This window comes from Micromys minutus (assembly GCF_963924665.1).
Source record: "Micromys minutus genome assembly, chromosome: 4".
NCBI lineage: Eukaryota > Metazoa > Chordata > Mammalia > Rodentia > Muridae > Micromys > Micromys minutus.
This window is the reverse complement of record NC_137973.1, coordinates 41,355,362-41,499,106: the sequence shown is the minus strand read 5'-3', so window position 1 is coordinate 41,499,106 and position 143,745 is coordinate 41,355,362. Positions and strand designations below refer to the sequence as shown.

Genomic DNA, 143,745 nt, shown 5'->3' with positions numbered 1-143,745 from the left:
TTGCAAAGCAAGTACTTTACTCAAGAAGCTACCTTAACAATAATAGCCAAAAGAGTCTGTGGCCAAGCCTGTCTCAGAAAGCCTTTTATTTAGCTTCTAAGTCCTGCCTTGCTTTGCTTGCTTAGGAAATTCCTTAGTCTGTAGCTGAGTTAGACACTCTGTGTGCAGGATCTGGCTGTTCAGGCCATGTATGTGGTGGTTTGGTAAAGCTTCACTGGTGGAAACTGGCTGGACAGACTGCCTGGCCCCACCTTAAGACAAGGAAATAAAATCCCGGGAGGGAAGAGACTCATGGCAAGAATTAACTCCCTTCTCCAATGAGGCCTCACAAGGCCCCCCTTGGTGAGTCTCTGGTCCAGTGCACCTTGGTGAGGCTGGCTTCCCTTGTTGACCACAGCCTAGTCTGCCCTAATTTGTTACCTCCTCGTTTTTTCCTGAGCTCATTCTCTACCACCTAAGTAACAGGTTCCGTTTCTGACCCACAGAGGTCTTGGGATCCCACATCTTCCTTCTTAGAAAAGGAAAGCATCCATTAAAAATATTAGGATTCTAAGAAATGTGCTTTAGTTGGTCACAAGTCTCTCTATCCTACAATACCCACTGGTATTCTGCATAGAACACACTTTGAAAAGTTCTAATGAAAGAGAACCCAAGCTCTCTTGCCTAATGGAACCCAAGTAGCACAAACCCCTTAATGAGCCTCCACTTCTAAGAAATCAATAAGGAGACATTAAAGCTTACCTTGGACAAGGGCTTCTGGGAGAATGTGGAGAATGTGGGAGGCACAAAGCTGTACTTAGCCCAAGCCTGCTCTTAAGGAATACACCGCAACTGAGGCGGGTAAAACACACCCACATAATTGTAGCTCAAGGAGTCTGGGTGTGGTATAGGGCAGAGGGACAGCATATGGAGAACACCAACAACAGATCTAGGGGTTAACACCACAAAGGGGTTAAGGGAAAAGGAGTTAGTTGGTGAGCTGGTTGATGGTAGCCCAGGCACCATGGGTGTTCTTTTAAAGAAGAGAGAAAATAGTTGGGCTTGGAACCACATAAAGCAGTCCTGAGTGGGGCTGAGAACCCAGCCAGGTACACCATCAGGTGTGGAGGAGGAGGCTTGGCAGGGCCCTGGCTGAGCAAGCGATGGAGAAGCAGCCACTGTCAAAGCCCTGCATTGAAGGAGCATCCGTGAATAAGAAGCCTTGGATGTTCAGCTGCTCATGGGGCTGGGGGTGGCTGTGGGAGGTGGGTCTCAAGAGAGCAATCCAAAGATGGGAGAGAGCACATTAGTCCCAACCTTGAAGTCTCTGATTCCAGATTCAGAAAGGGCACTGGGAGCATGGAAAAACAGCTTCCAGGAATTGCCTGAGACTCTCTGCAAGCTAGAAACCAACAAAGAATAAAAGAACAATAGCAAAGAAGCCAACGTGTGAACCCAGGTTCCTCCTGTGAGCTGGGTGCTGAAAATGTATCATCCAATCACTAGGATGTGGCACCAGCTCCTTGAAAGAGACTGCACTGGCTGTACCTGGGTTTTTGCTTTTTCCATTGAGGGTACCTGTGGGAAACAGTTGCCTTTCACAGAAGACAGTTCATCGGGAGTGCTGGATACCCTTCCTATTGAAAGTCCAGAATTCATTCTCTCATCTTTCAAAGATGGGAGCAAGCCTCTCAAGGCAGTGGTCAGGGTGGACTTCCATCCATCTAAGCAGACAGTCTAAATGAGCCCAATAGGATGGTGGGTGTACAGGTAAGGAAACTAACATTATACAACCTTCCATGGGTGTTTAGTAGGACTGAGAAGGGGCTATCGAAATCTTCTGTCTGGCACTAGGAGCTGGGCCTGTGGTTCAGATGGGCTCGTTTAGTAAACACAAAGTCCTAGGTTCTATCTCCAGCATTGGAGATTGGGTGGTGGTGGGGCTATTTTAGCTTATGGTAGAAGAAGATGTTGTACAGAAGTGGTACCTAAGAATGAGAGAGGTGTTTCAGAGTAAGAGGCTTACTTCTTGTTCAAAACAGAGATGGGCAAACTTGGAACATATTCATAAGCCACATGAATGACCTTGTGCCTGGAGGATTAGGCTTCCAAACCACTGACAGGTCTCCTGAAAGAGAAAGGGAAAGTAGTCACCCAGTCTACTTATAGGAGAAGGAACAGAGGCATGCCTTTCCAGTCATGCCAAGGCAGCTGGCCTCTTGGAAGCCATTGAGGAATCTCTGAAAGATATCACACAGATAGAGGACCATTAGCTTTGTGCTTTAGAAAAGATTCTCTGGTGCCTGTGCTGAGAAGCCTGGGTGTCCTGCTGAGAGGCTGGGACTTCGAGTAAGGCCTGGGTGTATGCTTGGGGAAAGCTTTAGTTGAGAGAGAGAGAGAGAGAAAGAGAGAGAGAGAGAGAGAGAGAGAGAGAGAATGAGAGAGAGAGAGAGAATGAGAGAGAGAGAGAGAATGAGAGAGAGAGAGAATGAGAGAGAGAGAATGAGAGAGAGAGAGAGAATGAGAGAGAGAGAATGAGAGAGAGAGAGAGAGAATGAGAGAGAGAGAATGAGAGAGAGAGAGAATGAGAGAGAGAGAGAATGAGAGAGAGAGAGAATGAGAGAGAGAGAGAATGAGAGAGAGAGAGAGAGAGAGAGAGAGAGAGAGAGAGAGAGAGAGAGAGAGAGAGAGAGAGAATGCCCTGAGCAAAGTCTGAGTTTCAGGAAAGACTTGCCTTGCACACAGGAGGATGTAAAGCCCTCTCACCAGCCAACTCTGGCTCCCGCAGACAGAATGAAAGTGGCAGATCTTCTCATAGTGGAAGAGAGCAGAGTATAAGGGGATGGAAAGAAAGGATTTAATGACGCTCTGTCCCCAGTGGGTAAGGGGGAGTCTGAAGGAAAGAGCAAAAACCAGGGATTTAGGTATTGGTTTCATAGCTCTGACAAGGCTGTCTCAGGGCCCGAAGAAAAACACAAATGGGGACTTATGTCTATTGATCATGTACTCCTGAAGAAAAAGGGAAAATGAAAGTGATCACCTGGTCCTGCTCATCTGAGAAGTAAGGAGGTAGTCTAGATTCACCATGATGCTGGAGAAGGGGTGCAGGGATAGCATTCACACAACACTAGGCATTCAGACATTCTGACCATGGACCAGGCAAGTGACATTAGACAGTCTAGGCATAAAACAGGAGAGTGGCAGATGCAATTTAATTTCCCATCCTTGAGCTGTAACACCTTCTATGAGCGTCCTTCAGAACATTAGCACATCAGCCATGCCTCAATGGCTCAGACCTTCCAGAAAATAAAACAAAACAAACAGAAACCCCCAAAAAACTTGTCTTTGAAGACAAAGACAGAGAATGTGTCATTCAAGTCCCCTTTAGGGCTTAAGAACTTATTCCATAAAGATTCAGTAAGCTTTTCTAGATGATCACTGCTCCACACAAATCTATCTTCCCCATGCTAATCTATCTGCCCAAGAAGTCCTCAGGGAGACAAGATAATCCCAAAGACCAAAGAAAGCATGCCCAAACCTGAGTATAAAGCTAGACTCCCATCTACCAAGGCTTTCCAATAGGGCCGAGCTCTGGGAGCTGAGGGTCAAGAACAATGACACAAAAAGGATGAGAATCTGTTACCCTCCTTCCATAGGGCTCTAAGTGTGCCTGCGCTGTCCTATCCAACAATCACTAGCCATAGGTGGCTATATGGGCTTACCTTAATTAAAATGAAGCATGGAATAACTCAGTTCCCAAGTCACTTTAGCCACACCTGAGGTGCTCCATGGCCACATGTGGCTAATGGTTACCATTTTGGACAGTATACATAGAGTGCATTACTATCACAGCAGGAAGTGCTATTAAGTAGGTCTGCAACACCCCAAATGAAAACACACACACAAGCACATGTCTCTTGCACCATGTGTAGAATAGACTTCATTACTGGTTGCTTCTCTTTTCTCCCATACAGCACTCCTCTTTTCTTTGAACCCTTTTTCCCTAGCTCTATAGCCCTTCCCACATAGGTGATTGACAAGAGAACCACCTGGGTATTGCAGTGTGGATTATGAGTCTTTGCTTTCTTTCCTACCTGGTGACCTGAGTAGGCTCTAAGCTTCTCAGAACCTTTCCCACCTGAGTCCAAAGCTTTCCTGGGGTGATAAGACCCTCACCCTCTCTTTGGCACATACTCTAGGCCCCCATAGCACCCAGGCCAAGAGACTCCCATTTTAGGGAGCTTTTTATTGCGAACCTCACCTGTTCCTTCCTACCATGTTTTCTCTTCGGGATACCTTTGTCCTGTGGCAACAAAGTGGGTGCCACTAGGGCTACCAGGGAGGATGAAACCCAAGCTTTTTTTTTTTTTTTTTGATTAACTCCTCAACCAGTCTAGGTCCCTGTTGCCTCTTTGCAATCATCTGCATGCTTCAGACCTGTGGCAAAGGCTGCTAACTGGTCAATGTCCACTGCCATCTTGACAGACACACAGATGGACTTACTTTCCCAGCCTCTCTCCCATGTGATTGTGTTCTCTGGAAAGAGTTCTGAGCAGTGAAATGAAGTGATAAATTCTGCTTCCAGTTCTATCCATGAAAACACCCAGCAGTTGATCTCACATTTTCCTCTACCTGCAAAATATTGAACTGCATGGCAGCTTTGATCTGAGATGGCTAAACATAGCCACTTGGATCCCCAGGTAGAGTCTGTCTGCTTTAGTACTCTGGGTGGAAAAGAAACTTTGTTTTTCTAGATACTTTTATAGATATCTTTTAAGGTAGTCTGAAGATTGCTCTGGATAATCTCACTTAAAATCTAAGACCGAAAGAGACTACTCTGCCCCTGGGAACTGGTTAATGGTTATCCAAGCCTCTTCGGTGGAAAGACCATGAAGAAAGAAACCAGAACATTAGAAGAGACGAACCAGCTACTTTTATACTATCTTAGTCTCTCCATCCCAATGTCTCACAGATAGAACTCTCTGTACCAGTAAAGTTTTGATTCAGGATGTAGAAATTCGAGTTGGTTTTCACAAAAGACCCCTCTTGACTTGCTAAGGAGGCCCAGGGCACTACATAAAGAGGCTTCCCCCATACTGAGGTAACATTCTTTTGCCCTCCCTTCACCCCCACCTCCACCCCCACCCCCTGGGATAATCCGAGTTCACTCTCCCCTGACTGTGTCCAGAGTTCCCAGGCCCTTAGGCTTCATCTGCTCTTGATTCCTCCTGGTTAGGTTTTTCAACAGTCCCCATGCCCATCAAGAGACAGCTCAGTGTAAACTGCATTAGAAGTGCTTTCTTAAACTGCCTGAGAGGCTTAGTCAAGTGCTCATCAAACCATAAAAGAACAGCTGCCTCTTGCCTTGAGCCCGATGCCTGGATTATTCATATTTTTTGGCTTTTCCTTTTGGATCTAGGCAGAAACTGCTCCTTCTACAGCCACTTTGTCACATTGTGATTTCCCTCTGACCTTGTCCTTACCACGCCTAGTCACTTTCTTGAGTTTGAATGATGAGTCTCCTCTACAGGCCTCTTTCACCCTGACCATCTAGGGTGCTGCTCCAGACTTCTCTCCTTGCCCAGTCCTCTTCTCCCTCGACCAAACAGCCTTACACCCATTTTATTGGCATGGCTCCATGTTTCTGAACTTTCCTTAAAATGCGTCCTTCATTTTTGTGTACCTCTGTTCCACCATCCCCTAGGACACTAACAACTCTAGTCTTTACTATTGTCCCTGATTCTCCAAGTCTCCCAAAGTACCTCTTGTTTTCCTCAGTGTGGCCATCTGCCTTATCAAGTATACAAACAGGTCCTAGAACACCCACGGTTGGCTGAATGTAAGATGTGTGCCAGGTACTGTGCGAACGCTGTGCCTGGATTTTTCCATTCTGTTTGTTTCCTCACAACGATCCCATGACAGTACATATTGTCATCCATTTCACAGTAAACAGCTGAAGGACAAGGATTAAGTCACCCCCAGTCAGTGGAAGCAGGCGTTTCAACCAGGTCTTCTTGCTCAGCTCACCCTGCCTAATTAACATATCAACTCCACCGGAATTGATCAGAAGCCACTGCATGCAAAACCTCGGGTAATCGTTTCATGGAGAGAAAATAAAGAGAACTAGAATAAGGTTCTGTGTATGCCCCCAAAGAGTATCTGCCTAGTGTAGGAAATAGACATACAGAGGCAATACATGGAACATGAATGTGAGAAACACAACTACAGTGCTCTAGAGAGCTATGGCAGGCAGTAACACAAGGGATACAAAGCTCCTTGCAGAAGGCTCTGACTTATTCTAAACTTATTCATGCATGCTTACCACCCCAGAACCTGGATACTAAAGCAGAAGTATGGTGAGTTTGAGATCAGCCTAGGAAAGGTCTTGTCTTATAAAACAAACAAATTGAAGATGGCTTGGAAGTTCATTTCTGGAAATGGTCCTGCAGTTGTCACAGGAAAACACAGATGATGTGACTTTAGATGTTCATCTCATGAGTGTAGGGGGTGAGGGAAGCCATGATTGAATGTGTGCTGTTGACATAGGCACAGGCACCTCAAGGACCCAAGAGTCTCAGACTCTCAAGGAATGACAAAGCCTTCCCCCTGGCATGAGGCTCAGAGGGAAATGAAAAGCCTTCCTCTGATTCATGTGTGGATGTTGATGGTGTGTGCAGAAAAGGTCTACCATAGTTTTCTGCAATCCACACCCCATATTTACGCCCTGATGACTGTTCCCCTGCAGAAACTGCTCCTACCAAGAGTAGTTAAACCTGTCTCCTTCATCCATCTGTATACGTAAATCCTGCCTTCCTTCTTGTTGAGCTATAGGCAACAACCCTGACTTGAGGTTCAGCTCTGCATAATAAACACATTGAGCTTCTGGGATGCTGCAGCTTCTCCAGAGGAGAGCCCAAACCACCCAGCCCCTGTTTTTCTGTGTGTCTGTCTTTATTTTTTTCTTCTTTCCCTTAACATTCTAGTCAAGTCCAAGTTCCTGGTGTTGTGCACGGATAATGCACTTGAGCTTTGTGTACCTTGAATGTCAGCCTAACCTTTCAGAGCCTCAGTTTCTTTACCTGCAAAATGGGAGACATGTGGCCTACCTCATAGGAGCATTTAGTTTAGTTGAGATTGTACATAGAAGCTAGAAACTAAGAACAACCAGCATATTGTAAGTGCTTAGGGATTGTTATCATAATTTATTTTCTTGCAATGATGTTCAACATTTCTATGCCATAAAAATTAACCCTAATTGAATACCCTCTTAGAGGTATGCGACTTTATATGAGTCACCTCACTCAATTCCCAGAGCAAAGTTATATGCTTTATTTAATGTTGGCGATTGTCATTGTTTTAAGAAATACTCAAATCCAGACCCAGAGGTTTGAAAATTACCTCAAGGTCATCTGATTAAGAAGAGGAGGAAAGGCCTTTACCAGGCTTACAATGCCTCTGCTGCTTAAGCAATACCAGGATTTTGCCTCTATGTGAGTCATCAAGAAGTCCTGGAGTGGAGTGGTCAAGAGGAAATGGGGCTATCAAGTGCCAGTCTGAAATGAATAGGAACCTGTGGGTGAGCCTGAAAGAATAAAAAAATATACAGCCTCAAGGACCTCAAGCTACCTCACTCTAAAGGAAGCTACCTCATTCTAAAGGAACCTTACCCCACCCCCCAGAGGCCCTAAATACCTCAAATTCCAGACCCAGTCTCTGCCAGTAAGTAGGTATAAAGTCACACTCCTTGCTGTTCCGGAGCCTACTTTCTGTAAGAAACTGGGTGAAAGGGCGTAGGGCAGGTACCTGGATATGTGAACTGGGCCTAGTAAGTTAATAAAAGATAAGCTGACTAACTGCTTATCTGGCCTCTGCAAACTGCTCTTACAATAGAAACCCTCCTCCCCTTCCCCGCCCTAGTGACATATCTTGACCACCATTGCCACCCCACCCAGGAGACCAAGCAAATACAGACCTCTGAGACTATAGGGAAATGATTGGTTTGTGACTCACAGGCTTTACAATGATTGGCTGTAATTCGCGGGCTTTTGCTATGAAATGACTGGTTTGTGATTCACGGGCTTTGCAATGATTGGTTGTAATTCACAGGCTTTTGTTATGAAATGATTGGTTTGTGATTCGAGGGCTTTGCCATGATAGGCGGGCTTTGTTGTGAACCATATAAAATTTGTTCCAATCATGCCCTTGTGGTCCGCAGCCCTCTACTCCAGGGTGGCGTATGGTTGTGGGCCCCAGCGTGCTTGGAATAAAAATCCTCTTGCAGTTTGCATCAAGACTGTTTCTCGTGAGTGATTTGGGGTGTTGCCTTTCCCGGGAGGTGTGGAGAACCCACACTTTGAGGGTCGGAGGATCCCCCAACCTGAGAGTCTGTCCTTTCAAGCCTAGGGGAAGGTCATTGGCCACTCATCTAGCAATCCTGTGAACAACCAGAACATCTGGTTTTCCCTAAAAATGTTTGCATTTCGATCAAAATCTGCCCATTTTGCACCAGGGTGTTGTCCATCCTTGCTATGAGGTTATTGGAGGACATGGGGTTAGCATTTTGTTGGAATGGGTGGAGGACTTAAACATGGAGGGTAACAGGCCTCAGCCCTAAGCTTCAGTAGCTGGATGACTCTGATGTGCACTGATGATTAACTCCCGGTCTTCTGTATTCAAGCAAGGAAGATCATAATCACACTGGCTTCTGCTGCTTTCAGAGGTCACTAGATTCAATAAGTCAGCAACATGTATGTACATGTCATGGAGTCAGAATCAGGAATCTGGGAGAGCTCCCTGCCTAAGGAGGAAAACCACCCTGGCAAACAGCATGCAGCACCTGGACACTTCCTATGGGCCCTTGCAGCCCCCTGAGATTGAGTCTTTCTAAAAGGAAGAACAGCCAAAGATCAAGTTCACAAAGGAGGTTCATTTGTCTCAGGGAGACAAAGGGCCTGGAATAAGAGGCAGAGACAGGAAATAGAGGGTGAGGGAGAAGGGAAGGGAAGAAGGGAGAGAGAGGGTGGAAAGAAACATTTGCCTTGGAGGGACAAAGGACTGAGTCTGGATAGAGAGAAAACAGATGTGGCCCTCAGGCAAATGCAGTTTCAAAAGGGGAGGGAAAGCCCGTGTTAGGATGAGTTGGTTAATTTTGATTGGATGTGTTAGTTAGAGCGGCCAAAGAGGACTTTTGAGTGCTGGACTTCCATATTTTGATAGATGAACCTTGATAGCCAGCCTCAAAAAGAGAAAGTGGCCAAATAAGGGAACTGACCTTGGTGGTCAGTAATCTTTGACTTTTATCAAGCAGAGGGGGTGGGGGAAGGGCTTGGCCAGCCATAGCCATGCTTGTCATGCTCAGGCTTGTGAGAGTCCTTCACTTCCTTCCCCAACTCTTAACCCACTTCCTATTTAGATTCCAAACCACATCCTGTTTCTTGGAGCATAAGTAATCCTAGCAAGCTTTTACCTGAACTCTCTGATTATACCTACACAGCTGTCACCCAAGGCCACACATCATCAACCCAGACACTGAGTCACCAAGTATTGACTGGCTGAGTCAGGAATGGGGTACCTGCTTCCATCCATCTTTGCCTTTTCTATGATTCTTCCCTTATACCCAAGTGAAACTCACTCCTTACCCAGGCCATTTCAAATGGGAAACTTTCCAGAGCATTGTTTCTTTTCAGAGATTCCTCATTTCCCAGGTGACCAAGGTTGGAAATTTCAGAGCAAAGCCACAGAATGGAAGTGCTATGTTATTTTTCACTGCCTGTCCGGCCTTGCTGTCTGGCCTCTCTTTCCTTGAAAAGCTTTGGCTGTAAACACATGCCAAAAGGCCAAGGTTTCTGTTGCCTTGTTCTTTGCAGCATCCAAAGCAGTAACCAGGGGCTTCCCTGGGACCTGGTGACCTGCCTCTGGGAAACAGACCAGAGCAGCATCAAAGTGCTCCCTCCTCAGCAGGTGTGGCAGTGTGAGGCCTGGGACATATCTCAGAACACAAGAGGCCATCCCAATGAGTCTCAGCAGGTACAAGGCTAAAGGAACTTCAAGGTCAGCATGCTCTGCTTGTTCAGAGAGGCCTCCAAGGCACTATGATGCTTAGTGGCTAAGTTATGGTACCATATCAATCAGGAAGCACAGAGCTGCCAGGCCCTGACCCTGCTTCCCAGCCATGGGTATTTGTTCCAATCATCAACCAGTGCCTGGATTAAAAGATTACAGAGACTGTCTTCTACCTCCTCCTTTTGGATCCTGCTACTGACTTCTAAGAAAAAAAGAAAGCTGAACAGTATATACTTGCTTCTAATTTCAGGTTAAGACAGTGGTTTCAGCCTGTGGGTCACAATCCCTTTTGAAATCAAATAATCCTTTCATGTGGGTCACATATCTGATATCCTTTATAACATATATTTACATTATGATTCATGTGGCAAAATTACAGTCATGAAGTAGGAATGAAAATGATTTCATGGTTAGGGGCCACCACAACATGAGGAACTGTATTAAAGGGCCATAGCATTGGGAAGGATGAGAACCATTGGAATAAGAGAAACTGAAAAAAGAAAACAAAGTAACTACAGTAAATACTATTATTGTCTCCATACAGATAAAGACACTGAGGTGGGAAGCTTGAATACCTTGTGTCAGGCCTCACAATCTCCACAGTGGTGCTGGGCTCTAAACCAGATGACTACCGTTTATCAACTCATGTGCACACCACCACACACCTAATGCAGGGCCTATCCGCCTTAGAGTACTGGCTGCACTCAGAGCTGGTCTGACTGGAAGAGTTCCTAATGTCTTTCTTCTGAGGCTGGGTAACATAAGCACTGGCTGGATGGAAGGACTTCATGAAGAGCCTTTCCCAGAGGCAGAGATTCCAATGCAGAGATCCAGCCAAATGTCCAAATGGTCACAGAGAAAGATCCCAAGAGCATGGGAAGGGATGGGAAGCTTTCTCTACCTGGTAGCATGGTTGAGTCTCTTTTTCATTTATTTTTTGATCACTGAAAACTCAAACTAGTTCTCCAAGGTTTACCTCATTGCCAGGTATTAAGTATAGAACACTGCTTTGCCATTTTATGTAAGAGTATCCGTGCCTGACTTCCTTCTGTTGGCACAGAAAGGGCAGCACAGGTCTTGCTGCAGGGCCTAATGAAGAAACCACTCACAAGTTGCTCCAAAAAAAAAAAAAAAAAAAAAAAAACCCAAAAAACCAACCCCCCCCAAAACAAAACAAACAAAACAACCACCACCACCACCACAACAACAAAAACCCTTCAAAATAGCTATTCATGTTTGTGAGATGAATTACACTTGTAATACTATATCCACTGTTTAATGATTGGAGTAAAGTAATTAGCATATACATCACCTCAATCACATCTCTTTTCTATTTTGGAAACATTCCTAAACCTTTCTTTGAGCTATACTGAAATAATAAGTTATGTTCCCCTACTGTGATGACAGGACAACAGAATGTATTCCTCCTGCACAGTACTATGCACGAGCCAGCCCTTCCCCAGCCTCTAGTCACCGCCATCCTACGCTCCTCTTCAGATACACAGACTTTTAGCTTCCTTATATGAGAGCACGCAGTATCTGTCTTTCTATGCCTGGCATGTTTCACTTAACATAATGTCTACCAGGCCACTCATAAAGCAATCCTAGACTAGGCATTCAGATGGTCCTTCTAAGTTACAGAGTCCATGAAAAGAAATGGAGTATCATCCTGTCTCCAAGTTTCCTCTCATTCCAGACCATTTCAACCTACGAATTAATTCCTCGGCCTTCAAAGACTTGAGGGGTCAGAAACACATTCGCCCCAGACATCCCACATTTCTTTGTAGCAGTGTACTATGTGCATAGATTGAGAGGAGCCTCCTGGCCCTACTGGAACAGCATTCCCGAAGGGAGAGTTTACTTGAAGGAGTAAAAGCTTGTTGGGCATCCCTTCTCCCTGTCCAGCACAAGAGGTACCTGTCACAGATATGATTCTGGTAAGAAGAACAGAAGGGAGGAGACTCAACAGCACTTTCACACACTAGGGATTTCTTCATCTTTAGGACAGTTCCACCAGCTTACAGAGGGGGAAAAAACAAGGTCAGAAAATGACCTGACTCAAGGTTCCATGACTTCTGGCAAGACTAAGAGAAAAAGCCAATCTGACTCCAAGTCTGTCTGCTAACCATTAAGAAATACGATCTGGCATTCACCTATCCACATCCGTCCATTTAGCCCTCCCCCTCACTTCCAAATGGAAGTTTCCTTCCAGACCAAAGAGGGCCCTGCACAGTAAACTCTCTTGAGGTAACCTGCCCCACCCACCGGTGCTTTGCATGGGTCTGGCCTCCCCTTTACTCTAAAACACAGCTTGAGCCTGCTAGTTAACTGGAAGAGCTTTCTCACCCCAACCCTGAGCTCCCACGTGTAGTGGTGCACCGCTGTGAGGCAGGAGGACCATAAGTTCCAGGCCAGCCTGGAGTCTGTAGTGAGAATTTATCTTAAAAACAGAACCCCCAAGTACGGCAGCAAGCTATTTCAAGCAAGATAAAGCAAACAACCTCCTGTTATCCATCTCATCCTTCCTACTACAAGCAAGGGGGGACTTCTGCAAGCCCAGAGGCAGGTGTGCTCCAGTAGCTTTAGCAAGGTGGTGTGCGAGGCCTCAGTTTCTGTGGTGAGCCCCAACGTGTCCACTTGGCAGGACCAAATGACCTAGTTTCTTTCCTCTCTGCTCCCCCACCACCACCCCCCACCCCGGAAGCTAGGTAGCAGGCTGTGCAGTTTAGCATCTGCGGGTCTCTTCTGCCCTCTGCTGGTCACTAGGCAGGAGGTTCGCAAGGGCTGGCAATCCCACGTGGGTCTACTGAGGGGGAACTGACTCTCAGGCTTGTAAATGTTTGCTGAGTTAACCGAGTAAGTGGACTGTGTACCGTTCTAGACTCTGGGGCCTAAAGAGGGCAGAGTCAGGACTGCTGCTCTACAAACTGGTTACATTTAGCCCAACCAGGCCCGGAGTCCCGCCTTGGTTTTCTTCTTTTTGCCTCCCCACAGGCTCCTCCTCTCTCCCTCAAGGCCTGTTGCCGGGCCTGGAGAACTGAGTCAGCAAAGCAAGTCAGTGAGTTGCTCCACCACCTGTTGTGTTACCTCTGACCAGTTCCTTAAAGCGAGTTCAAGTCCCTCCTTGATTACCTCATTTCCTATCTGAGTACTTGCTTCTGTTTTCTTGTGGCATCTTTAGAATACTCTTTTTACTTGATACTGAATCTGTCCTTGACACATCTACTGGAAGCCCTGGCTCACCGGCTCTATATCAGGGAATGAAATTCGTTGTTTTATTTTTAAGCTAAGTTTAAGGATGAGGAAAGTGGGGCCTCAGAGAAGAAAATACTTCTTGTGATTATACTGGAAGAGAAAGACAATAATGCTCATATTCAACCTTCCAATCCTCATACCTTGGGTGTTCACCCCAAAAAACACTGATGCTTCTGCATCTTGAAGATGTGGAAGAACAGAAACCAAAACCAAAGCAAAGCAGAGAAAAAGAACCAAGCAGTCACATACTGTGTTTAACTTGTTTAAACAACCACATAAGGGATGGGCTGTTCTCCCTACTGGACTTTGCACAGTTAGTATATCAATACTCTCAGAGGCTGGGCCTACTCAGTAAAGTGCTTGTGGTACAAACATGAGAATCTGAGTTGGGAACCCTAGAACCCTGGTAAAAGTCAGTAGTACCTGTCACTAGTATGTCTTTAGGCCTCCTGTGGAGTGTGTGGAGTGTGTGGGTGTGTATGGGGTATGTGGGTGGGGGTGTGGGGTGTGTGTGGGTATATGTGGGGTGTGTGGGTATGGGGGGTGTGGAGTGTGTGTGGGGTGTGTGGGTGTGTGGGTGTGTGTGGTGTGTGTGTATGGGTGTGTGTGGGTGTGTGTGGGGTGTGTGGGTGTGTGTGGTGTGTGTGTATGGGTGTGGGTGTGTGTGGGGTGTGTGGGAGTGTGTGGGGTGTGTGGGGTGTGTGTGGGTATGTGTGGGGTATGTGGGTGGGGGTGTGGGATGTGTGTGGGTATATGTGGGGTGTGTGGGTGTGGGGGGGTGTGGAGTGTGTGTGATGTGGGTGTGGTGTGGGTGGGTGTGGGGGTGTGTGGGTGTGTGTGGGGTGTGGTGTGTGTGGGTATGTGGGTGTGTGTGGGGTGTGTGGGTATGTGGGTGTGTGGGGGGTGTGTGGGTGTGTGTGGGGTGTGGTGTGTATGGGTATGTGGGTGTGTGGGGGGTGTGTGGGTGTGTGGGGTGTGTGTGGTGTGTGTGTATGGGTGTGTGTGGGTGTGTGTGGGGTGTGTGGGAGTGTGTGGGGTGTGTGGGTGTGTGTGGGTGTGTGTGGGGTATGTGGGTGGGTAGAGATGGGCGGATCCCTGGTTGTTAGCCAGCTGGGTGGGAATCCAGGAACTCCAGGTACCATTTCCGTCTGTTGTTATGATGAGTAATTTTGACCAGAAGAAATTTAAGGAAAGGACAGTTGCCTCTGGTTTACCCTTCCTAGTCACAGTCCAACAGGGAGGAAAGTCAAGGTTGGAACCTGAAGCAGGACTATGTGCTATTTTTTTTTCTTTGTTTCATTATACCTGACTGGAGAACTCACTCCAGCCAAGGAAGTCCAGCAGGAACCATCATTGGAGGAGGATGCTCACTAGTCTGCTAGGTCACAGACTAGTGCTTAGTTACATTTCTTACACAGCCTAAGACCCCTTCCCAGGAAAAGGTACTGCCTATAGAGGACTTCACCCTCTGATATCAATTCCCAGTCAAGACAATCTTCTTAGGCATGCCCACAGGCCAACCTGATCTAGGCAATCCCTTAGACAAGGCTTTCCCTCTCAGATAGCCCTGGACTGTATTCAGTGAACAATCAAAGCTAACTAGGACAGAGATCCTGTCTCAAAAAATAAACTGGACAACTAATATTGACCTCTGGCCTCCATATGTAGGCACCAATTTCACTTCATTCTTTGTTGTTGTTGTTGACTGAGACAGAATTTTTATAGCTCATGGTGGACGTGAACTCCTGATCTGAAAGAATGGAAAATACAGCCTAACCCTCCAATGACCCCAAGAAGTCAGAAGTTTAGAAATCCTATCTCATTCTAAAGGAGCTCTAACTCCAGCCTCCTAAGAAGTCCTAAATACCCCAGATTCCAAACCCTGCTCTCTGCCAGTAAATAGGTAAAAGGTCACACTTCTTGCTGGTCCAGCGCCTGCTTTCAGTATGGAACTAGGTGAAAGGGTGAAAGACAGGCCCTTGAATACGTGATCCTGGCCTCGTAAGATAACAGGAAATGAGCTGACTAACTGCTTATCTGGCTTCTGTAAACTGCTTGAACCATAAAAGGAAAGACTACACACTGAAACGCCCAGGCTAATGTAAGCCCTAGTGACCTATCTTAACTGCAGTTTGTCACCCCCACCCAGGAACTCGTGAAAATGCGGGACCTCTGAGACTATAGGAAACTGATTGGTCCACGGAGCGTGGGCTTAGATGGTTTTAAATGATTGACCTAGAAACTAGAGTGGTACAAATCATTGGCCGGCGCTGCGTGGGCTCTTGATGCTATGGAATGATTGGCTTTCGAGATGCGCAGGCTTTGTTGTAAACCCTACAAAAGCTGTCCCAATTCTGCACTCGGGGTCCGCAGTCCTCTACCCTTGAGTGGCATATGACTGTGGGCCCCAGGGCACTTGGAATAAATATCCTCCTGCTATTTGCATCAAGACTGTTTCTCAGGATTTGGGGTGTCACTTTTCCTGAGCCAAAGCATGGGGGTCCTCACTTTGAGGGCCTTTCAGATCCTCCTGTCTCCATGTCCTAAAGATCACAAGCATGCACCAGTGTCTGCCTTTTTACAGTGACTTGAATAAACAATACCTAGGGACATAAATATTATGGATGGTATAGTTATAATTATAAATATTATGCAGTCTTAGATCTTTTTCGATATCAGTGACAAGTTTTGGGGAGTTAGGTAAGGTGGTGGCCGTCCTGTGGAGGCATATGGGAAGAATTCTAAAATCCAGAGGAAGAAGGGAACTACGGTGAGGTGGAGGAGAGAGGAAGTAACACGAGCAGGCCCTGAAGGACTTGCTGTGGGACCTGGCCTTTGTGTAAAGTCAGTTTCTCTGAATCAGAAGGAGTTTTTCTGGAGCATATGATACAATCGGGCAGCTGATCAAGTAGGCATTTCACCAGAGGCCACAGAAGACCAAGAGACTCTTTCCCAAGAGCAGGGCCACACTATGTTGAATGAATGACACTTGGGGATGGCAAAGGCTCTCTGTGGCCTCTTGAGGAAAGTGTTCAACAGAGATATAGGACATAGATGCCATCATGCTTGGCTTTCATTTGGTTTTCTAGCCTGTACTCAGGGACAACAGAAATCTGTAGCAGACCTGACTGAGCCCCAAGCTAATAGCACCCTGAGATAGGGAAAGTTCCCATATGCCAGATCTAGTTCTGAAACTTGGGCTGGCTCATTTTATTTCTTGCCATTGCTTTTCCCACAGGGTTAGCCCCCTTTGCCCAGGAGGAAACGATCTTACCAAAAACCCAACCCTTAACTACCATAATGCAGCAAGTGACAAAAGTCAGAGGAAGAAACCAACCAACTAACTCCACGCTTGGCATTCTTTTTCCTTTTTCTTTGTCTTTTTGTTTTGTTTTGTTTTGTTTTGTTTTCTCTGTGTATCCCTGGCTGTCCTGGACTCAATTTGTAGACCAGGCTGGCCTTGAACCCACGGAGATCTGCCTGCCTCTGCCTCCAAGTGCTGTGATTAAAGATGTGTATCACCACACCCACCTACACCTGGTATTCTTAACCATGATGAAATGCTGGTCATTACTCTCAGCTCAAACATTATAAAAATTATACTGAAAAAGTCCTTATCATAAAATAAAGCTTTATCCTAAAACTGGATATATAAAGCTTCAGAAAAGTGAGTTTCTATTATAGCTTGTGGCAATATTTTACCAGCATGACCAAAGTGTACCATTTATTAGTATTTATTTGTTACTTCCCTGGCAGCTATTTGGAACTGGATCTATGCTACAGATTGCATGAGGTCCTGGGATGCTACTTGGGGTGACATGTACTCAGATGTTGCCCCCATGGAGTTTTACAATCAGTTGAGGCTGAGTGATACTGGACAAATGTGCTAATGGAGTGCTCTAGGGGTGTATGACAGGTACCAGAATGTCTCCAGACTGTGGGGAGTAGGACATGCATCAGAAGAGAAGTGCATCTCCCTTTTCAGAGAGAACTTTTGTCAAAAGTCATCCCTGAGTTAGGACAAATGAACACGGACAAGGACTTAGGTCTGACCTACTGAGCATAGGACATCTCCACCTACTGAGCATAGGACATCTCCGGCCAGGGGCTAAGACTCAGCCCTAGGACAAGACTAGTGTCACAAGGCTTGCAGTTCAATCTTCAATAGGATTTTTTAAAGGGAAAGAATCAGAAAAGTTTCACCGAGAAATTTCTGAGTACCCGCCAAAGAGAGTAAAAATATTCTTCCAGTTTTCAGATAACTGATACAAAAGGTATCCTCACTGAACACAGGACCTTATCCTGCCTGGCTCTCCTTTATAGAAATAAGATGCCACACATGCTATAGTGTGCATCAGCTTATAGCAAAAAGCTACAAATAGCCCCAGACTGATACTTGGGGATAAATTACTTAATCCCCGTGGTCTCAGTTTCCTCTTTATAAAACAGCTACTTCCAAGGCTAAGTTGAGATGTAATTGAGGTAAGACATATAAGAATTATGTTGGACACACAGTAAGTATTCAGTTGATATCGAATAGATATTGAACAGCCTACACCTTTACTATGATAGGTAGTGATATTTAAACAAATTCTGGGTTTTCTTCAGACATTATATGGTAGTTAGGAGAGTGGCTGTGTAGTTCAGTGGTGGAGTACTTACCTGGGATATATGAAATCCTTGGTTCAACAACTTGTACTGTAAATATATACATACATATATATTCAATTTTTCTTATCAAACAATTGTTTACATGTTCTTTGCACCTTTATTTCCTTACTTGCTTCCTTTCATATATATTACATTCCTTCCCTATCTATTTACATTATATATTTCTATAAGCCTTCAGGGAGAAAGGTCACAGATATAAAATTTCTTGGTGCTTCTTACATAGAAAGAGAAACAGAATCAATATGGAAACTGAATTCTGTTCAGCATTCCCAATGGTTATTTATAAAATTTGCCCAGAGAGAGAAACAGAACTCTAAATATAAAAGCCAGGTAAACATTCCACCTAGGGCGCTCTAGAGTCCTTTATTTCCAATCTGTTATTATGGCAGTGGAGGCTATTGTTAAACTTTAGACACTGTGAGTGGCAGAGATATCCCTTGGATCCCGGAGGAGAACAGGTCCCCATGAATGTCAATCTGTGGCAGTTCCAAGCAGTGTGCTTCAGAATGTCTCACCTCTTCCCCAAACAATATTAGATCTATAAAGAAAAAGATAGATATGTATGCCACCTGCATCCAGAGCCTGACCCCGAGGGCAGGAAAACAAGTCTTGCTCCCACAGGCCCAAGAGGATACACTATCTTTATCATTCCCTCACTCCGAAGCAACTGGAATGCTTTCCCTCTGGGTAAAAATAATTACTCATTTTAATTGTACTTGGCATTTAGGCCACACTTTATAGCCACTAATTAAACACTCGAATCATCTTGTTAGACCAAAAAGAATCCTGGCTGGGTTCTGGGGAAAGAGGGGTGGAGTTCAAATATAATGGACATCCTTTCTTTCTTTCTTTCTTTCTTTCCTTTCTTTCTTACTGATTTTATTGGATATATTTATTTACATTTCGAATGTTATCCCCTTTCCTGGATTCCCCTCCATATCCCCTAGACCATCACCCCTCCTCCTGCTTCTATGAGGGTGTTCACCCACCCACCCACAACATCCTTTCCAATGCACACTCTTACCATGGCCCTGAATATCTCCTAAGCCCTGACTATAAATATGTCTGTTCTCCCTCCTAGGAGGACCATTATGTGGAAATGATTCATAACCTACTTAGAGTTGGGAGGAAAAGAAGATAATGTTCATTTAAAAATTGAGGATAGGGTTGGGCTGGGCCAGTGACATGAGCCGGCAGGTAAAAGTGTTTGCAGCAGGCTGGAGAGATGACTCAGCATTTAAGAGCACTGACTGCTCTTCCAGGGGTCCTGAGTTCAAATCCCAGCAACCACATGGTGGCTCATAACCATCTGTAATGGAATCTAATGCTCTCTTCTGGTTTGTCTGGAGACAGTGACACTGTACTCACATAAAATAAATAAAACTTTTTTTAAAAAAGTGTTTGTAGCACAAGATTACTTGATTTGATCTGTGGGACCCATTGTGGAAGGAGAGAACTGACTCATGAATGTTGTCTTCTGACCTCCACTCATGTGCTGTGGCACCTGCACTCACACACATCACTCATAAATACACACTACTACTACTACTACTACTACTACTACTACTACTACTACTACTACTACCACTAGTAGTAATACTAATAATAAAATCAGAGAGTAGGCCAGAGCAGAGAGACCAAATGGAATTTGCTGAAGACTGGCTGAAGGAAGGACTTGTGACTGCTGGAACTGCTAAAAGTAGACAGTCAGCCCCCCTCCTCCACATAAGACCTCCACAACTGCACAGAGCTGCAGTACCCTACGAGTTCATGTTCTCTGTCACAGTGGCCTAGTTCAAGGCTCAATGAAGCAGAAACACAGACTCAGCCTTCTTGGTTTTCTCATCCCAGACCATCTCTGAAAAGATGGGTATCTTAACCTGAGAGCCTCCAAGGGGCTGGCTGAGTTTGTGAGTGGGTCTATATTGCAACTTCATCTTTTCTTCTTGATTTTATTCTTTTCTTTTCCTTCTTCAGGTGTCCATCTCAAAGGAACACCCTGCATAATAAACTCTGCTTCAGAACTCACTTCCCAGGAGACCAATAGTCAAAACTTAGAAGAATAGGCTTCTATTAGGAGTGATCAAGAGGTAGGAAAGTGTGGTGCAGGATTTGGGAATAACTGAATAGATAGGGTGTGTAAAATGAGTGGAAACAAGGGGAAGGAGGATGCTAAAGATCATCAGGGAGACTCAAGTGAGAAAGAGCTGCACCAGGGTGATGGCAGCAGATAAAGTGAGGCCACAAACCAATATCAAAGAATAAGAAATGAGAAGATCTGGCTGGAGAGATGGCTCAGTGGTTAACAGCACTCACTGCTCTTCCAAAGGTCCTGAGTTCAGTTCCCAACACCAACGGGACATCTCATAACTATCTAATAGAATTTTCTGCTTTGTAGATGTTCATGCAGACAAAGTACCCATATAAATAAAATACATAAATAAGTAAATATGAAAGTAAATAAATACAATAAAAATGCACTTTATAGAAAATAAGAAATGAAAAGGTCGTATTTTTTTTTCAGAAAGGGAAACTCAAAGATAAAAGGGTTTTGTCTTATTTTGACAAGTAACATTATGAAAAAAAGAGTACAGAAAATGAATGTTGTTATGATAAATTATATTTTAGAACTGAATTTGAGTTGAGGAGAAATCATGTAGGAAGTTGTATATAAAAAACAGAAAAGAAGATAAAAGGTCAGATCAGAAGAGGTCAACTGGGAGCTGTGTCAGATTGTATTTCCCAAAGATGTGTCTGTGGTGATGCAATATTCCAAAAATACCTTTTACATTCTAACAGACTGAAACTTTTGCTGGACCACACAGTCAGATTTAATAATACATCTTAAGGTCATAGAAACACTTAAGGTTGCTAGCCTGCTGTGACCTCAAAGTGTTTAACTTGCCTTTATGTCCCATGTGGAATACTTTTAAAACCCAAGCTAATGCACAGTGGTAACATTAAGTTGTGTACTCTTCCATGCCCACCCCTGGCAACTGGGCGTATCACTTGCTGAAAGCAGCAAACAGAGAAATTGAAAACAACTTCCTAAAATCTACCATAAAGGTTGGAAGCAGCCATTCATAGATATTAGTTGATAAACAAAGATGTTTGTTATCTGTTTAGTTGAGATTGCTGGAGCCAGCGACTTATTGCCTTGTAAAAGTCCATTAAAGATTTCTGTAAAACATCTCATTCCTTTACCCATGTGATGCTTTCTATACTGTTCAATAAATCCTTTGTTAGAGACAGACACACAGACAGACACACAGGGACAGACAAAACCTTTAGGCAGGCACAGATTCAGAGGATTCAGAGAACATGAAGTAGAGAATTCAAATCTGGACTCGCTCTAGTTAAACTACTAAGGGCTTTTACTTCATTCCTTCACGCAACACTGAAGCATTATTGATGTCTCAGACTTAATCACTAATGCATTATAATCGGCACAAATGTCTACCATCTCACATTCTCCTCTATAGTGTGAATTGGCTGGGTCCCATCAAGAAGCAGAGTCTCATCCCTACCCTGCTAGATCTAGACAGGACTATGACTGCTTCCCCCAAGAGAGAGAGCATAGAAGAGACATTGTGTGATTTCTGAGTCTAGGCCAGAAAAGCTGGGCAGCTTCTGCCTTGGAATGATGCCAGATGCCATGTAAGAAGTCTCAGTGTCCTCAAATGACTATGCTGAAGAGGTTCTGTACATGGGATGACAGCTGGTGCCAAATGACAACCATGAGTGAATATTCTGCCCAGAAGAGATAACTAAAGCCCCAGCCAACATCTGTCCTCAATGACATGGAAGAACTCAAGTGTGAAGTGCCTAATGTCCTTCCCAAAGTCTGCTCTGTAGGAAAGCTTGTTATGTAGTACCAGTAAGGGGAACAGGATCATCAACAGGAAATAGTAGGACCTCACCACTGCCTGCACAGTGACCTCCTATCCTCCATCTTCTTCTACCCCCTCACCCCACCCCAATTGCCCTACCCTATTGGCTTCTACTTCCCACTTAGCCGCCAGGGAAGTAAGCAGTTACCAGCTAGTGTGGTTGCATTACTCCCTTAAAAATCTAGTTCTAAGTGGCCTGCGGAGGGCCTCAAATTTCAGTATGTGTTATACTGTGGATGGTTAATATTGTAGATGGTTAATTTTATGTGTCAACTCTACTGGACCAGAGGATATGCAGCCACCGGTTAAGCTGTGTTCTGGATGTTGCTGTGAAGATTTTTAAAAAGATGACATTAACATTTGAACTAATTACTGAGTAAAACAGCCTAGTATATGTCAGGGTAGAGACAACAGACTTGAGTGGAATATAAAGGCCAAGGGTGTTGGATAGGCACAAGCTCTTCCGTGCCTTCAGACTCAAGCCAAAAACATTCATTTTGATGGGTCTCAAGTCTGACAGCTTTCAGTGCAGCATGAACATCCTTGGCTTCTTGTGCCTCAAGCTTGGTGACTAGGTCTTGGGAACTCTCAACCACCAGGCTCAGTTTTTTCCTCTTGTTTGTCTGTTTGTTTTGAACTGTTTTAGATAGACTTTGGTTATGAAGCCCAGAGGGAAGTTTAACTCATATCCCTCTTGCTTCACCCTTCTATGTAAACGAGATTACAAGTATGTTTTACTAAATTTGCCCTGAACAAATTCCCTATAATAACATATATGTACCACATATAATAAAAACATATGCTATATAAATGCTATATGCATGGTATAATAAACTATATACCATTTTCTCATATACATATACATGGAATTTCCTATTGATTCTCATTTCTCTGGAACCCTGTGACAATAGGGGCCAAGGCTTAGGAATTTCTTTTCAAAAACAAGGTCCTAATCTAGAATGGGTGGCAAACTTTAGACTACAAAATCTACTACTTTACCACCTGGCAATTCATTTCCAGTTTTGTTAAATGTTAAAAAAAAAAAAAACAAACAAACAAAAAAAAAAAACTCACCATCAGCTTTAAGATTACCATGGCTTTGATGAAGACTCTGTAATGTATATATTTATATACCAACTTTCCTATTTTAGTTTCATCTTGCATCATGAAAATAGTTTTATTGTCATTAATTTATAAATGTATTACATTGGATTTATAAATTAATATTGTATGTAATATAGCCTTAAACAGGTATTTGCAAACTCACAAGTGGTAACAACAGAAAAATGCAATTTTCTGATAAACACTATCTTCATCCCCATCTCCTTCCATTTCTAATACTCTGCCCCTTGAGTTGGAAGTTGTTACATATCCAGCAAGGTCTCCCTGATGACCCCGTTTGTGCTACTCTGCCTTGAAGGATTTGTTTCTGTAACAAGTATTGAAAGTTTGGCACATGCCAAGCATAATGCTTAGAACCATGTCCCCTGTAGACAAGTAATTGCTTCCTTTTCAGAGGGCCCCAGGCACTGAGTTCTACCCTCTCATCACCTCACCACTCCATGACACAGTTAGCACTTCTCCCTCACCAGGAGGGGCAGCTTCTTATGCCAAAGGCTGCAGCCTGTGCATCTCTGTATCCTGGTCTCTGGCACACTGCCCAAGAGCCAGTAGGAACTCAATTAATGTTGATGAATGAGTTAATATATGAATGGTGATAGCCTGCTGTCTGGTACATCAGAGGTGGCCAATAAATATGTTGAAATGAAATTTAATTCAAAGTACAGGTCAAGAAACAAGGACAGAGAGAAGCAAGAAGGAGGGGGTGTTGAAGACTGTCAAAAGATAGCAAAATCAAAGGAAGTGAGCACTAAGAAAAGAAAACATTGGATTTGATAATAATTTAAAAAGAAAAAGGAAGTTAATGGGGGTCTGGAGAGACAGCTTAGTCATTAAGACCACTTGGACCTGGATTTGTTTCTTAGTATCCACATGGTGTTTGTGACCATCAGTAACTCCAGTTCCAAGGGCCTTGCCACCCTATTCTGACAAAATAAATGAATCTTTTAGAAAGGAAATTAATGTTAAAACCTAGAATAAATGGCCATTGGAAAGTTTGTCACAATGTAGTTACTATAAACTGTTCATGAAAACTCTTAACTTTTTTTTTTTTGGTGAAAAAAGGTGTATATTTAGAATTAGCCATCTGGACTCAGTTTAGATGATCCCAATCTTGGCAACATCTAGAGCATTGTAATCAGGAGCCAAATGAACATACACCTTCTTCTCGCCATCAGGCCTTATCAGGGGAATGACTTCGGCCACATCAGTGTCATAGAGTTTCTTCACGGCATGTTTGATCTGGTGCTTGTTGGCCTTGACAACCACAATGAACACAAAAGTGTTGTTGTCTTCTAGCTTCTTCCTGGCTGACTCGGTGGTCAGTGGGAATTTGGTGATAGCATAATGGTCAAGCTTGTTTCTCCTGGGTATACTCTTTTGAGGATATTTTGCTGCCTCCGGAGCTAGAGTCTTGGGCCGCCAAAAAGTGGGTGATGTTGGGATCGTCTTTTTGTGACTGTGGACGCCTTTCAGCACCGCCTTCTTAGCTTTCAAGGCCTTTGCTTTGGCTTCGGCTTTGGGAGGGGCAGGAGCTTCCTTCTTCGCTTTTGGCACCATCTTGGCGAAAAGCAGCTCTTAACTTAAAAAAAAAAAGATTTCTTTATTTTATTTTATGTGCCTACATGTATATAAGTGCATCATGTGTATATTTAGTGCCTATGGAGGTCAAAAGAGGACATTAGGTCCTGGGAAATGGAGGGACCAACAGTTGTGAGCTGCCATGTGAGTGTCAAGAACCAAATCTGGGTCCTCTGCAAGAGCAGCAAACGCTCTTAGCCACTGGGTGATCTCTCCAGTCCCATAACTCTTAAAATCTAATTACTGAGTAGGTACTGTGGAAGGACGGCAAGAAGGCTTATTTGGTAAACGTTTTTGTGGCCATGCCTGAAAACCTGAGTTGATCTCCAGACCCCATGTGGTATAAGAGAAGAGAATCTACAATTTCCCCCTCCCCTACACCTCTTTTCTCCCTGGCCCCAACACACACACACACACACACACACACACACACACACACACACATTTTTAAAATGCAATAAAATCTAGTTACTAGATAAATGCCTTTGAACTCTGTATGTGTGCTGAGCTACAGTCTTTACTACCTAGTTAAAAATGTCCATATACCAACTACTAAAGTTTAAAGGGCTTAAAGATCTCATTTGCACTTGAATATCAAGTTTAAAGGCAGGGTTTTCTTTCTATGAAAAGTCTTGAGACCCTTAGTAAAGGAATTGTCAACTTCAACACCATCTCCTTTATTCATTCACTGAGCAAGTATTTAGTGTGCTGCCTATTCAAGATCCATTTAGAAAATTTGCTTTTAAGACTTGTTTTGTTTTGAGGCAGATCCCTGGTTGTCCCAGAACTCACAGAGTTCTGCCTGCCTCTGCTTCCATTCTTTTAAGACTCTTAAATGCTCTGGGCCATGGTGACAAATTTCTTTAACCCTGGTACTCTATCGGTAGAGGCTGGTAGATCTCTGTAAGTTTGAGGCCAGCCTGGTCTACAAAGCGAGACCCAGGACAACTTGGGTTACACAGAGAAACTGTTTCAAAAAACCCAGAAGACTCTTAATCTTATATTTGTCTGGACTCCCAGGGCAGCTGAATTGGGAATGTCCTTTTAAGAGGTATTCAGAACTCCACCATTTTCTGCTTCCAAGTATGGCATGAATATATGCATGCAGACTATCTCCTGGGAACAGAACTCTTGTCCAGCCCATGTTCTAGGGAATTCAGGTTTATACTCTGTAGCCAAATGAGTTCAGGGTTTCCTTATTGCAGGATTTTCTGAGGTTTATATGCAAAACTGCCTGAGGGGAGGGTAGATATTTGAGTGACATGGTATAAATGCTTTCTAAACTCATTTAACTTTTTTTCTTGGGTTTATCCTGTACATATATAACCTATGTCATACAGGTATGTATGACATACACTTGGGGGAGGTGACCTGGAGGTGATACCTGAAGTATGAGTAGGACTTTACCTTATGGTGAGGGTGACAAACACATAACCTGAAATGGGAACACTATGTGAGACAGGAAATAGGTCAGTGGGGTAGATGGAGAGCATTGTGAGGCTAGAGTGGTTACCGAGGTCACACTACATGGGGGCTTATGGGAAAGGACCTTATATTGAAAATTCATGTCTTTATCTGAAGATGGATAGAAGCCACTAGATTTGTGTTTTAGAAATATCATTTAAACTGCTAAATCAAGAACCAATTAGCAGAGTGCCTTAGGGCCAAGTGAGCTGTTTAGAAGGTTGTAGAAGTGATTCGTTGAACAAAAAGGGACTGTACTAAGAGAGATGCTAAAAAGAACTTTCTCGGATGTCTAGATGAAGTCCTTTGTTGAAAAAGCAGAACTAATAGCTATGTGTTAATTCACAGATACTCACCTACTTCCCCAGAAAGTTCTCTGCTCCTCAAAGACTGGGTGGAAAGGAAGAATCTGTTTCCCTCTCAGTTCATCTAAACAAAGTACTGTGCAGAAACACTTACTCCAGACCCTAGAGTATCTGCCATTTTGATCCAAAGAGAGCTCAAAAACTTTCTAGCCTAATACCCATCTTTAACCATGTTCTCTGGGGCCCAGCCTTTACCCATGTGACTATAAGTTTGTTTCCTGGATCCAGGAATTTCAAAGCTGGGAGGAATCACAGAGGTACCACTAACTTCAACTATATGGAAAATTTTCTTCTCTATATCTAGAGATTTGAAATAAGAGTCAACTCTATCCACAATTACAGTAATGACTAGGCCCCTGGGTACTACTGTTTATTCATCCTGTTCCTGAGCCTCTGAGATCTCCCAACACATCTTACAATTCACCCCTAACAATTGCTCACATACCCTCACAAAAGCTTTAATGCCAGAGTTACACAGTGAAACATTTAGGGCTAGAACCTTTAAAAAAAATTACCTGGTCACAATTCTATTTGGTGCATGCTGCAAAGACTGAACTGTTAGAATAAATTTAAGAAAGTCTCCCGGCTACCTGGTTTGTGCTGAAGTTTTCTTTTTCTAATCATGCACAGAGTTTCTTTAAATTTGTATTAGTTCTAATATTTTAGAACCAGCTTAAATTTGTATATTTTAGAGCTAGGTGTATTATTATATAGTACATTCCTATATTCTCAGCATTAGGAAGATGCTGGTAGGGTGATCATAAATCAGTGACCAGCCTAGACTAAAAGAGCAAGAGTTTGTCTTAAGACAAACAGCAACAAAGAATTAAACTCTCAGTAATTTTAAGCATACCTGGGTTTGGCCTACCTGAGCAAATTCTGGATAGAAGTCATGTCATATAATTTTCTCAGTATATTTTCATTGTAATAATACATAAAACATATTAATGGTTAGTTGTCCAATGTGCAAGGCTCTCTTAGCTGAAGCCTACACCTTTCATAGTTTGTTATTTCTTTTCCAGAATGTCAATGAACTTTAACTTTAATCCTAACGACAATGATGAAAAATACACTTAGGAATATTCTTAAAATAAAAAAAATTGATGAAGAAAATGAAATAAACCTAATGAAAAGATAGTTAGACGCATGTGCTGAAGTGAAGAAATCCTTTAAAAATGTATCATATTTTTCTAAATGAATTCATAGCTAATAAAACTTCAATTACAGACAGCTCTTCATAAGGTTTCATAAATTGATTATAAAATTTATAAGAAAGAACAGAACTTAAGCAAATATTAGTGACAGTACTGGGGAAGTGATGAGAATTTTAAAAATAAGATTTAAACTGTGCTAATTGTAAAAGGTCAAGAAACTCAATCACAAATTAATTTATTAAATATAAGTTTAATAGCCTGGGGAGTGGCATACACTTTTAATCTCAACATTCAAGAAGTAGAGGCAGGGGAATCTCTAAGTTTGAGGTAAGCCTGGTTTACAAAGGGAGTTCCAGGACAGCCAGAGCTACATTAAAAAAAAAACCCTGTGTCAAAAAAAAAAAAAAAAAAAAAAAAAAAAAAAAAAAAAAGGCTGGAGAGATGGCTCAGTGGTTAAGAGCACTGACTGCTCTTCCAGAGGTCCTGAGTTCAAATCCCAGCAACCACATGGTGGCTGACGACTACCTGTAATGGGCTCAGAGTAACATTGTACTTACTTACATAAAATAAATAAACAAATAAACCTTAAAAAGAAAACAAACAAACAAACAATAAATAAATAAATAAATGCTTAAACTAAATGAAAAGATAAGGCATAAATATAAAAACATATTTGCTACACATATACCCTTCAAAGAATTAGAATCAAGAATGTATAGAAACTTCAATATATATAAGATATAATTTAACAGACGAGCAAAAGATATGAAATACATGAAGATGAAGAAATATATTCAGATGTAAACTTAACAGAGTTAAGTGACAATAGACTGAATATCTAGTAGTATTTAGGGAAAAACCACCAAAACCACAGAGAGGACTAATTTTATACTCATTTGTTTGGTTAAAAAATGACCTGGAAGCTGGAGGGATGGATGATTCAGTTATTCAAAGTCCTGATTGTTCTTCCAGAAGACCTGGGTTTAGTTCCTATACCCACATAACAGTTCACAAGTGACTAGACTAGAACTCCAGTTCTAGAGTAGCTAGTGCCCTATTCAGCTACTATAGACACCGCGTGCATGTGTCCCATAGGTGTACATGCAGATAAAACAGCCACACACATGAAATAAAAATATATTTGAGTTATAATGCCAGTAGTATGGATCAATAAGATTGAGATCATTTTAAAAATCTATTTGACAGGGTTGGAGAGATGGCTCAGGGGTTAAGAGCACTGGCTGCTCTTCCAGAGGGCCTGGGTTCAAGTCCCATCACCCACATGGCAGCTCACAACTGTCTGCAACTCCTGTTTCAGGGGATTTGATACCCTCACACAGACATTCATGCAGTCAAATAAACAATGAACAGAGAAATAAATTTTAAAAATTAATTTGACACTGTGGTGTGAAACATAGCATTCAATATTCTCTTACTCTTTGTCTCCTCCTTCCCAACCCCCCATTCACTCTCAAACAGGTCTCCTCCACCCCACCCGTTTTAGGCTGGAAACCCCATCTGCCCTTCTTTGCCCCAACCCTGCCTACACAGAGAAAACCTCAGGCTAAATTTCATTACTCTTAATCTGAACATTTCCAGCAGCCCACCCAGAGGACACAATCCTTGCCTGGCACTATAAAAACCTCCTCGATTTAGTCTGGGCCTGTGACTTCACTGACCTTCACCTGTGAGATTGGTAAACCCACTGGAGAACTGTTTTCTAATAAACTTGCCTTTATCTACTTTTAAACTGGTCTAATCTGGTCTATATCTGCATCACTAGGGAGGGAAAAGCCTACTGCCTTGAACCCCAAGGTTTTATTATGTAGCCCAGACTAGCCTGTAACTTACTATGTAGACCAGACTGGACTTGAACTTATTATATAGGTCTTCCTAATTCTCCTTAGTAAGTGCTGGAATTACAGTCATGTGCCATCACACCTGATTCAACATACTCCTTAACACAGTAATTCCACCACATATTCCCCATCCTTCACCTTCCCAGTTCACTCTAGAGAATAAGATTATCTTCATTGTTTCACTGCTCATAATAGAAAACAAAACAAGATGGCTGGAAAAAGATACCAGCTGAGCTGCCTAGAAGCAGCTCAGGCCAACCTAGCAACCTGGAAAGAATACTCTCCAACCTGTTGTATAGTATACTGGGCTAGGCTTTTGGTGACACAGTTATCTTTGTCATGTCTGTTCCTATAGTTAACTCTCACCTTCATTTTTGTAAGTAATGTCAATCAAACTCATTGATTCACCAAAATGGATTTGAGTGATATCTGTACTTTGCTTTGTAATTGGTTCCCTATCCAAGATAACTAGACATTTGTTCGTGTCTCCCCAGTTAGTGTCACAGAACACATTCATATAGCACTTATCATGTGACAAATACTCTTTCTAAGCTCTTTATATGTTCTAAGCCATTTAATCTCAATGAGAAGATTCCATTTAGATTCTTTGATAATCCCTATTTGATAGATAATAAAACCAAATTCTATAGAGACTTATAGTAATTCCAAGACCCACTGGCTAGCTGACATTAATCCAAACTGGCTGGTTTATGCTCCTCATCACTACCTTATTAGGTTTATAAATAAAGGATATAATTGGGTTTAGTCACGAAGAAGTTACAGCATGATGTTTTTTTTTTTTTCCACAACATTAGAAGGATACATATGCAAGGCTTTGTAAATGTACTAAGACTCACTGACTTAAATGGGTAAGCTTTATGCTACCAGTTACATAAATATTTTGACACAAGGTCTTTTTCTGTAGCCCAGCCTGAGCTGGAACTCATTATATAACCTAGGGTAACCTCAAAATTTTAACCATCCTTCTGGCCCAGCCTGCCCAAAATACAAGTAAGTTCATTACTTTGTGCAAACTAGATCCTAACACAATTAACTGCTCATAGATAAAATATGTATTCTTCTTGGTATTGATAAAACAAACCTCACTGTCAAGAGACCATGCACTTTATTTCAGAAGATGAGACAGAAACTGTTTTTTCAAAAGGAGCTCTGGCAGTTTTATTAAGGGAAAACTTTCTTGTTTACTTCTCACCAGCCTGTTCTGGTATGCTTTAGGCCTGTTTGTATATACCAGAAAATTAAACAGCTCTCAACGTCTACAATAAATTCATATTGCAACCGTGTGGATATAATACAATAAAACAGAAGAATAAAGATGGAAAGAATATTGAAATTATACTGATATTTTAAAAGTTGTGCATATACTCTTGCTTTTTCCTTTCATATTTAGGATGAATTTTAAAGGAGATAGAGAAAACACTTTATAGAGAAAGCTAGTAGTTACTTTTCCTCAAGGCTTTGAGTAGTATGACTCCGGTGGGCTGATTCTAAAGCAAAATGGGCTATGAAAGCTTCCTCTCAAAGAATATTTCTTGGATTTTGGCAGAGTACTAAAAGAACAGATTGACCAATGCACTGCTATGGTGCTAGGTGAATTTGGGGCTACTTTAATTCTAGTCATAAACACTATGAATGGAGGTCAGTTGCCCTCCTGGATCTGGCCACTGATCACTTGGAGACAAGAGGAAAGCTTAGATCGCATCTCAACAACTTTACTGACAACACCCAAAGAAGAATTTCGAATCTTTGTCCTTTATACCGTAGGTCATGTTTATCCCTTCCCAGCCCTCTTCAAGGTACATGTGTAAATACAAGTTACTAAAACCTCATTTACACAGCTTGGTTCTTCAGAGAACACAAAGGAAATTAAAACAAAGTAACTCAATCACAGCAAGTCTTCTAAATGCTTGCTTTTCAATGAACATTTGTTTAAAGCCAAATACATGTCGAATAAAAAGATTATACTTTTAATGCTTGGGTCAGCATTCTGTTCTGTCAGGGGCAAACATACATAACAGGCCATGTTCTGACCTTTACAGTCAAAAGGTGATGGCCTTTACTCTTTGCATTAAACTTAGGCGTCCTCTTGGCTCCAGGAAGGACAGAACTCCCTTAGAAGTCTTCCTCACACTGTCTGATGTGGGAAATGCAGCTTCTATCAATCTCCCTGATGATCCTAAGGACAAGCCACTAAGTTGTTTGTCTCTTTTCATCTCCTTCAGTTCTTTTCCTCAGTTCTAGTTTCTAGTTCTCAGTTTGCTTCCCTCAAAATCCTGCCATTAGGCCTGGGAAACTACACTGACTGGCTGACCTTATCTTGCCTTATCAGTGAGTGACTTATGTTAATTTACGCTGAAAAGTCACTCAAAGTTTTTCTGGATTGACTATTACATTGAGTAATCAGGTTAAGGTTTAACTCCAATTCCTTTTTTGTAGTATTCATATAACCTTAAAATAGATGAACACACTTCTGAAAAGTTCTTTATGCTATTTTAGAGATTATATGACTATTTTATCTCCCAATATCCAAATTTTTATTTTTCAGTATTATGTCCCACTAAAGAGAACCATTATTGTAGGAATGGTGGATTCCACATCTGAGGCAAAAATGTATCAGACATCCCTAGAACAGAATAATGGAGCAGGGGAGACTGGGAATAGGATTAAGCTTAAAGAAAAAAAGATTGACATGATCTTGTAACTGTTGAGACTCTGTGTTCAGAACATGGGGTGGCCTTCAGAAAATTTTCTACTATTGTATATTTTTAACCTAAAATCCTACAAGGAAAAATTTCATTTACAATACCAAAAGGTCTCTTGCTAATTCCAGAGCCTCAGCCCTGCCCCAATAGCAATCTCTGTAACAATTTAAATACAAACGTAAATATATATATATATATATATATATATATATATATATATATATATATGCAATACACAATTTTTAAAACCATACTTGGTAGTTTATTATACACATATGTCTCTGACTGATGCCATTTTATGTTAACAGTCTTTTAAACATTATTTTTGCAGGCCTAAAGAAATGGCTCAGGTGTTAAGAGTACTTGCTGCTCTTAAAGAGGACTACAGTTTGTTTCCCCAGAGGCGCAGGTTGGTGACTCACAACCCTGTAACTCCAGCTTCTGGGGCTCTAACAACCTCGCTGGCTTCTCTGGGGATTAGAACACTAGCATACATGCAGATATTCACATAAATATTTAAAGACAAGGTTTCATTACATAGCTAGTCCTGGTCAGCCTAGTATTCACTATATAGATAAGGCTGGTCTTGAATTCAGAGATCTGTCTGCTTCTGCCTTTCATGTGGTAGGATTACATGGGTACACCACTATGCCCTGCTAAAATAAATAAATCTTTAAAAGAGTATTTTTTCTAGTACTAAGATTTGAACATAGAGCTTCACATAGGTGCCCAAAGTTCCTGTGCTGTAGCTCCAGACTTCTTTTGTGTGTGTGTGGTTTTAAGACAGAATCTCAACAAGGTACCAAGTTACTCAAGCTAATGAAGAATTTGTGATACTTAACCTCAAGAACAGATGGGATACAGGTGTTCCAAAAGCGATACAACAGCTACTTTTAATACAAGTATACCTATACTTTACATTCTTGTTTGGGGGGGGGGGGTTATAATTTACGTATCAGGCTTTTTTCAAATCTTTTTGATGTGATCAAGAGATTTTGGCCCAAATATTAACCAATCTCAGGATTACATACTAACAAAAGAAAGCAAACTGGCTGAAGTAGGACCAATCAGGTTGCTGTATCTAATCTTCAAGCAGTTTATAAATTTAGAATTCAGGGTTTTTTTGGGGGGGGGGCGTTTTTGTCACCTTGTAAAATGTCCTGTTTTAAAACACATTTACTCAGTTTTAGAAAATCTTTCTAATTTCTTCTAGGTACATTTTTGGGGAGACTGCAAAAAGCCTATTTCCCCTCATCAGGAGGTAAACACTACCCATCTAATCTTATGATCACCAGTATTTCACAAGCTTATGGACTGGATACAGATGACTGGGGTCGCCAAGGTGGTGTGGGGAGGCGTTTAGATGAGAATCAGAGGTAAAGGAGTCAAAGGAGGTGGAGACAGGAGGGGGAAAGTGGCCATGTTGCTGGATCCTAATATGGATTAAGCAAGTGCTGAGGTCCAATAAACGAGATAAACGCAGTGTCCGCACAGTGAGAAGCGTTACATATTAAAGGTAAGCACAGCTATATTATGTTCCACAAATCTTTCATAAATGCAAACTCTACGCGGATTCACAACATAAAACAGGAAGCAAAAAAAAAAAAGGTCTGCAAGTAGTCCTGCAGGTTGGACCAGTCAGTAGGCCTGGAGCACAGGTCACTGCGCGCCCTAAGGCGGCCACTGAGAGCGGCCAAGGCTTCACGGCACGGTTTCCTATGTCCGCGGGCGGGCAGTGACTCGGTACCGCCCAGGGCGTCAGCGTGACCCGAGGCTCAGTGAACCCTGAACTCACCGCCCCAGCCAGCCGCACAGACCCGGGCAGGCGCTTTCTCGCGCACGGGGGTGGGGCTTTTTCAGGCTGCTAACTAAGATGGTGTCGGCTGGACTTCCCCGGACAGCTGCCTAAGCGGATCGAGGGCCAGCAGCCGGAAGGACCACCGAGCCCATTGTCCCGCCCAGACAGGACAGTACGGAGCCCGCAAGTTCCAGACTCGAAGGACCGAAGGATAGGCAAGTACGCCGTAGTACCTAACAAATGTTTAAGAGAACGCCGAAAGCGCGGGGAGGCGGGCCTCACTCACTTGTCACCATCTCGCGACAGCTAAGTGACGTCGCATAGCAAGCGCGTGGTCTAGTCTTTCACCTTCAGACTCCTCAGCTTATGGGCCTACTCCTTTAAGTGAGTGACGGACAGCGCTTTGATCCAATCACTTTCCTCGTCAACATCCAATCAGATTTAAACTTTATTCAGCCGCCGGAGAAGTTGGAAGACTGGGGCGGAGAGAGAGCGAGCGAGTGAGTGAGCGAGCTCTTTGTCTCTCGCGAGATCGGAGAGAGCCAAGTTCTCAGGAAAAAACGCCTGAACTGGTGTCCGGACTTCCCAAGTAGTGATTTAAAGGACGTGGCCACAAACCAATGAAAGGAAAGAGAAGGTGGGATCGCTACTCTCGCCGTGCTAGAAGTACCGTTACAGGGCAGACTTTTTGTCCAATCAACGCTTCTAGGCTTTGGGTCAGGTGACCATGAAGTGCGAGGGGCGGGGCTACAGCCTGGCGCGAGGAACCGTTAAGATAGACAACGAATATAACCAATGAGGTACTGCGATTAGGGCGTTAGGAACCCAATAACAGCGTCGGGGCGGGCGCCTTCCCGGAGCGCGGGGAGATGTAAAGACGGACAAATAGTTTTTCCAATGAGAAGGCTGAAGAGTGAATTAATTGACCAATGAGGTCTGCGGGGCGGGAGCCTTTGCCGCGGCGGAGTCCAAGATGGCGGCGTGCGAGTCCGCTGTGTGAAACGAGCGCGGGGTGGCGGGTTAGTCAGCTCCGCAGAGACGACCTCCGGCGACCCTCAACAATGAAAGGAAAGGAGCGCTCGCCAGTCAAGCCCAAACGCTCCCGTGGCGGTGAGGACTCCAGTTCTCGTGGGGAACGGAGCAAGAAGTTAGGGGGCTCTGGCGGCAGCAATGGGAGCAGCAGCGGCAAGACGGACAGCGGCGGGTCGCGGCGGAGCCTTCATCTGGACAAGTCCAGCAGCCGAGGCGGCAGCCGCGAGTATGATACTGGTGGGGGCAGCTCCAGTAGCCGCTTGCATAGTTACAGCTCCCCAAGCACCAAAAATTCCTCAGGCGGGGGCGAGTCGCGCAGCAGCTCCCGGGGTGGAGGCGGGGAGTCACGTTCTTCTGGGGCCGCCTCCTCAGCGCCTGGCGGCGGGGACGGCGTGGAGTACAAGACCCTGAAGATAAGCGAATTGGGGTCCCAGCTGAGTGACGAAGCGGTGGAGGACGGACTGTTCCACGAGTTCAAACGCTTCGGTGATGTAAGTGTCAAAATCAGTCATCTCTCAGGTTCTGGCAGCGGGGATGAGCGGGTAGCCTTTGTGAACTTCCGGAGGCCAGAGGACGCGAGGGCGGCCAAGCATGCCAGAGGCCGCCTGGTGCTCTATGACCGGCCTCTGAAGATAGAAGCCGTGTATGTGAGCCGGCGCCGCAGCCGCTCCCCGTTAGACAAAGATACTTACGCTCCATCGTCCAGCGTGGTCGGAAGCTCTGTAGGCAGCCACAGGCACGCCCCTGGAGGAGGTGGAGGTCAGAGGTCGCTTTCTCCTGGCGGTGCTGCTTTGGGATACAGAGACTACCGGTTGCAGCAATTGGCTCTTGGCCGCCTGCCTCCTCCACCCCCGCCACCATTGCCCCGAGAGCTGGAAAGAGAACGAGACTATCCGTTTTATGACAGAGTGCGCCCAGCGTATAGTCTTGAACCGAGGGTGGGAGCTGGAGCAGGTGCTGCTCCTTTCCGAGAAGTGGATGAGATATCACCTGAGGATGATCAGCGTGCCAACCGGACACTTTTCTTGGGCAACTTAGATATCACTGTGACAGAAAATGATCTCAGAAGGGCTTTTGATCGTTTTGGAGTCATCACAGAAGTGGACATTAAAAGGCCTTCTCGTGGCCAGACCAGTACTTATGGCTTTCTCAAATTTGAGAACCTAGACATGTCTCACAGGGCCAAACTAGCAATGTCTGGCAAAATTATAATAAGGAATCCAATCAAGATTGGTTATGGCAAAGCCACACCCACTACCCGACTTTGGGTGGGTGGTCTGGGACCTTGGGTGCCTCTTGCTGCCCTGGCACGAGAATTTGATCGATTTGGCACCATTCGAACCATAGACTACCGAAAAGGTGACAGTTGGGCATATATACAGTATGAAAGCTTGGATGCGGCTCATGCTGCTTGGACCCATATGCGTGGATTCCCACTTGGTGGTCCAGATCGTCGCCTTAGGGTAGACTTTGCAGACACAGAACATCGTTACCAGCAGCAATATCTTCAGCCTCTGCCCTTGACCCATTATGAACTAGTGACAGATACTTTTGGACATCGAGCACCTGACCCTTTGAGGAGTGCACGGGACAGGACCCCACCCTTACTATACAGAGATCGTGATAGGGACCTTTATCCTGATTCTGATTGGGTGCCACCCCCACCACCGGTTCGAGAACGAAGTACTCGTGCTGCAACTAGTGCTGTTACTGCTTATGAGCCACTGGATAGCTTGGATCGAAGGAGGGATGGCTGGTCATTGGACAGGGACAGAGGTGATCGGGATTTGCCCAGCAGCAGGGACCAGCCAAGGAAGCGAAGGCTCCCTGAGGAAAGTGGAGGACGGCATCTTGATAGATCACCTGAGAGTGACCGGCCTCGAAAACAGCGTCACTGCACTCCTTCTCCTGACCGAAGTCCAGAACTGAGCAGTAACAGAGATCGCTACAACAGTGACAATGATCGATCATCTCGTCTTCTACTCTTGGAAAGGCCTTCCCCAGTCAGAGATAGACGGGGCAGTTTGGAGAAGAGCCAGAGTGACAAACGAGACCGTAAAAACTCTGCATCAGCTGAACGGGATAGGAAGCACCGGACAGCTGCTCCAACAGAGGGAAAAACCCCTCTGAAAAAGGAAGACCGATCTGATGGCAATGCACCCAGTGCCAGCACTTCTTCATCAAAGCAGAAGCCACCTTCCCAGAAACAGGATGGAGGGACAGCTCCTGTGGCAGCATCCTCTCCCAAACTCTGTTTGGCTTGGCAGGGCATGCTTCTACTGAAGAACAGCAACTTTCCTTCCAACATGCATCTATTGCAGGGTGACCTCCAAGTTGCTAGCAGTCTACTTGTGGAGGGTTCTACTGGAGGCAAGGTAGCCCAGCTCAAGATCACTCAGCGGCTCCGTTTGGACCAGCCCAAGTTGGATGAAGTAACTCGACGCATCAAAGTGGCAGGGCCTAATGGTTATGCCATTCTCCTGGCTGTACCTGGAAGTTCTGACAGCCGATCCTCCTCTTCCTCAGCCACATCAGACACTGCCGCCTCTACTCAGAGGCCACTTAGGAACCTTGTGTCCTATTTAAAGCAAAAGCAGGCAGCTGGGGTCATCAGCCTCCCTGTGGGAGGCAATAAAGACAAGGAAAACACCGGGGTTCTTCATGCCTTCCCACCTTGTGAGTTCTCTCAGCAGTTCCTGGATTCTCCTGCCAAGGCACTGGCCAAATCTGAAGAAGATTACCTGGTCATGATCATTGTCCGTGGTGCGTCCTAAAGTCCATGTGTAACTTGTATTTTACTACTTTGACATGGTTCCTTGTTTTGTGATGTGTAATGGGATACAGCATCAGATGAATATTTCTTTCAATTAGTTTAGTTGGTTTTTTTATATATATATTTTTGTAAACCTCCTTAAAAATAGATATTGGGGCAGTTTAGTTATTAAGTGAAAGGGATGCCCTGAAGGTAGCAGGAAGATAGATTTGCTTTAATTAGGAGTTCTTACCCTCATCATTTTTCTTCAGGTTTTTTTTTTTTATTTTTTCTTTTTCAATCTTGAGTTTTTTTTAAAAAAATCCTCAAAATGATAAAAAACTCACAATTTAAAAAATCATAATTTGGAGAAAAGAACCTTCTGATATTTACACTGTACTGAAAATGATTTGATTTGTGCATAGATAATTTATACTAGAAGCATTGTGTGACTAAAATTTGATCAGGTGTTGCAAAGTCCAATTACTTTAATCAGGTATTTGAGTATTTCTTTAAATACACAGTTTATTCCCAGAAAGTTTGCTTTAACATATTAGTTTTTGAGTATCCCATGTTTGTAGCAGTAATTGGTAAAAGTTGAGACTTGTGTTATAAACCACTTATGTCTTAAACTGGTATGCAAGAAATGAGTAAATGCTTTTAAAATGAAAATTTGTTGGTAAGTTAGGTGCACAGTAGTGTTCTTATTGACTGAGAGGTGTAGTTAATACAGTTTTATTGTGCATACTTCAAAACCAAAAATGAATTTTTTTTGTGTCCACTTAAGAAATTTCTGGTTTCAGTTAAGAGTTGTCTGCAGGCTTATAATCGTTTTATTTCCCCTAGTAGACATTAATCAAACATCTAAATTAGAGGATTTTAAAAAGGGGTATGGTAAAATGCCCTCTATATTTGAAGAAAGTACCTTCAGGTTTTTGTTTTTATGTTTAAACAAGAGTAGTGGCATTATATTGCTGACAGTGTTTTGAATATCTTTGAAATTTAATGTTTGATGTTTTGACTGCTGGCTGGCTGGAGAGGTTTGAAATGTCAGTGTTAGCCTTTTTCCTTTTTTAATTTTTTTTAAAATTTTGATTTTTTTTCATGAACCTGTAATTAACTTACCTGCACAGATTTCTCCCCCCACCAAGCCCTCTCCCCACAAAATAAAGAGCTGAGGATTTGACATCTGATTTTTACTAAGGGCTTCTGTTACTTTATAATAATAATTTTTGTTTGTTTTATGCGCCCTTCTGCTACCACTTGTGATTTCTAAGGCTACTATTAAATATGATTTTTTCCCCCTCAATTTAAGTACTGAGGACTTCAACTAGGGCCCAGTATTTAATTATGATTAGGAAATTGAGTTTTTTGATCATGGTCATTTTTCTATTCTGTGAACATGACTTACTCATAGCCTTGCAGAACCCAACTTTTCTTTCTGTTTCAAAGCTTTGGTAGATTTAAAATAGCATCAGTAACAACCCAGAAAAAGAGCACATTATTTGTTTTTCATTGTAACTATATATAGAGCATGTCAGAATGAAAACCTCATTACTACATCATACTTTTTGTTTTTTACTATGTATTTATGATTTTTATTTTTATTTGGAGTGTTTTGAGAAAAATAATGTACTAGGTTTCTGAGCACAAAGGTGTGTCTTTAGGAGAGATACTGAAATCCTCCAACTAAGACATTGGATGTCTTTGCCTCTAAAAATGCAACACTTGGTGTGAAATATACATCTATTTAGAAACTGATGCAAGTGTAGTTTGTGTACATGGAAGTTTAAGTACAGTTTTTGGTTAGCTTTGTAGATTTTTCCAGTTTAAATAATTTCATTAGCCGTTACTTTTTAGTTTTTTTTTTTTTTTTTGGACAAGATAGTTGGACAATTGATTTTGCTGTTAGAGAGTGGTCTGTGACATCTAATTTTATTATTAATCAAATGTGTTGTGATGGTTTGCTCCATGTTTGTTTGAACCCTTATCTGACACTGCTACATTTTATTAGATCTGATCAATTAGTGCTTCAGTATTTTTGAAACATGAATGGCTTGATGCCATTCCCAAATGTATGTATTATTTAAATTAGTTTGGTGCTTACCCACAAAGTGCCATCTTATTTGTGTTGCCTACTCTTGTGCAGGTTCATAATATTTGTCAATTAGTCACTTAATCCTTCAGGATTTAATTGACAGCAAAGTCTAAATCCATTTCTAATCTTATTAGCCATATCAGAATCCCATATTGGATATTCTTTTAAAATTGTTAAAATTTTATTTTATGCCTGTCGGTGTTTTGCCTGCATGTATGTCTGCGTACCACATGCTGGCTGCTCTCCCAGAGGACCTAGGTTTAGTTTCCAGCACCTAGTCCAATGGGATCCAACATGATCCTCTGGCCTCCCTGAATGTTCATTTTAACACTCCCCTCAACTTTTGTCCTTTTTTTTTTAATTTAGTACTTTAGTATAACTGCTTTTTATCTTTTCAGAAATTAAAATGAATAGAAAGAAAATTTCTTAAGTATGCTATTTATGTGTTAAATATACTGGTAAATATAAGATTAAAACTTATGATCACAGCTTCAAAGTGTATGGAAAGTTGAGCAATCACTTAGCTTCTAGAAAATGGTTCTACTTAACTGTGGAGTAGTGTTTGCTGGTTGTAATAGAGATTTTTCCTGTAAAACTTTTTTCAAACAGAAACCTAAATTTTTAATGTGTACTTGTACACCGTCAAACTGAAGGTATTTTTTTCTTTAGAATTAGCCTCTTAAAATGTACATCTTCTGGCTTCTATAAGCTTTTGTTGTATCTTGAAGATGGTAAACTCTTTGTGACTGACTCACTTAGATCATTTGATACATAGAAGTCAAAGGTATTTTTCAGAGTCAGAGACATAGTACTTAAAAACTGTGTTATGGGCAGATGTTCACTTTTTCTTTAATTTTTTTTTTTAAATTAAGCTTCTTTTTTTAAGCTGGTAAAGTTGCTCATTTTGCAGACACAGCTTGGACTACAGTTTGTATCCATATAAGAACCATTTATCAAAACTTCTGCAGTAACAGAATTATGAGATCTTCTATTCAAGAGGGCCTTAATCACTTAAGTGAAAAAAAAAATGAAGACAATTACTCAACTTTTTTTCCCTGTCTTTGTCACAAGTCTGGTTTTGAAATAGGAGTAAGGTATGAGAACAAGAACCAGAGTTAGCCTTGTTAATTTTCTGGTTAAAGTGATATCCTTAAAGGTGGGAAATTATTTCAGGCAACTACAGTAAATTGTTAAGTTTGATGAAGAGTTCTTATGTGTATAACTTGAAAGAATTGAAAAGTATGAGTCCTGAAGTATCTTCTGACTGTTTAGCAAATTGTATGTGTGTTTTCTTAACAGAAAGTAACACCTACTGTCTTTGGTAACATAGGTAAAGGTGGTTTGTAAATGGTTTTGTAGCTTTAACCCTTATCTACCCAGTAATGGAGTAGTCTGTATCACTCCATAAATAACAAAAATAATCGTAGAGGGGTTAAAAGTTTGTCTAAACTCCATCTTTCTATTCCACTTTTAGTTATATTTAGAAAATATTGGTTAATTATAAATTTTCTTTTTCCTGAACATTTGGCCGTGCATTAGTTTTTTGTTTTTGTTTGTTTGGTTTTTTTTTTTTTGAGGATAAACAATATTTTCAGCCCTATAATTCTTAATAAGTCTTTTTAAAAGTCAAATCCTATCGTTTTATTTGTTATTTGTGTATTCATATAGTAAATTTATTTCAAGGATTGTGCCAGTGGATATTATTGGTGCTTTTTGAAGTTAAAGTGGACTATCCAGGAAGGTCTTAATACTGTGTTCATCTATAATGGCATAGGGGAAATATATATATTTTTAATACTGTAAACGTTTGTACTGAATAACCTTTTTTTCCCCCTCCCGCAAGCAAAACTGGTGAACAGCGGATGAAGATACGGAATTCAAAGCTCTAATGGACCTTTTTGAAGAGAAGTGGCTTATGTGGAGTTTACATGGGCCTCTGATGGAAGAAAGCTAATCTGTTTAGTATTTTGTGCATTTTACTAAAATGGCAGCTTAACATTGTGTATCTGCTATTGTGATGCCAATGCCGGTGTTTTAAGTGGAAAAATGACCTCTTTGCTTTGTGCTGTGTACACAAGATTTCTGGAAAAGTAAAGAAAAACCCTTTTTATGGCTCACACAGCTTAAAAGTAGCTGTCACTCAAACATGGGCTCACAGTTGAGCTGCTTTTGTTTTATTCTAAATAAATTGTTTCTTTTGAGGAAAATGTTTTTCTGCCTGGAAGTGAATTGACGGCAAACCTTGACCCCTTTGTTTGCAGCGGAGGGGGTACTTGCTGCTGCTCAGATCTTGTCTTGAGCAAGAAGCAGGGAGATCATCAATTTCATTTTGACTATCACGGTGTGTCAATTCTGAAGGATCATAGTGTTACAGTGACCCCCTTTGTTTGCAGTGAAGGGGATCCTTTGCTTCTCGGTCGGCCCTCAACACGATGAGGGTGCTGTTTGCTGGCATGCAAGAAGCGGGGCAAGCACTCTAAGCCTCACCACAATGCACGAGTCGGGGGCTTTGCTGGTTTGAAGAGCTGGAGTTCCTGAAATTTAAGTTTTGATTTATTTTGTTCACCCATCACGTTTGGCTTTAGTTTCATTTTTTAATTTGAAGAAAAGTTTGAAATTGCATTATCTTGCACTTTAACATTTGCACCAAATTGCCAAAAGAAGGAGAAATGCTCCGGTTGCTTTTTAAATGTTAATGATGTTAATAAAGCCTTTCCTGACACATTTGAGGAGCTCCTTCGTCTCCAGGGGCTTCTTACCAGAGTTATGCAGTGATGGGTTTAGTTCTGAATGGATGAAGAGTTCCTGAGAGCTAGCATTTGTAATTAGAACCGTTACTTGGTGTGCCTTATTTGACCTGTGGTTCCACATGCCTTGGATGCGCATGCACCGTGACGGTTTCATAGGTTCGAACGCACACTCAGGTCCAGTCACTTCGGTTGGTAGTACAGATTGTGAGGAAAAAAATGGAGGCATCCTTAAGGAGGATTTTGTTTGCCTTTAGTTCCTGCATTATCCTGTACAGGGGCTCTTGAGCTTTGGAAGCCTGTTCCCAGTACAGGAGAAAAACTTCCCTGTTTGCAGCAGGATACTTCAGTGCACAGTGACAACGCTGGAGTTCAAGAGGAAGCCAGCGATTCTGCACCCTTGGCTTCAGACACCATGGTTGTTTGCAGTTTTAAACTTAATAGTTGCAGACGAAGACCACCTTGACATGCAGGCTTGTTGGGCTTGTTTTGAATTTTAACCTCGGATGGAAGAGCCCTAGTGCTGTCTTGTCTCCATGCGGGATGATGATTGCTAGGCAACAGGTGATTATCAACCAAGGATGCCACGGTTATACTCTACAAGGTGGTGTTCCGGTGGTAAACAGCTGTATAAACTTGCAAACAGGTAAGAGGGTTTTTTAGAGGTCAAAAATAATATAATTACTAGGGTGAGGGCATTTAATGCTTCAGTTATGTTTCTCTTCTTGGAAGTCTTTAGACACTGCTGGTGTTAAGCTCCTTCCCCCTCACTTAGGTATTTACAAAATTCTACATCTTTGTTCTTGGTAATTCTTCTGTGTTTTATTTGTTATCTGAAAAAAATAATGTGGGAGCCAAAAGTGTTAGCATTTGATTACAGACTTGAGCCTTGGTGTCTTTTTCAGTTTTTTTATTTGTCTTTATCCTTACTGTTTACCTTTTGTGGTAATTTAATGGTGCTAGAGGGCTTATGGTTATTAAAACACTTGTTTTTTTATTTATTATTGGAAATGATAAATATTTTATTCAGAATGGTCTCATTTATTTTCTTGTCCCTCAAAGAGATTGATTATGAAATTTAGGCAACTGCAACTTGAGGGAAATGAATGGACCGTGTTGAAAAGTCTGCCTTTTGTCTTGCTGGTTTTTGTCCAGTTATACTAGTAGCCTGAGCATCCTCCCTGCACATTAATCAAATAAGCAAGTACAGCTTTCTTTGTATATCATACAACTTCCTCACTTTGTTTTAAATGGGTTTAGAGATTTTGAATAAAACTGTTCTTCACTTAAATAAGATTTAGGGAATCTGGTAACTAGTAGCTAGTCTGTACTGGCTACTTTCCTGATAGGATTGTTTGGGCCCCTTGATGATTTGACCTCGCAGCTTATGTATGACTGCTAAGTGAGAGGGACAAATAAGAAAACCAGAACTTTTCGGGTTCTTGTGTTAAAGTGTTTTTAAGTGGAGTTTACTCATGAGGTAGTTCACTTAAGGCTTTGCTAATTGAGCTCTCCTTTCATCTCCAAGCAGTTCTTACCTGTTGGTAATGCTAGTTTTTATATTTTCTCTCTTGCTAGTCAAGTAATTTACCAATTAGTAGGCAAATATTTAACTGGAGAATTATGTTGCACTGCTTAACTTTCTGGGTCTCAGGCTTCATCTCCAGAATGAGGGAAAATATTTAAAATCAGCATTTAAAAATATGCAGAAGGAGAAGGTACACACTGTAACAACTGTTTTAAAACTGGTGTTCATGAAATTTAGTATTCTTAGCTGCACTGAAGAATTATTGACTGGAATATTCTGATTTTACAATGTGGAAGCTGCTCTTTGAACTTATTTGTAGTTTCCCAGAGCCTTTAGTGTAATCTAGATGTAGCATATTCTTACAGGAGACCTCTGAATTGAGTTCATTTTTAATAGCTTAGCAATGGTTAAAATTGAAAAGAGATTGCCTTAAGTAAAACAACCTAGATTTTGTAAATTGCTATTTCCATAGCATAAGTCAGTTGGTTACAAGCTTTTTGTTTACTTAGGCTTTTTGAGACCAGTCTTGCTTATGAAGTCCAGACTGGTCTCAAACTCAAGATCTTCCTGCCTCTGCTTCTCTGAGTGCTGAGCCACATCAGGCTCTACAGTATCTTAATACTAACTTGGATTTATTGGATGGTCAATTTGGGGGGGTGGATCTGAGCTTAAAAGTATTTACCATGCTTCAACTCAAGTTGATTGTAGTATTCATCTTCCTTAAGTTTTTAACAGTTTGAAATTTGACTGTATATTAGGAACTAAGATTCTGAGAGTAGGAAGTAGAAGTATCAGGTAGTTTCTACCATTGTAACAGTGCTATACCACCCACTTATGTGCTATACACTTACTTAAGGAACTAGATATGATGAGGTAATAATCACCTACCAGGGAAAAGTTTAGCAGTTTAAGATAATGGGAAAGATGTAACAGGTCAGTTGCTAACGGTTTTTTCTTTCATAGATAATAATGGATATGACTATATGAATAGGTTTCTCAAGTTGGGATGGATAAGAAAGGCTTAGCAAACGTTTATTAGACGAGAATAAGGAATGGTGGAGGGAGTTTAATGGACAGGTCAGATAAACACATGAATAATATATAATATAGCAACTTGGTGAATAGAAAAGATGTACAGACTAAGTCCCGAAAAAGTAGTATGGTGATTGGGTCAACCAAAATAGTAAATTCTAAAAGACAAGCAAATTTGATGAGATGGGAGTGGAGATAGATCATTGGTAGCAACCACTTATTGACCACTAAATGCCAAGCATTCTGCAAAGTGCTGTGTACACATTGCCTTATTTAACTTTTCTACATTCTAATCTGTGGACCCAGGATTCTAACCAGGCCTTTGTCCTGGCTAGATGGCTCTCATGCCCATTAGTTTTTGGGTTTTTTTTTTTTTTTTTTTTTTTTTGGACACCAGAGATAGAATTAAAGCTGTAAACTTGAGAAAATGTGTATGCATTTAATTGCAAACAATATTGCATTAACTTGCAGTATTTAAGAAGTAGGCTTTTTGCTCCTCCATTCTAGCTATGTTGAAATTTGTTAAGGACCAGCATGGTCTGGGAGTTTGTTCCTTTACAAGCTTCTCAGATAATTCTGTTGTTCTGTGGATGGCTATTAGTTAAGTAACACTGACCTGAGAGCATAGAGTTCAGTGGTGTAAACCAAGGGTCATATGTTTGAGGAATGAGAAAAGAAGGTGTACTTGAAAAGAAATATAGGTAAGAGATCAAAAATGTTATGTTTCAGAGCTCCTTAGAAGATAAGCTCAAAATTGTTGAAGCAAACAAAATTGTAAATACTCTCACTTAAAGTTGGCACCTAATTGCTGCATTCTGTGATGCATGTCTGTAATCTTAGTACTTAGGAGGCAGAATAAAGTTAAAGGCTAGTCTGCAGTATTACATGGCAGAATCTTGTCTCAAAATGAAGCAGAAAAGATTTGTCGTTTAAATAGTAGTGTTATCTGTTATTTCTTCAAGGTACTAATTCTTGCGTAGTATTTAATTTTACCTTATCAACAAAGAAGAACCACTATTTAATTGAAGAATTGGGTATGTAGCCCAGTGGTTGAGCAGGCGTGCACACACACTCACACCACTCACACTCCACAGGTGGCAGAGAAAAAAATTGCTAAGGCGACACCAGAAAAGTTGTATGTTTTGACTAAGTGAAACATAACAAATTAGAGAGGCATCCTTGAGAAATCAGATGTTAATATGAATAATATGGCTAAAGTCTGTCTCAAAGTTGAAAGCATTTGTGTGTGTGTGATCCTCATGCCCCCCATCCCCATATGCATGCCTCAATGGGCCAAGGGAAATTAGCATTTCTATAAAAATTATAAATACTTTTGGGGTTTCCTTTTTTTTCTTTTAAATTGGAGCTTAAGAGAAGGCTCAGAAGTTAGTTAAAAGCATTGGTTGCTCTTCCAGAAGACCCAGCTTTCTTCCCAATACCCTCACGGTAGCTCACAGCTATCCATAACTCCAGTTCCAGAGGATCTGATGCCCTTTTCTGGCCTCAGGCACCAGGCAGGCATGTGGTTCACAAACATACAAACAACCATAGACATAAAAAGTATGTATGTGGTGTGTGTGTAGGCACAGGTGAAGGTGGGAGGATGACTTTATGGAGTTGTTTCTTGTCTACTTTCATGTGGAATCATGGCTCAATTAGGTTTCCAGGTTTGCACAGCAAGTACCCTTACTCACTGAGCCATCTTGATGGTCCTATTTAGTGTGTTTTAAAATTTATAAAATTAATATTGGAACAAGGCTTCTGGCATGTTTACCTATGTGCTATACCATTGAAGTTGCACTTAGTGTTTTTTGTAGTTATTCAGGTTTTATTTCTTAAGGCTTTTAAGGTTGACCACCCTGAGCTTTCAGAATGACTTTTTTTTTTTCTGGTATATCATCTGCTGCTTCATAGTATTTGCGTTTTATTAAATTTAATATAGCAGTTTCTGTTGTATTCATACATAGTTTCTGCAGTATGCTTTCTGTATTTATAATTTTTTTAGTGGTATCAAACTAAGTTTTTATTCTAAAATTTAAAGTGTCTAGTTGCTCTAGTTGCCTTTATTGTCCCTGTACTCCAGAGGCAGAGGCAGAGGCAGGTGGAGGAATGCCTGAGTTTGAGGGCAGCCTGCTCTATGTAACAAGTTCTAGGCAGTCCAAGATACGAAAATGATACTGTCTTTAGAAGGAAAAACTTTCTATTAAATGGTTATTACCTACAAAAACCAGATTTTTTTAATTGTATAAATTGTTTAAGTTTATTGTATGATTTTTCAGGTAACTAATGGATTACTTTTTTACCCAGGAAAAGGACTTAATAACCTTTTTAATATGGGTGAGTCTATTAGTGCACCTGTGTCAACAGTAGAATTGTCATCAGATTCAATGCTGAGGTGCTGTGGATTTTTGTTACATGTTTTACTGAATATTTAATCAATATTTATATATAATTATGTTTTAGTGTATAGAAATTATATATTAATAGTTTAACTTGTCTCTGAGGATAAGTATCTTATAGTTTAGTATACACTTTTTGTTTGTTTTTAGGCAGAGTCTCTTGCAGCCCAACAGTCCTAGAGCTCTCCATACAGCTAACTGGGCATTTTAATGCCAATAGCTAAGGTCTTCTTCAGATTGGTTTAAGTTGTGGTGGATGAAGTGACTCTGCAAAGCCTCAGGAATTGTTTTTCCTTTGTCTAAGGGCCCAAGTAATTCTACATGCCGCCAGTGTTGAGAGCCACTGTCTCTCTGTTGAGAGACAAAGATATTCAGAAATACACAACCTTTTCAGAATTGCTAGAAAACAAAAACAACAAAAAAACCAGTGCCATTTGGCTCGGTACAATATGTATATTGCTGAACATGTAGGATCCCTGTTGCCAAAAGCATGGTCCCAGCCGAATAGCATTACATTAGTATCACTTGAAAGGTTGTTAGGAATGTAGAATTGAGGATCTTCATCTCAGACCTGGTGGGTGGGGTGGAAACTTTCAGATAATCTAGATGTATATTAAGGTTTGACAGATGTTTACCTGGGTTTGAACCCTGACACCATGTACACACACAGAAATATCTAAGAAACTTTTTAATCTAGATAGAGTATTCTGTCTAAAATTAATAGTTAATCTTATTCCTTGTATAGAAGTCCCAACGTTTCATTGGTGAAATTTAACTGTGAAGCATTTATTATTTTGCTTTGTTTCAGGTAAATAACAACAAAACCAGGAGAAAACCAACACACACACACACACACACACACACACACACACACACACAAACATTTACTTATTTTCTGCAAGGGAAGTAGGAATGAGAGAGTAATTAGGTCAGCTTCAGGTCAGCAGAAAAAAATACCAGTGTTAGTTAACAGATAGATAATGGGAGGGATTACTGATTTTGCCTATCCAACTTGATTGATTTCTGAATATGTTTTTAGGTCTTTTTTCCTTTCCTGCTGTCTCATGCCTATCAAGAGATAGAATATTGTGCTTTCTTTCTTTCTTTCTTTTCTTTTCTTTTTTTTTTTTTTTTTTTTTGCTATGGGTAGAACCTAGAAGTTTGGGAAGGTGGATGTGGGCATGACTGAGGTGGTTCCTAATGGTCTTTAAATTATATACTGCACAGGCTAATTTTCTTCACATAGAAATAAGACTCAGTCTATAATACCAAAGCACAGTGAGAAATAAATATTAATATTCATGTGTCAAGTATATCCAGAGGATACTCTTAATTTTTATTATACCAGTTTAGGTGCAAGAATGGTATTTTTAATGTGTAGATTCTTAATGATAAAGGGTTCTGAAGTATATTTGCCAAGCAGCCACGTTAATAACTAATGAAAAATTGCAAATAGGTTATTTTCATATTCTATAGTTTTTATTTTTATATTTGTTGTATGTAATTTAAGGGGAATTTTTATCAACTTCAGTAATAATATCAGCATCTCTGGGGAACCTCTCAAAGATTCATTTATGATATAGATTAATTTATCCTTGGAAATGAGAGACTTACTTTTAGTGGAGAATTAGATCAAGGCTTTTGTTTTTTGTTTTTGTTTTATTTTTGAGACCCCTTGTTTGCTTTCCTTATGGGATGACTAAACTGAAAAGTAAGAGAGAGAGAGTGTGTGTGTGTGTGTGTGTGTTTGTGTCTCTGCATGTCTGCATGCATGTGCGTGCGCATCTATCTATCTATCTATATATATATATTTATATAGAGAAAGAACACTGAATCCCTCTCCTTTTTTAATTGCCAGGTTTAAAGGTAGCCTTTTAAGTATAGTAATTAGTTAAACATCTTTTTTTCTTCCTGGGTTTCTTTTTAGGATCTACTGACAAAACCTATAGCTGACTTTTGGATATGGCTTTATTACTCAGCAACTAAAAGATGAGTTCTAATTGCCAGACTTCTGGCACTGGCATTGCCCTCCTGTTTCTATAGAAACTGGGTTGGAAGTCAGAGCTGCACAGAGGGAAAGGGTAAGTTTCTTTTAATTCCATATTATAAACCCATATCTTACTAACTATGGCCTGGTATCAGTTTCCACATAACAGTGAGTGGTAAAGTGTTCTAAAAAAGAAACTACTAATTTTCACTTGAGAGAAACTGACATCAAGTCATTAAACATGAGGGTTTAAATATGGATTTAGTTTTCTAGTGACTCTGACTTCATATTTCTTAAAAGAATGAACTCATTAGAATGATCATTTTTTGTTTAATTCGGGGGAGAATCATAATATTGACTTACCCTGTTCTGTTGTATTTTCTGGGAAGTGAGAAGTGGTATATAGAATATGTGTGGGGGACATTGTAAAAGTCTATATGGATTGTGTCTTTTTGTAGAGGTCTTTTTTTTTTTTTTGGGACAAGTTCATTTATTCTCAACTAGGCAGAGCTTATTATTTGTCATCCATGGTTGTGGCTCCAGAGGGCTTTGCTAAACAACTGTAGGCTTTAGATATGATGTTGGTTTACTTGATAGTACAAACTCCTATGATGTACAGGTTGGTGCATTTAAATAACATTAAAACTTGACCAACTGTGAGATAGAGAGGACATTCTGAATTCTCTTTTTTAAAAAGTGATATTAGAGGATAATATTACATACTATTAAAGGAATTAAATGATTGTTTTCCCACTAAAAGAATGTAAGAGTTATGCAGACCAAAGAGGAATGTCATTTAGATATGTCACTTGTGAAAAGTGTATTCTGTAGAAGTTGGACAAGTATGGTACACATGAGCATAATCCCAACACTTGGAGGATAAGGTTGGAGGATTGTGAGACCGAGGCTAGCCTACATAATGAACTCCTATCTGGAAAGAAGTTGGAACTTTGTAACTGGGAAAAGTAAACTCATTTTAAAAGATTTTTACAAGTCCTTAGTTCATGCCTGAAAGTGGACTATTATTAAAATTTTTATATGATTTTCACTAATTTTTGTTATGCTATCTGGGGCTTGTATAAGGGAGAAGCAGAATTGAATTTGTAATTTTTAGGAGGAAGCAAGAATTTGGAAAGATCTAGAAAGCTTGGTGTACTGCTTGCTGTCTAGCATCCAGACACAATCTATTTCTTAAGAATGGTCAGTTTGTCCTGGTTTTAAAATAGAAAATGTAGGATATCAGCAGACTGGATGTGGGTAAGAGCATTTGCTGTTCTTCAGAGGATCTAGGTTCCATTCCTAGCATCCATCATAGCAGCTCACACCATTGTAGCTCTAGTCTTAGGGGATCTGATGCCCTCTTTGGCCTCCATGGGCATTGTATGAATATGGTGAACAAACATACATGTCGGCAGAGTATTCATAGATACAAAAGTAAATAAATCTTGAAAAATCTAGGGAACCCCCTTACTTCTGACCAGCCCAGTCACCCTGATTCTACTTCATTCTCTATTCCGTAAAGGTCCTCGCTAAAGTTGAGGTTTTGTAGTGTAGTCCTTGGGCTTTGTTTTTTCTAGACCAGATCTTGCTGTAAAATCTAGGCTATTGACGGTCCTGCATCACTCTTCTGAATGCTGAGGTTGTGGGCAACAAATGTATCACCACACTACTACTAAGATGTCACTGCTCATTGCTTTCTGATTGAAAAATTGGTAGGGTAATGGTTTCTGCTGGAGTGGATCGATGTGTTGGAGCCTCATTGTGTAGTAACTCAGGCTGGGCTGGGACTCAAAGATCCTCCTGGTCAGAGTTCAGAAGTTCCAGGTAACACCATAGGCTTGTCTTTCTGTTTTGTTTTCAACTTGTTTTCTGTGTATGCATGTCTGTCTGTCTGCCTGTCTGCATGTATTTCTATGTACCACATATATGCCTGGTGCCTAAGTTAGCCAGAAGAGGGCATCAGCTTTCCTGGGACCGGAGTTACAGATGATTGTAAATTTCCACATGGGTTCTGGAATTTGAACTTTAGTCCTTAAGTCGTGTGGAAGAGCAGCTAGTGCTCCACTAGGTTCATCTTCTTAATTAATTGACTTGTCCTATATTTCTTAGTCATTCTAGGCAATGCTAGTTGTCCTGACACCCCGCCCCATACACACACAAATACACCCCACTTACTAAAACTTTAATTTTAAACCATTCTAAAAGCTGATTGCACATACCTTGGTTATTTTATTACTGTTGTTTCTGTGTCTATTAACACAAGTGCTAAATGAGAGGCAACCTGGGTAAATATTTGTGCCAAATGAATTTAGCCTATGGTTCAAAAGCATTTGCCATTGGGAGGCTTGAAAATTATTAAAGATTTTCATTTCTTCATTTGACATTTCGAAGCTGTATTGCTGATACACTGTAGCAGATAATGGTTGTGGTTTTATTTTGAGGAGTGGGTTTATTCTAGTATAATTTTAGGTTAGCTTTAAGCCAAAACAAACTTATTGCTGTTTCAGTGAAGTTAATTTTTATAGTTTGTTGGTTCCAAGAAAGAACATAATATAAAGAATCAGTGGTTTTATGGTATTTGAGCTGTGACCTCTACTTACTTAATATTGTATTTCTTTAATTCATTTGGAAAATGGGCATTATAGACAATGCTTTTGAAGGTTGTATGAAGATGATTAGGCTAGGCTGCTTGCCAGCACTTGAGGCAGAGGCAGGTGGGTCTCTGAGTTCAAGGACAGCCAGGGCTACATTGAGAAACCCTACTCCCTCATCTTTACCCTTCCCAAACAAAAGATTATTGTAAGCATGGTAGCACATACTTGTCCCAGTACCAAGGATGTAGAGGTAGGAGGTTTAGAAATTCAAGGTTATCACTTAGGATAGAAAACCTTGTTTTGTTTTGTTTTTTTTTTTTTAAGACTTATTTATCTTATGTATATGAATACACTGTAGCTGTCTTTAGACACATCAGAAAATCCCATTACAGATGGTTGCGCGCTACAACATGGGTGTTGAGAATTGAACTCAGGACCTCTCAAAGACCAGTCCGTGCTCTTAACTGCTTAATGTGGAATTCTTTAGTTGGTCTTACTTAACTTTGCTGAGGTTTGGAAAGAGTCTAAGTTGTTGAAGTCTTTTGAAAATAATTGTTGCTTCAAATGGAAGGGGAAGTTGAGATTGGTTCCTATTGGTTTTATCCTTTTGACATAGAAGGCAGAAGAAAGGAAAGTAGTGATTACTTTCAATGAAAGATATTTTGCTTGGAAAGTATATTTTCATCTAATCCTCACACTATAATCCATAATGTAGGTAGATAGTAGTGGGATCCTCATTTTGCAGAGAAGAAAGTTTGGTCTCAGATAACTAGGAGATCATATGGTAAAAAATAGTAGAGCCGAGATTTATTACTGTTCCCTGCTTGTAAAAGGGGAGTGTATGTGTGTGTCATTTTTTTGTTGTTGTTGTTGCTGTTTCTTTAGACTATTCTTATTTTATGTGCATGGGTGTTTGGCCTGCATGTATCTGTGTACTTTATGCCTGGTGCCCAGGGAGGCTAGACAAGGCCATAGAATCCCTCCATTTGGAGCTACAGACTGTGTGTGAGAGCATGTAAGTGGGTGCCTGCCAGAACTGGGGCCCTCTTGTCTCTCTCTAGCCCCATATTTTTATTTTTACCTATGTTATGGCATATGTTACATTTAAAAAATAAAAAAAAATAAAAAAGGATATTAGACATTTTTTTTCTTAAATGTAAAAACCTGTAGCTGGTTGTGATGCTATACATCTATAATTTTAGGATGTTAAAGCAGGATTGTGAATTTGAGGCCACCCTGGCATGTATAAATGTGCATGCGTGTGTGTGTGTGTGTGTGTGTGTGTGTGTGTGTCTGTCTGTCTGTCTGTCTGTCTGTCTGTGTGTATGTGTACCTTATTTGAAATAGACAAGCAAAAAAAACTTTAATGTAAAAACTGCCTTTTAAATAAGAGCAACTTACTGTCTTTGAGATAGGTGAGATTTCAGAATCATTTGTTTCCCGAGTTTATAGCAGGCATTGGCCACGTTATCTTGTATCAACAAGACCAGTAGAGAAAATTGAAATGTGAGCTTAGTTTGTACCCAGTTTAACATTAGACACGGAGCTGGGGATGTAGCTTAGTGATAGTGTACTTGCCTGTGGTGCTGATGGCTCAGTCTCCAGCACTGTAAAGGACATTAGATGAGGTTCCATATGCTGAGAACGGTGTTCCTTTGAGTACTGAATGGGTTGGATTGTTACGGTATGTAGGTATGGGACAGGTCAGAGAAGGCCAGCTTTGGGAATTGCAACAGATGGTAAAGTTTGCACAAAGGCTTATTTGGAAAGTATCAAATAATGTGCATCTTGGAAACAAATTTAAGCTTTCAGTTTAGGGTTTTTCTTTATTAAGGAACCAGTCAGTGTTTTAAATAAAGAAGAGTGAGAGTGCAGTAATAATAGGTGGAAGATTTTGAAGGAGATGAAAGGAGGTTGTGGTGCAGAAAATGGTTTTTATTTTGGACATAGTTTATCCTGTGTAGGCCACACTGGACTCAAACTCAAGATGTTCATACTTCAAATCAGTCTTCTGACTGTTGGGATTTCTGGTATATGCCACCTTGCCCTGCTCAGAAAACCCTTTTTTATCCTCTTAAACAAACAGCCAAGAGTTCACACTAGTCACGTGTAAATTCTTAGTGCAAGAACCATTACTAATTAGCCATAAATAGCACACCCCTTTTGATTTAAATGTATTTCCTCCTAAACCACCTCTTCAACTTTCATATGAAACTTAAAGAACTGAAGAGTCATGTAGATGCTTAATGTAAATATTTTAGATAAATGTAGCGGAAAGATGATACTGTTTAGATGGAAATGATCAGATAAAGATTATTTTAGCAATTTTATTTTATTAGATAGCAGTACACTATAGAAATTTAAGAGACAAAGTAATAAAACAAAGATTACTTATAATGAATAAACAACAATAAACTGTTTTGGAGGGGCTGTTATTATTCTTTTCACTAAGTAAGGCTTTATTCAAATTCCAGAGCTCTAGTTAACTAATTACTATATTTTTAAAAAAGAAAAAATAGTTTACAGTTGTCACATTTTGATAACAATTACCATAGCACAAATGAAAAATGTTGATTTATTACAGTACATTCTGATGGTCATTTAATAGTGAAGTAGCTGCTTCAATGGATTCAATTTTTAGCCTGTTTGGTTAAATACTAACAATTTAAGTTGTTAGTCATTTATTACTCCTTCCACCAATTAGACATTCCTGGAAGTGCTAATAAAGTAGGAAGGAATCTTAAAAATTATATTGTTCACTTTCTTAACAGAGTTTTCTTCTAAACTTATGCTTACAGTAGCTTATTTAGATTTTTGTTTGTTAGGTTCTTACTTGATTGTAGTCCTTAGAAGGTCAGACTGCTTGTGTGTCCATCTTTCAGCCAGTGGTACAAAAAAAAGGGAAACTGAAGAGAGGATATAGCAGGTGCCAGAGAAGTAGAAAGAGCCTGTGTATGTCTGCGTATAATCGTATATCCAGCCTGCAAGGTAGGAATGATTTCTGTTAATGAAGTGTGACCCTTTCTTTTGTAACTTCAAGCAAGTCTTAGACTTTGAAAAAAGGTGCTTCCTGTTCTCACTGGACTTAAATAGAGCTTCTCACTTGTCTTACTTGAAACTGGATCATTTTCATCTGAATAGGAACATATTATCTTAAAAAAATCAATTGTGGTCTCCAAAGCATGTCTTAGGGTGCAGACTGGAGAAAATTAGTGACACAGCACTTCATTTTATGATGATTCTTACATGCTACTATTCCTTCTCATAAGTAATCACAAATAGGTTGTTTTGTTTTAAAGAAAAAAAGGAGACTGACCCTTCTTTCCTTTACTGAGCCAGATAAACATGGTCCCTGCCCTCATAAAGTTTATAGTTTAGTGGAAAATAAATATTAACCACTGAAATTATATATTTGGTAAGTTCTATAAAGGGAAGGTTAGGGGTAGGGGCTATGATCACATGAGAAAGACTGCTTGATAAATGTGTTAAAACTAAAAGCAAAGGAGTTCTTTCTGAAACTCTGCCTCTGAGCTACATTCCTGATGCTCTTTAAAATAAGAATGGGAGAAGCCTTGAGCTCTTTTGGTCAATGCACATAACTAGAACCTAAGTAAAAGGTTTTCTTTAAAATGTTTGTTTCATTGTATGATAGCAAAATATCAGCATTTAAATGTTCATATAAAAGTCTATACTCTGGAAACATCTTGGTGTTACAAAGATAGTGAAGTATACTTGTATGGTTCTGGGATTGTAGATGATGTTACTGGTGAAGAGGGGTGGAAATACTCTGTGCTTATGAGGTTTTTGTTTGGTTGTGTTTTTTGTTTTGTGTTTTTTTGGGGTTTTTTTTTGTTTGTTTGTTTTCCCCCCTCCAACTCCCATTTAGTGTAATTGTTTATTACCTTTTCTTCATTCTCTTATTTAGCTCTGACTTCCAGGGTTTGTAGTTTTTATTAGTCGGTTCTGTGTATTGAACCCAGGGCTTCATGTGCAGACATGCTAAGCCTATGCTTGACTACTAAGCTACACTCTGGCCCCTTTTATGGTAGTTTTATGTTCCCTATATTTAATGTAACACATGAATTAGCATATTTTATATCCTTTTAAATTTAGCTAACTTTAAGGAATTTGTTTACTGATTATTAGATTAGTGACCTCAGTTAAGTTTTTTGGGAGCTAGTTGAAGGAGTAAAATGAGGCCAGCTAGGATGAGTCTCTGTATTCTATGGACATGAATGATTATAACTAATCTGAGCTATGGAATTAGCTATGGACTAATCTGAGCTATAGAAAGGAGGGAAGATGGAGCAGCATGTGTATATATGTCCTGTGAATTTCTGATGGTTATCAAATGTTAGCATTATAGGAAAGGACTAGAGGGTCTTGACAGTGATGTAGATAGTGCTAGTAGAAGGAAACACAGATGGCTGTTGGTTCATGAGCAAAGAGAATGTTATGTCCAAAATATTAAGGCTTAAAATATTTAATATTTTTATCAGAAAAGGGAATCACTTAGCATATTTCAGGTTGGATGAAATAATTTGCATTGAATGTTCTATTCATATTTATTATTTGAAATGCCAACATCTTTAAAATTCTAATTGAGATCCAGAGCCAAATATATAATCTTCAATTTTTTAATGGTAGACAAAGGTTTACTACTTAAGTTTTTATACCAATCAAGCTTGAATTTTTGCCTTACCTAGGGTCACTTAAATCTAAGCTTGATTATTATGGCTAAGAAGGGTTATCCAAGATACCTGGTATTTCAAGTATTTTGTTTTTAACACATGCTAATAAGGTACCTTAGGAATGGGACCCAAGTCTGAACAGAAAATTCATTTATGTTTTGTATACTTTATATGCACAGCCTAAAAATAATTTTTAAAAATGTACTCATCTTTTTATGTTTGTATATTTTGTGTGTGTATAAAATATGTTATATATGTATGATGTGTGCACCATGTACACCTTGGTACCTCAGAGATCAGAAGGGCTACATGCAAATGCTCTTAACTGCTGAGACATCATCTCTATCTCTATAAAGATAATTTTATATAATTTAATATATTTTGTGCATGAATCAAACTTACGGTAAGAAAATTTGCCATTATGACATCATATCACTACTCTCAAAGATTTATTATTTTGGATTCAAAGATAGTCAACAAACACTTTCTATATGATTTTATGAGTTAAGTCATGGAAAAGGGAATTTAATATGCTCAAAAGTATTAATTATCATGTATTTCAGAATTTGTTGAGCTAAGAATCCTTTTAGGGGCTGATGAGATGGCTTTACAGGTAGGTTCTTGCTGCAAAGCTGGCCACCTGAGCTCTAACCCTCTGCACTTGTGATGGAAGAAGAGAGCTGACTCCCACAGGCTGTTCTCTGCTCTCCACGCATGTGCTGCAGCATGGCATGTCCACACACACTCACAGAGTAAATAAACAAATGTAAAAAAGAAGAAAAAGTATGCTATCAGGCTTGCTGTTTCCATTTATCATCATGTTAGAACTTAAAATATATCCAGGAAGTCCTTGATCCCAAAGCTCCTTGGTACTTATGAGATTGAAAGTCCTGAAACTGGACTTTTAATGAGAACTTCCTCTAATGGGTAAGAGGCATGGTAGCAAACTTCCAAGGTGTATGGACATAGTGGTTTTATTTTTTTGAGATGTGGTTCTCACCAGATAAACCCAGTTGGTGGCCCAAAACTGGCTGTCTAGACCTGGGTGGCCTCAGACTCACAGAGATACATCGGCTCTGCCTCTCAAGTACTGGAATTAAAGGTGTATACCACCATGCTTGATAAGATGCTGATCTTTTGGTCTCTCAGGGCCACTGGTTGGATATATCAGTTTTATCTCTTACCTTGGTTCTGTTGTAAAATATTTATGTGTTCTTTATATGCCATTATATGAATAAATCTTGGGATATGTGCTTTAGCAAATTAAAATCTTGGAGCCTTTTTAAGATAGGAACTCACTAAAGGCCCCAAGATAGTAATAAGATGTAGTAGGGCCACTTAAGCATTGGCTTTGTGTTCTGTTTTATTAGAGGATTAGCATTTGGACACTCTAGTCTTGGCCTTTGCAAAGGCAGGATGATAATTTCTAAGCCACATAGAGCTATTTGAAATTTATTTTTGGTGTTTTCATTGATATTCGTCAATCTTAGGAATGCTGAGTCAGAGTGAAGCTGGGTAGGTGGTGTGGTTTGAGGGAAATTAACACCTGGTAGTGAACAGTTTACATATTCTTCAGTGTTAATGTACTCCCTTTAATTTGTATAGACAAAGAACTCTGTTCTGCCTTCTCATTTGTCTTTTATTCATTCCAGTCTCCACAGTGAAACTATTACAGACTAAAGATTGAGCTATCTTTTTTTCCTAAGAAATTCTGTAAGTCAGCATAACTAATGGTGGAGCAAGAATCAGCTAGAAGTTTTGTTCAGTGTTTTATTTGAATGACCTGTCAGTTCATAACATAGCTTTCCTGTTAAAGGGACAGAAACCTCCTTGGATGAATTTCTTTTCCTATAATAACACAGAGCTAGTAAAAGATAACCAGTTTCTCTGTCATCTTTGACTTACAAGGTTGATATACCTGAGAAGGGTGTGTGTGTTAGATAGATATGGAGAATTTCTTTGAGGATGTTAACCTCTTCTGGAACACAGCCAATTTATATCTGTTTAGGTATTAGAAATTTTTCTAAAGCAGGGCACTGTGACACATGCTTATAATCTTAGCACTTAAAAAGTAGGAGAATCTTGTATTCAGGGTCACCCCATAGCAAGTTCTAGGAAGCCTGCACTTTATGAGAGCTTGTCTTAGAAAACCAAAAACAATGTAGAGTTTTTAAAGTTTTTTTAACTTTGTCCAAAATGGTTAGTTTTATGAAATAGCTGGGTTCAACATTTGAACTGCTCCACATCCATTTCAAGTTAAGGAAATAGATGGGTTAGGGTTATATCTATGTCATTAGATGTTAAAGAAGGCAGATACAAGAGTTTATTAGAAATAAATCAAAAGGTTTCAAATATTAATTCATATTGTATCCCCACAACCTTTCAAAGGTAAAAATCTTGGTACTGAGGTGTAATTCTGGATGCTATCTACCAGCAAACACTAGCAGGTTTGAATGCGCTGTGGCATTTAGCCACTCTTAGTCCGCTAACCACCCTCAGCCAGGAAACTGGGTCTAATTTGAGCCATATTACTAATTAAAATTGGATTTCTTACTAGTTTTGGAAAAGGATAGAAAGAATCTGGTTGGAGGGGGCAAAGGGAAGGATGTTCTGTGGAGGAGTACATGTGGGAAGGATAGGCTTTGTCTTCCTGTCCTTTGAATTCTTGAGGAATTTTGCTGCTTCTTTATTTCTTGTCATAATCATGATGATAAAAGTATATAAGTAATTAATATTGCCCATGTGCTCTAATTATAGATTTTTTTTAATTGTGTGGTTTTGCTAAAAAAAAAGTGGTTTTTATGGTTTTCCTATGGTATTTCTATACTTTTTTTTTCTTTCCTAGAATAATTTAAATGTTGTAAAGACTAACTTTTCTTTTCCTTTCCTTTTCATTCCATACAGGAAAGAGAAGTATATTGTTTATTTATCCATTGGTACCATTTTAAACAAACATTTTGACTGAGGATTTACTGTTTGCCAGATTCCTACCTAAATATGCCTATATTCTTTTATAGGAATTTCAGCTTTTCATTTGTTAATAGATATGGGTAAGTAAAAATGAGAATCTTATATCCTTGAAGATTACCAATAAACATTTAGATTTAAAGGTAAAAACAGTCACTAAGTAACTGTTTCCCATACCTCTTAATAATATAATGAAGTTACCTGTTTTTAGTATAGGTTTTCAAGTTCTAGGAATTGATCCTAGGGCCTCATGTGTTAAGGCAAGTGGGGGGCCACCAGTGAGCTAAATCTCCATTCCAAAGAACCAAGGTAATTTGAAAGTCAACATTTATAGAATTTCTCTGGTAGTTGTGGCTGAAGTCAGAACTTGTGAAGAGACCTAATGGCCTTTATAAAGTTCTCCTTATCATTTCATAGAAGAATGACTTAGAGAAATAAAAGCCTCCCTGAAACCCCTCCCTTTAACAAGATGCTTAGCCATATAACCTCATTCTCTTGAGATGTCCTTAGTTGTGTCTTATTATCATCTTATTTAGGATACTGTGAGCAACAAACTCCTTGAATAAAATTTGATGAGAGCCTTTAGCGGTAGCCTAACCACTACCTTTGACTTGTTAGAACATAGAAAATTTATGACTGCCCAGGTAAAATTCTTAGGACTGGTGGATACAAGTGGATACAGGAGCTCCTTTGGGTAAGAAAACACTATAAACATTTTTTCTGACTTATTGAATACAAGTATTTAATAATGCATCAGGTGTGTTCATGAAATAAAAGTATCACAATAAAGTGCTTCTGCTTTCTAATTTGCTGTGTTGTAGTCTGTTCTTTTTCACTTAAATAAAAAAGGAAATAGAAGCCAAGAATGGTGGCCCATTCCTATAGTTCCAGTACTTGGGAAACAGATACAGGAGAATTAAGAGTTCAAAGTCAGCATCTACTAGGGTAGTGAGTTTACGGCCACCCTAAGTTACATGAGACCCTGCCTCAAAAACAAAGAGAGTACAAACTTAACGTCACTGTATATATTTCTTGTTTTTTTTAAATGATAGGGCAGAATCACTGTTTTCAGTTATTGTCTGAAAGTAGCAAAAGTCAGGATGAGCTCAATTGGCAGGTTTTTTTGTTTTTTGTCTCGAATGAGTGCCCTGAGTTTGATTTGCTTCCCCACCACTGCATACACCAGGTAATTGATTTCACATTTGTAATTCCAAGTGGGAACAGAAGGATCAGAAAGTTCTTAAGGTTCCTTGGGTGAATAGGAGTTTGAGGCCCACTTGGGCATGGGCAAATGAGATCTTGTTTTTGTTTTTGTTTTTTTTTTTAATCTAAAAATAGCAAAGTTAATTTCAAGGTGAGTTCCTTGTTGTGGAACTTCTTGTGCTACTTACTGTGGCAGTCAGGTGAACAGATGAGACCTTGGGTCTGTGCGAATCTAACATTTAAGCCTTTTACCAATGAATATTCTTTTTTCTGTGCTGGTAGTCAAATTTTTAAGTCAGCAAGCAGAAAATGTCACTTAGGTAACTGGTTATTTCCAGAAAAGTAAAACACATTTACAGAATTAAGTATCAGATTTTCCTGTATTGGTGATCAGGGTAGAGCTAAGATGGTAAAGTCAAATATAGCATTTAAACCTGTTAAATGCTGTTGCCATTGATTTCTATTTTCTCCATTGAAATTTACTCAGGGTGTGGCTTAGTTGTTACCTGCTATTGGTGGTCCAGAAAGGACAGCCATCCCAGCAAAGAAACTGGCATATCCCAAAAACTTGTGTACTCTAGAATTCTTCGATAGGTCAACCTGTAGGGAATGAGAATTAAGTGTTAGCCATTTTAAGGATTAACTTCTCCTGTGTCTTATGTTTACAAAGGGGTGGCAAATACCATTTTAAAAAAAAAAAAAAAACCAAAACACTCAAACTGAACAGTTTGGTTCCTGAAATGATTTGGCTGACTTTTTGTCCGCAGTGTTAGGAAGGGGAATAGACATCAACAGGGAAGTAGGATTGGCTAGGCAATGTGCTTTCAGTTAGTGGGGGAACATTGGTATTTGGTCTTGATAGGTTAATCTTTTATGTGGTTCAAGTGTTTATTTCCCAAACCTTCTCAATTAGGGGATAGTATTTTGCAGTTTTTGCTTACAGTAATATTAAATCCACCTGTGGCTGACCACCAACCAAGAGTCATAAGGTCAGGTTATAAGAAATCTGATAACACTGGAACTGACTTCAGCTTTGGGAACCTAGGATTTTGCCTAAGCCTCAAAGTATCCTACACAACTTAAAAACCGTTTGAGTTCATGGTTTAAATCAGTTTGAGGTAAAAATGGAGAACTTGTTAAAACAATGTTCTTAAAGTACATAAGACTCAAGGCAGTAGACAGAGGCAATCCTTGTTAGAAGACTTATAGACTTGTGTTCTAGCATGAGCTAGAAACCCCTGGAGCCTGATGGAGAGGAGTAAACACAAGGATAGTTGGAATCTTGCTGGTCTCTGTTCCTCCTTTTCCTGTGTGGCTAGTCTTAGCTTCTGTTCCTCGTGTGGTTAGGTAAATTAATGACAGGATATAACTAGCTGTAGGATTTCTGAAGTCTTACATAATTTTTTAATCGTAAAGTTAATAGAAAATTTGAATTCTTGGGAAGGCTGTTACTCTTCCTTGAAAGAAGTCATTTATTACTAATGAATGAGTTTACTCACCAGTACCGGCAGTATTAGTGCCAGGTAGCCACCAGCAAAAATGGCAAAGAAGATGGTGTAGGCCATAAGGAGTGAGAATGTGGTGGCTAAAGGAGCAAGCAGGTTAGTTACACCACACAGAATGAGGTAAGACTTGTGGTATTGATACTTCTTGATCCAATTTTGATCGGCAATCCATCCAGAAATGAGCTGACTGACTGTCTCAGTGATACCTGGAACAGTGAATACAAAGTCAGACAGTCTGTTTCCTAAACCCTTTTTGTAAGAATGTCAGTGTGTAAGTGCATCTTTGCCCGAGTAGTAGGATGTCATCCTGAAGCCAGAATACATGAGGCAAAATGTACCTGCCTTTTCTCTTCTAATCATTAATAAAATACCAGAATACTGCCTCCAGCTGAACATGAAACAATGCATTAAGTCATCATGTGTGTCTTCTAATTGTATGTGGAATCCCTGTGGACAGGACCATGGTCTGAAGAGGTCTAATAGTCTCTTCAAAGGTCCTACAAGTGAGGGTATGAGATTTCAGTGTCCCAAGGAGTCATATGGTGAAACGAGAAAAATTAAAGTCTTTCATTAAAAAAATATAGACACTGGGACTCTTTCTTGTATTTTTTTTTTTAATGAAGCTTTGGAGTTTAAGATCTCAAATGGTTGTTAAAGTTAATTTGAAAATTTCTAAGCTGTTTAAACTGTTATTTGGGACATTGGTGGTTTGTTGTAATGAGTATAGTTTATGAAGCACTTTTTCTTTCACTAAGCATCATTACTTTTACCCTATTTTAAGACATATCCATTAAAAAATACCAAAAGTAGTCTTCATTAAGACTATGATGGATATAAAGGAATGGATGGTTGTGAATGCCTTTAATCCCAGCACTTGGGAGGCAGAGGTAGATTTCTTGTGAAGTCCAGGCCACCCTGGTCTACATGCTAAGTTCTAAGATAGATTGAGCTACATGATGAGACTATGTCTCAAACAAAATAAAAAGTAAATAGCATGAGTAATGCTTAGTGGTCCAGTGCTTTCTTTGCATGAGGCCCCATATTAAAAAGAAAAAAAACATGATCTTCAGTTGATTTGAATTTTAGGGGTTCAAACATAAACTCCATTAAAAGAGACTAAAAAGTGATACTACTATGTATTTTTACAGTAGTCTCCTAGGATGCACATTGAGACTGTATTATGCTATTTGGCCTAATTTATAGCCTTAATCTTTTCCAAATGGACTCTTATCAGACAGTAAAAGAAAATGGTTAACCAAGACTGCTCTTGTGTAGCAGCATTTTTTTGACTGAAGCCTCTCTTCAGTGAGAATATTTGAAACTAGGTGTCTTTAGCTTTGTAACTGTTTGGTGAGTTGGTGTTTTCCCCAAGAAATCTGTAGAAGTTAAGTCAAATGCTGAGAATTGACCAGTTAGAGCAAAACATCCATTCTCGTTCTTTAAGATTCCCTGTTTTGTCATTACATAGAATAATTGTTTTTGTGTTTTTAACCTACATTCTACTTTAAACTTGAGCTTATGGATTAGTGACTAACTCAACAGTCAAATTTGTCTCTTAAAATTATTTCAACAGGAAAACTTCTTAGCATCAAATCCCATTAGGACATAATGCTAGCCTGGCACTACACTGTATTACATTCATAATACATCCATCTGGGAGGGAGAGCAGTGTGTTATCCTATGGATAGAAAAACGAAATCCTGGCTTGGAGGAGAATGCCTTGCCCAAGGTCACACAGCCAAAAAGAAAGGAAAATTCAGAGCAAGAGTCTGACCTCGGAAGTTAAGCTTCAGAATCAATCCTTTAAGTTACTGCACTGTTCCTAGCTAGGATTTCTTCCCAAATTAGTTGTTGACACAGAACCAGCTTTTGAAATTAAGTTTCTTCCCAAGAAACAATTGCTATCTACTGTGTTAGACACCTGAAAGTGGGTACTACGCTTAGGGTCCACTAGAATCTGAAAGATAGCCAATGTCAAATCTGCATGTTTATCCTCAGAAAACTTGCTTTTCCTAACTTTTCCATAGTCCACTTATGGTTACTCTCTTGCTTTCGCCATTTTTTTAAATCTGTTTTAAAATAAAATTTAATAAACCTGTATCAAGCTAAGTCCATTCTTCCTTGTAGGTGGAGGTTTTTCTTACCAGCTACAGACACAAGGTAGGAGGCATCCATTATGTCGATTCCAAGTGTTTTTGCTCTGGCTACCAGGTGAAAAGTAGGAATGAAATATGCTAACTGACTCAGGAGAAAAGACCAGGTAAATATGTAGAAGAAAGGATTTTTAAAGAGAGAGATATCTAAAAGATTTTGTTTGCAGTTCCATGAAACAGTTTTTTTCTTGTAACTTCTGTCATTGCTCATATGTAACAGCCTGTTTCTGTGAGGCCTATCGATGAACTCTTCGCTTTGATTTCCCAAGACAGTTAAAGTTGTAGTAGGTTGTCCAGATTTCTTCAGAGTGCTGTCTTTGATGAAAGACTCTTGTGTCTCATTGCAGTTTGATGCTTCTGCCTTGTATGATAACTCTGGTCCAGTTGCAGACAAAGTGCTACCTTTGTTTTTAATATCAGAATTGTTGTCTGATTGGATGTGGATGGGTCTTAAGAGCATGCTGGAAGGCACCAAATTCAATGTAATAGCTCCAAATAATATAAGAGCACCTAAATGGAAGAGAGAAATTAAGATCATAAGAATAACCTTTCAGTTCATGCTGTTGTCTATTCATGGCTTAGAAAAGGCCAACCTCCACAATCCAATAATTCTTGAAAATACTACTTTGCCTCCCATGCTACTCAAGAAACACGTTTTATTTGTATGTGTTGGGGGAGGGGGCACTGAAGCCAGAAGAGAATCGGATCCCCTGGAGCTGGAATTGCAGGCAGTTGTGAAATGTCTGATGTAGATGCTGGGAATGGAATTCTAGTCATCTAGAAAAACAGCAAAATGCCTTTAACTGCTGAGCCATCTCTCCTTACCTGCCTCCCTAATTTTAACTGAAAGCACTTAAATCTGTTGACAATGTACATGCTGAAAAAATTAATACTTTAGCTATTGAAAAAACAGGAAATTGGAAAGAGTTTATTTTTGCTAAAGGAAAATAGGAGGGAATGGAGAGGTGGGTTGATAATCTGAATGGCACAAATTTACATTTTAAAAATAGGTATTTTAAATACATTGTAGGGGCTGGAGAGATGGCTCAGCGGCTAAGAGCACTGACTGCTTTTCCAGAAGTCCTGAGTTCAATTCCCAGCAACCATGTGGTGGCTCACAACCATCTGTAATGAGATCCAATACCCTCTTCTGGTGTGTCTGAAGACAGCAATAGTGTACTCATACACATAAAATATATAAATAAATCTTTAAACATTATTTTAAATATATTGTAGGGACTGGGTTTTGGTGTAGGAAATATAGAATTAGCTCAAAGGAATCATGGGGGGAAAATGTTAGGAAAAATCTTTCAGACTTTTTTTTCCCTTGAAGACATGCTAGACATGCCAGTCTTGTCTTTGATGATGAGTACTTGGTTGGTTTCAGGGTGTCCTGAACAAAGCTATGACTTAGTGTTTCTGAGGAGGACAGGCTTGTATAGGCTTTCCTAGAGGCATATCAGCTGGAGACTACCATTTATTGTGGGGCTACTGAATAGTGCTCTACCTAGTAAAGAGTAGTCAAAACTACTATAAAGATAGAAATAGACAAATACATTTCACTAAAATACTTCAGATAGAAAATTATGAAATGGTTTGTGAAAATTCCTAGTTGACAATATGTATAAAGATTGTCCAGTAGGAACATAATCTTTTTACAAATACTCCATTTAATTTCTTAGATTTGTTAAGTGTAGAGTTTCGTTTTCTTTAGAAGGATGCTTTAGTGAATAGAGGAAAAAAACATTGTTTTTTTAAGGCTGTTACTGCACAGTCTTTCCAGTTGCACATCAAGCATGAAATTCTAAAGAGAATTCTGAATGGGCTGGCAAAAGTTGAAGATTTCTCCCTATGTTCTCTAAGGAAGGGGATGTGCTTCCATTAAATGTCCTGCTTGTTTCCCCTCTCATCTTCAGTGCAATGTGCTGCCTGGTGGCCTGTAATCCTAGCATTGCTAGAGTTTTGAAGCCAGCTTGGTCTACAGAGCAAGTTCTGGACCCACCAGGGCATTGTAGTGACCTTGGATCCAGGAAGAAAAAATTATTAAAGCTACACTTCTGATATTCATAGGGAGGCCTAAACATTATTTTTTAATTTTGAAAGTTTAGAAATTTAGACTTACCTGTCCAGTCATAAACATCTATCAAGAATTTTGTAAAGGGTGCTAACAAAAATGTCAGTCCCATTCCAGAACGGGCAATTGCTGTAGAAAGACCCAGTCGTTTTTTGAAATATTTGGTAATCACCACAGCAGCTACTTGGTACAAGAAAGCAGACCCCAAACCTTAGAAAAAGAAAAGTTTGAGATTAGATCATTAGTATCAGGTCAGATGTTGAAGATGAGATAATAAATTAGGATCTATGGAAGGTTTCCTGTTTCATCCCTATGGACTGTTGATAGTGAACTCACCGGGTAACAGCCCCATGGAAACACAAAGAAAGGGAATGCCTGTGGCCCAGCTGCTAATGAGATAGCCACCAGAAACAAGGAGAGTCCCGAGAATGGAGGTAGTTTTTTCTCCAAGTATGTCACAAATAATGGCAGCCAGAGGACCTTAAGAGAAAAAAGGGAAAGTGCTGAACTAATGTCTTCAGGCACCTTAGACCATGTGTGTAATTTGGCTGAGTGATTAGAGGAAAACAAGACAATTGGTTTATCTATCTATCTATCTATCTATCTATATATATATATATATATTCAAAATTTAAATATAATCGAGCTTGTACTAGTGGCCTCCATGTAGTACAAATCTTAATCACTAATGTCTATGTTACAACAGCAGCTAGAACTAAAGGAGAAATTGGTTTAATGTTTGTTTTGAATATGATCACATAATTAGAGCTGAATGGTTTCACTTTCAGACTGAATTTGGCTCACTGGGTTTAAAGACTTACCAGACATAAAACAAAAAACCACAAGCATGAAAAAAACTCAGTCACTAATTAAATACTTGGTTCTTAATTTCCTTTTCTTTTCCCTGTCTTTCTGTGTACCCTTGGCTGTCCCAGAACTTGCTCTTAGAACAGGCTGGCCTTCAACTCAAGAGATCCACCTGCCTCTGCCTCCAGATTGCTAGGGATTAAAGGCATATACCATCAACACCTGGCTTTAATTCCTTTTTAACCTTAATTTTTTTTCAACTTAATTACCAATATTACATGTTGGTGTTAAGCATATTAACAGGTGTAACATTAGATTAGCCTTAAAGGAATGACAGTGCTGTCATGGGCCTTTTGGTCATTTTCCATAGACAGCAAGCTTATTGCCAACTTCATACCTGCAGAAAAACGGAGTGCAGACATAATGGATCCAATCCAACCAATTTGCTCTGACGTGCCTTTAAACTCTTCTTGAAAGACCACAAAGAAAATGGCAAATGTTTTGGTCATTCCCATTACAAACACGTTTACCTAAATCAAAGCGTAGAGTCCTTGTTAGGTGCAAAGTAGACTAGAACTCCAGCATCCAATCCATTTGTCTTATTGGTGCTTTCTGGCTATATACTAGAGCATGGAAGAAGCAATTCATTCCTTTTTAAACTGGTAGGACATATTCATGAAAATATCTCGTTTAGTCCCCATTTCAAGTTTATGAAAAGGTCGTGTCATTGTTGTCTTATAGATGAGAGTTGAAATTTAAGAGAGAAAAGTTGCCAATGATGGTCCAGGCACTGAGACTTCGACTCTAGGCTGACTTAACTCCCACTACTTTTTTTTTTTTGCACACTGTCTCTGACTGCTGTTTATTACAGGTGCCTTTTGGTGGAAAGACCTGTTGTATCCTCCTACCATGCCTCAACTCCTAATTGTAAAGAATTGTGGCCACTCCCTGGCCCTTGGGTTAAGCTTGGAAGGACTGTCTCTGTCTCTGTCTGTCTCTGTCTCTGTCTCTCTCTCTCTGTCTCTCTCTGTCTCCCTCCCTCCCTCCCTCCCTCTCTCTCTCTCTCTCTCTCTCTCTCTCTCTCTCTCTCTCTCTCTCTCTCTCTCTCTCTCTCTCTCTCTCTCTCTCTTGTGTGTGTGTGTAGACCAGGCTAGCTTTAAACTCAGAGATCTACTTGTCTCTTCCTCTCAAATGCCCCTGGAATTAAAGGTGTGCACTACAACTCCTGACAAAAGCAGTTCTTGGATCCATAAGAACACAAAGTGGGCCTCCCTCTTCCTCTCCCCCCATATGTGTATGTGTGCATGTGTATTTTCTAGATTAGCCTTGACTCATTTTGAAATCAAAAGTGCCTGTTGTCAGGGTTAATTTTATTTAATAATGGCTTTTTATTTCTGATCCTTCAGTAAGGCTATCCTAGCTTATCCTGACCTTCATAGATATGTTTCTTCAAAGTCTGCTGTGTCTACTTCCTCTTATTGAAGTATTCCACTGAAAACTTAAGTGTTCTGACCAAGATTCTCAAAGACTTTCTTGTTGCTAAGTCAGGTTGTTGCTATTTCTGTCATGTGACCTCAGCAGTATGCATACATCATTTTTCCTGATAATTTCTAGACATCTGCCTAGTTCTCTGCTCTCATTTCCTCTATGGATGATTCATCCCCACTTTGATCTCCCCCAAGAGTTTGTCCTATGCCCCCTTTCCCTGGTGGTTTTATCCCCTTTGCCTTAAAATTAAACTATGTTTATTGGAAACACAGGTTGCTATACTTCATTCAGATGCACCAAGACTATAGCAGGTACCTTCTTTGTTATAAGTCCCTTAGACTCTGTCCAATATTAAGCCTTTTAAACTGTTCAGAGTTTTTCTTCCTCTGCCTTCTAACTAGTGAATGGCATTTAAAACTTACCTAAGTGCCTAAACTAACATCTCTGGACTCTGATGTTCCCTGCTGTCAGATTCATCTCCACACCTTAGTGGTTGGTCCTCCCAAAATACTCAGGTCTCTGTTTTCAGTTACTTCTGGTTACTGTGTTGAGTTTAGAGCCTGTTTTCTTGCCTGTGTTGTAGCTTGTCTAATGGATACCCTGTATCCAGGTTCCATCTGAAAAACTTTTCCAATTAACTTGCCTCATAACAGGGCTGGAGAGATGGTTCAGTGGTTAAGTTCTGAGTTCAATTCCTAGCAACCACACAGTAATGAGATCTGATGCCCTCTTCTGGTGTGTCTGAAAACAGCTACAGTGTACTCATGAATAAAACAAATCTTAAAAAAAAAAAAACCCAAAACTATATAACCTCAGAACAACTAACTGTCTTAATCTATTTTTTTGAGATTATTTCATTGTGCAGCCTCAGCTGGCTTTGAACTCCTGTTCCTCCTGCCAGGTTGCTGCAATTACAGGTGTATTGCCAGTAACTACCAGCTCTTAACATGTTTTCAGTAGCTTCTTTTCACCTCTGACTTCATCCATCCTCTTGGCTACTTATAAATGTGTCTGTAAGTTTGTTCCCTTACAACCTCCCAAAGCAGGTATTTAGTGAGTGGCTACTGTGTTTCAGGCTGCGTATTCAGAGTATCAAAGTAAGTATACAATAGTGACCATACACTAATAAACAGTATAAAAGTGGTTCCCTACTGTCACTGAACAGTTTAAGATAAAATGTGATAGTCTGAATATTCTTGCCCCAGGGAGTGGCACTATTAGGAGATGTGGCTTTGGAGTAGGTGTGGCCTTTGTGGGCATAGGTTTTAAGACTCTTATCCTAGCTCTCTGGAAGCCAGTCTTTTCTTAACAGCCTTCAAATGAAGATGTAGAGCTCTCAGCACCTTCTGCACCATGCCTGCCTGGACACTGCTATGCTCCTGCCTTGATGATAATGGACTGAACCTCTGAACCTGTAAGCCAGCCCCAGTTAACTGTTGTTCTTACAAAAGTTGCCTTGGTTATGATATCTGTTTACAGCAATAAAACCCTAACACTAAGACACATACTAAACCCAAAAACAGTTATATATAAAGTATGGTGAGTTACAATGTAACCTGCTTTTGGGGAGGAGCTCACAAAGCATACTGAGAATTTTTTTTTCACATTTTGGGAAGCTTAAATCTTATAGAAAAGCACTCTTGTAATTTACATGGAAATAAATGCATTGTTCTGTAAGGATGTATATTATCTCTGAGCAGTGAGCCAGCTGAGTTCATTGCTAATATTCTGATATATTTTTGTGCTTCAATAACCATCATCATGTTACCCAGATAACATTATTAACCTGATTACTGGAAACTAGATAATTAGTAACTAATCAAATAACTCATTAGCCACGGGAATAATGCACAAAAGGGTGGGAGCACCAGACTCCAACACCAACATCAACATCATTTGAAAGGAGATCCAGGCAGGGCTCTCGGGCCTTTTCTTAAGGCATCTTTAGTTTCCCCATTATTAATGTTTCTATGGAAGGAGAGAAGAACTTCTATTCTTCAGTAATAAAGCCAGAATTTAACAAATTGTGCTTCATGTGCCTAGGACCTTTATCCTCCCTTCTTCTTTTCTATCATTAGGGTAGTGCATTGTTTTATCTCCTTCAATTTCATACTGATATTTGTCACTCATCTGGACTTGTACTCCTATTGTGTGGGCTGTTTACTGTAAATCCAGGCAGGGGAGGAATATCAAGAAGAAAGAAGTGTTTTTGTGGGCGTGTCTCAAAGTTAATAGAATGATCTAGGGGTACTTAAAGAATTATAGGGCTGGTGCCACTATACACAGAGTTATTTGCATGGCTGTGATGGGATCCACCAGTGTTTTAGAACAGACATGCTGATAATGTACATCACTTTTTTTTTTTTTTTTTTTTACAGAGCAACCCAACAGTGTCTTGGAGGCAAGGGCAAGAAGTCCTTCAATACATGTCAGATATAGAGTTTAATTCAAGTTTAAGTTATGGGGTGGGGTAGTGTGAGCAGCAGGCTGAAATATACTCAACCCATATTAATGAAGGGACTGCCGTGGTTGGCTTTCTATTGCTATGATAAAATACTTAGGAAGGAAAGGGTTCATTTCAGCTTTCAGGTTATAGACCATCACGAAGTCAGGACAAGACCTGAAGCAAAAGCTATGGAAGAATACTGCTTACTGGCTTGTTTTCCCTGGCTTGCTCAGTTTGCTTTTCTAAACAAGTTAGGACAACCTGTACAGGTGTGGCAATGAGCAAGGCTGTCCAAATAGATCATTAATCAAGAAAATGTCCTCACAGACTTGCCTACAGGCCAGTCTGATGGAAGGAGTTCTCAATTGACATTCCCTCGTTCCAGACACATCTAGGTTTGTGTCAATAGACAAACAACATGAGCAGTACCAAGTATTGTGTCTGTGTTAAGCTGAGTGGGTGGCATTTAGCTTTGAGATAGAGTCTTTCCATGTATGATTGGCTGGTCTTGAACTCTCAGCAGTCACCTTGCCTCACCCCCTGCCCAGTGCTGGAATTAGAAGCATACTCTCACACTTGGCAGAGTTGAGTACTTCTTAGGAATGCCCTGTTCTAGCTCTTACATAGTCAAACATACAGTGTCCCCAAATCCCAACTGTGATGCTGCCAAAGTAGAACTGCCAATCATGCCTGGAGCATTCTCTGATTAAGAGATGGTAGGCAGAGGAGACGACTGGATGAGAAGGCTATTTTCTCTCAAGGGGAACAGCTCAGCTTCTGAGTTCAGTGAAGATGGCCTCTGATCTTAGCAGTTTCGGGGAAGTTCCTGGCTTTCTATCTACTCAAACATCACCATTTCTTCAGTGATCTTGTTAGGCTGCTTTGAGCTTTTCTTCAGGCAATTTAGTATTTGGAAAGGGAAAAGAAATACTTACCAGGAAAAAATGAAACACAACCATCCACCCCCATCCTCCATCCAGGGGTTTGGTGTAAGGGGAGGGCTTTTCTTTCCTCTTCATCATGATGCTTCCTTTATGTTACACACAGAGATCACTGGAACAGAGCTGGAACAGTTGATTCAGCAGTCAAGAAAGTGATCTAAACTTAAGTGGGCTTTTTTGTTTGTTTCTTTGGTTGGTTTTAAGACCTGGGCTTGCTGTGTAGCTCAACCTGGCCTAGAACTCATGGCTGTCCTTCCTTCACTTTCTGAAGGCTGTGATTATAGGTGTGCATGTAAAACTATTAAATTTTTCTTCATGGTATAAAAGCAGTTGTTCTTTGATTTTACTCTTTTGTTCCCCCATAGTTACACGTGAAGTCCCTGATGTTAATAACCTTACTTCCCCGATGGAGATGGCCACTCTACTTGTGCTCAGGATCTCCATCAGGTATAAGCCAATTTTAGAGGAAACCATTTACCCATCCAGTCCTGTGAAACAGACTTGACTCTAAAGGAAGGTAAAAATGGGAGAGGGCACTTGGCTTTGGACAGCCCCTTTATGTGGAGCTTGGTTATTTTAAGGAACTAGAGACCCCAACAAAGTGATTTATCTTTTAACAGGATACTAGATCAGGAAAATAAGTTGGGAAGCTCATTTAGAAAATGAGTGATTTGAAATAGAGGGTACTGAATAGAGAGGTTAAATATTTTGGTTGTGATGGTGGACTTATGATTCTGCAGGAGACTAGTCTCCACTTGGAAGAGAGATGCTAAGCATTCAAGATTAGAATGTCAGAGTGTGCTTCCTTCAAACAGAGTTGAGTAAATAAATACCTACATATTGAGAAAGAATGAAAAGAAATGTATGTATTCTGAAGAATGGATGTTATTTTCGTTTGCCATTGTGAAAGCAGACTGTTGTGTGCTGTGTGTGTGTGTGTGTGTATAGTATCTAAAAAAAAGTAATATTTGTTAGAAGATTAGACAGAAAGATGCCAGTTGTGTGTGTGTGTGTGTGCGCGCGTGCGCATGTGTGCGAAGTGTGATGTCTCTTAGATGATTAGGCTGGATAGAGATTCTAGTCATTCCAGGGCCCTGAGAAGACAAACCCAACACCCAATTCCACTTTACCTTACCTTTAAGCAAATGAATCCTCTGAAGGCAAGGTGCTGGAGGAAAAAAATAGTTATTTTTTCTAAAGTATTACTCTTTTTTTAAGATGTTTCATTCCGCTGCTTGGTGAAAACAACCAGGCATTGTAGTCAAGCAGGGCGGCCCGGAGCTTTAGGCACCAGCTCTTGCCAGTGGACTTTACTTCCTGAGGGAGGAGAAAAGGCTGTAATTTGAGAGCAACTCAGGCCAGCCTTCCAGCCAGCCCACAAGGTAAACTTCATTTTTTCTTTCTTTTTTTTTTAACCTCAGGCTAAAAGCTGTTGGAGTAAACCAAGGAGAAAATCCTGGTGACGTCTCAAGTCTGGGGGTAGTGGTGGGGGATGGGACTCCAGATTTTTGAAACACTGTCCAAAGTTCCTCGGGAGTCTCAGGACTGGTTTATTAGAGAAACATAAAACTCTTCCAGAGGTGGGGGAGCTTTGTATTGGACCACAAACGGCAGTGCTGAAGCTGGAGATACTGCTCCACGATGCTTAACTTGGGTACTTGGGTTTAGTTCGTAGTAGCAAAACCACAGCAGTCCTTAGTAAATTTAGCCTGCTGTTTTCTTTTCTGCTCACTGACTAAATAGTATGATTACTAATTTGGGGTTTCAGGTCCCATTTTAATTGCTTTCTTGAACCCGATTACTTTAACTTCCCATGGGAATATATATATATTTACAGTAATTTTAATGAAACCTTGTTTTTTACTGAATGTTGGAAATGATTAAGGCTGAGTTCTAGAAAATTACTTGAATAATTCAACAGTCCAGTCCAATTTCCTTCCTTTGCTCCACCTTCCACATTAAAAAAAAGTCAGCAAGAAAGTGCCTTTGATCTCCCTACACCAACATTCCAGATTTTAAACCAGAGTGTATTTTAAGCCAAAGTATGATTTTTTGTTTGATCTGGAAATCTGCACCTTTGTTCTGTTTTTTTAAACACAGGACTTCTCATCCTCTTAAGCCCATCTCTAATTTTTTTTTATTAAAATTCTTTGAAAGGGATAGCTTAGTTTGGGAGGATGCTCAGTGAATGCACCCATGTTCGGATGATGCAGATATGTAGTGTTGGTGGGAAAGATCAAATTAACATTCAGCAGAAGGTAATACCTGGAGGAAGAGGTATGCTTTTCAGAGACCTTTCAGATAATTACACACTCCAGAAAATGATTTTAGTGACCATCCATGGAACTGTGTTCAAAGTCCTCAGTGGCATGATTGCTACTCTTTTAAAGCAAACGTATGATCTAAGAGGAGATGAAGTTGAGCTTCCAAACTGACAGCGCTGCCTGGGACAGATTTGAAATGGAGAGAAACACCATCACATACAAGCTAAGAGGATTTTGGAGTTATCACCAATAAGCCCTTCATACACACCTTTTATATAAAAATTGTCAAGGGCTAGTGAGTAATGATGGTTTGGATAGAATCTCAACTTTGCATTTTAAATCTTAAAATTCTGAGGAAGTTACCTCTTTGAATTTGGTTCCAAAGTTTAAAAATGTTGCTAATACTATTTTGCAAGATTGTTTAGGATTAGGAGTACTTCTTACTGCTATGTATGGCAGCTCACCCTTACAATGTCAGCACACTAGATGCTTAAGTAAGGAGGATTGCTGTGAGTTTGAGCAAATTAGGGTTAAAGTCAGACCCTGCCCCTACTCCCTCCAAAAAGGAAAAAAACTATGAATCATTCTTGTTAATGAGAGGGAAGAATTGTTAAGATACCTGGGATATTAGTTAATATTTCAGCACCCATACCCAATGACTCAATGTTGTGCTTGCATGGTTTTTAAACATATGAATATCTCAGCCTATTACCTTTTAACTCTTGTCCCTAGACTATTTGGTAAGAATTTACTGTAATTTCTTTTTCTGAAAAAATAGTTATTTATTTATTATATATAACTACACTGTAGCTGTCTTCAGACACACCAGAAAAGGGTATTAGATGCCATTACAGATGGTTGTGAGCCACCATGTGGTTGCTGGGAATTGAACTCAGGACCTCTGGAAGAACAGTCAGTGCTCTTAACCCCTGAGCCATCTCTACAGCTTCCATAATTTATCACCATTGTTCTGCTGTCTGATAGCTTATGAATACTAGCAACTACTGGGTTAAGAAAGTCGACCAGCTGAACCTTTTCTTGTCCTGTCCAGTCCTTAGCTCTAAAAAGTTGGCTCACAGCTAGGCAGCACTTGAGAGGTAGAGGCAGGTGGATTTTGGTGTTTGAGGCCAGCCTGGCCTACAGAGTGAGTTACAGAACAGCCAGAGCTACACAGAAAAACACTGTTTCAAAAAACAAACAAAAGGTTGGCTCACAAAGCTGGGCATGCCACTGATCCCAGCACTCAGGAAGCGAAGACAGGCAGATCTTTGCATTCAAGGCCAGCCTGGACTACAGAGGAAGTTCCAAGACAGCCAATACAGGCAAAGAAACCTTGTTCCAACCCCTGCCCCTCAAGTCAATCAATCAATCAATCAATCAAATAATAAAAATTGGCTTATAGAATTGGCCTGAGTTGGTATTTGGGAACTTAGCCTTCAAGGGAATTTCTATCATCAATGTTTCTATAAGGAGCAAACAATCTAACTTATGCTAACCCCTCTGTTCTGGGAGTCTGGAAGTTTGACATTTGCTAGTAGAAAATGTTCATGTGTTCTGCCTCTTCTGGGCACTGAGTGTATGATGACTTCTCCAGCTGATATTTCATAAATATTATCACAACTCAGTGCTGTAGAAATTAAGTCTATGTGACTTGGCTGAAGGAGAGTTCTTGGAACTTCATGTTCTGTTTCCTTTTTCATTTTGTTCCAAACACCATTTATTTTTGCCAATTCTCTGTTGCAGTAAATATTAAAAAGGAATGGTTTATCTCTTTATCAGTCCCTCAGTCTCGCTCCGAGGGCGTTGCTTCTAGTATGGAGCCAGGCGCACGGACTCGATCATTCTGTCCGCAAGCCGTATTCTCATGGCTCCCTTCTCTGGCAATTTACTCCGCCTGCACTACTGCCTCTGTCCGGTAGGAATTACCACCTCGCCCAGCACAAACAGCTTTTCATACAGGTTTATATATCAAACTCTCAATCCACAAACCTACACAATAAGATTACATAAAATAGACAAAGATACAAACTGCCCTTCTATATGAGATATAAGACCTGTAAAATCCTTAAAATGTTCATAGCTACCTAACTCCAATTAAGTCCATCTGGATCCAGTTCATCGTCCTCGATCTCCATCTTGGTCCTTTTCTCTCCTCCCTTTTGCTCTCCCCCTCATCTCTGACCCTTTCTTTCCTCCTCCTCTCTTCCCCTGCCCAATCACCAGCTCTCATCTTTATTTTACTATTAAAATGGGAAGGTTCAGATGAAGTCACTTGAGTATGTGTGACTAGGCAGCCCTTCTTGGGGAAGTGGGGTTAATATCAAAATAGAAATGGTTGCAGGACCATCTACAATTCTCCTTTTATAATAATAAACATGACTACAGGGGAATGCTAAATCTTTGGAGTCCTAGTGGATCATCAGATCTAAGTATCTTAGTTAGGGAAACACTATGACTTAAAAAGCAAGTTGGGGAGCAAGGGTTTATTTGGCTTGCATTTCCATATCTATTCATCTTTGAAGGTCACTGCAGGAACTCAAGCAGGGCAGGAACCTGGAGGAAAGGGCTGTTGCAGAAGCCATGGAGGGATGCTGCTTACTGGCTTGCTCAGCCTGCTTTCTTATAGAACCCAGTACCACTACCCACAGTGAGTGAACTCTCCCCCTATTAACCACTAATCAAGAAAAATGTCCTTAAAGTCTTATTTTATAGAGGCGTTTTCTTCCTTCCTTCTTTCCTTCCTCCTTCCCTCCCTTTTTTCTCTTTCTTCTTTCTCTTTTTTAACTTATTCACTTTACACCCCCCTCACTGCCCCTTCCTGGTCACCCCCCCATACACAATCCTATTCCATCCCCTCTCCACCTTTCCTCTGATCTGGTGCCTCCCCCCTGGATATCTCTCCACCATGGCACTTCAAGTCTCTCCCATTGAGGCCAGGCAAGGCAGCCCAGCTAGAAGAACACATCCCACATACAGGCAACAGCTTTTGTGACCTGTTGTTTGGGACTCACATGAAGACCAAGCTGCACATCTGCTACATGTGTGCAGGAAGGTCTGGGTCCAGCCCATGGATGTTCTTTGGTGTTGAGGTAAAAATAAAATGTGATAATCTTTTATCCTGAGCTGGTGCCGGCTCCTGTAGGGCCACATGGCACTGTGGGGTATCTGTATCTTAGCAGCTCCACACTGCCTCTGAGTACTCACAGACACCAGCTTCTTTTGATCCAGGTGCAGCAGTCTACTTCACCTGCCTGGCCTGTTGCTTTTACTCACTTCCCCTTGGCGTGTTGTTTCAAAGCCTTGCACATGCTCCTCCCAATTCTGTGGTGGGCTTTGTGCATTCTGCAGCTACACCCTTTGAACTCAATTAAGTTGTCAAATCAAAGAACACACCAAAATACTCTGATCCAATTGATATAATTTGTCCACCTAGATAAATCAAATGATCTTGTACAGTTTCATCCCTTATAAAACATTTATAACAACCTTATTCATATAGAGATGTGCTGAGAGAAACATCCACATCTGCTTCCCTGTTGCCTCCTCTGTGAATCTCCTTGCTCCTCCTCCTGCTCCCTCCTTCCAAAGACTTTTCCCTGCCTACTTTTCCTTCTCATCTAATGATAGGCTGGGCCTACCCTGTTGTATAATGACATTATCCTATACTTTGGTTGGTGGTTCAGTCTCTGAGATCCCCAAGGATCTAGGTTAGTTGACTCTGTTGGTCTTCCTAGAGTTCCTGTCCTTCAATCCTTTCTCTTATTCCATAGTTCCTAGATTTGGGCTGGAGAGATGGCTCAGTGGTTAAGAACACTGATTGCTCTTCCAGAGGTCCTGAGTTCAGTTCCTAGCAACCACATGGTGGTTCACAGCCATCTGTAATGGGTCAGATGCCACCTTCTGGTGTGTCTGACGACATCAACAGTGTGTGTCTGTGTATATAAAATACATTAAAAAAAAAAAAAAGTCCCCAAACTGGCTGTGGGTGTTTGCATCTTAGAGGATAGCCATACTAGACTCCTGTCTACAAACATGACAGAGTATCATTAATAGAGTCAAAGATTAGTGCTTGATGGGTCTCAAGTTGGACTGGTTATTGATTGGTTCCCTCGGTCTCTGCTCCATTCCCAATCCCTGCATTTCTTATAGACAGGATAAGTTTTGGGTAGAAAGATTTGTAGGTGGGTTTGTGTCCCTATTGATCCACTGGGGTTTCTGCCTGACCACAGGAGGCAATCCCCCCAGGTAGAGGCATTTTCTTAATTGAGGTTCCCTCCTCTTAGATGACCTCAGCTTGTGTCAAGTTGACATATACCTATCCAGCACACTGAGGAATTTTCCTGGCTTTCCCCAAGAAATAATGTTCTTCAGAGCCAGAAACAGTTGGCAGTAGAAGGAGGGACGGTAAGGTTTACTATAAGTAACTAATTTGTATAATTATAGACACTAAGAAGACCAACATCTGCAATAAGTAAACTGCAGACCTGGAAGTCAGTGGTGGGTTACATTACAAATAAGGTCACCAAAACTGAGGTGTAAGTTTCAGTCAGTTTAGGAATGGAGGGCCAGTACCCCAGGTCAAAGAATCAAACAAATGGGCAAAAAGAATGGAAGGATTTTAGTCTACTCGGGCTCAGTGAATTACAGGAAGCTTGAATACTTGGCCTCTAGTTGGCAGAGCTGTTTGCAAAGGATCAGGAAGTAGTGTAACACTTCAAGAAGTGTAGCACTGCTTGAAGAAATGTACATGGTGTAAGCTTTAAGGTTTCAAGACTCCTCACATTCCCTGTGTCTTTCTCTGCTTTCTGCTTTTGATGAAGATCTGATCTCTGAGCTGTTCCTACCCCAATGCCTTTGCTTACACCATCATGAGCTCTATCACTCTGAAACCTTTGCTAAGCTGTCTTGGCCATGGGCATTTTGTCACAGCAATAGGAAAGTAATAAGACATCTAGCCTTCCTGTCTTCCCAGCACAGATCTTGTTCTATTAATAAACTGGATATACTTCTTCCTACCTCAGATGGGTAATGTGAGTAAGTGAGAAAATGTTTGCTTCACTGCTAAAGAGGAAGGTTATGAGATAAGCAGATATAAGACATGTGGCACACACAGTAGTCTGGAGCTGGATCTTACAGGCCATAGGAGGAACTTTAAAGTTTGTTCAAATTGCATTAGGCAGTACCTGAAAGTTTGGAACTAAGCCTGGTGCACAGTGAGCACTTACACCATGTTATTGAACATTACCATCAGCAGGATGCAGAGAAATTGAAATCAGGTACCTTTTTTCCTTTTCTATGACTAGAAAATTCTTGTTCCTATTCTTGTTTTGCTCTGTTGCTTTCTTTGTATCTTATGGAACCCATTCTTTTCTAAATTGGGATACAGTTTAGAATACAGAAAATTGACTGGACTAAATACATACAAATTGCTCAGTATCTCTCTAGCATACATAACCCTCACTAAAGGTTGAGTTGTACACGCAGACATGATGGCTTCAGGGCTGGAGAACTGGCCTGCCTCCTGCCACCACTGCTGGGCTGAACTCATTTGATGGCTGAGAGTAAAGGAACGCACATTTCTTTGAGTTAGCTGCCTTCCAGCGATTTCACCTAACAGACTACAGCATCTGCTGCTATATACATATTCTCCCTGGTTTGTCCTGTCTTTGCTATCTTCTTGCTGGAAATCCTTACTCACTGTATCCATTCTATTCTTGGAGGCCCAGTTTATACCACAAAACCCTTATATTGTGTATTCAGCAAGTGTTTATTTAATGCCTTCTGTGCATGAGGAACTGTACTAGGTGCTTGGGATGTAAGACACTTGTCATGCTCTCAGAACAGGCTTGGCAGTGGTGCAGATAAACATATATATTGTATGCCTGAAGTAGGACATTATATAATCCCCTTCTACTTAAGTACCAGCTTAAGGCCTTCAAGTGTCTTACTCAAAATTCTTATTCTGTATAATACTCTAGAATTCTTTTATATAGGGAAATATTAAATTGCCAAAGAGCAGTAGAAACTATTTAAACAAATAGACAAACTAAGACTGGCTCAGTGGATAAAAGTTCTTGCTGTAAAAGCTTAACACTGGATCCCCAGAACCCATGGTAGGAGAAAATACACTCCCACAAGCTGTCTTCTGATCTCAACACACACACAAAATACGTAAACCAACATAACACACACACACACACACACACACACACAAATTCCTTTTCACCTGCTTGTGCAGTACTCTGCTGAGAATCACTGAAGGTTGAAGATTACTTTTACTCTCAAACGGTAAAAGAAATTTTGTCCAACATGCCTATTTCTGATATGCTCTTGGTGATGTTTAAAATGGAGTCCCTCCACGTCAGGTGGTGGTGGCGCATGCCCATGTCAATAAAAGGACATAGGCCTTCCCTCAGAGTTCAGATGGTGACTGTGCTAACCCCTAGGCTTTAGTTGCACACAGAAACCAGGAGTACCTACCATATTTTATAGTGAGAAATAGTTTGTCTTATTAAGGACTCAACGACATTACCTGTGTCACCTAGGTTGAGGGAAATGTTTGGTTCATGTGCCCTTGCATAAGAACACAGACATTTTAAGAAACTGAAAAAGAGGCAAGTAGTTTTATGATAGAAAACTTGGGGGGGGGGTTGATAATTAAAAACAACAACAAAAGAGCATTAAGTAAAAATTTTAAAAGACTATAAATGAACCAAATTTTCCTCAGAACAGGTTTATTGACCACAACAAAGTTCTATATACAAAGTGACCTAGACTTTAGTGACAAACACTATAATCCCAGGATGTAGGAGTCTGAAGCAGGAAGACCATAAATTTGAAGTCAGCCTGGGCTACACAGTTCTAGGCCATGATGGGCTGTGATCCTGGACTAAAGTGACTGTCACCAAAGAGCAGAGTGACAAAAGCCCAAACAAGGCCACCACGCTCCTCTCTAACTGACACCTTGGCAACTGGCTGTCATATTAATAAGGAAGTCCACACTGGACATTAAGTGAATGGCCTGATTTCTGGAACTTTAATGGTTTTACAAGTTAACTGAGACAGGCATGACTGAATTCTGGTGAGAGGCCACTGGAGAGCTGGCATCAGATGTCAAGAGGCCATTTTGTGCACAGCAACTGTGATGCCATCGTGTTTCTGGATCATAATGTTCCTGAAAAGCCAAAAAGAAAATATTCAGCCAACTCTTATTGCATGTGTCTTAAATGTAAGATTAAATATATTTAATTAAAGATGTAAAACAATAGCATATTTATCTATATCTACATACAAAGCAAATATGAACAGTCCCACACTTCCCATCCATAAAGGGACTACAATCTCAAACCATGAGGCAAATCTTCCTATAAAATAATAATAAATAAATAGCACAGATGGGCATCAAACAGTTGAATATTGTGGGTAAAAATAATTATAACACAAAAAAGGAAATCAATCCTTTTAATTTTTTAATTTTTAAAAACAAGTAATCCTTAGCCCTACTACTCAACATAATTCTGATTTCCCCCACCCTGGAGACTTTTGGTGGTACTGTTGGAGTTAGAATCCAGGGCCTCGCATATGCTGTCACGAGCCTAGCCTCCTTCCTGGTCCTAATGTTTTGATTAAAAAATTAAAACAATTTTTTTTATGTGTGTGTCTGTGTATGTCATTTGCACACTGGTGCCCAAGAAGACCAGAAAGTGGTGTTGGATCCTCTGGAGCTGGAATTACAAGTGGGTGTGAGCTTTCAATGTGGGTGCTGGGCACTGGTGCAGGTCCTCTGGAAGAGTAGTATGTGCTTCCAACCATTGACCTACTTCCCAGCTCCTAATTTTTATTATATGTAACTTATTTTTTAGTGTTTGTATGTGTGCCACTGCTTGTATGACAACTGCAGGGTGTTTGTTCTTCAACCATGTGGGTTCCAGGTATGGAATCCCAGTCATTACACCTGGCGGGAAACACCTCTATTTGCTTAGCTATCTTGCTGGCCCCTGGTTCTAATTTTAATCTGTATATATATTCTATATACATTAGTATTAATATCCTCTTCTTTCCCATCCTCCAAACTGATCATAGTATGCATTTTTAAAGGTTCATATATTCTATGTCTGTGCAAGTGTGCACATACAAATGTGTGCATGTACATATACCTATGTGCATGCATGGAGGTCAGAAGAAAGTATTGTGTGTCCTATTACTGTACAGCTATTCTTTTGATGTATGGTCTTATCCCTGAGCCCGAGACTCCTTTTCTCCGCTAGCCTGGAAGACAGCAAACCCCAGCAAACCTTCTGTCTCTGCCCTCCCTACACATACCCACTCCCTGACCCCGGCTTGGAGCTGAGGTTACAGGTGTTTATTGTGTGGGTGCTGGGGTGCTAGGATGTAAGCTCCTGTCCTCAGGACTGTGGCTCACACATTTTAATTAAGCTCTGGTATCTCCCCAGCTCCAGTTTTGTTTTCTTATTTTTATCATTTACCATTGGAATAAAGACCTTTATCTAGGAATATCTTTAAGACATTACTTTAGGGAATTCTATGCAACTAATTGTTTTTGAGTGTGTGTGTGTGTGTGTGTGTGTGTGTGTGTGTGTGTGTGTGTGTGTGTGTGTATGTGTGTTTTACTGTTTTCCTTTATTGTCATGAGCAAACTGACAGCTCATGACAGTTCTTCTCATTTTAATAAAGGTCTGTCCTGAGGCCTGGATGTCCATTGGCCCCGTGGAACACTGACTACAGAATCACCGTTGAATGCAGGGGAAGCCCAATCAGAGTTTTTCAGAACAAACACAATGGGGTGTGCTGATATGTACTCACCCATTATCTGATTCTAAACACACCACTGGGATGTCGGTGGGGTCAGAGGTTAGCTTAGCTGCCTGCTGGGCTAGAACAGATATCACTCCAGCATGCTCATCGGACAGGGTACCACGGCCTAGAAAATAGTGAAAAGTGTCTAAAATTTAACATAAACCTATAGTTTAGTAACTTCTGATTTGTGAAAAAGAAACTCAGCTCATGGCCTTTTGTCTTTAGGTTAAGTACCAATGAGAAATGATCTCTCCCACCTGGTACTCAGCTGATTCTGTCAGTGAGAAAGCCTGACAGTTGTTCTTAAATCAGCAAAGTCATAAATGACATGTAGTTTTCAGTCATTTCCACCACTGTACTATCTCTAAACACCTTCTCACGCATATAAGGAAGCTGTAATTCAAGTCAGCTGATGCTCGTAACTTCATTTTATAGGAACCTTGCTGAAACCAAGAAATTCAAAGGCGAGAGTGACAAAAAGCATTCAGTATGGATAAGGGGCTTGTTGACACTAATTAATTCCTTATGGGAGATCTGAATTTCTTTTCAAAGAACAAGCCATTACTCAGAAGTCCAGCTATAAGATCACCTTGCCAGCATATGTGAAGACCTGTGAGCAACTGCTAGCATAAGCTATCTGGGCTTCTTTGCTATTATTGCTTTAGCTTGTATTATTAACTAAATCAGGTTCTAGGTACAAAAGGTAAGCTTATCATAGGTCCCCAAAAGAAAGGCAACAGGGGCTTGCTTACACTTAAAACTAAGGTAGTAAACAATATACCACCCTGGCATAAATTCTGGATTGACTATTCCTACATTAAAAAACCCACAGGCAAAAGTGTAGCCTGCAAGTCTACTGGAAAGAGCAACTTCACACCTTGAAGGTTTTACTTACTCAGGTTTTTCACATGTGCATTTAAGATTTTTTATTAGTGACTTGGCAAATGCTTCAAAAAAATTTACCTTAGTTCCAAATGGCTGGTTTTTGTATAAGACATAACTGTATGACTTCTACCAGTCAAACCAGCAGAAGATCAGAGCTCTGAAGACCTGCATCAGTCATAAGCATGCCAGTGTTTGCTAATTTCTGACATTAATTAACTTTAGTTATTCACCTTTCTGGACCTAGTTCCTTATCTGTAATTGGTACAATTTATTGAACGTCATAGACGGGTTTTGCACTGAATGTTGTAAGCTTTGGAGCCAGCTTTAAAAACATCCTATCTCAGCCCCATTCATTAGTTGTATGACCCCGGGAAAGGCACTTAAACTCCATATTTAATTTCTCTACCATGAAGGGCTTCGGGAATTGGGGGAGGATATTTAAGTTTTATAATACAAAACACTAAGAATGGTGCCTGGCTGGGAGTGGTGGTGCACACCTTTGTTTCCAGCTTTCACGGGATAGAGGCAGGCAGATCTTGGTGAATTACAGGCCAGTTTAGTCTACAAAGTGAGTTCCAGGACAGCAGGGCCATGTAGAGTAGGTTTAAAAAAAAAAGAAAAAAGAATGGTGTCTGATAATTAAGAGCCCAACACATGAAACACAGACACAGACACACACACACACACACACACACACATGAAATCAAATAACCTAATGAAGAAACTGAAGCCCCAAGAGGTTCCTTCTGTTCTGAATGGGGTTGAAGTCAGATGTGACTCACTATGAAATCCCTATTTTTACTGATAATGCCTTTCTGTTGAGAGTGGCTGAACTACCAGCTAACCGCATTCATTTTCAGGGTTACTGAGGCAATAAAGGAAATAATGTGTCCAGACAGATTGCCTACAGTAAAGAGTGTCCTTATCCAAAGCCCCTTTCTACACCACTTAAAATGTATTCAAAAAACATCTTAATAGGAGCAGTTGTAGAACTGGGAGGAACATTTCTGCCTTTTAAAAAACAACTGAAAGGCTTCAATTATCTACTCTTACTTACAGATAATCTCTATGCCCAAAAGGTAACACAAATAACAGCTAGAAGATAGTAGCAGAGTAAACTAAGACTCCCAGTGAACTTCAAAGGGTGGCTGGTAGCAGACACTTACAGCCCAGATTAAGTCCTTGTGAATCTGTGCATAGGACTCCAACAATGGATGGATTCTTCATTCTAGTTTTGGGAGCACAAAAAAGATGAACCATATGATGTGAAGAAAATACTAAAATTATTGTAGTACAAACAGGTTTTCTATGCACCGAGCATTATGACTTCAACTCAGCCCTTAAAATTTTTTTTTGCCCCCTTCCAAAGGAAAAACTGTGAGTTAAAGAAACCATTTTCTCACAACAGACCGATCCGGGTACCTCTGCTTCGCAAAGCCACAAACAATGCAGTTATCTTTAGGGTTCTTCTGTTCTTGGTTTAGAAGCATGCTCTAGGACCGCAACCCATTAAGACAACTGTTAAGAAGTAACAATTGTTCCTGGGGTGGGGGGGCGGGATTAATAAACTGAAGGGAGAGGTGTCTTTTTGTAAGCCACTTTACACCTCCCAATTTTAAATTTTACAGAGATAGCTAAAAAACTTAACCGATCTATTTAATTCACAAGCGCTGAGTAACTACTGGGTTACAAATGCAGAAAGATGTGCTTGTGCGTTTGCACTGCGGGGGCTCAATTTAACACACCTGGGACATCCTTCCCCAAACCTAATCCATTCCCCAAACTTCTGAAGAGCTACTCGCTTCTAAGGACGACTTCAACATGACAGGTGATTGGGCCTCTATCGCTTGGGCCCGCAAGGCTCTTGCTCCATTAGGAAGCTCATAGAGCCTAGCGAAACTTTTACATCCAGCGGCCCGGCCGTATGCAGAAGTCACGGGCTCGCTGCCCAGAGCGCACCGAACTCTTCCGCAAACATTCGTCGTCCATGCTGCTTTTCCCACTCCTGCTTCCCTGTCCGGAATCCAGGACGTGCCGCACGCTACTTACGTGTCCTCCAAATGCTGCTCCAAAGTCGCCTCCATTCCGCCCGCTGTCGTCCCCAGCTCAAGACCCCGCAGCAAAACACTTCCTTCTTCACCTCGAGTCTCGGTCACGTGACTTGACCGAGAAGGGCGCCCGGACGGCGTCTCCAGAGGGACCAAATTTAACTCAGCTCTGCGTTCGCGCTCTTAACGAAAAAGCCATAATAGCTACCACCACAGGACCGGTGATGGCTGATGTTCGATTCGGGGTGCCGGGTCTTCAGATTACTCTCCATCCGCAGGGAAATCTGTAGTCGGGCCACAGGGCCTCTTCCTGGCCTAGCACTCAGTCTTAGTGATTTTTAACCTTTGGATTTTGGTTCTAACAATAACCAGAAGTAGATCTTGTTTAAGTTTTAAAGTAACCAGGCAGGTCCGGCAGGGTCTCATCTAGGCAACTGGGCAATAGTCAAGAAGACAATATTCGGTTTCTGACCCCAGGACAAGAGACTGAGGTGTATACCTTACATATCATAGCATACCTGACCTCCAGGTTCTCACAGCACACCTCAGTCCTTACCTGGCATCCCCTACCCCCAACCCTGAACTTTTCAGCCCAGGGGCTGGGCTGCCCTTCCCCCAAAGACTCCTCCCTATATAATCCAGACATTTTGGCCCCTCCTTCTCCTCTACTCTCTCTGCACGCATGCCCCATTCTCTATTTCTCCCTTTCTCCCCCAGCCCCTTCTTTCCCCATGGAGACTTCCCCGGCCTTTGTCCTTGGGGCCGAGGATCGCTCACCGGAGAGCAGCTTCCCAATAAACCTGCCTTTAACATAATCTTATCTGGTTTAAATTGATTTATTTTACCCCCGTCGGAGAAATAACCTCACACAGGACCCATGGGGAGGGGTGCACATATGGGACTAAAGGAAAAGATGGCACAGACTGAAATCCCAAACTGAGTGCTGGGCAAGTGTCAGAATCTTAACACTACCTTCTTTGTTCCTGCAGGCTGGCCACGAATTCTCCCACCTTGGTCCTTTACTGCCATGCACCAAATTTAATTTGCATTGATACTTTTGATAGTTAGGTCCTTGGAAGTTTTAGGAAAAGAAACTAAGTTTAAGTTTTAGATGATAGTGAAGACCATGTATTATGACTTTAACTTTTAAAATTTTGTATTTTTTTGTTTTGTTTTAGACACAGTATCTCATATACCCCCCTCATTGCCTCAGATTTGCAGTGTGTCTGAGGCTGGCCTTGAACTATTGGTCTCTCTGCCTTTACTTCCCGTATGCTGGGATTACACCAGCTTGCCTGGTTTAAAAACTTTAGAATAAACCAATCACCCACAGTACTACTGTGCAGAGAAGGCAGCTCAATACGGATATTTCAGAGAATATCTTTTCCATATGGCTATATGCAAATGTATTATTTGTAATGTTTTTTTAAAAAGCAACATTACAAATAATACATACATACTGTATATACAACTCTGAATTCTGTACCAGGGATTCTTCACAGGATTTATTATAAATATCTTTTCATGCTATAAGTTTTTATTTACTTGTTTGTAATAGTTGGAAAACACCCCAAATTTGTTATTACAGCTACACCTAAACTGGATTTCCTGTTTATTAGTGAGCAGTGACTTTGCTCTTGTGTCCCCTCCCCACCCTTTCCCCTGGTAGTACCATTGCCCTGCTGGCTGAATAGTCTTATAGCCCAATATTGTATATTTACATTTTTTATTTATGGTTAGTTACTAGAAATAGAATTGTTTGGTCAAAAGGTATGGTCATTCTAAAGACTGTGTGTGTACTCTTCACACTGAGAAGGTGTTATGAAAAGGAGATGTATCGTGGCTCATCTCTACCCTTTCCTGTGCAGCATGCCTATCACTAAGCTTCCTCTAGCATCTGACCTCTGGCATTTACTCAGCCTGTTTTCTGATCTGGTGCCCATAAGAGAAGAGGCCACAACTTAGTCACCCTCTCACAGTTTACCATACTGTTAAAATGAAACTTGCAGAATTATTATTTTTTAACTTTACAACTTAGGTGTATCTCTAACATGTGATTCTCCTGCCTCAGCCAGGACTGTATTTGTATGTATGTTCATGTGTGTCTTGATACATGTGTATGCTTGGGTTCAATGTGTTTGCAGATATTCATGCATGTATGTGCATGTGCAGTTTGAGGTCAGAAGTCAGCTTTAACTTGATCCTCAGGTGCTATTAACCTCCTGTGTTTGAGACAGGGTCTATCGCTAGTGTGGGGATTAGGCTGGCCAGCTTCCTCAGGTATCTTTGTGTCTCCAATCCATCTCAACTTCTTCAGTGTTGGGATTACATGTGTGCCACCTTTTCCAGGGTACCCATGGGATCTGGAAACCAAGCCCAGGTCTTGATGTTTGCAAGGTAAGAATGCTGACTGAGACATCTCCCCAGCTCTAGAATTCTAGAATTTCTTAGGATTCCAATTTATGTGGTATATAATTCGGGCTCTGGGGGTACTTGCTTTGGAGAAATTACCTGAGTTATCAGGTAACGCAATGTGGGATATCCAGATTTTAGAATAGCACTTTAGAGATACCCTTGAGAGATTGTGTTAGAGTTGCATAGCACAGGGCATGGTGGTCCTAGCACTTGGGAGGTTGGGGTAGGAAGGCTAACCTGGGACTCATATTCAGACTCTGTGTTTAAAAACGTATTAGATACTATTCAAAGCAAAGTTTGCCCCAGTCTCTTAAGAGAAAGCCTACTTCTTGCAAGCAAAAAAAAAAAAAAAAAAAAAAAAAAAACTATGCCTGAGGAAACAGTATCAGCTCTGCCTCCCTGTGGTCTCAAGTGGTAAAAAAAAATGTTACTGAGTTGCGACTTCTCCGGTTTGTTCTGTGAAGCTCTAAGCATAAACTGAGGAGTTTACCTAGGACCTTACTTGTGGTAGGTAAGTACTCGACTACTGAGCTCTTCTGGCTTTCTAATCCTCCACATTACAGATAAACTGTGAGCCATCTTTGTAGTTTTAAATATCCCGGGAGCCACACAAAGCAAACATAAGATTAATTTTAACACGGTTTTGTGTATCTAAGAAGTCATTTCCAACATATAATTAATTAAGAAATAATATTTTTCTCCTGTCTTAAGTCTTTAAAATATGAAGTATATTTTGCACTTTGACACGTTGCAGTTCAGACTGACCACACTTCAAGTATTCAGTCCCTCGAGTGAACATTGGCTCCAGTGTGGTCGAATATGTCTCCAGGGTATCTCACGTGATCTCAAAGCCAGAAAAATGATAAAAGGATTTTCAGAAAGCCTACAGATTAAGCTGCTTCTTAAAGTCTAAGGTAGGCCTTTGGGGGGGGGGGTGGCGGGGAAAGAGGAGAAATCAGGAAGAGGAAGGGACTTGGCCTATGAGAAGTGACAGGCATAGGCTGTGATTTCTGTCTTGCTTCCTTCTGTCCTGCACAGCTGGGCAGAGGGGAAGGAGAACTATGGGAGCAGCTGGGTGCTGGGAACTAGACCGGTGCTTATAGGGGAGGTGTGACTTTGTATTTTTTTCTGCTATCTTCAACACTCAGGGTGAGATGACTCTTTATCCTCAGCTCTGAACGCTGAAAACCGGTTCTGGAATGATGGCGGGACATCCCAAGCACCCATATCTGTAGCATCGGCCTCCCTTCATGGGCCAGAGTTTTTCTTGTGTTTACATAGCAGAAATGCATAGAATACCTTCTCCATCTCTGTATGTGGGGCCCAGGGAGAAACAGAAACTGGCTATCTTAGCATTTTGTCTAAGCTCCACCCCACAGTTACCTGGCACCATTATAAAGGGGGCTGCCTACCCTCTCCTCTCTTGCTCTCTTGCCTTCTTGCTTTCCTTCTGTCCTCTCACCCCTTTTTCCTCTCTCCCCATTCTCCTCCCCCCTTCCCACATCTCATGGCTGGCCTCTACTCCTGTACTTTGTCTCTCTGCCTTTCTCTGTCCCTACTACCCTCTCAAGTCCCCTCCCCATGCCCTGAATAAACTCTATTACATACTACACTGTCATCTTGTGGCTGATCCCTCAGGGGGAAGGGGTGCCTCAACATGGAGACACTCCCTTCCCCCACACCTGACTATTCATCCACCAAACATATTTCTTCTCTCTCTGTCTTTTCATAAAACACAACAGGCTTCCTGGGGACACTTTTTATTGTTGACATCTCTGCATGCAAGGCATCAGAGTTCTTTGTGGTATTGTCACAGTACTTTGTTTTGGTTGATCTTCCCAACTTCTCTTCCCCATTTCTTTGCTCCTACTCTCTGTACCCCTCTACCTTCAATATTCCAATGTCTACTCTTAAGTATCATATTCCATTACCCCCTTTCCTTTAAACCTATTTCCCCAATCCCCATGATCTCCTTTCTAGAGGAGAGTTTAGATGGCATCCTTTGCAGAGTGAGATTTATGTAGACTATCAGGTCTTTAACTTCAGTTTCTTTTGTTTCTCCCCTTCCTGCAAACAAGCTCTGAGAAATGGGAGTCACCTGTAGGCACAACTGAGAATGCCAAAGCCCACATATCCCACCTGGGAGTAGGAAGGAGGTACTGGTTCAGAACCCCAGATCTTACTATCTTGGTGCTGTTTCCTCTGCCTTGACTCCTGCATAGTCTTCCTGAGGGACTCAGTTAGGTACAGTATTGGTGGGCCATGGTAGTGCACCACCATAATCCCAGCACTCAGGATTTCTATGAATCTGACCCTACATGGACTACCTAGTAAGTTTGAAGAGCTACACAGAAAGAGCCTGTCAAAAATAATAAAAAATAAAAGACAGTGAGAGAGAGAGACAGAGAAAGAGACAGAGAGAGACAGAATGAGATAGAGGCAGAGTCAGAGACAGAGAGATTTTTAATGGTGGGTCCAGCTCTGGGTGCAGAGAGATGTGCTATCCCAGGGCTTGTGGACAACTCAAGTGCTTAGTCACAAACCTTCAGTGCAATGAACTCTAATGAGCCACTAGGGGGCACCAAGGCCACAGAAAACTGCACAGTGATGGCCCTAAAGTGTGGTGTGGTGTGTGTGTGTGTGTGTGTGTGTGTGTGTGTGTGTGTGTGTGTGTGTGTGTGTGTAGGGGGTGAGGGCTGGAAGGAGGATGTATAATCCTACTGAGTTATTAGAGAGTGGTAAGGAGAGTGTCAAATATCAAATGCAGGTGGCCTTGGAGTCAGAGGCATACATTTGAATCCTGGTCAGGGCACTAGCCACCAATGGGATCTCTGAGTCTCTGGGGACCCTTTGATATGGGGGTACTGTCTTCTGGCTCATCAAGGTGTGGGGAGGATTACATGGGAGACTTTATGTAAGAGAGGATGGTACATTATGAGAGTCAATTGAATAAGAAAATCTGTTTGTCTCCTCAGGTTGATTAGGATCCAGATGAAACACAGGAGAAAATAACAGTGCCAAGAGGTTGCTGTAGGGACCAGTCTCATCCATGGGAGAAGCTGAGTCTTCATAGCTTCATTATAAAGCTTTTCCAAATGGGATATTTACATTGATTTTATTATTTGTTTTTATATAAAGCTATATATTTTATGTAAAATTGTAAAGTACAATGAGGGGAAAAAAATCAGCAGAAGTTCTAGCCCTGACTCTAAGAAGAAAAAGTCATGTGGAACAGGACAGAAGGTAGGAAAGGTGGAGACAGGGAAGACTTGTCACAAAGATGCCAAAGTCTTGTCAGCTCAAGCATTCCACTCTAAGCAGCAGCATAGGGCTCTAGTAGGTGCCAGGGATTGGGAGTCAGGAGTGGACACCACTGAAACTTGAGACTAGTTATAAACTCAACCTTTGTTCATAGTATTCATGGCACTAGTGGTTTGTGTATAGGAGCTGACAACAACTATGTGACCAGCGACACACCTTTAATCACAACTGCCCCCTTCTTGTATTAGCTAATGTTATTATCTTCTGGTTACAGTTAAAAATGCAAAGCTCAGAAAACAAGGCAGTGTATAAGCTGGGTACAGTCTCACTGTCGTTGCAAAACTCTGGAGTCAAAGCCACATGTTTCCAGCTAGTCAGGTCTACATAGAGAGTTCCAAGCTAGCCAGGGCTACACAGAGTCTTGTCTAAACCTAAACTAAACTTCATCCTGCTTGAAAGTGATGGGGCCAAACTGTTACCCTTCCCTCTGTACTGTCTGACTCTGCCTAGAACACAGTCCTAGAACTCAGGTGCAGAGATGGAAACCAGTCCATATCTCTTACTTTAGACATGACATATGAGGTTCAGAGAGGAGAGGTGTCTACTTTACAGAGTAAGCCTTGTTTTGATTTGGCATTCTAGTGTTCCGAGGATCTCTGTCTTGCTGCCATTGTTAAACCTGCTTCAGAGAGGGTCACTGTTGAAAGTTAAACTTTTATCTCCCTCACATTCACATTTGAGTGCCCTAACCCCCAAATGTCTTAGAATGTGGGCATGGCCTTTATAGATGGCAATCAAGTTAAAATAAAAACATTAGGGTGGGCATTAACCTTATAGAACTGACATCCTCATACAAAGAGACATGTACAGGAGAAAGACAGACTCTGGCTGTAAACAGCTGTCTACAGACCAAGAGGAGAAGCCTACAATGTATCTCTTCCTCACAGTCCTCAGAAGGAAACTCTTCTGCCAAAACTGTGATTTGAGGAATCAATGCTTCAGACTTGTGGGTAAACTACTCAATTAGTGGTTCGTTATTATGGGATCCCTGGGGAACGAGGATCTTTATGAATCCAGAAAGCCCACGAGTCAAGCAGGATCATAGACACTTGGTGACTTTTTGTCAACAGAAACACTAGTTGGAATGGTCACCCTCCCAGGGGCAAAAAAAGCTCTCCAGTTTGCTCCCAGTATTGTTCTATGGCTCAGATAGTTTCCTTCCACTGGACTTTAGGCCAACCTATTTAACTTGGGCTTTGAATCTTCTTTTTAAATTTTTGTAGACATATGTGCCATGTGCTTATGTGTGTATAGTGTGTGTGTGTGTGTGTGTGTGTGTGTGTGTTATCATGCTCAGGAACCTTGTCTACCTACTTTGAGACAGCATCTCTCACTGTCTTGTAATTAACCAACTGGGGTAGTCCACCTGGCCAACAATTCCCAGGAATCCTGTCTCTGTCGCTCATTTCTAGCACATACTACCATGCCCAGCATTTTACACATGCCTAGGGGCTGGATTCAGGTCTTCATGCTTTCAGGGCTTCACCAGTGAGCCACTGTCTCACCTCTCTGAACCTGTTTTATATCTGAGCCTCAGCTATAGAAGGTCGTCAATAAACATGTATTGAGCAGACAGGCAGGAAAAAGGCTGATGGCCACTCTTATCCAAGTTTCTCCAGCCATGCAGTAGGCAGGGGCACAGGGGATGTGGTTGTCTGTGAGTGAAGACAAAGTTAGTCACTGTCCTAAGCTGAGCTGAGTCCTGGTTCTAGAAGACATGGTAAAATATATTTTAGATGATGAGTCAAGGTGGGCTAAAAGCATTTTGAAACAGGAAGCAATTTTTCCTTTGCTTTATTAATTTTGCTCCCAAGGATAGATGAGATACAGCCTTCTGTATCCAAGCCTTCATTAGGTGCCCAGTTAATGCAACCATGACAAATGGGAATGAAGCCCTTATGAATAAAAATATGATCAACACTGGCCTAAAAAATTACAGACCAGAGAAAGGACAGCTTAAAGGAGCTGATAAAATACCCTGGCCTTAATTAGACTGTCTGCATCACACATCAAATCAGACTTAATGTTAAGATTTATTGGCCTGGAATTAGGTAAGTGAAATGAATTCTTGAAAATAAATGGAAAAGAAATTGCCTGTATTAAATGTATTTTCAGGGCTGGGCTGTGCAGTGAGGCTTTTGCTAAAGCAGGCTTATGCGGAATTAGCTATGTGTCACTCTACCCAATGGCATGACACTTGTGAGCCCAAGGTGGGCTCTGGAGACCCTATCTGTGGGGTAACAGTTGGACACCATTGCCACCCAGCCGTACTGTTGCTCTAGCGTAGTCCCCGTCAGCAGGGAAAAATCCACATGCGCTTATTTCACCGCCTACACCCTCAGTAAAGAACTACTGGTCCTTCCCTCAGAGGAAAGGGTAGTGTAGAGCAGTGGTTCCCAACCTGTGCGTCATAACCCCTTGACAAACTCCTATCTCCAAAAATATTTACATTACAATTCATAACAACAGCAAAATTACAGCAGCAGTGAGAATAATTGTAATACACAGGGACTGTGTTAAAGGGTCGCAGCATTAGGAAGGTTGAAGAAGCACTGTGGTAGAGACTCATGACCTGCTCAGTTCCGCCCACTCCAACATGGCGCAGAGTCTGTTTTCTTCCTGACTGCCAGTATATACTGCAACCCACAGTTTGTGATAAAGGGTTATATGTGCTAACAAAATCTCATTACCCTCTTGTGCGACCTTGGGCAAGTCCCGCAAAACTTGCTATCTCTTGATGTTCTAGAATTCCAGGAGTGGAATTTCAATCACTTTACAAATTCAGAGTAGATGAAAGCTGTTTTTTTGTTGTAAGGATCTTAAGAAATCTAGCAGGGGCAAACTGAATCGGGCTAGGCTGCAAGCAGTTAAGTCTGGCTGGGGCTTACAGCATAGGATTGCTACAGTGCCTTTGTCAACCTAGGCAATATTGGGAGTGCTAAGGAGCTCAGCCTGAATGCTTACTCACAAACCTCCAAACTACACTTGAACATACCTTTGCCACAGGGGCTGCTCAGATCTACCCACAGCACTGGAAAAATCTCTGCAGCCAGGATAGCCCACAGTATGCCCACTGCAGCAGCCCTTGCCAGCAAAGCAGACAGCTCCCAGAGTCTCTGAGCTGAGGTCTTGTGTAGGTTAACTTGAGCTTTAGTTGCAGAGGAGGTGGTGAAGAGACATTCTTCTTTCTATAAATGTTTCAAAAAAGCCCTGGACACAGACCAGGACATTTACACGATTCTGGTCAGCAAATGTGGTTGTTTCAGTGAGAATGTTCTCCATAGACTCATATTTTATTTTATTTATTTATTTATTTATTTATAGACTCATATTTTAATGGTCACCAGGGGGTAGGACTGTTAGGGAACCTTGTTGGGTGTGATGTGTCATGGGGTCAGGGTGGACTCAGAGGTTTCAAAAGCTCATGTCAGGCTCAGTGGATCAGAATAAGTTCACTCACTGCTCCAGTTCCACGCCTATCTGCTCTCCACCACGATGATCATGAACTAAGCATCTATCACTGTAATCAAGCTCCCAATTAAATGCTTTCCTTTACATGAGTTGCCTTGGTCACGGTGTCTCTTCACAGCAATAGAACAGTGACAAAGAAAGCTTTAGGAGCAGCGCCTTTGAGGTCCCGTGGGTCTGTGTCTTGCTTCAACGGTGTTTGAACGGAACAGACCCGGGTGCTCCCATCTTAGCTTCCAGCTGCCCTACAAGTCTCTCCAGTTGCAGCCTCCAGGACCATCTCCTTGCCGTCTCCAGCTCCTAGGACCAGCCAACACCGTCTTCGTGGTTTGTCCTGTACTCCGGACCAGCCATGACTTCTCAGATCCGTCAGAATTACTCCACCGAAGTGGAAGCTGCCGTGAACCGCCTGGTCAACTTGCACCTGCGGGCCTCCTGCACCGACCTCTCTCTGAGTTTCTTTTTCGATCGGGATGACGTGGCTTTGGAGGGCGTAGGCCACTTCTCCCCCGAATTGACCGAGGAGAAGCGCGAGGGCGCCGAGCATCTCCTCAAGTTGCAGAACGAACGTGGGGGCCGTGCACTCTTCCAAGATGTGCAGAAGCCATCTCAAGATGAGTGGGGTAAAACTCTGGAGGCCATGGAAGCTGCCTTGGCCCTGGAGAAGAACCTGAACCAGGCCCTCTTGGATCTGCATGCCCTGGGCTCTGCCCGTGCAGACCCACATCTCTGTGACTTCTGGAAAGCCACTTTCTGGATAAGGTGAAGCTCATCAAGAAGATGGGCAACCACCTGACCGACCTCCGTCGGCTGGCAGGGCCACAGCCAGCGCAGACTGGCGTGCCCCAGGGATCTCTCGGCAAGTATCTCTTTGAGCGCCTCACTCTTAAGCACGACTAGGAGGCCCCTGTGCCTTCCAAGGGGCTCCCTCCTCTGCTGCACCAGCCGCCTCAGGACCTCCACCCGAATGAATCTGTAAAGCCACTAGGCCTCTTTGTAACTGCCCTGGAGTCTCTCCCAAGTCTTGGACCAAGAAAAAAATAAAGCTTTTTGAAACAGCAAAAAAAAAAAAAAAAAAAGAAAGAAAGAAAGAAAGAAAGAAAGAAAGAAAGAAAGCTTTAAGGATCATCTCCAAAGGGATTTTTGCATTGTAAGGGGAGAACACAGGTTGGATGTCCATAGTCTGTCCACTACTTAGGGAGCAACTTTTTTGGGCAGCATTGCATACTGTGCAAAGGAGGACTTCTGTCTCTGCTGGAGAAAGCCAGTTGTACAGGAAGTTCAACAGAGCTAGTCATTTTAAGTGGTGTGTCCAGCAACAAGAGCCAGACTCATGCTGTGGCCTCACTGCAGATTTAATTACTTCATAGATCTTCTGCCCCTACTTTGCCAAGTACTGTTCTGGGTTATAGGAAAGCAGGTGGGATTCTCTTCTTGAAGGAACTTGAGCTCTACATAGTCAATATGTTAGACATGTGGCTGGGAGGTGGCTCGGTCACTAAAGTGCTTAGCAAGAGAATCTGAGTTCAGCCCTCAGAACCTACATAAAGCCAGGAGTGGGGCTTCACACTGTAATCACAGTACTGGGGAGGCAGAGACAAGCAGTCCTCTAGGGCTTAACGCCAGCTCGCCTAGCTTGCTTGTTGAGCTCCAGATATTGTGTCAGAAAACAGGATGCACAGCTCCTGAGGGTCAACACCAAGGTTATGGATGATGACCCTTTTTGTGTGTGTGCGCACACATGATCACACATGCACATGTGTGCGCACACAAGCTAGAGAATGAAAACAAAATCCTATACTGAGTGCTGAGTAAGCAATGCTTGCAGAAGTGATATCTATAACAGGCCCTGTGTCTGTTCCTGTCCAAAGCCTGGCCCCTTTCTGCTGTTCCCCGGCAACAGATTCTAAGGTGTGATGGGCAGGACCTCTGTTTTTCAAGGACAGAGATGCTTCTGGGAGGGATATGGTAAGGATAAAAAAGAGGAATAAAAAAGAAAAGATATCTTGGCCCGAGACCCTTTCTCTGATAGTTAATCTTCACTGTCCTCTTGACAGGATTTAAAGTCAACCTAGAAGAGGAACTTCTGGGCATGACCATGGAGAAACCGATTTAACTGAGAAGGAGGGTCCACCTTGAACGTGGGCAGCACCTTTCCATGAGCTAAGGGTTGAGCGGCAGCATCCATCTCTTTCCATCTGGGCTGCGGACATGGTGTGAGCAGCTGCTTCGTGCCTCTGCTGTTGGACTCTCTACGGCGGATTGTACCTTCAAACTGTGAGCCAAAATTAGCTCTTCCTTGCTTCCTTAACCTACCTTTCTCTGAGACTTTGTCCCGAACAAGAAATATAGATACTATGCCCTCTATGTTCTAACTCACACAAGGTCTGAGTACATTCCTAGTCTACTCTCTAAGCTTTTAGGAACCAGGAGAGACAAGGCAACCACCACAATGGTCAACATCAGAGAGGGTCACACATTTTCTTTCTTTTGTTTTAGTTTATTTTGTTTGAGGTAGGAGCTTACTCAGGTAGCCCTGGCTGACTTGGTTGGACTCAGACTTTTAACAATCCTCTTACTTCTGCCTCCTGTGTTGGGAATACAGGTTGGTGCCACCATACCCAGCAAGACAGACACTCTTTCTAAAATGTTTTATGGCTACAGATTTCCACACTTAGGTCTCAGTCTTAGTATCTGTGAACTTGGTGTTTATTCTTGTATTTAAAGAGGAAAGTCAATGTTTGCAAAGCAGACTTGTTCATACCCCTCATCTCATTTTAAGCCCACAGTCATCCCCTGAGGGAGATCCTCCTTTGTATTGTGGATAAAGTAACTGAGGTACAGAAAGGTTAACAGGCAGAGGCATAGAACATGAACATGCCCCTGGCCTTGGGACTTGCAGGCCAGGGTTGTCTACCATTCTGGATGTTGATCTGTGGTGAGTCAGCCTCTCCTTGATTGTATCTACTAAGACAGCTTAAATATCACAGGCCAACAAGTCAGTCCCATAAAGCAATCAAGACCTGCCTTCTCATTTCCCTTCCCAGGATTCCAAGGATTTGAGCAGGTGCCTTTAGATACCACACAGTAAATCAGCTGCCACATTAATTCTAGGCCATTGGCATTTTACTTGAGGAGAAAGTCAAAATCAAGGAGACTAATGTCTCCTTGGTATTTTAATTGCTGGAGGAGAAGGGAGATGAGGATAATCCCATCTGTCAAGGCTGAGAGGGCTGATCTGAAACTGTGGATCACTTTCAAGAGAGTTTTTCATTCTCTGGATGAGCGAATATGAAATAAATAAATCATCTCAGGGTTGCACTTATCTTGGTTTGTATACTCACAGTGTAAGCACAGAACGAAATCATTCACTATTGTGTCCTGCAGCAAGTATTCCTTTGTTAAGCACATGCCCAGCTGTGCCAACAGCATATTGCAACCTCTTTTATGAGCTGGGTCAGAGGTATACAGCAAGTTCTCTGGCTCTTCCTCCACTTGCTTGTCTCAATACAGGCACTATGCTACTTTTTCTTTCTTCCTTTCCTTCTATTCCGCTCTTTCTCTTATCATTCTTCTTCCTTCCAGCCACTCTCCCTCTTTCCCTCCCCTTCTGTCTCTTCCTCATTCCCTCTCTCCATCCCGCCTTCCCCTTTTCCCTCCCTTCATCCTTTCCTTCCTCTTCCCTCCACCACCCCCCCGTGTGTGTGTGTGTGTGTGTGTGTGTGTGTGTGTGTGTGTGTGTGTGTTGTGTCAGCCTTCTGAGTTCTGGGATTACAGGCAGGAGCCATCACTCCTGCCTGACACTGTTTTTATGTATGTAGATATGCAGATAGAAAAACTACTCTGAGACATTAACAGAATAGCTAACACTTGTTAAGTGGGGATTATTACTAAGCACCGCACATGTACACATGCGAGTGCATACATGCATGCACGCACACTCACATGTGCATACACACATGCCATTGCACATATGTAGAGGCTAGAAGGCAACTTGCAAAGATCAGTTTATTCTTCCATTGTGTGAGGCTTGGGGATTGAACACAGGTTGTCAGTCTTGGTGGCAAAGGTCTTACCTGTTGACCCATTTTGCCAGCACTGATATGAACCTTCTTTATTTTTCAGTCTTTCATGTGATTTTATTTTCTCCTTTCAACCATAATAGTATGATACCCAAATTTGTCTTAACTGGTGGGTAAACAGCGACTTATCCACCCCACTTACAGGCAAGGCAGAAGCTGCCTCTTGAAATGGTCCCACCATGGATCCTGTGGCCATCCACTCCCAAATCGTCCCTCATCTGGCTTTATCTTCACTGTATTGTGTGGCCACATTACTGAATCTCATCCCAGACTTTAACTTTTCCATGGCTTCCATGATTTCCCCATGTTTTTCACATAGAATGTGTCTGACCTTTACTGAGTTGCCACCACCTTTAGGACCCTGAGACTTCTTGTCAGCCCGGTCACTCTCAGAGACTGCATCTCCTTTCCCTCCTTTTCCAGAACCACCTTTCCCCTTCCTCGGCATCTGTTAAGCATTGGGTTGAACTCTCTCGTTCCTCGGGATTATAGCTAAGGTGCGTGGGACGCGCCTGACTGGTGAATGGTTCGTGCTGACTCATTTTTGTTGTCCTAAGTCACTTTTAATCTTGTCATAATATGACCTCTTATGGGACCCAATCATAGTGTCCTTTGTATATTTAGGGACATGATGAACAAAATGAGGTGAGATTAAACCAAGCAATAGAGAAAGAAATGTGCTCAAAAGGGAGGCAAATGCCAGGTGCATGGAACTGAACAGGCAGAACAGGAGAGACACCCTCTTAACTACAGGCTTTATAAATCAAGTAAAGGGAAAGTTTGATACAGTGCCTACGTAAGTTAACGACACACTCATCTATCACCTTCATCAAGTAGAAGGTACTGTACAAACTATAGGTATTTTTATATGATTGGTAACACAGCAGCCTGTTTCCACCAGCATCACCACAAACACGAATGCTGTACTAAAATACTAAGGTGACTATGATGTCACTAGGAGATAGGAAACTTTCAGCTCTGGTATAGTATTGTGGGACTACCAATGTCATATACTGCACCTGTCACACCAGCACCACAACAAGCCTGTGAGCAATGCTCTGTAATGAGATGTAAAGATGGCTCAGATGTAGTAGGTAACAGGAAGTCCATAACTGGGGACATCATTATTGTGGGGCTATTTTCTAGTCCACCTGTCTCTGAATCATAGATCAGTGTTTATTTCAGAAGCTTTGTGTCTTGTGTTACTGTGTTAAGACACAAGAAACAGATTTTAAGAGGCTCCAAGGTTACTCATCTAGTAAGGAGTAAAACCAGACATAGATGGCCGACCATGAGCCTGCCACTCCCACACACAGGCATGAAAACGATGCATCTCCTGAAGCAGAAAACCTTGCGTTCTCTCCCCTCTCCACTCATTTGTCCTTGGTCAGCTTTAGCCAGGTTCTCTCAGCTCACCGAGGAGATGCCCTTTCTTAGTTGTCATGGCAGCTGAGACTAAGTCAGAGACCCTCGGGACCCTGGACAGCAGAAGCTCCAGCAGGGGTGGCTAAGCCACAGGGTTTCAGTAGCTTTTAGGGTTCATTGAGTTGAGCTTCCTCCTGACTACCTATGTAATGAATTTCTAGGAAGAACAGAGACCAAGGGCAATAGGCAACTGAGCATTCAACATGTCCAGTGACCACAGTGGCCTCTGAGAACCTCAGGGATAAAAAGTTTAGAGAACTACAACATTATGAATTAAAAAAAAAAAGCAATATGCATCACCTGAGGTTTTCATACCAACTATGGGGAGAAACACCCTACCTAAGAAAGAGCCTGGCTGGGGCCAAAGTCAAGGTCACTCCTGGACTATAGATCTCATCCTGGTTTTCTAATTAATACCACCTTGGATCAGAGATGGCTGCTCTGTCTCATGCTTTGCTGCTTATCCCATGATTGATGTTGGTAACATTTAGAGTCTGTCAGGAAATGTTTTACGGATGCTCTCTGTGGTGGATAGAAACGGCCAGGAAATTCGGTTCCTTAGCTACAGCTGAATGGGAGTTGGAGGGAGTTGTGATGGGAAGGGCTGGGACCCTTTTAAGCTTCTGGGGCAGGGGAAGTGTGTCATGGCATCTGGGAGAGGAGATGCCAGCCCATCTGAGAGAGATCCATGAAGCTGTTTCTTGGGCTTTTCCATGAAGATGTGTTTATTCATCCCTGTTGGCTGTTAGCATCCATTGGGCACAGCACAGAAGAAATAGCATGGAAACCTAGCTTTCTGCCATTCCCAGAATCTGAAATATATGCACCCACCCTATCCCTCCCTACCAGAGTATATGCACTCACAAGGCTGATTTCAAAGGGGAAAGCTTTGCAAATTGCCAGTAAGAAGTGACCTTTGCCCTTACTCCCACAGCACTGTTACTGCTAAAGCACAGAGTTCCAGAATTTAAAGATACAGTTCTTCTACAAATATGAACAGCATATGTGACAAGGCCTTAGCAAGGGCTTAGGGAATGATGAGGGCACCGGTACAATAGCTACGATCGTGGTCTTGATCTACAATTTCCTAATAAGTAAGGATATTGAACATCTGCTCATATTTGTTGGATATTTGCCTACCTTCTTAGAAGAAATGCCTATTCAAGTTCTGCATATTTTTAAATTGAGCACGTTGTTACTGAATTGTAGGAGTTTTGGGGGTTCTATTCTAGACATTAACCTGTACTTTGATATTTGTCTTACAAATACTAGCCCCTTTATTGGGTGGCCTTTTCAATTCTGTGGAGCGCCCTTCGGTACGCTGCAGTTCTTAGTTTTCCTGTGCTTGGACTCACCTATTCCCTCTTCTGTGGATTACACACAACACTGGAGCACAGGTGTTGGATCAGTGAAACCAATGTCATCAAGTTTTCATCTTTGTTTTGCAAGAATTTTACAGTGTTAGCATATGTTAATCTTAGATTCGTTTTTGAATTTGGTTTAATATATAATAAACAGACCTGACTTGATTCTTCGCATGTGGATATCCAATTTTCCAATACCATGGTGAAAAGACCATCTTTGCCATGGAATCATTTCGCCACCTTTGTCAATAAAATCAATTGCATGTGCAAGGGCAACCAGTTTTGTTTTTAAGCTGGAAATTAGTTTCTAACAACTCCCAAATGCACCTGCTTTATTTTACACCCAGGACTGGCTGCCCAGGGTTGGCATGGCTCCAATAGGATGAGTCCTCACACACTGGTCATTAGCTTAAAATAATTGCTACATAGATTTACCTCTATTGCTAATATTAAGGAGCCACTTTCTTAGCTAAGGTTTCTTCTTTCAGGATGACCCTAATCGTGTTGAGTTGACAAAAGCAAATCAGAAGACCAGCTAAAAGATGCACCTCAAAGAGTCAACCAGTGAATGAATGAAAATGCAGAATTGACACATAACATATAGGGAAATGTATTTAGGCCTTTAAAATGGAAGAAAATTCTCTCATATACTACAGCATGGTAGAATAAGCCAGTGATATAGAACAGGTACTGTCTAGGTTGTTTAAATATGGCATACCTAGAATAGTCAGTAATCAAATTTGTAGACACAGAATGCCCAAGGATGGCACCAGGAGCTGTTTGTGGGAGGGAGGGATGGATGGGATGGGAGACATTATCCCATGGAAAATGGAACAATTTTCAGTTTGCAAGAGGGTTGGTGGTGTTGGTTGTACAACAACGTCAATGCACTTCATGTCACCAAACGGCACACTGAAAGGAGCTATGATGGGAATGTTCATGTTATGTGCATTTACCACAATTAAAAATTTAAAAAGTGAAGCAGAACTGAAGAATTTTAAAAAATATACTCCTTGGTGTTATCTGCTTTATAATTCTAATCACGGAATGACTTCCTTTTTTTTTTTTTTTTTTTTTTTTTTTTACTGAACAAGACCTACAAAGTAACATGCAGCTTCATAAAGAGGAAGCTTTATAGCCTCGCAGGGAGATACATTCCCCGAGGTCATTAGGCAGTCCTCGGGTAGGCTTGTGAAACAAGGCCCCAAATGAGGTTGGCAGCACAAGCAGTTCTCTCGCATGGCCCCACTGCCAGGCCTTGACTGATGAGTATTAGTTTTGAACATCACAGTCATTTATGCTCCATTTTCCTCACTCGTCTCTTGGGACTAGGGACTGTGTCCTGTGTTCATCTTTGTCTCTTCACCTCATAACTAGCTTGTTAAATAGAGAAGAAGCAACGGGGCAGAGTGAGTCGGGAATGGCAGGCTTGTGTTCTCGTTTGTATGACCTTAGCAAGTCCTGTGAGCTCCAAGCACCCTACGTTTTTCTACATCAAATGACAGGCTCGCACCTAAGTCCTGAGTGTTCTGCTAGGTCTGGGATCCAATCTCTCTGCTTCCTTTAAGCTCTACAGTGCTTAGACTGGATTGGTTTAACCATCTTCACAAAAATGGCATTGCCAAATGCAAACTTGTAATCCAAACATAATGAATAGATGTTTCAGACTCATATAACACCAAGAGAAAATTAACTAGTATTTCTCGAAAGAGACACCCTAGATGCTACTTGCAGCCTGTGATTCTGGCTCTTGGACTGGGGTAGGCTGGGGTAGGGCTGGAGTAGGGCTGGGGTAGGGCTAGGGTAGAGTTGGGATAGGGTTGGGGTAGGGGTAATTAATAGTGTGCATTTCTGTGGCTTTGCTAGCCAGGGAACAGTTGTTTGCTGGTGGCAGGAAGTCTCTTCCCAGAAGCCTGGAGGCCCTGGGTCAGCTAGCTCCAGATGGGAAGAAACAAGCATTCAAGTCTGCCCTTGAGAAAGCAAATTACCGGCTTATTACCAATTTATGAGCTTCTCATTGCTGTTTTCAATTAATTTCTTGACAAATTCTGCCTGTCCCTTTTCTTGTTTTTCTTCGGGACAGTAGGAGTCTGGGTGACACAGTTGGGAACTCTAGGGAGCTCTTATTGAAATTAATTTGAGTGCTTTGGAGCGAGATTTACACAGCAGAGTGGAGCCTGCCAGCCCTGCTCCTCTGGCAGGCGCCTTTGGAGGACTGTGGGTGTCGCCTCCTCTTTTCCTAGGCTGTGCAGTGTCCTTAAAGGGCTTTGGAGCCACATGAGCTGCTGCATCCCTGCATGTTTGCCTGCCCCACGTCCTTTATCCTGGTGCCTTGGAAGTCTAGCTACTTCCCTTGGCCAAGAGTCTCACTGGTCTGCAGGCACAGCTTGGATCCCCACCCCATCCCCCAACTCACAAGCACTCCCAGGGGCCTCAGATCATACCTGCTGTCTGCTGGTGTCCCTCTGCTGGACTGCAGGACCACTGGCTTTTGTCTTCTCTTCCCCATGGCTGCTCTGATGGCAGGGAAGTGACACCTGACTCCAGTCACTGGCTCCTTGGGAATCACTTCATCCCTCTCTAGACCTTCAGTCTCCACAAAGGAAGTACTGGAAACAGTAAAACCGTAGGTCTGGTCTTTTGTTTTAAGCTTGCCATACTTCAGTGACTTAAAAACAAAAAGGCCTAGAAGAGTTAAATAACTCCTTTAAAGACATCAGCGAACAAAGACTTAAAAGATGAGACCTTGGGCTCAGCTCCATATGACTTGGGTATTTACGTTCTGTTTTACGGTTTATTTTTCTCCCTTTTGTAATCATTTAAAAATGAGGCTTAATTGGTTTTAAAGTGTTCCAACAGAAAACCGAAAAAAATCAAAACAACCCAACCATGGGTAATCTCATCATGTCAAAATAAAAGATTAATATTTTCTTTTTCTTTCAGCCCTTTCCCCACCTCTGTGTTCAGACCTGTGTGCTTGTGCATGCTCACACACACAGGCCAACATGGAGCCACACAGGCCAACATGGAGCCACACAGGCAAACATGGAACCACACAGGGTGCTGCCCAACATTTTTGCCCTGTGTCTAGTTACAGGCCTGGTTTCTGGGCTGTGTCCCCAGAAACACTAACCTTCTTTCAGTAGTTCTTATTTTCCTTGATTCTTCAAAGTTTATTCAGCCTGGGTTTGCTATCTTTGTCAAAGTCTATCAGAGAGAGAGAGAGAGAGAGAGAGAGAGAGAGAGAGAGAGAGAGAGAGAGAGAGAGAGAGAGAGATGGATCCACAGTATGAGTAGTCTTCAGGAAGATACCCCTTCATGTGATATTGATTCAGAACCAGATGGGAGGTGTGCACAGAACCAGATAGGAGCCACTGACCCGAATGTGAAGCCATTAGATCTTATTTTGCTCAGAGCTGTCATGGAATACTTTGAGAGAATAGTCATTAACTCAGGAAAGAACGAAGACTAGTTCAGCATTGAGAAAAACCCTCAGGTCCTACAAGAGTTGGTTGGCCCATGAGTCTGGGTCATATGACCTCATATGCCCTCTGTCCAAGATGGCTGGAGTGTGGTAATGTTTCTAGACGAGACTAGCATTCCAAAAGATGGAATCACTAGGCAGCTTTTAAAAAATTCTTTTAAGAAGTATTATTAATCCCACCCCCCTCCACCCCCCCATTGCTCATATGTGTAACTGCAGACATACATGTGCCGTGGCACATGCGTGGAAGGCAGAGAATAAGATTCTGGGAGTCAGTTCTTGCCTTCCACCTCACTGAAACAAGATCTTTCTTGTTTCTCCTACTGCACAGTGTACATCAGGCTAGTTGGCCATTTAGCTTCTAGGCAGGTCTCCTGTCTCCACGTCCCTTTTCACTGTGCTGGGAGCACAGGTGTGCGCCATTGCACCCAGGTTTTGTTGTGTTTAAAAAAGGGGCTCATGGCTCAAATTCAGATCACCAGATTGTATAGCAAGCATTTCTACCCTGAGTCATCATGCCGTCCCCTAAGCAGCTTCTCACTGGGCCAACCTTGGCTTATTGCCAAAAGGTTTTTTTAAAAAAAGAAACAGTTGATTTTCTTGTTTCTGTTTGTTTTGAGACAGGGTTCTACAATGTTTGTTTGTTTTGAGACAAACCATGTAACTGTGGCTGACCTGGAACTCACAGTGACCTGTCTGCTTCTGTTTCCCAAGTGCTGGTATTTAAAGGCGTACATAGTAGGGCTCTGTTACATAATCCAGGTTGGATTTAAACTCCCTACTTATCCCAGTGCTCCGGGTGTTGGATCATGCACCACCACACTCAGGCAGAAGTCAGTTTATTCTGTGAACCATTCAGGATATAGAAAAAACGTTGACAATCAAGTCTTCACACCATCAGCCCATAGGCAGCTCCCCAAGGAAGAACTGTGACTCCAAACAAGGAAACCTGAACCCAGAGCCTAACTGCATTGCTTGATTTCTGTGATCTTAAGCAAAAACACAACTTCAGGGCTCCCACTAGGAGTTACAATTCCTTTGATTCTGAACCTGTAAATTTTTAAAAATTTCATTAAGGTTTTTTTTTTTTCTCCTAGCATAAACGGATAGTTTCTTTGTAGATTTCCCTGGTTAGAAAATATACTCTCGCCCCAGGCAGGTGTCAACAGTTAACACCAGCATCCTTCCCACTGAGCCTAGAGGTGACTTCAGATTCCGTCTCAAGGCCCTTCCTTCTCTGGCATCTGTTGTGAGTTAACCAGCACTGCCCTTAGGACGGAAACTCTTTGCTATTTCTGAATTAATTGCAATCGCAGGATACACTGCACATTGAGTTCTTGTTAAATGAGATACTTAGAACTCTTCACATTTGTTGTTCACTAATTTTCTCACAGAGAGAAAAGGGCGGGGACAGATGGAAGAAGCTGTATTGAAGAAAGGTAAGGATTTTTTTGCTTTTTCATTTTCTGATTTAGGACACAGAGCAGATCTGCTGGGGTTGTGTTGACATCTTCAGCTCCTGGCTGTTTCTAGTCCTTCCAGTTGCGAGATTATTTTCTTCGCTCTACAGAGCTCGGCACTGGAGCTGAGCACCCTTTCCTTCAGGAACAGCATGCGACAGAGATCTGTCACGGATTCTATGTGTGTGGCTCAGGATTTTAGGTCACATGGTGAATACAGACTGAGAAGCTTCCCCAGTCTCATTCCCTAAAGAAAATACACATTCGGCTGCCAAATTTTGTGTGGGGAGAAAAAGAAGGTAAAAAGCTAATGTCAATATTCTGAGGAAGGTTTCTAATCTGTCACCGATGAGATTGTTTTTAACTGCCCTTATTTATTTTAGTGAAACATTTCAAATGTATGAAAGCTCATAGGTTTGTATTAGTAATATCATTAACAACAACCCATGTGCTTTCTGTGCGGTTTAAGGAACTGATGGATTATTCTTCGATGAGAAGCAGTGAAGATCCCGAGCTAGGCTAGCCCCCTTCTCCCCAGAGGACTCTGCAGGAGCGTGTGGCTGAGTAATCACAGCGGGATATTGGCTAGCACAGATTTATCATCAGTCTAAAGCACTGAATCTCAGCATTCCCTGGGCAGCTCTGTTTATTGCTGCATTCAATCAGAAATGGATGGAAGTAATGTCCTCCCTTGGGTAAGACCCTGGCTTGGAGATCTGATGGGTGGGTGAATAGGTTCTCTCTGTTCTGGTACCCTGTCTGTATCATACTGAGACCAGCTGAGGCTTTAACCCTTGGGTGTTCATGTGGCTCAGCCTGCGTGATTATAAAGCTCTGTGGCCCTGGAGCATTTTCCCATGAGAAAATGGAAACAACCATTTTTTTTTGCCCATGGCAGCTCTTGTGCCACAATCCTCAGGCGATCTCTTGGATTTGTTGTTGCTGAGCGTAGGAACTGGCTGTGTTTGGCCTTAGTCTGCCTCTTAGCTTTCCCACGTTCACAAGAGGAGGAGAAGGTAAGGCGGCTGTATGCTGCTGTAAGGGATATGGACATGTATGGAGGTAAGGGGCTGGACTGCCTGATCTCCAGGGGCTTTGTTCGTCAAGGAGTCACTCACGCCTTCACTGGGAACCTGGGCTATGACTTTGCTTAGTGGTTTGGGACCCAGGAAGAAGTTTTGTCACAATTGCTATGATAACACTACCCAAGTACAATATATAGAAGAGGCCTCACCAGCATTTACCTCAGATACTCTTCTCAGACAACTCCCGGAACCAATGCCTAGCATCTAGAAGCTCACGTCCAGACACTCATACCTCCTTAAGCTCCTGTCTGCTTACATCAGTCTCAGGCTGTGTCTCACTGCTCCCTGTGTTGAACGCTGGCCCCGAATGCTGGGTCAGCATCCTTCTCTTCCCTCTCTCACCGACAAGCAAGTCTTTGCTAACATACTCAGCCTTAACACATTTACAGAGATCTGTACTTAGGCAACTGGACAGCTCTGTTGAGGAGGGACCCTGTGCTTTTGTTAGGTGACTGTCCTTGTGTATGGAGACGGAGCCTTACCCCATTCTCTGGCCTCTAGTCCCAAACACAGCCTCTTATACCGGGACCTCTACTGAATGTCCAGCAAATCGACTCAGGGTCTTCCAGCTCCCTCTCTACTCCGTAGTCCATCTCTTCCGGCACCTCCTCCTCCAGGTTGTCTTCTGCCTTCTGCTCCCTGTCAATGACTATCCTGGTTCTCAGAGGCAGAGGCTCAGTGTTATTTGTTTGTTTTCTCCACCAGTAGAGCCAGAAACAGATCAGCTCACAAAGTCTGGCATATACTGGTATCTAAGCTGAGACCCCCAATACCTGAAGCTTGGAATTGTAATATTAATTGCTGGGCACAGGGCTGAGGGCACTCAACATCTAGAGTTAAAAACCCTCTAACTTGGCACCTACAGCCACGAGTCTCTGACCTTGAAAGCCCAGAATCACAAGCCTCTGACTTTGAGACATTAGAGCTTTAAGTATCTGTATCTGCTTTTAAAAGCCTAGAGTTGCAAATCTGATTCTCAAGGCCTAGAGCTACAAGTCTCTGGGTTTGGAAGTCCAGCCATGACCCTCTGCTGCTCTGGGCTACCTACTGCTTCTAGCCTATTCATGATGTCCACCCAAACAGAGCCTCAACTGTTTGCAACATTGGCAGAGACAGACCTGATCCAGTGCCACAATGCATTACTTCTCTAAGTCTTTTCTTAGCCTTAGGTGTCTGCTGTTCCAGTCCATTTCTGCCTTTGCCTTCCTCTGTGTCCGGGGAGGCTGACTTGGGAGCTCAGCAGCTTTGGCTCTAGCGCTGCCCTCTGATTGGGTCTGGCCCATGGATTCCTCACAGGAGGGTCATGTGGCAAAGGGAAACTGAGCTTTCTCTATGCTGCCATGCTCCTTGTAAAAGCATTTTTTTTTTATTCACCTGAAATTATTACTGTCCCCAAGGTAATACTTGAAATTACTGCCTCTGTCTGCTAACCTAGGCCTAGTCCTAGAAGTGTCTAGTCTCTGTACAATCTTATCTAGGCCTAGAATGTTTCAGCTTCTGAGACTTACTGCTGACTAAGCTCACCCTTTCTAGTTCTTTCTGAACCCTGCTGGCTGTTCTGGCTCAAATTCCTTTCCAATCTGACTGACTCTCTGCTTCTTCTAAATTGCTCTGCTTGACCCCAATCTGTTCTACTCTTCTGGCTCCTCCTTTTTCTTTTGCTCACTCTGTCTTTACCTGTGTCCACCTTGTTTTTTCTTCAACCTGTCTCTGGAAAACTCTCCCAGTAAAACTGCCTCCTTTCCTGGTTTTGCTGTGTCTATGCTTCTCTCTTAAGCAGACCCTCTTTTCTCTCTGTTCTTCTGAGAGTTTTGAACATCCTACTCTGTCAAATCTTTCTCTGATTCATTACTTTGTCTGCCACTCAATTAGGCATCACTTTCAAACACTGGTGCTTTCTTCTACAAGCTAACTTTATACCTTCATTACTTGGGGTTAAAGGTGTGTACTAAGGAAGTGTCTGTATTTCAGCCAGGGGAATTGAAGTTGTGTGCTAAAGATGAGCCACTAGAAACAGTTTTTCTTTTAAAAATAAATAACACAGTCTCAGGGTTCACAGTGTGATCAAATATCTTGCAACAAGATCTTGAGTTGATTGTCCTTGGAAGATCTGCTGAAAGGGCATTTTATACAAGACTTTCTCTGCTCTGTTCCAGGTTGCTTTTGCTTTTTCGTGGGTGATGGCAGTAGCTCTTCCATCTGCTGTCCCCAGCTCCAGCGTCCTGCGTGATCACATGTATTTAGCCTATGTAACACCTACACCTTCACGGACAACACTCATTGGATGGGTTTGATGGTTAAACTTCATTGTTAATTTGACTGGACTTAGAATCAGCCAGGAGAGAGGGTGTGTATGTGTGTGAGGGCATCTCCAGAGAGACCTGACAAGGAGGGAAGACCTGCCCAGGATGTAGGCAGCACCTTCCGATGGATGGGTGTGGTGGGCTGAATAGAAAGGGTGAGGAGGAGAGGAGAAAGCCCTGGGAACAGCAGTGATTTCCTCTTCCTTCTTCATTATAGATTCAGTGTAAGCAGCTGCTTCCTGCTCCTGCTGCTACTCCATCTGTACCAGGATGGACGGTGTCCTCACTATGTGAGACAAAAACAAACCCTTCCTTAGGTCGCCTTTTCTAGGTATTTTGTCATAGCACTGAGGACAGTAGCTCAGCTGGGCTGTTTCCTGCCGGGACCCAGTGATGCATTCTCTTCCTGCACGAGTCACATTGGCAAATAGCATCCGCATCTGCAAAGTTTCCTAGCCCAACTTTAAGCATACTTTTTATATTTGTCACCTATTCTAGGACCCAGATGCCACCGAAGTCCATCCATTAGAGCCTCATCCTACTCTGTTGTGTCTGGGCTCTCTCCATTTCCATCCCGGCTGTGGAAAGAGATGTTAGCTGGCCCAGAATCTCCAGGCTGGACTATTCATCTATCTTATTCTGACTGAAGGTCTCTCGGTGTCTTTTTGTTAAATGGTCGTTTTCTGCAGTTCTTTATCTCTGCGTATACAGTGCAGATACATGATGCATATGTGGAGGTCAGAGCACAGCGTGTGGGAATCGTTTCTCTCCTTCCACCCTATGGGTTCCTGGGAAACAGTTCAGGTTATCAGGTTTGAAGCTAGCATTTTTTTCCCCTGTTGGGCCATCTCCCCACCCCAGGTCTCTTAATACACTAATTGCTCCCAGTGTTTCTTCATCGCCCACATCAATTCTAAATTGATCAGCACAGTGTCCAGGCCTCCAAGCCTTGCGTCCCATTCTTCCCTTCAAGCTGCATCCACATCACCCACAACATGCACTGAGCTGGGCTTGTGCCCCCACAGTTATGAACACATAGATTCAGGGCTGGGACAATTTCCCCTGTGCCTGCTGAGTGATCTCTGCTTATACTTTTATTTGAGTAGCTTTCTCCCATGAAACATTCCTTCTGCTCACCATGGGATTTAATGTCCCTGCAACAGATATATTTACTGGATAGGGAATCTGTTGACTCACCTAACCCCTAAGCTGTGTAGAGTGGACCAGGAGTTGTATCCAAATGCTGATTTCAAAGCTGATGTTCTTTCCTGAACACAGTTTTCCTTGGGACTACTTATCTCATAGAGGTTACTGAGAAGGTTGTATGAGACAAGAGAAGGTAGGTGCTCAGTGAATAATTTCAGTTCTTGTATCCAATGCGTCTCCTTGTGCTCTGGTTTCCAGCATGCCACCTGAAACATTTTCTGGGCTTTATAAACGTCAGGGCTCCCATCCAGAAAGACTGGAAATAGGAACAGCTGTCAGAAAGCTGAGCTTGTCAGCTCAGAAGATTAAAGTCCCTGATAGCAGCACTACTGATACGTGCGCATGTGCATGTATGTGTGTGACGTGCATGTTCTGTGGTGAGAAAAAACTGGCTAGCAGGGGCAGGAAGTTAGATTTTTGTCTCTGCAGTCTTGTTCTGATGCTTGCCTCTTTTTGCCCATATTTTTGAACTTCTGAAAAATGTATTTAATGTATGAATGCTCTGCTGCGTGTATATCCACAGTCCAGAAGAGTGCATCACATGTTCTTTTGTATAAATTGAACAACTTTATTCTTAAAAAACAAAGATAAATGTACAGATTTTAAGCATTTTTGCATAAAAGAATACGAATACATTTTTGTCAGTACTTGATGTTTTTAAAGGTTTGATAGTATGCCTTAAAATCTTACTAGTTACAATGAGCATAAAGTACATGTAAAACAAGATGTAACCTGGAAATAGTCAAAGTTTTCCTGGTGTGTAAAGATTAAGCATAATGGTTTCTCATTTTCTTTTCTTTCTTTCTTTCTTTCTTTCTTTCTTTCTTTCTTTCTTTTTTTTTTTTTGAACTTCATATAGTCTGTGAGTTGTTTCTGGGGTGTTTGGAGCTTTCTGGGGTTAGTATCCAATTATCAGTGACTGCATATTATGTCTGTTCTTTTGTGACTGGGTTGTCTCACTCAGGATGATATTCTCTAGATGCAGCCATTTTCTTAAGAATTTCATAAAGTCATTGTTTCTAATAGCTGAGTAGTACTCCATTGTGTAAATGTACCACAATTTTTGTATCCATTCATCTACTGAAGGACATCTGGGTTCTTTCCAGCTTCTGGCTATTATAAATAGAGCCGCTATGAACATTGTGGTGCATGTGTCTTTGCTGTATGTTGGATCTTCTCTGGAGTATATGCCCAGAGCATCAGATGTTCTTACAGCTGCTTAGAGTTTCACTGTGTTGTGTTCTCCAGGTTAAGTGGATGGACAGGAGACAATGCCTTCCTGCAGTCTTTATTGCCTTCCTCACATCTTTAGTGCAGTGTGTGTGTGTGTGTGTGTGTGTGTGTGTGTGTGTGTGTGTGTCCAGCAGCCCAAGCCTAGTGCCTAGATATTAGGCATCATTGTGGCTTTACTGTGCCTCCTAGCCCTAGCTAGGGGCTCACAAGGTGCTGTGCCCTTGCTACTTAGTGAACCCATTACAGTTTCCCATGAGAGTGAGTGCACAGGGAATTCTGGAACTCTTTCGCCCAGGGTGGGGCTGAACTAGGGGGCAAGGAAGTGGTCTCCTGCCGTCTCTGAAGCTCTCCCTCAGCCTCAGGTCTTTCCCCACTTGACCAGCCAGCCTTGTGCTTCTGGAGCTAAACTCCATTCAGGTCTTCTGAGAAGCCAGCCTATATTTTCAAGGGGGTTTGTTAGGATTTGAGCACTCCCACCCTCATACCGTGTCATTTTTAATCATGTCTGAGTGTACACCTCAGCAGCAATGAACACTCTTTCCCTTCTAGCTGCTGGGCTTCAGGCTGCTAATGAAGAGTGATCCAGTTTGTTTCTTCCCCAGGCCATGGGGGCACATTCATTGAGAACTCCACCCCAGTGAGCATTTCTGTTCTAACCACCCATTCTGTTGCTAACTGTGAATTTCCTACTGAGGGAATTTGTCTTCCCTCAACCAAAGTCCAACAGGAAGCTCTCATCGTGACCATCCAAGTGGGTTGGCTCTGGTTTTAGAAAGTGCTCACCTAATCTTAGTCTATATGGGTCAGTGGAAACTGCGGGACCCATGTCAAACACCACTGAGGCTAGCAAGCATGGGAGGCAGTTTGGATCCTATTTAGTTTGGGTTACATAAGACCCTCTATTGCTGTAGTGTAAGTGGCAGTCTTCACCTGCATACCCCTTTTTAACAAATGACTTAGAACCTCAGAACCCACCCCCAACCTCAACCTGAATCAGGCTACATGCACTCACATCTCCAAATAATCCATTCCCCATGCTTTGGGTGCGGCTGCAGTAAGACACATTCTGCCATTCAAGTGAACTTTTAGGAAGAATTACATATTTACCACATGAGACGACGCACAAGTGCGCACAGACAGGATTAAATCAGATGCACTAGGAGAACTAGGAAGGTATAGAGGTAGGATTGGGTATGAATAGGAGAAGAAACGAACATCTGACCTAATCTAGCAGTCAGAATAGACAGATACCCAAACGATGCCCCTTTGTAACCAGCCCCGCCTTTCTTTAGACACTACAAAAAAGAGAGCCCAGCCTGTTACCCGGGGAAGGACACAGCAGTTGGTAGGTGAAGGGCTTGAGTCTCACTTGCTAGAAATAAGGGACTCAAGAGTCAAACTGTTCCGAGAATCAAACTCAGGACTTCATAGCATTTGAGGCAAACACTCTAACAATCAAGCCATCTGCCCAGTCCTAGTTGTTTTCGTATTTTTTTTGTTTGTTTGTTTGTTTTGTTATCCTCAGCAGTGGCTTTTCCCTAAAACTTTCTCTCCAGGTAGTTTCAACCCTCTGATGTCTCATGGTGCCATGGAAGAGTGGGGCTTCAAACTCTTCTCTGATTCATCCAAGTGTGTGAAGAAGCCACAGCCCTGAGCATGAACTCGAAGCTCTACTTGCTGATGGTTGAGCCAATCCAGCTCACGTGTGCCTGACTGACTTCCACCGAGAGGCAGCACTGGTGCTGGGAATGCAGTGGGCTCCCTGGGAAACTGCTCCTCAGAGGAGAGGTGACATTGAGCAAAGTGGATACTGATTTCTGTCCGGAACAGAGAGGTGGGGAATGGACCCCTACATAGAGTGACTCTTCTGTGTACTGGATGAAGAGACAAACTGAGTCAGGCTAGAGTGGGAAATAACAGAGCCCACTCCATGTGACAAGGACAAATATGATGGCATGATTCTTTCTGGCAGCTTCTGTGGACATGCTCATGCTTATGTGTGCCGGTTATAACTTATGACTGATCATGATCAGGAGAGTTGAGCTACAGTAAACCCCACTTTCCCCTGGGAATACTTTCTGATGACCCATTTTGAACGGGTCTACGACCTGAGGTTGAATGCCACAAAGGGTGCATTCTTCATGTTGGGGGCGCATTCCTTCTGGACCCCCAGGAGAAGAGGTTAGGAACTTTGTAGGTTGCTGCATTGCTTTCTGTTCTCTGTCGCCCATCATCCTGTGGTGGTTCCTCAGGTGAGGAGGGATTCACTTCCTGAATTTGCAAGCTGAGCCCATGGGTAGACTGATTTTCTCTAACACAGAGATGCCTGGGCATTAAGTGGGCAGAAATGGTGTGTGTGTGTGTGTGTGTGTGTGTGTGTGTGTGTGTGTGTGTGTGGTATATGTATGCTCTTAGAGAGTTTTAAAAGGCCACAGAGTCAAAGAGACCTTATTGGATGTGGTGGCAGGGAGCTGATGCAGATGTCAGGGTGCTAATTGAGGGTAGTTAGCTAAGACCCTCATGTACCCAGTTGTAGAGCTGCTAGAGGTGCAAACAGTCAGTCAGTCAGTCAGTCAGTCAGGCAGACAAACAGACAGACAAACAGATGGGATCCTGACATGAAGTCACTCTGGATTATGAATGAATCCTAAATCCAATGGCAAGTGCCCTTATGATGAAGAGAAGAGCAGTTGCCCATGGGAAAGACAGAACTGAGGAAACAGATGCTGCTGCAAATGTGAGGGGCTATAGGAGGGGCCATGGGCAAGGAAACATCCTCCCCAGGAGGCTGCAGGCTACCTTGACTTCAGATGTCAGGCCTCTTGGCTTGTATAAGAATAAATTTCTGGCCTGACATTGGTGACACACACTTTTAATCTCAGAACTAGGGAGGAAGAGGCAGGCCAGATCTCTGAGTTTTAGGTCAGCCTGATCTATAGATCGAGTTCAAGGACAGTCAAGGCCACATAGAGAGAAACTCTGTCTAACAAAACAAAACAAAAAAGAACACCAAAAAGAAAATAAATTTCTGCCTCTTAAGCCATTAAATTATTATGACAAGCAGAGGAAACCAACACAGACCCCAAGGGTATCTGTGTTCACCCTCCCTTCCCTCTAGGATGTTATTAAACAAAGGACAAAAAAAAAAAAAAAAAAAAAAAAAAACAGGCTCAGCCTTGGGTAGAATAGTAAAAGCCATTTCCTTTATAGGCTGTCTAAGAAGAAAGCCTCTCTGAAGGAATTTGAATAGCTGCTTCCCTCCCTCCCGGGAAAAGAACTGGTTTCCACAATGTACCACAGTGAATCACAGGGAGCCTCCGAAAACTAGCAATGGTTTCTGGAGGCCCAGTTTCCCCACTTAAGGGCAGAACAAAGGGATGAGTAACTAGATCACATTGAATCAAGCTGCTTGAAGATACACAGGACTTATTTCTATGTGTCTGTCTGTCTGTCTGTCTGTCTCTGCCTGTCAGTTTTGCTTGTGACCTGTCCTGGGTGAATAGGACAAGCTACACCAGCCCCAGTTTGACACAGGAGGATCTTTGCTATGAGGGAAGGGTGATCCCCACAGCACTCAGTCTCCTGAGTCCTACTATGGTGGCCATCATGCAGCCAAGTGAGTGTTCTGCCCCTTTCAAGCTGAGGACCCTATATGGGTGATATCGAAGTTTCTTCTGGCAGAAGCATTTTTGGATTTAGAGAAGAGAGTTCATGCACACTACTGTGATGGAAAATCAAGGGTCAGAAGGGTCTGACCACACACAGATCCAGGAACAAGGATCGTGGCTCAGGCTTCTCAGGGACATTCTGCCCATCCTCTCCCTTACTCTTGTTTTCTTTGGTTCAAGTTCCAGCTGTACCTAGAAAGAAGCAGGACCAGGTAAGACTGCCTAGAAATTCTGAGTTAGCCTTTCTCAGACAGCACTAAAAGGGGGACATCTTTCCCAACTGCTTCAGAAGAGTTTATCTTCTTCTGGCTCCATACTTCCTGCACGTTAGCACTTTTCTTTTTTGGCCTCTAGTGTTAAGCATCTTCCCACAAGGTTTGGAGTCATCATTGGAGTCACTGGAATACATGGAGGGTGAAGTTCTCTTGTGGTCAACAAGAGTTCTTGGCGCTAGTAAGTTGTGTGTGTGTGTGTGTGTGTGTGTGTGTGTGTGTATGAAGACAACTTCTGAAAAGTAGGTTCTCTTGTTCCACTGTGAGTTATAGAGAGCAAACTCAGACTACTAGACTGTGTGGCCTCTCAGGATTCTCAACACTACTTTCAGAGAAGGTCAAATTCACCGGTTGAGGTGTGTGTAGAGACAGATGGCTAAGTGATTAAGATCACATGCTGCTCTTACAGAGAATCTGAGTTTGATTGTCAGCATTCACATGACAGTAAACAATAACCTGTAACTCCAGTTGTAGGGGATCTAGGAAGTCTAACACATTCTTTCTGTCTCCATAGGTACTGTATACACGGAATGCATAGTCATACATGCAGGCGGAATACCTACACACATAAAATTAAAATTAAGCTGGACTTGGTGGCTCATGCCTTTAATCCCAGCACTTAGGAGGCAGAGACAGGCAGATCTCTGTGAATTTGAAGGTAGTGTGGTCAACCTAGTGAGTTCCAGGGTAGCCAGTGCTAAAGACATTATCTTATTTTTTTTAAAGGAATTAGTTAAAAAAAATATTCACAGTTTGTAACAGCATAAAGACCTTTTTTTGAAAACTACCATTGAGTCTCTACAGTGTCCAAATACTTTGGGGGAGCAATGGCTAATGTTTAGAGGCAATCGGTGACTTGTTTACATTCACACCAACAGTAAGGGGCTGGACCAAGACAGAAACTTAGTGTTTGGACCCTGGCCAGGATTGGGGTTGGGGAAAGATCAGGGATGTTAGGATCGTCCAATGAGGAGCTAGAGCAGTTTCTTCTTGTTGAAAGGTGGGCATTACGGCAGAAAGACAGAAATAAAGCCAAAAGAGAGTCTGGCTAGGTAGTTCAAAACCAGGGGCTCTGTTTTGGGACAAAATGTGCTCAGGATTTGGGCTTGACATTGAGGTCAGTGGGGAGTACATGAGACATCTGCTTGTTTTCTAGGAGGATGGATGGAAGATGAGCTACACTGAGGGGTAGTCCAGCTGAGGACCACTCCTTGGCAGCCCCAGAGATAAAAAACGAAGAGGCTGTGAGTTTACTTGATGAGATCAGTGACTAAGGAATGCAGGAAATTCAGGGGTCTAGGAAATCCACCTACCTGTGTCTGTGGGGCCACTAATCTGAGCAGAGCAGACATGGCACCTGGCAAACATGATTAGCATTTGCCTGAGAGCTTTGAACACTCCTTGTAAGCATCCTGGAGTCTGGCCTTGCAGACGGCAGGGCTGAGAACTAGGACCCACAGTTACATAGTATACTTAAGAACTTTCCACAGGAGAGGAGCAACACTCAGGGAAAAACCCCTGGCCTAGCTGTCCACAGAACAGCTTCAGAAGATGTGGTCCCCACTGGGCAGCTCTGTGCTCTGATTCTGGACTTTGTTCTTGGACACGGAACTCCATCCTGTTTCTCAAGAATCCCAGCAATTCAATGAGCTTCTTAAGGGCCTCATTAAATTTCTTCTCCACTTAAACCAGTCAGGCCATATTCTGTTATTTTCAATTATGAGCCATGAGAATACGCTTAGGAGGGCAGATGGAAAGAGGCGCCAGGGGACAGGGGTTTATTAGAGGTGCCAGAGAGGTACCAACATGGGATGATGTCCAAGAGGCTTCTGGCCAAGTGGCTGGGAACACAGACTTGAGATCATTAGCACATTGGGGGCTGTGAAGTGCTTTGGGATGAGTTTGCAAACCTCAGGCAAGTCATTTAAGGGGTGGAAAGAAGCAGAGGAGGGTTCAGAGAAAGCAAGAGAACCCAGAGAAAATGTTAGCATGAGAAGAGAGAGAAGACACTTGTGTGGAGGGCACAAAAGGCAGAGTGAGGGAGGAGATGGTGAAGATGGCACTTTAGGCATTAACAAGGTGAAGGGTGATACAGGCGGCTCCTCATGATGGGAACAAGAGTGGGGCTGGCGTAGGTCCAGGAGAAAATGGGAAGGGGAAGTGGAGCCTGCTCTGTCTAGAATTCCATTGAGCAAAGATACAAGACGATGTGCCAGGGACAGGACAGAGCCTGACAGCATCCACGGGCACAGGAGCAGTTGCATGGTCCGGTCCTGAGAAGTGAACTGGGTGTGGATAACCAGGAGGCAGTCTAGGTTGCTAGGTTTCTCACTGGTAGGAAATTGATGCTCTTCAATATTACTGTAATTCTGTCTCCCCTTTACATATTCCAGTTGTAGAATAAAAAAGACTTGCAGTTATTTGAAGCTCAGGAGTGAAAGCTATGTGGGCGAGGACTCAGATTCTAAGGACTAAAGAGTACTTGGTCCTTAGTTTTTGAAATCCAAGAAATACTAAAGATAAAGTAATATGGGACCATGAGTCATGAAAAGGCTGAAGAGCTCAGAGACCCGGTGGATCTACCTGATCCACACTTTCCATGGCCTCTCCATGTAAATGCTGTATTCCAACACAGTCTCAGGCTTGTGTTTTCTCAAAATCTTATGTTGGAACCAAACCCTCAATGGGAGAGGTTAAACACATGGATCCTTTGGGTAGTGATTTAGTTAGGTGGACCGGGCCTTCAGAAATGGGTTCGTGTCCTTACAAAGATGCTGGGGAGCTTTGAGTGAGGAAGGGGGTGCTGGCTGTAAAACAGAGTGGGCCCTCACCTGACACTGAATTTGTCAGCATCCTGATTTTGAACTCTCTAGAGTCCATGATTGTGAGAAGTAGGTTTGTATTGTTTATACACCACACACTCTAAGGTATTTTGTTATAACTGTATAACATATTAAGATAACTCCACAACTCTTAGTCCCTAGTCTGTCTGGTTCTTATCTGGTTCCTTCTTGCTATAACTAGCTCCCCCACTCCCGTCACTTTTCCTCTTCTTGAAAATTTCTTCTTTGTGTGGTTCCAGATTCTCTCTGATGGCTAGCTTGAGTTCATGATCCTATATACAATAAGCCAAATCCTTTATTCTTCTCTTTAAATGCACATTGTTTACCTCAGGAGTTCTTGTTATTTTGTACCATGTGTCAAAGCTTATAGTCCGTTCTGGTTTAATGTATAAAGTAATATTACAAAGGAACTCAATTATATTGAAATATGGTTATCAGACATCTATTAAAACATATTTGTAATGTGGCATTGGGTAAGATTTTTTTGTGTTTTTTTTATTGAATATATTCTATTTACATTTCAAATGTTATCCCCTTTCCAAGATTTCCCTCCATCCCTTCCTATCCCATCCCCCATCTCCCCTCCCCTTCCACCGCCTTGCCTTGACATTCATAGAACAGTTTCTATGAAGGTGTTCACCCACCCACCTTCTCCCACCTCCTCCCCCTGACACTCCCCTACACTGGGTATCAAGCCTTGGCATGACCAAGGGCTTCTCCTCCCACTGATGCTCAACAAGGCCATCCTCTGCTACATATGCAGCTGGAGTCATGGGTCTATCTGTGTGTACTCTTTGGATAGTGGTTTAGTCCCTGGGAGCTCTGGTTGGTTGATATTGTTGTTCTTATGGGGTTGCAAACCACTTCAACTCCTTCAATTCTTTCTCCAACTCCTCCATTAAGGACCCTGTTCTCACTTCAGTGGTTGGCTGCAAGCATCTGCCTCTGTTTTTGTCATGCTCTGGCAGAGCCTCTCAGGAGACAGCTATATCAGGCTCCTGTCAGCATGCACTTCTTGGCACTAGCAATATTGTCTGGGTTTGGTAGCTGTATATGGGCTAGATTCCCAGGTGGGGCAGTCTCTGGATGACCTTTCCTTCAAACTCTGCTCCAAACTTGATCTCCATATTTCTTCCTGATAATATATTTGTTCCCCTCCTTTTTTAAAATTGGATATTTTCTTTACTTACATTTCAAATGTTATCCCCTTTCCCAGTTTTCTCTCTGGAATTCCCCTATCCCATCCCCCTATCCCATCCCCCCTCTCCTAGCCTGTTCCCCCACCTACCCACTCCCTCCCATTTCCCCTCCCTGGCATTCACCCTATACTGGCATATTGAGCCTTCACAAGGCCAAAGACCTCTTCTCTTGTTGATGGCTGACAAGGCCTTCCTCTGCAACATATGCAGCCGGAGCCATGGGTCCCTCCATGTGTACTCCTTGGTTGGTGGTTTAGTCTCTGGGAGCTCTGGGGGGTCTGGTTGATTGATATTGTTGTTCTTCTTGTGGGGTTGCAAACCTTTTCAGTTCCTTCTAAGAAGAACTGACGTCCCTGCACTTTTGTCTTCCTTCTTCTTGAGCTTCATATGGTCTGTGAATTGCATCCGGGGTATTCCGAGCTTTTGGGCTAATATCCACTTTTCAGTGAGTGCATACCATGGGTATTCTTTTGTGACTAGGTTACCTCACTACGGATGATATTTTCTAGATCCCTCCATTTGCCTAAGAATTTCATGAAGCCATTGTTTTTTAATATCTGAGTAATACTCCATTGCGTAAATGTACCACATTTTCTGTATCAATTCCTCTGTTGAAGGACATCTAGGTTCTTTCCAGCTTCTGGCTATTATAAATAAAGCTGCTATGAACATGGTGGAGCATGTGTCCTTGATGCATGTTAGAGTATCTTTTGAATGTATGCCCAGGAGTGGTATAGTTGGATCCTCAGGTAGTACTATGTCCAATTTTCTGAGGAACTACCAGACTGATTTCCAGAGTGGTTGTACCAGCTTGCAATCCCACCAACAGTGGAGGAGTGTTCCTCTTTCTCCACATCCATGCCAGCATCTGCTGTTACCTGAGTTTTTTTTTTTTTTTTTTTAAATCTTAGCCGGGTAAGATTTTTTATTAACATGTCAGGAACTTAGAAATGGTCTGACAGGCACCACATTTTTCATGTAATGATAAGCAGAAAGGGTACTTTGAGCTGTTAGTAGCAGTAATAATGTATTAAAATCATTGTATCTTTTTCTTGGTGATGAAATCATAAGTTCTATGAATCATTTTGTAGGTTTTTAAGCCTGCAGATATAATGAGAAAAGAAAACATTAAAATTCAGTTGGAAGTTAGTGAAACTAAAGACTTTTTTCCTCTTTGCTCAAGTTCATTGGTTTTCTTGTGTTGCTTAGGGGACAGCTGCCCCAGGTTAAGAATGCAAGGCAGAATGCCAGAGTTCCCTTTGTTCTGTTGTTAATTTCTTATCTTTTTTTCCTAAAATGTATCATAGCTACCTCACTATAAGGAACCAATAACAGGTGATACATTGTATGACATGTTATGCAAGATAGGGCACAGTTCAGGCTGAAGAAGCAAGGCCCTTAAAGGAAGACTCCTTGTCTTTGTAAACCAGTGACCATGATCTCAAGACCATCTCAGGAGCCTAAACCAAGGCAGGGTTTATACTTGCCGGTCTTTCAGCCAGACACGCACCGGGTGTACCACACACTCATATTTCCCGTCCCTCCCTCCTTCCCTCCCTCCCTCCCTTTCTCCTTCTGCGATCTGCACACATACAAATCGCTTTTTTTTTTTTTTTTTTTTTTTTTTTGCACAACTCCTCCACTGCATGTTTCCTGTTCCCACCATGTCTGCAGATGTGTAGAGATCTGCTGAAGGTTTGTCCAGCACACCTTCTCCACCAGCTTGCTTCTCTCAGAAGGGAATCCATATTTTTAGCACTTCTCCTCATTTCCCCCACTTCCCCAAATTTGCTTTGCAACTCATTTCTGCTCCATCTTCATCTTCTTGCTTTTGAATCCTTGAGGGGATGCCAGTTTAGTTCCCACAGTCACCTTACACTCTGTGTGTGGTAGCCACAAGCCAAGTGGGTTGTGCCAAGAGGGTTACTCTTGGTGTATTTGATGCCATGCCCAGCAGCTCCAGGTCCTGACATGGGGCGGTGTGTGTGTGTGTGTGTGTTTGTGTGTGTGTCTCAGTGAGTGCTTGCTTAATTGAGTTTCTGGAGAAAGGAGGAATGATAGTCCTCCTTAAGCTCCCAGGGTCTCTTCTGTGAGTACCAGCCACCAGCTGTCACCCAGGCCCAGCTCATGAAGCTAGCTTGTCTTCAGGCACTGCCATGTAAGAGGAAGAAAACACTTTCAGTCAATGCTGTGCTTTATAAGACTCCCTTGTCACATTTTCTTCATGGTAATTGTGTGTTCTGGGAAGGAACCCAGGAGGATGGTGAGAACTGGGGAGGCCTTAGAAAACTGGGGCTCTGAGGATGTCCTGACGCCAGCAAGTAGTCTGGTTCATAAGTCAGCATGCCTGCCTGTGGGGTTCTGGCTCCCGGCCATGAGGCCCAGGTCCACTGGGATCTTTCTCTCACTGTTCCTGGATGCCTGCTGACATTTGCATGTGAGAAAATGGCATTGTGGATGAATCTGTCTGGCTGTGTTTCCCACTTGCTGCTTCCTGTGCAGCCACAAAAGACCCTGAAAAATTCTATAGAAAGAAACTCGTTAGGTTGGTGTACTCCGTGTTCCCAGACTAGAAAACAATTGTCCATGTCATACTGTTTGTTGATTGAGTACCTCTTCTCTGAAGTCCTTGGAACCTTGAGTGTGCCAGATGTGAGGAACCCCAACTGCCACCACAAAAATGAGTATTTGCGTATACACAATGGTGTATCTATAATGGGGCTTAAGTCTAAACTTGAATTCTGTCTGTTTCATGAACACCTTTAGTAACACTATCAGTTTTTAATTCAAATGGATACACTTGGTATTTATGATGTAACCCTGAACTGTCCAAGAAATCAAATGTAGAATCACCATCTAAACATAGTCAACTTTTTGTTTCTGTTTTAAAGTATTTTATGTATGTAGGAGTTTCCCTGTGTGTGTGTGTGTGTGTGTGTGTGTGTATGAGTATATACATGCACATGCATATAGTACCTTCAAAGGCCGGAAAAGGGTGTCAGATCCTCTGAAACTAATAACAGTTGTAAGTAATCAAGTGGGTGCTGAAAAAATTGGAGTCCTCTGGAAAAGCAGTCAGTGCTCTTAACTGCTGAGCCACCACTCCAGGGATACAAGTTTCCTCTGCATGAGGCTCTGCAGCGAGCAGCGTGATAGCGGAAGAGCCACGTGTGCTGCGGCGACCTTGAAAACAGCCTCCCCCTAGGAGCAGGCGTGGGCAGCTTGAGCAAAGAGCACGTCCAGTTTTAAGAATCCCCGTGTGGGATGGTTCCACGATTCTTAAACAGCAGTCTGCAAACTCCACAGACTCGGACTCCTGCAGGCTCTCATCGGCTTTGCTCGGTCGTCCTGATCGAGGCTGATCATCAACTGCCTTGGGTGCGGGCTGAGCAGCAAGCCTATTAAAGTTCCTGATTCATCTAGATTCTTTAAATTCTGCAGAGAACACTCTGTCTTCTTCCCCATCACTGTTGAGGAAGTCAGCGACAGAGGAGTCGTCATCTTTGTTTTCCTCGGACCTTACAGGAGCCACTGCTCTTTTCAACAGGGCCGGCTTCAGAGTCACACTGCTCTTTGTTCTGGAAACGGGTGACCAAGCAGTAGGGCACGAGGCAAGCTGAGCGGCGGTCTTCTGGCTTCTCCAAACAGATTACAGAGACCACAGTCCTACTGTTTAGAGATGCCATGACTTCCTAAAGGCTATTTTCTATGGTAATTTTAATAGTTTTGGGCATGCAATCAGGTTCTACTGTGTAGAATCTTGCACAGGTCACATTATGTCAGAAAGTTCTCTATTTTGGAAACATCTAGATTTTAGAGTTGCACATCCTGTATTAACATCCTAGAAAACACTCCTTGGAAAGCACTGGCTTTTATTGTTGCAGAGAGAAAAAAGATGGCCCAATAAAAAGATCCATCCGTATCTCTCTCTGGTTTGTCTGTAGTGGAGAAGCAAGAAAGGCTATGCCCAATCACCTTCTCATCAGCTATTTGAGCCCACTGTGTGTGTTAGCTTGTAGATAAGGCCCCTGTCATGCTCACCCACACTACAGGAAAATCATTAGCATGGCCCGAGTTCACTTCTCTACAGGTATGGCCAGGGTTAAATCTGCTAGCTTTCTTATCTTCTGTTCCTCGTCCTGGTAAACGGTCCAGGGGCATTTACTGCTTGAATTAGTGACCTTGTCATTGCTGGCAAAGGCTTAATTCTTGCACCCCAGACTGAGTGTCCAGCCCATCATGACAGGGAGATCAAGGCGGCAGGAACAGGGGGTGGCAGGTAACAGTGCATCTGTAGCCAGGAAGTATGGGGAGATGACTGACTGCTGGTGCTCAGCCTCTTAACATTAGTCTGAGTCCGTAGCTCATGGGATGGTGCTCACAGCCATGGCGGATCTTTCCGAATCAATTTCTTTTCTGCTGGAAATACCCTCATAGACGTTACCCAGAGATGTGTTGCCATAGTGATTCTGAATCCAATCAATTAGACACCAAAGACTAAGCAGCACACAGGTGTTTGTCAAGAGCTTGTTAGAGAGCAGCCCCACCTGTGTATCTGTGAGAAGCACCAACACCACAGATGCAGTTCCTGGCACCACACTGGGGATTTTAACCTTACAAAGTCCAGCAACTGACACCACCTCACATACCCACCCCTGTTTTCTCAACTACCTCTGTGTTGAATCCAGGGCAAATGCTCACAGGATGCTCGACAGCTTGAGTGTGAAAATATAAACACTCCTGTAGGCTGCAGTTCAGTGTGGGCGAGGGGAAAAAAATCAATGTAGCAAATCTCTTAATTAATTACCAAAGTCATCCTCCTGCAGCGAAGAATGATGCAGAGACAGAAATGGGTAACAAGTGAATCTCACCCAACTGTCTGAAGTGTGGTGCTCTTGGAAGACTTAGAGCAACTGTCAAAGTCCCTAACATGTCCATTTGTATCCGTTCTGACGGTGATGGGATGCTGTTGGAGATTCAGGTTCATCTTCGCCTCTGAGCTCATTTGAATAATGCTGGCGATGGAGGGAAGAGAGATGAGGCATTTAGAGGCAGCCCTGGATCCGACCATATAAATCTGAAGGAGGTAGGGTAGGACAGCGTGGCTTTCTAGTCTAGTGCTAGCAGTGCAGAAGGAAGCGAAGGGCACCAGAGTGGACAGTGTTTGCCTTCATCCCAAGTGGTCATGAGAGGAGCTGTGCAAATCTTCATCATGATCCTCCTAGCAACTGTGTCCGACTGTGCGGTGATCACCGGGGTAAGTGCTTAGCATTCTCCATAGACCTGGGTTGGGGTAGAGATCAGGGTCCTGCACAGGCTGTGTTCTGAGAACCACAAAGACTCTGCTGCTCCAATTCGCCTAAACCAAAGAGATTTTGGAGTCACTGCCTGGGAGTGGGTTTGCTTGTGACTTCGATAGGTTAGGCTTCACTCTGGCAGAGTTGGCCTTTGAGGACTTGTGGGTAAATATAATACCATCTTAAATACATCAGAAGGACACTAGGGTTTTGACATCGAGTCTTCAGTAAAATGGAGATTCCTTGGTGTGTGCCATAGGAAACTTTACAGGGCAGACTAGAACCCCCTCTCCTGCCCCATTTTTCTTGTGTACACCTTGGTTTGCATTTATGTCTGGTTCACTTGCCCGTGTTAACTCACAGAGCATGCTGTGAGTTCAGGGCAGCAAGCACACAGGGTCCCTCCTCAGTCCACTTTGGCTATTAGAAAGGATGCTCAGACATTCCCTTTCACTCTGTAGCGGCCTCCCAGGGGGAGACGGGTGGCACCAACATTGGCAGAATGCCGTCCAAACATGTTAACCTTGAAGTAGAGGCTCAGCCCAGGGGCACTGAGCATGTCACTCAGGGCATGGTGTCCTCTCAGAGTCCCACTGTGCCTGTGTCCTGTCATGTAGGTACAATGCTGTGCCATAAACCAAAACACAGTGCTTCTCCTAAGAGCTCCCCAGGTAAAAGTCAGGAAGAGAAAGAAAGAGTTAAGTTTTACTTCAACTTCCTCTGACTTTCTACATGAAAGGTTAGTGTGGCGTTAAAGCCAGTCCAGTTCCTGGAGTTGGATAAATTTTAATTTTCACAGAAAAGGCACCCTGACTTTCAAAGGAAAGAGACTCCATTCAAAATAACACACAGGGCAAGTGAACGCTCTGAAGGGAAACAGACTTGCATCTGGTGGGTGTGACTGATGAGAGCCGTCATGAAGACCGGGTTCAGACCCAGGAGAGAAGTTAGGATTGCCTCACACAGTGAGAGATGGGGGTACATGGAAGACCCAGTGAGCTGCTCAGTCACAGTGTCACCAAGTCAGCTCCAACATCTATTCCAGAGTGGCAACAGGTAGAGAGGCCAAGGGAGGTGGGCATCTGTTATTGAAGAGCCCAGTGAGAGAAGAAGGTGGGAACAGTCACAGGGAGTAAGTGGCAGTCAGAACATTGAGGGGAAGGAAGCCAGGCACTCCCGCCTGCCCTCCATTTCCCATATCCTTTTGATGTTTCTGGTCTGACTCTCAGGAAGACGTTAGCTCCTGACCTCTCCTCATTCCATTGCTCCTTGGTGACAGTCCAGCTGTAGGGCCTAACCCCCCAGAGTGCCATGTCTATGAGTGCCATGTCTAAGAGTCCAAGTTGGGCCCACCTCAGCAGACCCACACCTGCAGTTCTCAGGGGCCAGAGCTCAGTTCTCTGGGCGATGAACAGGTTTGGTGTCTGTTTCCTTCCTCATCCTTTCAAATAGAAAGGTCAGAGCTTCCGGGTCCTGTCATGTCCCAGGCTGGTAGCCTGAAGGTGCTCTGTGGCTTGATACTGGGGAAAAATGAATAAAAACTCAGCTTCAGACTCTAGCTCTGAAGCCACTTGGCCCCTGTGTAGTGGCCAGGTTAACTGGTTCTCCATACGGCTCTACCTGCTTTTTCGGTGTGGAGTTAAGCTTGTTCGAAACTTTCTTTTATTACTTGGTAAACAAGCAGGTCTAAGCAGCCCAACCTAGAGGGACCGCATCTGTGTCAGGGGTCCAAGGAGGCCAGCAGAGAACCGTGGGGAGTGAGAAGGGGGATAACTGGCCTCTGTGGGTTACCGGAAGGACGACACAGAAAGGCAGCTCAGAATGGATGCTGAAGGACACCAAAAGCTCAGCAGTGAACATCAGGGCTTGAACCATGAAGGACCTTCCCTCCTTCACCACAGAGTTCTAATTCATGGTATTCTACCAGTGTCTACTGGCATTAGAAAAGCTATGCCTTCTAACACAGGGTTTCCCCGGGAAGAAGGACTGCCTCACCACAGAGCAGAAAAGGCTCCCCAGACTGAAGTCTGGTACTCTGTTGAGCCCTCAGTGCCCCTCTCGAGACACCGGCAGTGGTATTAGACCCAGGCCAAGATGTCTTCTTGATCTGAGGTGCTTGGTCACCTTCTCCAGATCCTGACAAGGATGCGTAGCGTTTCTTATCCTCCGTTTTTTTGGGGTGACACTAATGCATTGACCCTCGCTCTCTCCGGCAGGCCTGTGAAAGAGATATCCAGTGTGGGACTGGCACCTGCTGTGCCATCAGCCTGTGGCTGCGGGGCCTGCGGCTGTGTACCCCACTGGGGCAGGAAGGAGAGGAGTGCCACCCAGGAAGCCACAAGGTACTATGCTGGCATTAGATGGGTCTGTGTGTGAATGGACAAGAGCTCAGTAGACGGGGAGCCTGGGGCCTGGGGCCATCTTAGAGCAGGGAGTCTGAGGCTTCTGAGGGCAATCCGGGGAAGGTTAATGCCACTTCCCCCACAGTGGATCCAGCCTCTGACTGAAGCAAGGCCAGCAAGCAGCCATGGTGGTGCTGCTCCAGGCTGCCTCACACAGACCTGCAGATGTCGCTTGGATACCGGTTCCGGTGCCGACGCTGTGTGTCCGCCCCCTTCTAGAGAGGTGGAGGAATACAGTTATGATTTGATCTTTAAAGTATTCCTAGGTTTTGATAGCAAACTGAGTAACAACAGATCATGTGACTTGCCCAAGGCACAGTCCGCACAACTGGGACTTAAACTTAGTTCTCTGAAGTCAACCATAGTCCTAGCTCACTGGTGTGGGGGTGGGTACAGCTTCCTTGGTTTTGGTGGAATGGTGATGCCAACCACACAAGCTGCTAGTCCTTCAGGCTGGCCACTCTCAGCTCTTTATCTGTCGTGTTTAATGGATCTGCACAGTGCACCAAACGGAGCAGGTTAGCTACCCCTGAAGCATGTGTCCTTTGCTTTTAGGAATGACCTCTTTTCAAGCACACAAAATGGCTTCCTATACAGGGTTGCAGCTAGAGCAACATACCTCTCTAAGAGGGACTCCCTCTTCTATGCCACAAGCAGCCAGCTCTCGGCCTGTTTCTTGTCCCCTAGGGCACAGGACAGCCAAGAAGGTCTTGGCATTGGTAGGGTTAGGTGAGAAAGCCACAACCTGTAGCCTTTGGAGTATAGGCCACTAAGGGGCAGGGATCTTACTGGGCAGGGCCTACAGCCACATTCAGCTCCTCCCTAGCAGTCTTTCTAGCTCTTGCTGGCTTGTCTGTACAAGCTCCAGTGCTCATTTGTGGTCAGAGAATTTTCCAGCATCCTCTCTCCCAACCCCCCTCAAACCACTGATTTGTTCCTAACCACCTTAGGCTCAGGAAGCAGCGAGCTGAGACACTCTGTCATTCTCATTGCTTTGGGCTATGGGAGACAGTTCAGAATGATTCAGTGTCCCAATAGGGACAGCAGCATTAATAAAAAAAACAAATGCTGGAGGTCTTTTATGTGCCATATTTCCACAGTAAGTTTTCACGAAGTATATAGCCCCAGTCTCTTTAGAGCCATATGTGGTAGGTGCTATTAACCCATTTTATGGATGATAAGGTCAAAGCATAGCAGGGGAAAATAGGTAGTCAGTTACCACAAATCTAGTAAACAGCAGGTCTGGGATCTGAACCCATGTAGTCTGGTACTAGACCTAGTCTTCTTATTGCTCTATTTAAAACTCACTGGGGGATGGTAAGATGATGGAACAGGTCAAGTCACTTGCTATGACAACATGGTGACCTGAGTTCAATCCCCGGAATACATGTAAAGATGGAGGGAAGGATCAGACTTCACAAGATGGCCTATGATCTCCACAGGTGTGCTCTCCCCACTACGCCCTCACACATATATTAACACACACACACACACACACACACACACACACACACACACACACACATTAACTTGAGGAGATCTTGGGTGTTCATCTGTGCTCTTTGATGTGACTTGGTGGATAGAGAGGGTGTTTGCCCCGTCACAGAGCTGAGGACACCTCAGGGTAAGCAGAGGTGTGAGAGTGTTTGCGTGTGTATGAAAGAGCATGCACACGGTTTCCACAGGTGTTCTGAGTGCGGAGCATCAGCCTTATTGGGGTTGGAACATCCTGGCTCCTCCAGACTAGCTGTGTGATGTGGGCACATCATTGAATCATTGCACAAGGCGAATATAGTCATTGGGTGGAAGGGACATTTGCATGCCTTTACTATGGCTAACACGCTACCCTCTTCTCTCTCCAGATCCCCTTCTTTAGGAAACGCCAACACCATACCTGCCCCTGTTCACCCAGTCTGCTGTGCTCCAGGTTCCCAGACGGCAGGTACCGCTGCTCCCGGGACTTGAAGAATGTCAACTTTTAGTTTGGACTCTGTCTGAATCTCTACTGGGTGACCTCTTGCGCTACATCTGTGTGATCTAGTTCCCTGCAACTTCTCCACACCTCATCCTGTCCATGTGTGTGCAGACAAGCATATGTTCCACTACGGAATAGTCCTCCAGGGTGCAGAGAGGAGTTTGTGGCCTTGAGAAGTAGGCCAGTCTGGCCTTCCTGGCTCAGACTGCCTGAAGTTGTGACGTTGGGATCCTCCTTAGCTGTCTGCCCCTTCCTGCATGTGCCCTTCTTCCTAAACTGCATGTTCCTGGGCACGAGCCTATGGGTGTATCGCTAAGTCACAGGGCCTGTGGGGTGGAGGATCAACCCTCTCTTCATTTTTCTTTTATTGACTAGCTCCTTACTTTAGGAGTGAAAGTCTGAAGTCAGCACCTTTTAGGGCACCATGCTAAAGCAAGAGGATTGTAGCGTCCCTTTGAGTTTGGGGTGAGAGGCAGCTTAGAGGGCTCTGGGCATGTGTGTGAGGCTGGCTGGGTTGGGAGGGTGTAGAAACTCTGGAAGAGACTTAGCATGGTTACTGAAACTCTCGAGTTTATGTGAAATATTTGATCCACAGACCACGTGTGCCTAGTGATAGTAATTTGTGTCACTGAGGGAGCTGGAAAGGTCCACAGCCTGAACCCAGGCCTTGGGAGTTTTCTCTCCATGCAGGTTGCTGGTCCAGGTGACTCCTCCCATCCTAATTCTTATCCTAGACACAGGGTGTCCAACAACACTGTGATAACATATTGCCATCTACAAAGTTCAGAGAGGAGCAATTGAGTTGCAACAACAAAATCTTTTTTTCAGTATTTTTGTCTTGGGCCACACTGACAGCTATCCAAAGCAAGCAAGCAAGCGAGCAAGCGGGGGAGCAAGCAAGCAAACGAATGAACAAATGAACAAGCAAACACTAAAAGAACTTAAAACGTGAAAGGACAAGGTGTTACACCCACTCTGGTTCTCAGGAGAGTTCACTGAGATTTCTGAGGCCCCGGGTTCCTGCCCTCTACTGGTCTCTGCTCAGTCCTTAGTCCAAGGCCCACTAGCCTGGGCACTGGTCAGCACAGGGACCTCTCTGAACTTTTGTTCATTTAGACAGACACTGTCTCCTGTTCTGCTGGCCTGTGCAGCTCTTCCCTGAATGCAGCCCAGTCTTTTTACTTCCAGGCCCCAGCCCTGGTTCCTAGGTATAAAGTTCCTTTTCAAGTCTACGGGCCCATGGTCCTCACTGTCTCACAGATCTCCAGGTTCCACTAACCGCCCTTGGGTCCTGAGCTCCAGATTCTGTCCCTCCCAGCACACAGAGTGCAATGTTCTAAGCCAGGGCCTCAATGCTCTATAGATAAGATGTTGGGGTGGCCTATGGCCTCCCCAGCACACTATCAAATTGCCTGTCTATCCTAGTCTCAGGGCAGGCCACCTACAGGACTATAGGGTAAACCAACAGTTTAATGTGATTGTGTTCATTTTCACTTTTAATGTCATAATTTTGAGGACCATGTAATGAGTATCTACCTTCTCTGCTTTAGCAAAAGATAGAAGAGTAGGGAGGTTAGGAGGCTTAGAACATATATTCATGAGTAGTATTTATATTCAAGAATACGCTCTTCAGAAATATAGATATAAAAAAAACTACCTATAGGGCTAGTATGCACCTAAGAAGAATATATTCTAGAAGAATAAGGACAGGTGAAGTTGACAGACATTTGTTTCAAGATTGTCAACTTAACGACTGTTCTTAGGCTCAAATCTTTTCTCTTCAACTATTGGTGTCTGGCGCCATCTAGTGGACAAAGTGGAAGTAGCAAGGACCGTGAAGGCGGAAAAAGAGGACTGTGTTGCACCCAGAAATAGAAGTGGGAGTTCTTCCTAATTTGGACTCCACTGGAGATCCAGAACAGTGCTTGTCAAGAAGCCTGCTGCCCGAAGGACTACAAAAACAATGCTTTATTAACATTCTGCACTGCCCCACCTTACAAATGGCCTTGGGAGCCCGCAGTTTTCTTCCTGCTGAGTTTAGGCCAGGTGCTAGAATGAGAGAACAGATGTGGATAAGTTCCTTCCCCCATCCCATCCGCCCCCCACCCCGGCCCCCACCCTCCCCCTGTGAATCACCAGAATGTAGCAGGCTCTGCAGAGCCGCTTTTGAAGCTTAATCACTTGGACTCCTCCCCATATCTGGCTCATTTGAGTGATTGCCCCCTTCCCCATTGCCTCCACAAGTCTCTAGGTAGCCAGGGCCCAGAGAGTCCTTGGACAAAATGGCCAGACACAGAAGGCCAGAGGCCAGAGGCCATAGCAGAGACTGTGTGAGGACATATTTCAGGTCTGTGACCAGCCTTCTCTGTTTGTTGTTCATCTGCAACGTGTTCAGTGTGGCTCTTAGCTCTCTGAGTAAGGTCCAGGTAAGCTCAGCTAGCTACTGATCTATCCAGTTATTACCTGTTGAGAAGGGCTTCCTGACAGCCACAACCAGGAGTGAGGCTCGACCAAGGAGGAGCAAGAGGCTCCTAAAGCCGAAGAGAAAGATCAGAGAGGGAAGAAGGGCTTCAGGGTTGGACACAGACTCACAGATGAGCCTGCAGTGTGGACACAATCATTGACCCAAGGTCAGCTCAGACCAAAGAGCCAACATCGAGGCTTTGTGTGAAATTTATTATAAAAAAAAATCATACTCTGCCATGTAGGTAGACAAGCACATGCTGGTCTGGGACACACTAAGGATGTCTTCAGAGATGTCTTCCCTGACCAGGGCTTGGCATTGAAGGCAAAAACCTGACCTGGTACAAAAGCTCCTTTCCGTGCCGGATGAGTACAGTATAATATCCAAACATGAACTGTGCTCAGTGCTGAGGAGAAATAAGGAACAGACATGCTTCACAGCACGAGTGGCCCCTGAAATCATTAGACAATGGAAGCTAGTGAAAGGTCACATTCGTACAATTCCACGTATATGAAATGTCCACAACAGGCAAACTCACAGGGACAGGAAGCAAGTCATAGTTGGTTAGGATTGGGGTGGGGCGAGGGTAGAAAAATGTGGCGTCATTGTAAAGGAATTTAGGTTCCTTCAGTGGAGACAATAATGTTCTAAAATTAAATTGTGAAGATGGCTGAATAATCTGTCAGCATCTGCAACATTACTGAAGACGTATACAGTTTAAATGACGTGCTATATGAATCACATCACAATAAAGCTATTTTTAAAAACATTAAGATACACAAAGTTGAAAAAAGAAAGGAGGGTAGGAAAGGTCCCCCCTGCCCAGACTTCAGTAGCCCAAAGGAAGGACTAGGTGTGGTGTGGTGAGAAGATCCTCAGTCTCCTGTGGGCAGTGTGCACACTGTATGCTGCAAAGTGACTTCCCTTCACACAGGAGCATCGTTTTCTAATGGATCCAAACTACACGTAGTTAGCCTTCTGAACCCTGGGGGTCCTTCATGAGAATTCCACCAACTGTGGATCAAACATATTTAAAACATTGAACATGCATTGGGCTTATTCTTGTTATTCTCTGAACCATACTTATGACCATGTGGCATGGCATTGTGTCAGGTTCTATAAGTAACCTCAGGAGGGTGAAAGCGTGCGGGAGGGTGTGCATAGGTCCGCTGTGATCCCATGCCGTTTTCTCTTTTAAACAAATCTATTTCTTTTTAAAAGGGTTTATTTATTTTAGTTATATGAGGACACTGTAGCTGTCAGATATACTAGAAGAGGGCATCAAATTCCATTATAGCTGGTTGTGAGCCACCATGTGCTTACTGGGAATTGAACTCACGACCTCTGGAAGAACAGTCAGTGCTCTTAACCGCTGAGCCATCTCTCCAGCCCCCCATGCTGCTTTCTATAAGGGACTTGAGCATCCTCAGATTCTGGTACCCACTGGGGGTCCTGTGCATTCCAGGGATGCTGTTATCTCTTTCCTTACATATTTAGGATATTCAGTTTTCAGCCTCAGGCAACAACTTTGTGAGTGGAAGTTCTGATGATGCAATATGCTACGTGAGGTCAGCTGTGCTAAGTTAGCGCTAGACCATGCGCAGTAGGCCAGTCTGCTGTGACTGTGATGTCTTTAAATAAACACGAGGACTGTTTTTCCCTTTCCTGGAGGGCACTGCCCTGCCCACCTTGGCAGGAGCAGAGAATTCAATATACAGTTAATGGGCACCCAGTCCTGCCTGTATTTCTGGGATGGTTGTGTCCCTGTTAGAATCTAGTCATGCGTGGTGAGCACTAGGCAGGGGCGAGGCTGTGATAAATGAAGCTTACCTCGCTGTCTGCTCCCCAGCTGGGGCTGTTGATCGGCAGAAGCCCACAGCCACTAGAGCATAAAGGTAAATAAATTTCAGATGGGTAAGCATGAGCCATCCTAACCCCCCCCCCATGCCTTTACCTTCAGCATCTGTAATGAAAGCTCCATGTGCCCCACTCCATACTTCAATGTTCCCTGTCTCTCCTGCCAAGCTGAGAATAACATAGTACTTGGGTCTTGGGAAGATCATGTGGCCCAAGTCACATGAGGCATGTGACTTAATATCCATTTCCTCGAAAGTTCTCAGTCTCTTCTCTCTCTCTCTCTCTCTCTCTCTCTCTCTCTCTCTCTCTCTCTCTCTCTCTCTCCTCTCTCTCCTTCCCTCCCCTTCCCCCCTCTCTCTCTCCCTTCCTCTCTCTCCCCCCTTCTCTCTCTCTTTCTTATCTCATCTCATAGCCTTGGATATCCTGGGAATCATTATGTAGTCTAGATGAGCCTCAAACTTAGGCAATCCTCCTGCCTCTGCCTCTCAAATGCTGGGATCACAAGTGTGATTACTGTAGCTGGCTGCCTAGAAGAGTAAGGAGCTGTGAGCATGCTTCAGGAGCCCCTTGAGTTCTGTCACAAAAGCCAAGTCCAAAGGTGAAATAAACAGGCACACCCATGGTTGTCATTTCTTTAGCTCAGCTCATGTGGTGGTTGGTGTCCGTCAGCAAACTGCTGCAGTCTGCATGGCTGACTCCTGACAGGGGCAGGCTGTCCAGCACTTAGCTACTTTCTAGCTTGGGACTTTGTTCAGTTTACTGAACTGTCTGTGTTTCAATTTTCCCTTTTATTAATGGCAGCAGCAGCTTCTGGTACTTGGGGTGGCAGTGGAGATTAAGTGTTAGTGAATGGGAAATGCCCAGGATATCATCTGCCGTGTGGAAACAGCATGGTCAGCCACTTATCTTTCATCCTTAGGAAGACATCATGAAGAATCAGCTCCCAGCTCCTTGGCGCAGCCTCTGGGGGGCTTTTGTACCACACCCCTTACTAAACCACCAGAGCCCAGATGCTTCTCCTCAGTTGAGAAAACCAAACATGGGAAGAAAACCTTTTTGGATTCATTTCAAAAGCCCCAAATAGGAATCCAACAGCAAGAAACCCCTGTGTGTTCAGACAGTGTTTATTTCTTGCCAAGTTCAAGTTCACACACAGGTTCCTAGGGGCAGAGCCTGATAGCAGCCAAGATTAGAAAGAGAAATACACTCACCGTATCTCCCAGTGCCTCGAGATTACTGAGAGGCCTCGGTCGCAGGTGATGCATGGTATTTGCTCTGTCTGGGATCTGAGCACAGAGCTGTCCACATAGTGGACTGAGATCTGCCCTGGCTTTTCCCAGATTGTGAACAGAACAACTGTATCATGAGCACACATTCCTTGGTGTAGGCCTCCTCGGCAGTTTCCAGCTATGTCAAGTGGCACAGGGTGGATTCTGTGGTTACCAGTAGGGTTCCATTGTGTTTATCTGGCCCCCACTGGCTCTCTAGCTGTGACTCCCATATGGGACTTCTGTACCTTCTTAGAAGCCCCACCTGAACATGTCAGTTAACCCAACCATTTGAGGAAACTAATTCAACAAATAATGAAAAATCAACATTGCTTTGCAGAGGTAGCTCCCATTAGCTAAAATTCCAGTCTGTCTAGAGGGCAGGCTTCATATTTAAACAAGGATCAGCAAACCTGCCAGCCTAGCTCAGTTGGTGATGTCCATGCTGGGTAAGCGGGAGGGCATAATTTGATTCCCATGTTAAAAAACCAAAAACCAAAACCATAACAGCTGGGTGTGGTGGTGAATGCCTGTGGTCTCAGTGCTGAGGAAGCAGAGGTAGGCTGACCCTAGGGGCTAGCTAGCTGGCCAGTCAGCCAAGCTGAATCAGCAAGCTCCAGGTAAGAGTGAGAAATCCTGTTTCATAAACGAAGCAGAAACCTGGAGAGATGGGTCAGCGAGTAGAGGCATCTGATAGCTTGAGTTTATACCTTGGGTCCCATAGGGCAGAAGAGAATCAACTCCTGAGAGCTGTTCTCAGACTTCTGTGAGCACACACGCACACACACACACACACACACACACACACACACACACACACACACAGAGAGAGAGAGAGAGAGAGAGAGAGAGAGAGAGAGAGAGAGAGAGACAGAGACAGAGACAGAGACAGAGAGAGACAGAGAATAAACAAGGTAATAAACTTAAACACATAAAGTTTGACTCTGGTCTCTACATGCACACACACATGACCCTGTATGAGCACACACATGAAAACATCACAGGAAGAACCAGGAAAGTGGACATAAAGAATGGGGTACGTTTCTTCTTCCTCCTTGACATATGAAACCCAAGGCTGGCCTCAAACTCACCATGTTCTTCAGGTTCTTAAATTCACTGTGTAGCCAATGATGACCTTGAACTTCTGACCCTTCTGCCTCCACTTCACAAGTGCTGGGATTACAGGTGGGCAACATTGTATCTGGATTTCTTTTTTGCTTTAATGTTTTAGACTTTGTCCCAAATAGACCCATCTAGTACTTGTAGTGGCAGCCCCTCCATTCTGTGCACTGCCCCATGGGGTCTGTCGGTTCAGTTCAGGATGAAGATTGTAACCAAGGCTAGCTATTTCTGATTCCCACAGGGGAGCAAGCGCTGCCTTTAAAGTACTTATGCCAGATAGCAGTTAAGACATTGAGAGGGAAATAAGCATTATTAGCAATTAATAACATTAGAGGTTAATATTGATATTTTAGACACATGTACATTGCAGGAAACACACCCTCCATTATGTAACTGGGTGGCAGTGAGCAGTTTTTTCACTGACATGGGGCTACTGAACCTCTCCAGGTAAGGATCTAACTGAAGACAATAGGTGTAGTCTGATGTCCGATTCTCTGGCGTTTGATGACCCAGCCATATCTGCACTTTAGCCTGGGCCTGTCCTCCACAGCCTCTCTCTCACCTACCCTTTCTTCTAGAGGACCCATGGTTGATTCCAAAGGCATTTCTTTAGTCTAGGTTTTACTGGGATGAGGGCTTTAATGTCTACCATTATTTTAGAGATACGTATTTGTAGGGTGATGTCATTATACAACAAGGTGGGTTGAGCCTATCATTGGATGAGATGGAAAGGTAGTGGGCAAAAGTCTAAGAAGGAGGGAGGAGGAGGGAAAGCAGGAGATTTAAGAGGAGGCAATGTGGAAGCAGACATGGATGTTTCTCTCGGCGCATCTCTATATGGATAAGGTTATTAAGAATATTTTATAAGGGATGAAATTGTACAGGATCACTTGACTTATCTAGGTGGGCAAATTATATTATATCAATTGGATCACAGTAGTTTGTTGTGCTCTTTCATAGAGGGTGTAGTGGCGGGATGCACAAAGCCCTCCACGGGTTGAGGTGTGTGTGTGCAAGGCTTAACAACAAGCTAAGGGAAAGTGAGTGAAAACATGCTAGGGCGGTCGTAGACGACCTGGGACAGAAGAAGCTGGGGTGGGCAGAGTGGATCTTTCCTGGGCCAAAAGAAGCATGGGTCTGTGAGTACTTAGAGGCCCCATGGAGCCACTAATACAAAGGTAGCCCTCAGTACCACCTGGCCCTATGGTACTAGTGCGGGATAAAAGGTTATCTTTTTTTTTTTTTTTATAGCAACACGCATTTGTTCCCAAGTCAACATTTTTGGTGTTTCTTGGAAAATGGCAAGCCCCAGAATCTCTGTTTTGGGTGGCCTTCATGGAGCTAACTCTATGTCTCTATGTATCTGAATCCACTGGTACCTGGTGTCTACCATGCAGTGACTGTGCTGGTGTTAGAACAGGGCACACCTGTGGATATTTTGGTCTGCATGATGTTTACTTGTGATACACTTTAAAAAGTTAATTTGATTAAAAAAAAGGGAACTGAACTTACTAGGTTATTTTTAAGCTTGAAATACAGAATCTTATAGGGTCATATAAAGTTATCTGCATATTCAGTAACAGAGGGAAGAATTCCGACAGATTTCCTCACAGTCTTTGGTATCACCCACCTGGTCCTGGTGATAACCTGAGCTACATCCTCATGTCTAGTGTCATGAGGACAGACCCTCGTACCCGCTGAATGAGGCTGCAGTAATCTAATGGGTCCTCTTGCCACTGTCTCTGATTTGGGAGCTGGGTAGGAAGTTGATCTCTTATAAGCTTCATTTTTCTCAGTTGCCGGTTACACCCAACAGCAGCTGTGTTGCACACTTTCAGTACTGTCTAGAAAAGAGCCAAAGGCAGGCATGGTGGCACACAAACACAATACTAGCATCTGAAGGCGAAAGGGCAGGTATTCAAGGCCATCATCAGCTACTTAGTGAGTTCAAGAACCGTCTGGGCTATGAGACTCTGTCCTTAAAAAACAAAAACAAACAACAGCAGAAGAAACGAGTTACAAGAGAGGAGGAGGAGCATAAGGACAAGAGCTTCTGTGGAACATAAGAAGAGTTTGCATGGTTGGAACACGTTCCAGAAACTTCTAGGGCTTCGTCAGTTATGAGAAAACCCTAGGAGGTAGAAGATGGTCTGCCAACATTCTCCCTTTATTGTTTACTTAAAAAGAATGTATATTTTGATTAGAAGTGGGATTCATGGTGACACTTTGATTCATATTTATTATCATACTTTGAATTACCCGCCCCTCCCCTGTTCTCCCCCACACCACCCCTTGTTTGTTCTCTTCCCTCATTCCAAGTAGCAGCCTCTCCTGTTCTCAGGACATCTATATTCTGTTACCGTCTCTTGTTTTCTCTCCCTGTCCCTTTAGGCTCCTTTCTCTCTCACAGCCCCTTCTGCTAGGCTTATATCACTTATCATATCGTTTCCAGCCTTATCTGTTTTCCTGCAAATTTCATAATTTTATTTTTCTATATAACTGAATTAAAATTCCACCCTGTATATATACCACAGTCTGTATATCCGTTAGTGTTGATGTCATCTAGGATGGTCCTATAGGCTGGCTGTTCTAAAGAGTGTAGCCCTCACTGTGGTTATGTAGGTGATTCTGTGGATGCTGACTTGGGATTCTCTGAGTATAGAGTGCTATAGCTGGCTCACAGATAATTCTGTACGAAGAGTCCTGGGGAGCCTCATACGGAGTTCCTTAATGCTGTGCTAGTTTGCACTTCCACCAGTATTGTATAAAGGTCCCTCTTTCCCTATCTCCTCTCCAGTACTTGTTGTCAAGTGTTTTCTTTTTCTCTCCTAAAATAAATGTGTGTGTGTAAACCTAAGTACAGTGTCCGTGGTTTCAGGAACTAATTTGAGCCCCATGCAAGAGCAGTCTGTACTTTAACCTCTGAGCCATCTCTTCAGCCCCATTGTTTGATTTCTTGATGATAGTTCTGTCTGGAGTGAGAGGAAATCCCAGAACAGTTTTAATTTGCTTTTCCCTGATGCCAAGGATGTTAAACCACGTGTGTTGGCCACTGTGTTTTTTCCTCTGAGAACTAATTTTTGCTGGATGATTTTTAAATTATTTACCTTTTAGACTTCCATGTACAGTTTTGAGACATTAATTTCTTATCAGACATACAGCTGGCCCCTGCTTCACTCTGGTGACCACTTCTGCTACCAAGTAGGGCTGTGTCACTCCTCTGTGGCTGTGATAAAAATGTCATGACCCAGAGAAGCTTTAGAAGCATTTACCTTGGCTTACAGCTCCAGAAGGTTGGAGCCCATATGGCAAGAGCAGAAGCAGGGTGCTGGCAATTTCATTTTCATCTACATGAAGAAGCAGAGCAAGAGGCTGGATTGGGATGAAACTGTAAGACCCCAAAGCCTGTCCCCTGTGATGTATCAAACTGGAAGTTCACAATGTGAGAAGTTTATTTGTAGGGTTTTTTTTGTTTGTTTTTGTTTTTGTTTTTGTTTTGTTTTTTGCTTTTATTTGTAAAGCTGCTGTGAATAGCATTGCCCCCAACCCCTGATTTCTTTCTTGACAAGTTTACTATCTCTGTGTGTGTGTGTGTGTGTGTGTGTGTGTGTGTGTGTGTGTGTGTGTATACATGTGCACATGTATATGTGTGTTCATATGAATGGAAATGCAATATGTGTGTTTGGATGATGGGCCATTGTATGGACGTGGATGTAAAGGCCTGAGGTCCACCTTGGGTGTTGCTCCTTAGGAGACAGCCTCTTTGGTTTTTGAGACAAGATGTCTCACTGACCTGAAACTCAACAATTAGGCTTGGCTGCCTGGCAAACAAGCCTCAGAGATCTATCTTTCTCCATCTCCCCAGTGCTGAGATTACAAGCATGAGCTACTGATCCTTCATGTCCAGCTTTTTATGTGAGTCCTGGGGATTGAACGCGTGTCCTCATGCTTACATGTAAGCGCTTTAGTGACTGAGCTTTTCCCTAGTCCCCTGAATGTTTGTCAGGTTGTAATGGAGTCTTCACAATCTTTTAAGTAGGGATCCTGTAATCTATAAATGAGAATGATTTAACTTCTTTACCTGTCTGTATCCCTTTTATTTTTCTCTTGTGTTATTGTTCTAGCTAAGATTTTGAGCATTATATTGAACAAAGGTGGGGGGGGGCAGGCATCTGTCTTAGTCATTGCTCCATTGCTGTGCAGAGAAACCATAACTAAGACAACTCTTATAAAAGAGAAAGCGTTTAATTGGGAGCTTACTTACACGTTCAGAGGTTAAGTCCGTTATCATCTTGGCAGAAGCATGGCAACAGGCGTGGCATGGTGCTAAAACTGCTGAAAGATATATTCTGATCCTTAGGCAGAGAGGAGAGAGAAACTGGACCTGCATGGGTTTTTGAAAATCTCAGTACCCATCCCCAATGACACACTTCCTCCAGCAAGGTCACACCTACTCCAACAAGGCCACACCTCCTAATCCTTCTAATCCTTCTCAAATAGTGCCACTCCCTGATGACTAGGCTTTCATATGTATGAGTCTATGGGGGACATTTTGCTCAAACCACCACAGCACACTTGTTCTTTTCCTGATTTTTAGAGCAAGTGCTTTCTGTTTTTCCTTATTTAACATAAGACTGCCCATGTTTGCCATATGCCGCCTTTATTATGTTGAGGTGTGTTCCTTATTTATATTCTGAGTTTCTTCAGGGCTTTTATAATAAAGGGATGTGGAACTTTGCCTGAGGCCGTCTCTGTATCTCTTGAGATCTGTGTAAGATTGAAGTGTACTCTTCACCTACTTTTAAGTAGAGATCATCTTTAAGGTTACTCGCATGCTAAACTACCTCCATTACATATATTGAACTGATCTCAAATCCCTGGAATGAAGCCAGCCATGGTGCATAACTTTCTTTATGTGCTCTTGTATTCAGTTTGCAAGTGTTTTGTTGGGAAATTTTGTTTCTATGGTATTAAGGATGTTAGCACTTAATAGCTTTATCTTTGAATTTCATGTGACCTTTTCAGTATCACTGTCTCTCCTCAGAAGAAGAAAGTGAATCATGGAGTGATAAGGACATATGTCTAAAGTTATGCCACATGTAGCTGACCCTGGATTCAAAGGCTACATGGCCACACATGTTTTTCCAGAAGCCACACTTTTCCTCCCAGTCACCTTGCGGGGGGGGGGGGGATTCCTTCGAATTTCCTCAGTTAGATCCACATGTGCTCATTTGACTAAACTGCCTGCAGGTTGAGATGACAGTAGTTCTGTCTGCCGTGTCTAGTTCAGACACTTAGGTGACATTTAAGAAACTGACCTTAGTTGGTCTCATCAGTGCCTATATTTGAGTGGAGAACAAAACCTTGTGCTGAAGAAGGGGTGTCCTTGAGTCCTGAGTTGTTTCAGCCACTTTCTCGAGTTCCCAGACACAAGCCTTCTAGACCAAGGTGATTTGTCCTTGTGTGGTGCCAGGCAGCAAGTGCTCAACTCTTATCATGGTCTTTCTTAAGAGCATTTTCTAGATTGTGGCTTGCACCCGCAGATAACCTATCTTAGCACTGTGGGCTTCGGGGCAGTGTTCCAGCATGCACTTGAATGCTCTCAGAAGTTGCCAACTGTGTGAACAAATACAAAATCAGATAGCACAAAGGGATCTTTGATTCTTGGCTTTGTGGTCACCCTCCAGTGGGAGAGGTGGTTGCACCTAACACCTGTGGTCATTATCCTTGAAAGGTTGCCACTGGGGCCATGGGGGATGCAGAGCCATATATTATCTTTCCTCCATAATGGGACTAATAGCCTTAGAGTGCTAGATACTGCAGATGTGACTCACTATACACAATGCAACTGTCTCAAGGGGTGGCTGGAGCTTGAGACGAAAGACCTAGAAGCAAATTGGTCTTGACGTTTGGAGTGTGGAGATATTTGTTCAAGACACTCGAGACAATGCCAAGCTCTGATTACAAGCCTCTGTGGGCTTCCATCTCCTCCTCTGCATCATGGTGCACAGGTGTCACCAGTGGCAAGGCCACTTAGTTACACACCTGCTTCTTTAAACATTTCCCGAGCATGTGATATACATCCTACTCAGTGCTGAACTATGGGAGGAGATACAGTTCAGATGCAGGGTCATCAACTGGTACTGGGCTTCTG

At 42.5% G+C, this 143,745-nt stretch overlaps 5 protein-coding genes and 3 pseudogenes across 8 annotated transcripts; 3 read left to right on the top strand and 5 right to left on the bottom strand.

Annotated features, from left to right (window-relative positions):
• Window positions 1-24,074: 24,074 nt before the first annotated feature.
• On the bottom strand, window positions 24,075-24,536 carry LOC308420309 (large ribosomal subunit protein uL23-like; the record flags this gene model as incomplete). The annotated part of the gene is made up of 1 exon (XM_080916260.1): window positions 24,075-24,536. One exon carries the CDS (start codon window positions 24,534-24,536, stop codon window positions 24,075-24,077), a length of 462 nt encoding a protein of 153 aa, XP_080772386.1.
• Window positions 24,537-34,068: 9,532 nt separating this feature from the next.
• Window positions 34,069-42,003, top strand: RBM15 (RNA binding motif protein 15). Its single transcript, XM_080916250.1, has 2 exons — window positions 34,069-37,715; window positions 41,646-42,003. Exons 1-2 carry the CDS (start codon window positions 34,850-34,852, stop codon window positions 41,666-41,668), a joined length of 2,889 nt encoding a protein of 962 aa, XP_080772376.1. The 5' UTR covers window positions 34,069-34,849; the 3' UTR covers window positions 41,669-42,003.
• A 12,915-nt stretch (window positions 42,004-54,918) lies between these two features.
• SLC16A4 (solute carrier family 16 member 4) lies at window positions 54,919-72,445 on the bottom strand (the record flags this gene model as incomplete). The annotated part of the gene is made up of 8 exons (XM_080916256.1): window positions 54,919-55,070; window positions 61,457-61,550; window positions 62,450-62,661; window positions 64,600-65,118; window positions 66,731-66,892; window positions 67,019-67,162; window positions 67,887-68,019; window positions 72,359-72,445. 8 exons carry the CDS (start codon window positions 72,443-72,445, stop codon window positions 54,919-54,921), a joined length of 1,503 nt encoding a protein of 500 aa, XP_080772382.1.
• An 8,920-nt stretch (window positions 72,446-81,365) lies between these two features.
• On the bottom strand, window positions 81,366-86,478 carry LAMTOR5 (late endosomal/lysosomal adaptor, MAPK and MTOR activator 5). The gene is made up of 4 exons (XM_080916262.1): window positions 86,380-86,478; window positions 85,497-85,558; window positions 83,452-83,569; window positions 81,366-81,802 (listed from the first exon to the last, which is right to left on the bottom strand). The coding sequence occupies exons 1-4, from the start codon at window positions 86,412-86,414 to the stop codon at window positions 81,742-81,744; spliced, it is 276 nt and encodes a 91-aa protein (XP_080772388.1). The 5' UTR covers window positions 86,415-86,478; the 3' UTR covers window positions 81,366-81,741.
• Window positions 86,479-95,934: 9,456 nt separating this feature from the next.
• On the top strand, window positions 95,935-96,482 carry LOC308420308 (ferritin light chain 1-like; annotated as a pseudogene). The gene has a single exon. The product of its transcript is annotated as a ferritin light chain 1-like (transcript).
• Window positions 96,483-99,721: 3,239 nt separating this feature from the next.
• On the bottom strand, window positions 99,722-100,112 carry LOC308420310 (peptidyl-prolyl cis-trans isomerase NIMA-interacting 4-like; annotated as a pseudogene). The gene has a single exon. The product of its transcript is annotated as a peptidyl-prolyl cis-trans isomerase NIMA-interacting 4-like (transcript).
• A 24,107-nt stretch (window positions 100,113-124,219) lies between these two features.
• On the bottom strand, window positions 124,220-124,892 carry LOC308420076 (zinc finger HIT domain-containing protein 3-like; annotated as a pseudogene). The gene has a single exon. The product of its transcript is annotated as a zinc finger HIT domain-containing protein 3-like (transcript).
• A 1,499-nt stretch (window positions 124,893-126,391) lies between these two features.
• Window positions 126,392-130,887, top strand: PROK1 (prokineticin 1; the record flags this gene model as incomplete). Its single annotated transcript, XM_080916261.1, has 3 exons — window positions 126,392-126,463; window positions 128,720-128,845; window positions 130,768-130,887. 3 exons carry the CDS (start codon window positions 126,392-126,394, stop codon window positions 130,885-130,887), a joined length of 318 nt encoding a protein of 105 aa, XP_080772387.1.
• Window positions 130,888-143,745: the final 12,858 nt, after the last annotated feature.

What these genes read in the sequence shown, in the direction of transcription:
- RBM15 (XM_080916250.1), top strand. Translation starts at nt 34,850, where the DNA reads ATGAGGTCTGCGGGGCGGGAGCCTTTGCCGCGGCGGAGTCCAAGATGG. An exon ending in GGTCATGATCATTGTCCGTG is followed by an intron (nt 37,716 to 41,645) that starts GTGCGTCCTAAA and finishes CCCTCCCGCAAG; the next exon opens with CAAAACTGGTGAACAGCGGA.
- LAMTOR5 (XM_080916262.1), bottom strand. Translation starts at nt 86,414, where the DNA reads ATGGAGGCGACTTTGGAGCAGCATTTGGAGGACAC. An exon ending in GAGCAGCATTTGGAGGACAC is followed by an intron (nt 85,559 to 86,379) that starts GTAAGTAGCGTG and finishes TCCCAAAACTAG; the next exon opens with AATGAAGAATCCATCCATTG. An exon ending in ACAAGGACTTAATCTGGGCT is followed by an intron (nt 83,570 to 85,496) that starts GTAAGTGTCTGC and finishes ACTATTTTCTAG; the next exon opens with GCCGTGGTACCCTGTCCGAT.